The sequence below is a fragment of the Vipera berus genome (genome assembly GCF_964194415.1).
Source record: "Vipera berus genome assembly, chromosome: 5".
In the NCBI taxonomy this organism is placed as follows: domain Eukaryota; kingdom Metazoa; phylum Chordata; class Lepidosauria; order Squamata; family Viperidae; genus Vipera; species Vipera berus.
This window is the reverse complement of record NC_138207.1, coordinates 27,693,138-27,837,316: the sequence shown is the minus strand read 5'-3', so window position 1 is coordinate 27,837,316 and position 144,179 is coordinate 27,693,138. Positions and strand designations below refer to the sequence as shown.

At 37.2% G+C, this 144,179-nt stretch overlaps 4 protein-coding genes across 4 annotated transcripts; all 4 read left to right on the top strand.

Moving 5' to 3' along the window:
- Window positions 1–33,540: 33,540 nt before the first annotated feature.
- On the top strand, window positions 33,541–34,633 carry AGTR1 (angiotensin II receptor type 1; the record flags this gene model as incomplete). The annotated part of the gene is made up of 1 exon (XM_081329912.1): window positions 33,541–34,633. One exon carries the CDS (start codon window positions 33,541–33,543, stop codon window positions 34,627–34,629), a length of 1,089 nt encoding a protein of 362 aa, XP_081186038.1. The 3' UTR covers window positions 34,630–34,633.
- Window positions 34,634–68,261: 33,628 nt separating this feature from the next.
- On the top strand, window positions 68,262–97,300 carry LOC308668532 (carboxypeptidase B-like; the record flags this gene model as incomplete). The annotated part of the gene is made up of 11 exons (XM_081328534.1): window positions 68,262–68,332; window positions 68,426–68,501; window positions 74,725–74,849; window positions 76,309–76,408; window positions 77,388–77,489; window positions 83,484–83,585; window positions 85,627–85,737; window positions 85,821–85,911; window positions 88,645–88,847; window positions 96,114–96,198; window positions 97,119–97,300. The coding sequence occupies 11 exons, from the start codon at window positions 68,262–68,264 to the stop codon at window positions 97,298–97,300; spliced, it is 1,248 nt and encodes a 415-aa protein (XP_081184660.1).
- A 2,629-nt stretch (window positions 97,301–99,929) lies between these two features.
- On the top strand, window positions 99,930–116,689 carry LOC308668382 (mast cell carboxypeptidase A-like). Its single transcript, XM_081328254.1, has 11 exons — window positions 99,930–100,758; window positions 100,989–101,064; window positions 102,102–102,226; window positions 104,977–105,079; window positions 105,196–105,297; window positions 105,745–105,846; window positions 106,421–106,531; window positions 107,436–107,526; window positions 108,234–108,442; window positions 114,011–114,095; window positions 116,131–116,689. Exons 1-11 carry the CDS (start codon window positions 100,685–100,687, stop codon window positions 116,316–116,318), a joined length of 1,266 nt encoding a protein of 421 aa, XP_081184380.1. The 5' UTR covers window positions 99,930–100,684; the 3' UTR covers window positions 116,319–116,689.
- Window positions 116,690–123,166: 6,477 nt separating this feature from the next.
- On the top strand, window positions 123,167–143,954 carry LOC308668531 (mast cell carboxypeptidase A-like; the record flags this gene model as incomplete). Its single annotated transcript, XM_081328533.1, has 11 exons — window positions 123,167–123,237; window positions 123,336–123,411; window positions 130,004–130,128; window positions 131,255–131,351; window positions 133,507–133,608; window positions 134,955–135,056; window positions 135,694–135,804; window positions 139,119–139,209; window positions 141,306–141,508; window positions 142,279–142,363; window positions 143,767–143,954. 11 exons carry the CDS (start codon window positions 123,167–123,169, stop codon window positions 143,952–143,954), a joined length of 1,251 nt encoding a protein of 416 aa, XP_081184659.1.
- Window positions 143,955–144,179: the final 225 nt, after the last annotated feature.

Genomic DNA, 144,179 nt, shown 5'->3' with positions numbered 1-144,179 from the left:
GACACAGCCTTCTGATATCTCACTATAACAGAATAGATTAATAATAGGACTGTTTTACAAGAGGGAGGGCATAAACTTTTATAAAATGTAGCACACTACATTTATTTGGTTTATTTTTATTTCTATAACCAATCAGAAAAAACCGAGGCAATAAAAGCATATCATTCAAAGAGAATTGTAAAACCATCATAGAGCCTAAGCATTTCACTGCTAGGAGTAAATTTAAAATGGAAAAGAAAGAAAATGAATTTTAGATTCAGTGTTACAAAGAGTGGATATGTATCTCAAGTATCTAGTGAAAGAACATTTGGAAAACGCCTTAAAATTACATATAATGTTTTCTCTTTTTTTTTCATTCACAATGCTATGCTCAACTGGGTGCCCTGAGGTTACATTAGACAGCAACATGCATCATCCCAAGTAAGATTACTAGTGGAATCTTACAAAATTCAGAATTTACATTTAAAAATGTAGAGAAGGTGATCATTTCAGGATTGACAATCACAAAATTTTGTTGTTCATTTAAAAAAAACACCTGTCTTGAATGTCACAGATATGAAAATGAAAAGACAAGCATGATTACTTTCTCCTTCATTTAAGGCAAAAATTTTAAAAACCTATATTTTAGTATTGCATAATACTGCATAATGTTATATTTCATAACTTGGATATCAAAACATTCATTTGTAAAAAGGAAGGTAAATATTAATTGAAGACGCCACCATACTATAAAGTATGAAAATTTTGTCAATGATACCTGCATCATGCTTTTTCTGCAAGATCTAATAGAGTAGGCTGATGTAACCAGGGAGAAGGCATCATTCAGATAGCCCATGCCCATGCCATGAAAGGCTTTAAAGATTAAAATCATCATTTTGAATTGGGTCAAGAAACAAACTGGCAACCAACCAGCTTATGGTGAAATGAAGTGAAACCAATGAAATCTTTCTCACAGACAAGGCTACATGTTGGAATGACCTCCTGAAATCCATACAAAACACAGAAATTACTTTGTTTGAAAACAGATGAATCTTTCTGGACCATAAGCCAAGCTTCTTCAAGTAGACAAAAATCAAGAAATTCATTATAATTGTTGCAATAAAGCTGAAGATATAAAATGAATCTCAAATCTGAGGGATGGATGGATGGATGGATGGAGAGATGACATATAAAAGGAAAAAAATATGTGTTCATAATTCATAATTTTAAGTATTGTGTCAAATTACTGACCACTCCAAATGCTGGAGAGTGAAGACATTATGCATTATTCATCCTCACCTTCACCTTCACTTCTGAAGGTTAAGATGAACTTGGATATGTGTGTCAGAAGAGTAAACAAAACTCTATCAGAGGGTGATGAACCGTGGTTCATTTTGATGCATGATAAGCAACAGATAAAAGAAAGAAAACCCGAAGCATATATTCTACTATTAACCTTTTAATTACAAAGACTACATGTCTATCTCACCAAAGAGAACACAAAGGAAAAGAAAGAGAAAGTAACTTTTGTTTTGGACATGCGCACACAGTAATAAATATAAAACCAAACAAAATACATGGCTGAACATGTGACACTCACCATGGTTACAATGATAAGATAACAATTCAACTTGCAAAGAAACAGACTGCAAGGAGCTTACTGACAAAAACTAAAAAAAACCCAGTGACAGTGTGAATATGTACCATACCAGGAAATGTTTAGAAACTGATAAGAGAGGAGATATCTAACTGCCATTTCATTTCTAATGTAAAATACTAAGCATCCTTGAATGGAAAGATACGCATTTGACTAGATAGTTGGTCAAATAATTTACTGATTATGTGGTCAAGTGAATTGTTAGTCATTACAGAGAGCCTTTATGAGTAAAAAGATTTTATTCTCCATTTTTCTCACTTTCCATAATCTGAGTCCTGCATTTATCTGTTTGCTTTGCATGGTACAAGGATACATTGCAATAAAATAAAGGCTTTCTTGTTTGCATAAAAACAGATGTTAGGATAATATGTGTGTTATCTTAACATCTGGTAGGAATATATATTAGATTTTCATAGATTCTAAGGTTTATTGTAGACTGCACAGTCTGTCCATATAAGATATTATCCAAACATCTGGTAGGCAACATCTGTGAAATACTCCATAGACTTCCAAGCTTTCTTAAAGTGTATCCTTGTTTGCATGTTCTGCTTGCCAGAGTAATTGATTGATGATTTGCTACATTCCTACCCCACTGCAGTCAAGAGACTCTTTGTGATTTACACAAAGTATATAAACCAAATAAAATATCCACAATATAAAAACTATAAATGCCTCCACCCAAACAAAAAACACAGGTACAGTTGCATGTGAAGTTGAAAGAGAGCTGGGTAGGTGGCAGGTTCCATTTTGATGATAGGTACCATAATCTGAAAGCATGTCTCAATGTGATTGCCTGCTTATGTATTTTATTTATTTATATTTCCTATACCAGTGTCCTGATGACATAGAGTCCTAAAGCCTTTCCAGATGACTGGGCATATACTATTGGAAGCAGACACTATTCCTGATTCTACATATGAATGCACTAGTCACTCTTGAATTAGATTTTAGTCAAATAGTTCTAATTCAACCATATCTGGAGGAAAGACATTGTTTTCCCATCCCATCTCTATATGAAGTATTCTTCAGTCAATATTTCGTTGCAAGATGAAGAACCATAAAAATTGAGGGCAAGGGTTTTATTATCATGGTAAATTTAATCTGGAGTGTGATAAAATGAACACTTAAGAATGTAGTTATTATTGACATAGATTTTATTCAAGTTCCTTCCCTACTTTGTTCTCTTTTGGTAATGAAATTCCTCTTTTATGTTGACATATGACTATACTCTTCAACACTGTTTTTAGATTTAAAAAATCAGATTTGGAATGTTGATTTAAAACTAGATATGTTCACCATTCAATAGCAGACATTAATGTGCAATTTGTTGCTGATAATTCATTAGGCTTATTATTTATAATGTGCATTTAGGCATTTTCTGTTTCGATATATAAAGAGGTAGAATTTTGTACTTGGTCCAATGACTTAACTATCAATAGCAAATTACAAGTGAAGTAAATTTGTAAAAATAAGCAAAAGTTTTTCAGAATGCTTAGTAAAAGAACATTAAATATTCAGTATATGTCAATGATAATGATGAGTGATCTAATTTTGGTTTGTTGGAGTGGCTACAGGAGAAATCCAAGGGTTTTGTTGTATGAAACATGCTGAACCCAATTTTATAAGTTATAATTTAAGAAATGCGATCATTTGGGTTTTCATCTGTATATTGATGGGGGGGTTTTGTAAACTATTCATATTCTCCAAACTCCACTTGAATAAAGAGAAGACCAAGTTAAGCTCACTAGCTATCAGTGGCTATTCTGATCCCAACTGATTTATTATTATGCTCCAATAAATTTATCTTTAAAATGTCCCATGAATGTTGCTATTTTTGTTGGTTTATTAATCTCAATAGAAAATTATTCTAACTTTAATAGCAGCCAAGAAAAATTTTGTAGTAATAAAGCAAATTGAAATGTTTTCTTTTGCTTATCATCCTTGGGAAAGCATCATTGGATCATTTCATAGTCAATAAAATAGCATTGTCCATACTCAAGACCAGTAGGTTTCAGGATAGCTAACAGAGTTTAAACAAAGAGAAGGGAAACATGCTTCAAAGACATATCCTGTTTGTAGGCAAAAGCCAGGCACGTGCTATCACCTTTGGTGGACATGCCCTAAAGCAAAACAATTTTGGTCAAAAATACACATATGGTTACAGAAAATGTTAAGAAAACATGTAGATTTTAAGCCAGAACTATTTCTTCTAGGTATAATTACAGAGAACTGTGACAAAAATGTATATATTTAATATTACATTAAATATTAATATAATATAATTAATATAATACAGTATTAACAGCAGCAAGAATTGCATTTGCACAGTATTGAAAAAATGAAGAAACACCATCAGAAGAAGACATAATTAGGAAAATTTTGGATTGTGCAGAAATGGATAGGCTTGCATTGAAAATGAAAGGGAAAGAAGATACAGAATATTTTCAAACATGGGATAATTTTTATAAATGGTTGGAAAAACGGAGTAGGGGAGTAGAAATGGAAGTTGTATTACTATTAATATTAAATATGTGAACCCAGACAACGCATTGTTTATTAAGCAGTAAAGATTTGTAACTATAAAAACTTAATAAAATATCTATAAAAAAGACATTTCCTGTTTATTTCTTTTCTGCTACAATGTGAAATGGTAGGGTGGAAAATGGAAAGGTGGATGATGAGGGAGGCTTGGTCTAAAATCTGACAAAAGAACCTTTGATAGGTGCTTTCACTCAGTCTAGGGAAATTGTTCATCTTCCAGCACTTTTATGCCATGATTGGTTGGTTAGTTGGTTGGCTGTGTACCATCAAGTCTTAATGATCACATCTATAGATTTTCTTCATGATGATCTGTCCCTAACCTGGTCTTCCAAATGGCACGTTCACTGCCACTGTAACAGCTGGTTGTCCTCTTCTGGTCTTTCCTTTTGCTTTTCCTACCATTAAGGCCTTATCTAGAGAGCTATGACTTTACATAATGTGTCCAATGTGTGATAACCGCCTGGAGGCGGTTCAGGTCTGGATGGGGAGAAACAGGCTTCGTCTCAATCCCGCCAAGACTGAGTGGCTGTGCATATCGGCATCTCGGGTTAACCAAGTTATTCCATCCTTAATGATGGGGGGTGAGGTGTTACCCCCCGTTGATAGGGCTCGCAACCTGGGCGTCCTCCTGGATTCACGGCTCAATTTTGAAGACCATATAGGAGCCGTGACCAGGGGGGCTTTTGCACAGGTTCGCCTGGTGCGCCAGTTGCGTCCCTATCTGGACCGAGACGCCCTACGCACAGTTACTCATGCGCTTGTGACCTCCCGTTTGGACTACTGTAACGCTCTCTACATGGGGGAGCCCTTGAAGACCACACGGAGGCTTCAACTGGTGCAGAATGCGGCCGCGTGAGTTGTAATGGGGGTCTCCCGATACTCCCATGTAACACCTCTACTCCGCGAGCTGCATTGGCTTCCGGTTGCCCTCCGGGTGAAATTCAAGGTGCTGGTTATTACCTATAAAGCCCTACATGGCCTGGGTCCGGGTTATTTGAGGGAACACCTGCTGCCGGCATCAAATGCCCTTCGCCCAGTGCGCTCCCACAGGGAGGGTCTGCTCAGGGTTCCGCCGGTGAGAGATTGCCGGCGGGTGACACCCAGGGATAGGGCCTTCTCAGTGGGAGCGCCTGCCCTCTGGAACCAGCTGCCGGTGGAGCTGAGAACTGCCCCCGACCTCCGATCATTCCGCCGGGGCCTGAAGACCTGGCTCTTTGAGCTCTCGGGCCCAGGCTGAGGAGAAATTTTTAATTGGGGTTTTAATTGTGTACAGGGTCAATTTAATATTTTGTAATTCGGTTTTAACTTTTGTATGTTGGATTTTTAATTCCCTGTAAACCGCCCTGAGTCCTCAGGGAAAGGGCGGTATATAAATGTAAATAAATAAATAAATAAATAAATAAATAAATAAATAAATAAATAAATAAATAAATAAATAAGCCTGGTCCTTTGTGCCTTGAGTGGAATTTGGGTTGATTTGTTCAATTATGTGTTTGTTTGGAGGGGAGGTTGTTTTTGTTTTAGTGTCCACTGTATTTCAAGAGTCTTTTCCTACAGAAAAGTTCAAAAGCATCAATAGTCTTCCCCATCCTGCTTCTTTCATTTCAATCTTTCTCCTATAGTGTGTCATGCTTGCACTATTCTAATCTTTGTAGTTATAGATATATCATGGCATCTGAATCCCTTCAGATATTCTGAAGACTCTTCTTACTTCCCTTTCCCATAGTCTGTGGCATATTTCATGACTGTTTGTCACCTTACTTTAATGAAAATAGCTTAAATTTATTTTCAGAAAATGATTTATCCTCCAATCACAGCAGTCTTCAGAGAGATGTACTGTAGGTAAACAAAGAGTTGGAACAACAAGGCAAGAGCATTAAGGTTGATCATTAAAAGCCTAAATGGAATATCTTTTTCAAGTTATAAACACATCTGTGTTGCTGTCACATAGGGGCAAAGCTACTCCCTAGAAGATAAGACACCACCTGAGCCAACCTTGTCTTTTGTTGCCACACCCCTGCCCTCTGCTGGTGTAGACCTCTGGAGGTTGGTCTCCAGCTAGTTCACTTAAACCTATTTATATTTCTGCATAACCTATATGTTTTCCTCCATCCATCCTTTCATTTTAGGACCATAACAAAGAAGCCATTAAGTAACCCCTTGCTGATTTTGCTGCTCTTTTTTTAAAAAAAATGCTTTATGCTTCGGGCACTTTTAAACAGCCTTTTTTATAATTTTTAGAAAATATACTTAAGTAAGATCCCTCCAGCAGGGTAGTTTTCATATGTAATAATGCTAAAGTTACTAAAAACTTTGTCTTGTATACACATCTTATTCCTCTCTTTTTATTTGGGACCTGATGGGAGGAAGAATGTTGAGAGATTGTTTTGCAATACTATAAATATCTCCTAGTGCTAGAATTTTATTTGAAACTGCTTTAGCTTACTTTTCATCCCAATCTAATGTGCAGGATGATAGCATAAACCAAAAAAATGAAATTCAAAACTTTAAAATATACCAAATTGTATAGTTTACAATCTAGATATGTATAATTTCAGTTCTGTTTCTTACAATGTAACTGATCTTGGGGGAGAAAAATTACACAACAGATTACACAATTTTGTTCAGTTAATCATATATGATATATTACAGCAAGAAGTCTAACAGACTTTTAATTATTGAGCCTGGCATGCCATTGCAGTGTTGTTGTTGTTTTTGCTTTATGGATTTGCTTTCTCTTTCTAATCTACAGAGATAGCAAGAAGCCTTCTGAAATGTGATTAATAAGCATATATGCAGCCCTATCCTATGCATGTTTATCTCTTTTGGATTCAATGACACATAATTCTCAAAACTTATTGCTTGACTTCTTAAAGAAGTCTAGCCATGTACACAAAAACAATATTTTTTTAAAAAAAGTAATGTGTCCATGTATACAACAATAAAAATATTATCACCAGGAGCATCTTTAAGGGAAGTGTCACAGAGTCAACAAAGACAGCATAACTGTGTGATTGAACCCCCACCCCCTTTCTATGAGTTACATGTTGTGCATGTGAGGTTCCATTCAGTCACACATGTCACCTTGACTTTTTTGATCCACTTTGCAGATGTCCCTGTTATGAGAAATAAAGGATGGTGTAGATATTATGTTTACTTACTCTCTTGCTTTCTCAAGTGTCATGTTTCCTTAAACACCACTTTGTATTCTGCATATGGCAGAATACAGACTATTCCCTATTACAAAGCATTCTACGAAGAATTCATTCTTGATATCAGCCTTAGAAAATATTGAGAATCCTCGGAGACATAGTCCAGTGATTTCTGGAGAGGCATATGTTCCCTTACCATATGGAAAAATTTGAAATATAGATGTTGCATTTAATAATAATAATAATAATAATAATAATAATAATAATAATAATAATAATAATAATAATAATAATAATAATAATAACATCTGTACATTTTTGAAAGCAAATATGCAAAAATGGAAAACAGTTCTAACAGCAAATGGGGAGAACATTGGTGAAATCAACATCAGACAAGGAATCTTCCAAGGGGACTCAATTTTACCACTACTGTTCAACATTGCATTAATTCCATTGACAATAATATTACAAAACACAAAACTGGGATACCACATCTCAAGCCAGCATGGCAAGATAAACCATCTACTATACATGGATAACTTAAAACTGTATGTGAAAAGCCATACTGAACTTGAATCAATACTCAACACAGTTCAACTATTTAGCAGCGACATCAGAATGGACTTTGGACTTGGAAAATGTGCTATATTATCCATGCAGTGAGGAAAAATGGGAAAAATAGAAGGAATAGAACTGGGAAATGGAAGTATTATGAAAGCACTAGCAAAGGGTGACGGTTACAAATACCTAGGTATATTGGAAGCAGATAACATCTTGAATGGAAAAGTCAGAGTCAACACAAAAGGAATACCTCAGGGGAGTCCGCAAAATACTAAAATCAAAGCTGAATGCTGGAAATATAGTTAAAGCCATTAATACATGGGCAATCCCAGTGATACGCTACCCAGCTGGAATTATCAACTGGACTTTGGCTGAATTGGAACACTTAGACTGGAAAACGCATAAACTTTTGAATATGCACCACGCTCTACATCCACGAAGTGACATCGACAGGTTGTACCTGCCAAGAAGACTAGGGGGCAGAGCGCTACTGCAAATCCACCAAACTGTAGAAAAAGAAAAATGAAGTTTGAATGACTATGTAAATCAAAGTACAGAAAAACTGCTGCAGGCTGTAAAAACAGAGAGCATTATAAAAATAACAGAAAGAAAGGCAGAATATCAGGAAAAATGGCTGGATGACAGATTAAATAGATGGAAAACCAAAGCTTTGCATGGACAGCATTTGAAAAATATTGAAGGAAAATGTGATAACAACTTGACATGGGCATGGCTTAAGATGGGAACCTTCAAGAAAGAAATGGATTGCTTAATATTGGCTGCTCAAGAGCAAGCACTGCAAACTAATGCCGTGAAAGCGAAGATACAAAAATCTACTGACAATCCAAATTGCCGACTTTGCAATGACAAAGTTGAAACTGTTTCACATTTAATATGTGAGTGCAGCAAAACTGTGCAAACTGATTACAAAGCTAGACATTACCAAGTTGCTAAACTAATCCACTGAGCATTGTGTAAACAATACAACTTGCCTGTGTCTGAAAAGTCGTGGGAACGTAGGGTGGAAAAAGTTGTCAAGAATGAGAGAGTGAAGATCTTGTGGGACTTCCGAATATAGACAATCGCCATTTTGAACACAATATGCCAGATATCGGAGTCATAGAGAACCGAAGCATACAGTTGATTGATATCGCTGTACCAGGATATGCCAAAGTCAAACAAAAAGAACTGGAAAAAATTACGAAATACCGCGAGCTGCCCATCAAAACTGCGCGATTATGGATGAAACGTGTAACAGTGATATCCATTGTCATCGGGGCACTGGGAACTATGTCCAAAAACTTTGCAAAATACATCAAGCAATTGCAGCTTCCGCAAAAAAAAACCCAAGAAAAAAAATTTCAGGTTCGTGCAATAACTCCAGCAAAGCTACAAAAAAACTGCACTACTCGGAACATCTTACATTTTAAGGAGATACCTGGTTGATACCTAGGATGCTGGCAGCAACCATCTCAACCATCAATTTGAGTGTTCAGTTGATTGAGTTTCATGTTTTATGAATAAAAGTTTTATAATAATAGAGTTGGAAGGGACCTTGGAAGTCTTCTAGTCCAACCCCCTGCTCAGGCAGGAAGCCCTGTGCCATTTCAGACAACTGGTTGTCCAGTCTCTTCTTAAAAACTTCCATTGTTGGAGCATTCACAAATTCTGGAGGCAGGTTCTTCTTTGATTAGTTTCCATCCATTGCTTCTTGTCCTGCTTTCAGGTGCTTTGGAGAATAGCTTGACTCCCTCTTCTTTGTGGCAACCCCTGATATATTGGAACACTGCTATCATGTCATGCCTAGTCCTTCTCTTCATTAAACTAGACATACCCAATTCCAGCAACCATTCCTTATATTTTTAGCCTCCAGTCCCCTAATCATCTTTGCTGCTCTTCTCTGTACTCTTTCTGGAGTCTCAACATCTTTTTTACTGGATGCAATATTTCAAGTGTGGCCTTACCAAGTTATTATAAAGTGGTATTAACACTTCACATGATTTGATTCTATCCCTCTGTTAATGCAGCCTAGCACTATGTTGACTTTTTTGGCAGCTGCAGCACACTACTGGCTCATATTTAAGTGATTGTCCACTAGGATTCTGAGATTCCTCTCACAGTTACTACTATTGAGCAAGGTACCACCTATATTGTGCGTGTGTACCTGCACTGTATATGTGAATCAACTAAGGGAGGCAGTCTTTTTAAGAATTATATTTTTTATCTTGTTTCTATTTTAAAATTATTTTGAACTTAAGAGTTCACATAATGCTGGTTATGTGGCATGAATGTTCATTTCATTGTCCTGATTTTTGTTTTTAATGAAGATCTTTCATCACAAAAGTTTAGTATTTATTAAATTTTCCAGTGGTCATCAGTATTTACAAGTACAAATACAGTTCTTAGGAAAACATTTTAATGCAGTATGTATATTTACAGTATTTTATTGTACATATGACTTCACTGTAAAATATATCATTGTCCCCCATTCTGGACTTTATAAACGTTTTTATATGCTATCCTTTGCCAAAATTCTCAGCTGATCCTCATGCCAATCCATTTCAGATCCCATAAAAGATGTGTGCCTATTAAAGAAACTTGAAGAATAAATGTTTTGCAATAATGTTCTGCTTTTCCTGACTTTTGCCATGTTATGATTTGTAGCAAATTCTCTCACACTGAAATCATGAAAGAAATTAATTTATCTCAGCTATAGGGCTAAGTAGTTCATTGGTAAGGAGAAGCAGGTTTCAGTCTGAGTATCCAAAAAACTTTGGCTTGCATAACATATATGCGCCCTAATGATGACGGTACTGCTTTATTACAATATACAGGTATACAGGAAGACCTGGCTGTACTTTCCCATCCTAAAGACTGACCAGAAAAATAAAGATGTTGGGTTGCAGTTTTCTTTGACAGCGCCTCCAACCCTTTTATGTGTTAAGGAGCAAGAAAGAAAAGTCTTGTTCTTTTTCTTATTAACAAAGTTCTTGTTAAGGAGTATAGGAGGAGAGAAATAGCAAAGTGACACATACTGTATATCAAGGGAGGAAGAGAAAAATAGACAGGAATATTAGGGTATTTGGGAGTATGCCTTAAGAAAGCCTAGAATCTTTTGCCCAGAGCTTTCTCATCTTTGGTAGCTCCTCCTCCTCCTCCTCCTCCTCCTCCTCCTCCTCCTCCTCCTCCTCCTCCTCCTCCTCCTCCTCCTCCTCCTCCTCATTTTTTGAAGCTCCAACACTGGAAAAATACAGGGTGCAGAATATTCCAGAACAAATGAAGGTTTTCCCCTTCAAGTTGGAGCATCATCTCTCCCTGCAGTGAGACAATCAGTCTGATTTCTGAAGCATCTTCTGAGGGACAATTATAAGCAAAACAGTGAAATTTAAAAAAAACAGTTCAGTTTAAAAAAAAAAACTTGGTTTATATGCCTAAACTTCACACTCCCCCAAAGTAAGGTTGATGTAATTTCATACTAAGAACTAACTGCAAATACTTCAGTTAGTTCTCTTCAGTTAGAGATCACACCTAGGATTTGAAAATAGCATTTTAACTATATTGAAATATTTATATATGTTGGGAAGCCCATATGCAAGGGAAGAAATAAGAAATTGCAACATTTTGTGTAGGTTTTAAAATGTATTTAGTTCAGTTTTTGATACAATTTTAAACAATTCATATCATTGTAGATGGACTCAGGAAAATTATTTTTGCTTGTACTTTTCTCTGGCCTTTAAGTTAATGATTCAGAAGAACTGTTTTACATTTTTCATAGTAAAATTAATAATTTTTTGAAAAATGAGTCTTAATATTTGCAAAAAGGAACAAGGTTTTTAGCAACAGTTTGAGAAGTTACTTGATACAGTGTTTAAAACATCTGCATGGAAAAATGAGAAACTGCAAAAATTTTAAAATTTACTTTGATCAAAGTCTATGAAGCACAGTTTATCTAGAACATTTGAAAATCAAGAGTGGTATTGTCTAATTTTCCAGAAATTGCCTCCAGGATATTGCTAGTAGACAAAATAGCTTTGGGGTTTTAAAAAAAAAATAATGCTGGGAATTTTTCTCTAAATCTGGTGCAAAATGTTTGGCACTTTTTAGTACATTTGTTGCCCTGGTGGACAGGATAAACCCTCCCACAAAAAATTCCTTTATATTAATCTAATATCCCCAATATGTAAACAAGCGGGTTATTATTTATTTATTTATTTATTTATTTATTTATTCATTCATTCATTCATTCATTCATTCATGATTTTGATATAGCAGCCCAGCTCTGATTCTGTGTCTTACAATGTGGAGAATTTATACTTCATGAGTGTCATGAACAGAACAAACTCTAAACCTATGAAGGATACAATCAATTTGCTTTAGTCCAGTATGATGCACTTTAATTTAACTTAATTGGATCTAATCAAAATGTTCCATGTTGATTAATGAATACTCAGTAATATTAGTCTATTTCTTGTTAGCAACCCCCAAAATATTTCCTTATGATACAATTTGACTATGTATCAACAGAATACATTACAGCTGTGCTTAAGAAAATATGCTTTAGCCTCTTCTCTCATTTGGCATTTTAAACTTCTTTCACAATGGTATTTCTAATTTAGGACAGTGACATTTTCAAATTAGAACTTTCAGAGCTAAATTGTAGCATGGAATCCAATATGGTGTTGGTCAGTTTAAAGAGTTTCAATTAAAACTAGAAGAATATTTATGATTATAGTAAGTAATTGATATCATCTATCTATCTATCTATCTATCTATCTATCTATCTATCTATCTATCTATCTATCTATCTATCTACAGTATCTATCTAGCATCTGTCTGTCTGTCTGATTTATACAGCTGCCCATCTCACTGTAATAATTCTAAGTGACTGACAGTTATTAAAAACATAATATAAAACATAACAAAGAAACATGCATGGAAAAAGGGGCAGAGCTTTGAGTGCACAGTCATCACCATTTTGCTGTCGTTGACTGCTTTTGTTGACGCTGCTGTTCCACAGGGATACTTTTAATGCTTTTGATCATCATTTTCCTTTTCTTCTTTTATTCCCCCCCACCCCCACCCCCCATCTCTCTCTGTCTGTCTCTCTCTCCCTCTCTCTGGCTGTATTGTCCATGGCATTGGGGATGAGTAGCCATCCTCATTCCAGAGCTGCTATTACTGCAAGTAGAAGTGGAACTAAAAAAGATTGCAAAGGATGGAAGAATTGTTCACATACCAGAATTTTTGTTGTAGTGAGTCATCACATGACTGATTTTGTGACCATTTACAATGGACATTAAGCAAATCACATATTCATTAAGTGAATCATGCAGTCATTAAGCAAATCTGGCTTTCCCAATTGACTTTTCTTGTTAGAAGCCAATTGAGGCTGTACTAATTTTGAACCATCATTAAACAAATGGTCATAAGTCAAGAACTACCCATAAATAAAAGTATGCTATTCCTAAAACATCTGAGAAATGTTCTCTGCCCAAACTAAAATACTGAAATGGCCATTTCAGAATGTTGGCAAATGGCACATTTGGGATGGAAGAGCACAGACAATTTTTTATTACTTAGGAGGAACATCTTCCAAAACAAAGTCAGCCAAATATGTCATACTTGCACCTGCAATATAGAAATGTTTTTCATCTGAGCTGCCTAAAATGTTGTTTGTCCCATTAACTTATTTCTTTTGCTGGCCATTACTTCAGATTTAGCTGTTTGGAGATTAAGTTTCTCTTGAAACCTTTTTATATGCAGATAATCTGAATAGGATTCAGTTGACAGGAGAGCAAGAATAGGGGATAAGCAGAGGGAACAAATAAATATCCAATATATTTACCTAAAACATTCCAGCATTTAAGATAAATCCATCTTGCCAAAAGAAAGATAAGGCAGAAAAAAAACTCATTTGCCTTTTATGCTATATTTCTGTAAAGTTGTGAAATGGGGCAAAACTCACTTAACAAATTGCTCACTTAGCAACATAAATTTTGGGCTCAATTGTGGTTGTACATTGAGGACCTGTATTTGGAAATACCTTGTTATGTACATCTGATTAGAGGTGTTTACTTTTTGCTCTCTTCCATGTACCTTATTAATTTTTTTATGTCACTGAACTTCCAGTAACTCTCAGAAAAGATTTGTGGTTCTTGACTATATGTTATTTTACTAAAATATTACATTTATATTCCATCTCTCCTTAGATTTACAGATGGCATGCTAGGTGCTTCACAAGATCATAAACTTGGAAGAGACCCTTGCTTCATGCAAAAATGGAGATTAACACCTCCCACACAGATAGCTGACTAGCGTGTGCTTAAACAAAATAGAGGAGAAAAACACAAAACACACACATACACACACAAACACAGCTCATCTCTGGCAATCAATCCACTATCAGATTTTTCTCCCCATTTTTCCACCATTCAATCAGAAACCATTGTATTTTATTGATTATGGGCCGTCAAGTGAGTGTCAACTTTTTCTGCATGATGATGTGTATCTAACCTTAGAATATGTTCACACAAACAAAATCCTAAAGAAATGTAACTAATTTATGTTAAATTAAGCCCTTTCTTTTCATATTGAAGCCTCAATCAAGTTCAATTCTTTCTTCTCCCAAACTGCTTTTAACTTTTTTTTAAAAAAAAAAGAGCAATAAAAACTTCCCACAAATTTGCTCCTTATCTTTTAGCTTCCCTGGGAATGTTTTATTTTATCAATCCATCAGCATTTCAGCCAGCACATCAACCGAACTCCTGACCACATGCTTCGAAGTCAAATGTATTTAAAATTGCAATCATGTTCAAACTTCTCTTAAGGTTAGTCCAGGAAATCGTGAGACATATTTTCAGATAAACTTGCCTAGAATTAGTCACTCTTTCCTCCCTTCCTCTCTCTTAAAAGTATTCTTAGTTTCTATTATATTTAGGATAATATTCTAAACCATCTTGAGCCCATTCTCCCAAGTTTAAGCAGCCTGGTTCCTTCCAGACATCTTCGACTGCAATTCCTTTATCTTTTTCTTATTGGCCATGCTAGCTGCAGCTAATAGAAACTGAAGTCCAAAACATCTGGGTGGGAGCATGTCATCTATTGCTACATACAATTTTGGGGTGTGGCAGTGCTGTTATACATGAATGCAGCTTCATGAAAAAAATACACATCATGAGTATTGGCAAAAATGCAATTTAAAAATGAGAATTTTCCATTCATGACTTTAGAGCATTGCTCAAAACAAACAAAAAACAGACATAGGCGTGAGTTGGATGGATATACGTGATTTTTTTTTTCTAATTCTTACTGGTGACATAATTTTTACTTATGAAATTCCCATATTTGAATGGTGTCAGAAACTTGGCATATTGTTGTTCCTACCAATACACTAAGGCATCATTAAATTGCTATTCTGATTGATTACAACAAGATGTTCAGTCATCCAAGATGAATCACAAAACTGGATAAACTTTTAACTATTACAGATAGGAGGACAATTTCTAGGAACACATTTTCACCATATGAACTAAATCCTTACCCTTTGCCTTGCCCTAACAAATATTGTAACAATTCTAAGAATACATCAGGAAGATAATTTTTATTCCAGCTGCCATCAGATCATTTATTTTGAACTCAGTCACACATTTACCATATGGAGCACTCCAATATTGGAGGTTTTCAAAAAGAGATTGGGCAACCATTTGTCTGAAATAGTATAGGATTTCCTGCATGAGCGGGGGGTTGGACTAGAAGACCTCCAAGGTCCCTTCCAACTCTGTCATTCTATTCTGTTCTGTTCTAAACATTATACCGCTTCAACTATAAGTTGACTTTTGTGTAATAACAGCTGACGGGATACTTAACACTTCTTAATGGAAGTCACACATTAACTCTGCTTTAGGAGAATGGCAGACTATGTCATGGGAGTATACATCAATACGTTTGTCTGCTAGGGAATTTAATTTGCTTTATAAATCATTTATGGAGCATAATTCCACACATACTGTAGATATATATCACATCTGAATTTGTAAAAAAATATTTTTACATAAAATTTTAAATATATTTTATTTGTTTTTCAGAATAAAGATGGATCTTCTAAAACTGATAGATGTATATGTGGTAGACAATTCTTACTACTTTGGTTACTTCTGTTAAAGATTGATTGTTGGATCAGTTCTATTAATAGTTAAGGTAATTTTATATATAGCATTGACTTAATTTTAATTGGAATATCCTTACTCAAATTTCTGATTCTTTTTCATTTATTCTTTTTTTCTACATGGTTGTCCATTAAATATATATTAAAAGAAGAAAAAGAAAAATTACAATACCGTATTTTAAAAATATTTCTGACTGCTATATTTACAGTTATCTCTAATGAAGAGACTAGTGGCTCAATTGCCAAGAATCAAAGCCAATGTTTGGTTAGTTACTCTATTTGCCTGGATAAAGATGAACTTAAATCCAACTGGATTGCTTCCATACATCTTGGTAATTACAGTATATGTCAAAGTAATAGAAAAACATTATAAATAAATTGCTTTCATGCTGTCTCTTACCAAGTATGTATTCCTTTAGGATTAGAAAATGTTAATTCTTATCATACAGCAAGTTTGGGGCATGGAATCTCAAAATGATTTAAATCAAATCTCAAAGTTGTATCAGTCTTTCAGAGAATCTTTGAAGAGTTGCAAGTGGCTTACTTGTGTTCACTTAATTATCTCAAGTATTGATAGGCATTTTCTAGAGTCTGCATGAATGTGATCCCTTTGCATTTTTGTGTGAATCAGGTAATTGAGTCAATTGTTCATGTCCTTTTACAATGTGAGTTTAGTCTAACTGTTGGCCAAGACTCACAGAGCCTTTATTCAAGAATTTCCACTCTGATTAACCTCATACTCAGTATTTAGTAACTAATCAGGACTTTAAAGTTACATACTTAGTTGCCTAAAGAGACTTGCTATATTCTTGTTGCTCATACAGAATTAGTTATGTGCATCTTAGAGTAATATTTGGAAGACTAAACTTATTCATAAATGAAGGCAAATATACATGTCCCAGACTGGATCCTGCACTAAACATACTGATTCCTTTATCATTTTTCATTATTCCTTTTTCTTTGTTAACTTGCAATTACTGTACTCTTTTTGATAGATTCTACAGATACAGACCATCTTATTTGTCTCTTGAGAAACCTATATGTGGGCCAAGAAGTAACAGTGAGAACTGGACACGGAACCACTGATTGGTTCCAAATTGGGAAAGGAGTCTGGCAAGGCTGTATACTGTCGCCCTGCCTATTTAACTTATATGCAGAGCACATCATGAGAAAGGCAGGGCTAAGGGAATCAAAAGTTGGAATTAAGATTGCTGGAAGAAATATCAACAACCTAAGATATGCAGATGATACCACTCTAATGGCAGAAAGTGAAGAAGAACTAAAGAGCCTCTTGTTGCAGGTGAAGAAGGAGAGTGCAAAACATGGGTTGAAACTTAACATTAAGAAAACCAAGATCATGGCATCCGGCCCTCTCAATTCCTGGCAAATAGATGGGGAAGAAATGGAGGTAGTGACAGATTTTATTTTCCTGGCCTCCAAGATCACTGCAGATGGGGACTGTAGCCAAGAAATTAAAAGACGCTTGCTCCTCGGGAGGAAAGCCATGGCAAATCTAGACAGCACACTAAAAAGCAGAGACATCACCCTGTCAACAAAAGTGCATATAGTCAAGGCTATGGTCTTCCCAGTTGCAATGTATGGCAGTGAAAGCTGGACCATAAAAAAGGCTGAGCGCCAAAGAATTGAGGCCTTTGAACTATGGTGCTGGAGAAGACTCCTGCGAGTCCCTTGGACTGCAAGGCGATCAAACCAGTCAGTCCTAGAGGAGATCACCCTGACTGCTCTTTAGAAGGCCAGATCCTGAAGCTAAAACTCAAATACTTTGGTCACCTAATGAGAAGGAAGGAATCACTGGAGAAGAGCCTAATGCTGGGAAAGATTGAGGGCAATAGAAGAAGGGGACGACAGAGTGGCTGGATGGAGTCACTGAAGCAGTAGGCATGAGCTTAAATGGACTCCAGAAGATGGTAGAGGACAGGAAGGCCTGGAGGAACGTTGTCCATAGGGTCACGATGAGTCGGACACGACTTCGCAGCTAACAACAACACAGATAAAAACAAGTAGAGTTTTTCTTAGTTTGCTATGCTCCATGCAGGGAAGTCTCAAAAGGCAAAGAAGGGAAGGCACTCACCCCTCCTTAAACAACTTCCATGTGCTCTTTAGGAGAAGACCCGGAGAAAGTCAGAAACGGACAGGCTGGTGTCCTTCAGAGTTTTTGAACTACAGCTTCCATCAGTGAAAGAATCCTAGCAAATTGCAAGGGTGCGTGGCACCTTTAGTTCAAAAAAGTAGGAAAACGGTTCTTTTACCTGGTATTTGTACCTGATATTCTATTTACTGATCGTTCTTGATCCAATGGTAGCTTTTTTGTTTAAAACTTTTTTATGTATATCTCCAAATACTCCTGGGACTAAAAGAAATTTTATTCTGCTTCTGCTTTCATAGCTGACTTTGCACTGACAAATGGCATTATTGTTGTATGTTAATGTTAAAATAAATAGCAAACAAAACACTTTTAGCGGTTAAGATCTCTTGTTACCACTGTTTTGTTTCCTCTTGCTTTTGAAGTAGGCTTTCCAGGAAACTGATGATTTTACTTGCTTGCTTTTTGCTCAGCAAAGGAATTAGGCAATCATTATCTGGAATGTTGACAAAACTTACAGTTATGTTTGTCATTCGATTGTTGAAACATAAAATAATGAATTTAATATGTGTAGGCACAACCCCATATCTGACAACTAAAACTTTGATATTGTAAGAAATCACCTTAAACCACACTCTTTGGTGGACTAACACTGAGCTATGAATTATCAGTTGTAATGCAAGGAAAAAAGGAAGTGCAAGACTAGCATGTTATCCTACATCTCAGCGAGGAAAGTTTTTATTTTTCAGTGGTAATGATGGCACTGAAGGACAATATTTGTAGCTTAGCAATGAGGGGTCCTTGGTGCTCTCAGAACTAGGTTGTTTTTGTGCAGGCATTTCATTACCAAGCACTAGCACTGAAGATGTTAGCTAGTTTGGGTAATGAAATGTCTTCAGGAGCCAAGCTCAGAGAGCACCAAGGACCCCTCATTACAATCCTGCTCTACAAATATTCTCCTTCAGTGCTATCATTACCACGTGTGCTATGTTCTATTTATCAATAGAGTATAGATTCTGTAACAATTTGCCTTTAACTCAAGAAATTAATACAGGAAGTTGCTTTACATCAAACTACCATATTATTGATCCATTTTTCTCAGTAGAATATGCACAGATCAGATCCAGCTCTCTAATTCTTCAAGGTTGTGATTGGTGCTACCTTGTGATGCTGGTGAAATCTGGGAATTTAGGCATGTTCTGTCCCAGTGAATTGTGTCCACTTCTCTATTAAGAGTTCAGTTTGGGCTTCCTTTAAAACCTAGTTTCTTCATATTGTATCTAGTAATTAGGCTGTTTTCTTCATTATGTTATTAATCCTTCCAAGATGGTAACCTAGGTAACTTATATACCAGTCTTCAGAACTATCAAGGTGTTGTTAATTATTCTTAATTTGATACTCAAATCCTCTTTCTAAAATCAGCTTATAAGATCCTGTGATTGAAGGAGAGCTAGTTTGCTGTAGTGGTTAAGGCTCTGGTCTAGAAATCAGGAATCCATGAGGTCTAGTCCTACCAGGTGATCTTGGGCCAGTCATTCTCAGCTCTAGGAAGAAGGCAATGGGAAATTATTTATGAGAAAAATTTTTCCATGCAAGAACTTGTCCATGTAGTCACGAGGATTCAAGACTGACCCACTCGCAAGGCACACCCAAGAAAGGAAGTAGTTGAAACAGTCAACATCAATGTGTCACACCAGAATGTTCATGTATTTTGCATAGGATGAGACCCAATGCCTTTCAGCTTAGTAAATTTGTCATGTTGCCATCCAGTCTAATGTAAAAAAAATCTCTTCTTTATATTGCTCTTCCTAGTTGCAATCTTTATACTGAATATGTCCTAGTGTAGAAAGAATGTGAGTAAAAGAAAAAAATCCTTACAGCTTTCAATTTCTAAAAATGGGCAAAAATATATGTTGTCATCTCTGGAACAGTTGGGTACAACATCTCTGTTACCATATGCCATATAATATGATTTTCCGACACTTCAGGAACTCCTGTTTTTCTTCTCTCACCATCATTTTCTTATTAGAAACTGGGGAAGTGCCCATACTGTATTTGAGTGTTAAATTCTTTTTTTTTCCCTCAGCCTCTAGTAATGCTTATTCCCTTCTTAGACCACAGATATGCAGATATTTTTCACTCTTTTTTTCCAAAACATTCCTGTTTTTCCCCCAACCTTGGGGAAATCTGTGGCTTTATTTTCTCTTTCGGATAATAAATTCCCTATTAGAAGACAAAACATAGGTTCCATAACTAATATAAATATGAGAGATTGTGATGAAAATTTAGAAAAATAACATTTCTGTTTTTCTGGCATGGCATAATGGTGTTTGTGATTCATTATTTTTCTCCTAGTACCTAAGTTAGGGGCTCATTTAGTTTCTGTAAGAATCATAACTGCTATCAAAATAATACTCTTTGTATCCTGATATTTCATATCCCTCAGTTGAAAGACTAGGACTGATTTGATGCTGAGATATAGTTGTTGTTTTTTTTAAAAAAAAAGTATATTTGGGGAAGTAATTAGTTTAGGTGATGCATTTCTACAAAAAAGCACTAGGTTTCTGTTATTCTTATTTCCTAAAAAATATCTTTGGCCCCACTGGTATATTTGGAAATAAATATGAAGCCAGAGTCAGTGAAATTGAAGTGTTTTATTTTCCCGTCTTTTAAATGATCTCTCTAAATACTTAACCCAATCTTAACGTCCATTAACTTGTTGAATGCGCTGTTTTTGGCTTTGACTGTAACAACATTACCTTTATATACTGTGTGTTCATATACACATTTTCTTTTCACGAAACAAATGTATAAAATCATAAAAATAATTGAAATGTAATAAGGTGAATATGTGGGTTAGAAGCTAAATAATAATAAATAAATAAATAAATAAATAAATAAATAAATAAATAAATAAATAAATGTTATAAAAAAGAAAACAGGAGGAGGAAGAGCTATTATTCTGGGTGTAAATCATCACCAATCATCCTGAATATGAAGAAGAGTCAGTACCATAGATAAATAAGTGACCTGAAAGGAAGGTTGTCCTTTCCACTACATCTCTTGAAATAAAAATAAAATGAAGTCAATAAGCCTGCATTCAATTAAAATAACATTTTGTACTGTACTGGTGGGAAAAAACAGAGTTTTATAATGGGCATGACCAAATCCCACTGACTGATTAGGCCAAGGGGAACCTACCTAATTATCAGATTAAGGGGGGGGCTCAATAATCTTATTATATGATTAATTCAATATAACAAAATTGATAAAATGTAGAAGAAGGAGTGGCAGAACCTGGGGGCAGGGGTCAAAAAAGGAATCAGCCTAGAATCTCTACATAGTCACAAATGGACTAAGTCCAGCCTGCCCTTGAATTCCGTTAACTTTTATCTAGCGCCAAAATAGTGCTAACCAGGGCTTTTTTTCTCATAAAACACTCAGAACGGCGTTCCAGCACCTTTTTTTTGAAGAAAAAAAAAAAGCTTTTGCACAAGATGTGCTGCTATTGGCTTAAGCCTATTGCAGGCTTTGCTCTTTTGTTCATCAAACTTGTCGGACCACCTCTGAGACTTTTCGATCCTTCAAAGTACGTTGATCTGTGGTTACTCAGAGGACGACATTCGGCCATAGATACTAAGAGCAAGGAAAGGAGTCAAGAAGATTTGCCAGACGAGAATTGGACAAAAGTTTGGAATTTTCTATGAACATTTGCCTTGAACACAATAAATTAAATGTATGTTAAGAATTGAATATATAATTGTTTAATTATATAAATATATAAATAAAATTATATAAATAAAAGATTAACAAGATGAGAGTTCCGGCACCTTTTTTTTTTAGAAAAAAAACCCTGGTGCTAACCATTAATGTAGTAGATTCCTGGGTATAGGCATGAGTAAGAATAATTCAGTGTAATTGGAATTTCACATGTCCTGATCTTTCATGTCTGGCATTAGGTCACTATAAGAAAAAGAATAATTTTGGTTGGAAGGAAGTGTTCCTATATACCCCTATTTTTGGACTATTAATTTCAGTGAATAAAGGTAACAGAGAAATAGTGAGATTGATCAAATGTGCATGGAAGGAAAGAGTCAGGAAGGGATATCAGACTTTATATCCTCTAATCAGAATTTAAAAGGATTCTGAAAGAAATGTGCTGTATATCTGAAAAAATATTTCTGGGGCAATATTTTGCAACTCAAGTGAGTTCTTCATTTTTCTTAATATTGATTTTTTACTAAGGTAAGCATACACTTTTTCATAACTAGATTCAGTAGGGTTATGGATTACAAGCATTATGTGACCTTATAGCAACAGAAGTCAAAATCTCAGTCCATGATTTACTATAGCAGAATATTAGGTTAAATATCAGCAGATCAAAAACATACTAAAATAGCAGCAATTAGCAAAGGAAAAAAATCTATTATTATCCTCTAATCTACACAGGGAATAAAGTTTATCCTCCTTTCTGTTATTAATTTTGGAACATGAAGAAATTCTTTAAAAGTATAGATACTATTCAGTAATGTTAAATTCTTTTTCTAAAAATAAATATGTTATACAGACCTCTAGTGGTCAGATTCTGCATTTGTTGAAAAGTACATTTTGAACCAAATGAAACCATTTCATTCTGAGTAATATAATTACCTTCATTTTCTACTGAAATAATCTTCAGGAAAAAAAATACAAGAATCTAGCTGAAAATAGCTTTATTTTTTTCAGTTGTCTCTAGCCATGCTTTCAGAAGATATTTTCACACAAAGCAATCAAAATTGCATTTATTTGAAGGTGTCACAAGCTTTGTTTTTTTCACACTTGCACAAAGGTTTTTAAATAGTCTTCTTTGTCCCTCCAACAGCACCCTACACACAACAGCTAGAGGCTCCTTTCAAAGGCACCCCATGATGGCTGGTGGCAAAAATAAAACAATCTGCTTCCCCTGAGAGCTTCAGTTACCTACATTTAAGCTATTTTGCTTCCTGGACAGGTTAAATATTTTTTAAAAACTCTTAAAATTCTGCTTTTTTTACTCAGATCTTCCATTCTTTTTATGCTAATATAACCGAGGAACAAAAGGACAAATTATATTGCTTACCTACAGTGTTGCTGTTCAGCAATTAGCAATTTGATAAAAGCTATTTTTTTCCAAAGTACACTACAAGAGTGAAGTTAGAATCTTGACATGGGAGAGATGTCAACCTTTGCCTTGAGGGAAAAGTTTCCATAGAAGTCAGATGAAACTTCCCCACTTCCCCATGTGAAGGTACATATGGGAGCCAAAATGAATTAGAACAGGCAAAAGAAGGTAAACCCTCATCACACACATTTATCGCCATTGAGATCCCAATTCTTTGTAGATCTCCCCAGTTAGGGGAGATGCCATCATGTCAGCCCATCGAGGTAGACCAGATTAGGAAAACATAGTAATGAATGCTACTAATTTTATTATAAGATTATAGTAAGGGAATCTTGCAAGTCTGAATGCCCCCCTCCCTTTATCTTCCAGTGAACTAAGTAGGGTCAGTGCTGAGACACTTTCTCCATCCCCATTCCTGCTTTGGACTCTGATTTATCTTATTTATCTTGATTGTGGCTCTTGTTTCTTGTTTCTCAAGCTTATTCTTACTGGCTATTAGGGCTGAGCTTTGCTTCAGATTTGATTTCAAGATGGTGTTTCAGAATACTTTGGTCGGTGTGTAAAGCAGGCATGTGCTTTCCTAAGATGATATGGCAGGGCAGAAATGGGATCCCAAGAAAAGATTTAGCTGCTTTAAAGAGTTACAGATGGGTACTACATGCATTGACACACTTTTAGAATCAGATTCAGAAATCCTGCAAATGCCTGGAGTCCATGGCCTTTCCTTTTATAAACACCTTCACATAGTTGCATGAATGATTTCATAATTAGTTTGATCATCAGTTAGACAAAAGAGTAAATGTATAAAAAGAGTAAGAGTGAGATAATTTGTTCACATTAATACAATCTCAGACATTCAGTCTAGATGTGCTTAAAGAATTGTTTCCTCTTCAAGTCCAGCTGGACCTCATTCATATCCACCTCTGATGTCATCATTAGTGGTGTTTAATCTGTCCTGAAGCTTTCTGGTGGGCTTTTATATCTGCTGTTTCATCTATCTATTGTATGTTGCCTCAGATACTTTTAAAGCAGAGAGGAAATCAAGCTATGAACAATTTCCTGGGGATAAAAGAAGCAGCAGTTAGCATTTCTAAATATGAAAGTAAAATGAGTTGAATTGTTCTCCAAGCCAAAAAGTGGATCTTGTGTTCACCTTTTACCCAAATTACTCTTAATCCTTCTCATAGGGTGCTTTATGTTACACAGATAAAGCACTGAAATGAAGATCCAAATCAATCAGCATATCAATTCAATAAGGATGATATTAGCAGAAGTCTTAGAAGTCTCAGTGAACTGGGGCAGTGTAGAACACGGGTGTCAAACTGGCCATGTCACATGACGTGTAGCGACGTATCACAACTCTTTTTGCATTGCCGGCAGTGGGATGGGCACAGCTTCGGTATGATGAAACCGGCCTGTGGGCTGGCAGTTTAACACCCCTGGTGTAGAAGAAGGAGTGGCAGAACCTGGGGGGTGGAGTCAAAAGAGGAATCAGCTTAGAATTGCAACATAGCCATAAACAAAGTCCAACCCCTCCTGAATTCTGTTGACCTTATCTAGCACTGAAATTGTGCTAACCTATAGTTGAGTAGATTCCGGTAGTGGGATTCAGCCGGTTCACACCAGTTTGGCAGAACTGGTAGCTAATTTTTTGTTGCCCAGGCCCATGGACTTCCAGAAGCGGCATCCACCCAGAGAACCAATTGTTCACATATTTGAATCCCACTACTGGTAGATTCCTATGCACGCATGAGTAATAATACATCAGTTTAATTGGAATTTCATATGTGGTCCTGGTCTTTCACACCTAACAGGCAGTCCCTATATTTTGGCCTTTAGAAATAACACCCTACTTTGTGGATATCAACAATAAAAAACAACCTCTTCGGAGATTTATATAACCCTATTGAAGGACTCCCAAAATTCAAATTTCTAAACTAAAAAGCATAAATTTTATAGTTAATTATCATGCACATCACAGTCTTGTTCTAAACTACTTGGTAACTGTTTATTGGATAAACCTAGGCTCAAAAATGATGGGAAAAATAAACTGTATTAACTGTGTTGACTGTGATGGGAAGAAATCAAATGAATAAATAATTGATAAAAGAAAAACTTTGATTCTGGTTTAATGCTGCTACTCACAGAGAAAGATAACCTAGTAAAGAATTAGAATCTCCCCCCCCTCCTTTAAAATTAAAACAGTTAAATTGAGTGCCATGAAAAATGGATGAAAGAGCAAATTATTGGTTAAAGTGAAGACTTAAAAGTATGTTTATAATAAATTATATTGTTCCAAACTAATGTTGAGCCAAATTCATTTCAGAGTGATCATTTACTCTGAAAGTAATGATTGGACTTAATTGCACCAAAATCTAAATTTTGATCCCATATGCGAGGTGATAAAGGAACAGAAAACTATTCACGTTCTGTTTGATTATTTTTATTCACCTTTCTTTTACAAATAATGCTGGCCAATCAGAAATTACACCTGCACATAATAATATTGCAATATTCTGTAGCTAACTAGAACTGAGATGATACCCAGCTTTACATTTCGACCCCAAACCACCCCAGTGATGCCCTCGACGTGATATCCCAATGCCTGGAGGCGGTCCGGGTCTGGATGGGGAGGAACAGGCTTCGACTCAACCCTGACAAGACTGAGTGGCTGTGCGTACCGGCATCTCGGGATATTCAGGATATCCCACCCCTCACTATGGGGGGTGAGTTATTACCCCCTGTAGATAGGGCTCGCAACTTGGGTGTCCTCCTAGATTCACAGCTCTCCCTAGAAGACCATATAGTAGCTGTGACTAGGGGGGCCTTCGCCCAGGTTCGCCTGGTGCGCCAGTTGCGGCCCTATCTAGACCGGGATGCCTTACGTACGGTCACTCATGCGCTCGTGACCTCTCGTCTTGACTACTGCAACGCTCTCTACATGGGGCTACCCTTGAAGACCACTCGGAGGCTCCAACTGGTACAGAATGCAGCCGCGAGAGTTGTGTTGGGAGTTTCCCGACACTCCCATGTCACACCTTTGCTCCGTGAGCTGCATTGGCTACCAGTTGTCTTCCGGGTGAGGTTCAAGGTGTTAGTAATGACCCACAAAGCCCTACATGGCATGGGTCCGGAATACCTTGGGGAACACCTGCGGCCGGCGTCAACTTCCCTCCGCCCAGTACGCTCCCACAGAGAGGGCCTCCTCAGGGTGCCACCGGTCAAAGAATGCCGACTGGTGGCCCCCAGGGGGAGGGCATTCTCTGTGGGTGCACCGGATCTTTGGAACCATCTTCCGGTCGAGCTCCGGATGGCGCCCGATCTCCGCTCCTTCCGGCGCGATCTTAAAACCCATCTTTTTGAACAAGCTGTCCTGGCCTGATGGGACGGGGTTGGATTTTATAAATGGATTTTAACTGTTAATCTGTATTAATTTATTATGGGCACTGTTTAATTACTTTTTAATAATTTTTAATTTTTGTATCTTGTTTTTATGTATTGCCCTGTTCACCGCCCTGAGTCCTTCGGGAGAAGGGCGGTATACAAATTAAATTAATAAATAAATAATAAATAAATAAACTGAATTTCTGCTGAAATCCAACAAAAAGCCACTACGGTGAATCCGGTTTTCTCTCCTGATGACATGGATAAACCCAAAAAGCTATGAATTAATTGCAGAACTGAGAAGCTTCACAATCTTAACAAAATTGTGCAAGAACTTGCTGGAAAGAAAGTGCTGACTGACTTTTTTTATCTCCAGGTTTATTTTGCTTAAGGTCATATTCCCAGATATTTTCTATTCCTCTTAAGGAAGTTCTAAATAGAAGAATATAAATCATACATGAGAATTCTTTTGTGTCCAAAAGGATCAATTTGTATGCCTGTGTGTGTGTGTGTGTGTGTGTAGATATAGATATAGATATGGATGCTATACTTTCGTTCAATTTGCACAAGAACAAATATTTAGAGATTTGGCAATGAAATAATCCTTCAAATAAGATGTTCAGGTGACCTTTTTACAGAACGTATCCACTTACTGTCAAGAAGGCCCTTGTTGGAAAGCAAATGCTGAAAAATTATTTTTCCTTGAAATCTGGCTTACAATCCTTGCTTATGTGATTGCTGTTAATGAACTTGTCACAGGAAGCTGCAGCCACCAGTATCTCATCTTGTTTTTCATTTCAGCGAAGTGCTGTTTACCTTGTAGAGAGGCCCAGCATCCTTCTCCGTTATCTCAGGCAGTTTAATTAGAAGGTATGATCATCCAACATAGGAAATGAGCATAGTGCTAAATAATAGCTGGTGGAACAGTATGAAGCAACAGCACATTCTCATCAGTGACTTATTATAATCATCACAATTAAAAAAGAAAATAAAAGGTCAGCCAGGACAGTTACATACAACAGGGATTAGCAGCTCTCCATATAATTTGATGAAAGATTGAGCCCTCAATGATCATCACATTTGATGCCCCTTGAATGAGGGCCTATTCACAAAGACTACTTTTACCTTTCAGTGTTAGGGAGGTCAGTCCACAATCTCGCACTGCTGCCAAGCTTCCCGCTGACATTTATGGGAAAAAAATCTGCCACAATAACTTATGCAAGTTGCAATAGTACAGAAACAACAATTTGGCAGTTATAATTGTGATGCTTGTCACAATATTTATCCAGCTTAAAAAGTAGACATTTCATGGTATATACATGACATTTCATGTATAATATCTGAACATGATATGGGAAGCTTCCTTATGCTGACCGACCTCCAAAGTCATATATATGGTTTACCGTATTTGGTTTGGCTAAGTAGGACATGTAAATTCAGCCATTGTGGCTTGCAAACTATGTTTTGTTGCTCATATGTGATATTCAGACCACAATGGCTTGCTCAATGATGAACTATGTTTAAAACATAGTGTTCCTTATGCATAGAATGAATTCAAACTGATTCCTACCATTGGCTTCTCAAACTCTGTTGTCCCTGAATTTCAGACAAGGGTTCTTCTTCCTCCCTCTGCCTGGTGATAGATACAGAGAACCTTCTCTATAGAAGTCTGCGTCTTACACCAGTGTTTCTCAACTTAGCAACTATAAGTTCAACTCCCAGAAATTCCCAACTGGAATATCAAGAAACACTGCCTTATACCATTAAGCTATCGATCAGCAATCTCTAGGGAGCACCAAGGTCATTGTAACACTTGTGATCTTGAGGGGTCCTTGGTGCTCTCTGAGCTTGCTTGTTTTCTTGCAGACATTTCATTACCTTAACTAGGTAACTCGTGATCTTCTGTAGTAGCAGTGCAGAAGAGCATTCTTAGTTTTGAGGAGTTTAGTGATTTATTTTGATTTCTCCTTCATTTTGCACTAGCCTACTTGGAGTTTTACTGAATAAAGAAAATGGGGAGGGGAGGATAATCATGTAGCTTCAAAGTTTTTTCACTGTGAAAGTCTTAGACCAGTGGCGGTGAACCTATGGCATGCGTGCCAGAGGTGGCACCCAGCTCCGCTGCCCCCAGCAGCTCCCTCTTCACCAGCAGCCCCCCTGGAGGAGAGTTGCTTCCGGACACGGCCCGCACGGAGCAGCCCAACCAAGGACATGGCAGCCGGGCAACAGAGATAAGACTCTGCCCTTGTGCCCCATTGCGCACAGATGATGCTGCAGGGTGCGGGCGGAGGGCATGGCCACCATGGCACTGCTGGGCCACCTGGGCAATCTGCGGTGGGCCATGGAGGTGATGGGTGGCCCTGCAGGTGGGTGGAGTGGGCGCAGAGTGGGCGCAGGTGGGGGCAGCAGGGTGGTTTTGGGGCACTCGGGTCTCATCACTGTCTTAGACTTTCAATTCTCATCCCAGAGTTATGTGCCAGCCAGTACTGTAACTGTCAGGTCTTGCGATCTCCTGACAATAGAAGGGCCATGAAATCAGCCAGGTTTTAATAAAAACCTTGGGGTTGTTGTTGGTGGGAGCTTCTGCACAGACCAAGGTGAAAACTGGGGCTGTGGAAACTGGCTACCCTCAAGGCATCTCAGGTAGCATTAAGGACCTGCTGGCAGCTTGTAGGAGATTTGGGTACCATCTTGCTTGTTATGTTTTGCTTTTTAACTCTGTTTGGCTGAGCTAACAAAAAAGCTTAAAGCCCCTTTATTCACTGGTGTGCTTATTGTCTCTGGATCCAAAAGAAACAATTGCCTGGCACCTGATCACTGCCCTGACATTTGGCAAAACATCTTCCTACACTGAGCTGGAAGCATTGCAAAGAGTTTCTCCATGCATTCACTTCAATGCAAATGAAAACTCCTCGCAGTCAAGAATGCTACTTTGTCAAGCATCACTGTTTGAGTATACAGAGGTGGATAATGACAAGCATGATCTTACTGGGATTTACAGTATTAATGATTTCTGGCACTGTTCATTCCAATACACACATTTGTTCTTTTCATGTACTATTGTTTCATAGGAAGGAAGGAAGGAAGGAAGGAAGGAAGGAAGGAAGGAAGGAAGGAAGGAAGGAAGGAAGGAAGGAAGGAAGGAAGGAAGGAAGGAAGATAGATTTGAATAATTCCTGTCTCTTTTTTTAAAAAAATGATATCTGTTACAGGCAATCAGAAAAATGGCAGCATAATATGAACTCTTATCAAAGAAGGCACAAATAAACTAAGTGTCTTTTCTTAATTTCTTTAGGTTAATTAAATATTCAGCTTTGCAAGGTTCTTCACATTGAATTCCTGATAATAATTAATCACATTGTGATTTACCAAACAGAGGGGTAAAACAAAAAGGTCAAGGCCAAAATGTATTATTGCCTTTTTAAAGCAAGTAAAAAATAAAAAAGGTAACAAATTTTCACAATGCATGTTCTAATGAAAATAGTATCTCAACTGATTGCTTTACTTGAGCCAGGTTTAATCCCAATTGTATTTTGATTAGCTAAAATCAATGCTGTTAAATAATCTGCCACAAGTGACATTCTAAATAGAGCAAAGAATCATTTATAATAATGTGAAATTCTTTACTTTTAAACATATTTCATACATTATTTGGGGGTTTAACTTTTTTTTCCTGATTGGTCGTAGGCAAATCAAATGGATGTTAAGTAGATATTGCTGTTTCAAAAGTGGGAGCATTGTAATTTTCATTATATTTAGCAAGGAAAAGTAATAACTTAGTGAAAAACAAAAGTATTTTCAGAACTGTCATGTGCCATCTATCTCCTTTAGCTGACATCTTGATTTTCTAGTCTAGCAATAATATATATTGATTAATTGTTATGCTTCGTACAGTACTTGTTTTTCAATTTTCTATACTAGTGCTATTGCTGTGAATTTCAGAGCAACAAATTTCTTTCAAAACATTAGTTCTCTTTTGGTACAAAAATCCAATTCGGATTTAGCAGAGGTTCCTATATACAACTTAGGTACTGGGCTGTTGTATCTGAAAGATATGAAAAATGCCAAATAAATAACTGCCAAGGTCAGACATAAGATAATATGTCTCACTGTTACCTTATCATGAGAAATTTATACAGGTGTTACTTTTTAGGACTCCATGATGTCAAATGAAAATTCTTAAACAACAATAGCAAACAGTATAAATTACTGAGAGCAACTTAATGTTCTGTACATATTGTGAATCACAACTGACTGCCATAAGAGTTGTGTTCTACAAGCATTGGGAGTTGTAGTAAAAAATATTTTAAGAACATCATGTTGAGCTGAAGGCTCATGCACTTTAGAGCTCACTCAGAAAAGCAATTGTAAAATGTAAAATGAAATAAAATTTCCTATTTTCTCTACGTAAGTAGTTTAAAACATGTAGAACAAGATGTGTATGTATTTGGGGAAAGCTAGCTTATGATATGCTACGTTCAAAGGATTACATTTTATTAAATGGATTTTATTTGTTCTGTTTCATATAGTGACTGTTTGTTTGCAGACTACTAGAACATGGACAAAGAAGCAAAGATGACTTAAAAAGATTTACTTTACTGAAAATATTTTAGTTAAACTCTCTTTCTTCCACAGTTGATCACAAAAGCCACAAAAATGGTATCCTTTTCATCACTACCCATTAAATCATCCCAGTATGCTTCAACTTCAGAAACCAGCGGCAGGACTAGCCTTCCATAAATGCACTCATAAATGCACTCTAAAACAGTTTTTCTACAGCAGGGGTCCTCAACCTTGGCAACTTTAAGACTTGTGGACTTCAACTCCCAGAATTCCTCAGCCAGCTGGCTGAGGAATTCTGGGAGTTGAAGTCCACAAGTCTTAAAAGTTGCCAAGGTTTAGGACCCCTGCTCTACAGCACAGGTGTCAAACTTGCCACATTACGTGACACGTTGCAACATATCGCAACTCTTTTTGCATTGCCAGGAATGGGGTGGGCGCGGCTTCAGTATGATGAAACCAGACAGTGGGCCAGCAGTTTGACACCCCTGCAGGGTCTGCCGATTTCAAAGTGTTATTTCTTGGTATTGTGAATCTGAATCTCACAAAGCCGGAACTAAATATTGTTCATTTTTAACATAGCCGATAGCTGAGAGTAAAAAACATCTTCCCTTTCAAACTGGAGAAATATTCAAAGTTTCCAGTTTGTGAATTAAGAAATCTCCCTCCCCTTTTTTTTTCTTCATAAAAAAGAGAAGGATGGAAGTTTCTTGTGCACTCAAAGTGTCCCTATTTTGCCAGCTAGTAGGTCACTGACAGTTGGGACCAGATGGCTGCTTCCCTCTGCTAATGGCAGTGTAAAATTGCCAATATTGATTTCTCCCCCCCACCCCCGAGATCCAGCTAAAGATTTTTGGTTAAAATCAATCACATAACTAATTACTGGGTGGTGTACATGATAGGGTAACTGTAGAAAATGTGCAAAGTGGCTATGTTGACATACCTAACATATTTAATCTTGTCTCTGATTTAACAATTTTTGAATTCATGCAGTACTTTGAAGTCACCAGTCAATCGGCGTTTGCAAAAGTGGCTAAGCCATAAAAATCCCAGCCAAGTTTAGCACGAATCAGTTTATACAAATATAGTCACCTAGTCCTGGATAAGAATGCTGTGTGAACACAGGCAGGAAAGTATGGTATTTGTTAGCCCTTCCAAATGTAAATTCATTTACTTTACCTGTTATGTAGGCCTACACGCTTTCAAATTCACAAGTGACACACATAGAACCCAGATCTTTTTATTAAGTAGTTAAAGAGTTTTCACATGACAGTCAAACATTGACTCTAATAAGTTTTTCTGCCAACAGAATGTACTGCTAATCATTTGCTATTGACAGCAGACCCAAAATAGAAAATTATTTCATTTTTTTAAAAAAAATGTTATAATCAGTATTAAAACATTGTTTTGAGTCCTACTGATTTAACCAGGTTGGTTTTAGCATGTGCAATGTGAATTTAAGAATGAAGCCAGTATACTTCCTAATCATATCGAAATTGCCTAAATGTCAAGGCATCTACATCAATTCAGATAAACAATAAAAGTTCCTGAATTTTTTCTTAATGTCTGCTAAACCTCTGTGATCTTAGACAATGCCTTTAAAGAGTCGTTAGAATGCACATTTAATTGTGTTCTTTGTCTTGGTATTCCAAGATCAGCCAGAGAAACCTATTCAGATGCTTATTAAATCTATTCCTAATGTAACGGATACAGAACTCTAAGGTATTTGGAATCTAGCAGTTGAACTATATTTAGTTTTTGCATTGATAACAGAACACTGGGAAAAGAGCAAGATCTCATTTATTTACAGTGCTGTAATGTGTCAAGATTACAAGGTCACCTTTTGTTCTAGTGAAGTCCTAAAAAAAACACTGGTTATACCTAAATTCAAGGAATATTTAAACTATTAGGTCACAGAGTTCAGTCCAAAGCTTAAGTCTGTATGCTATTTAATTTGTTATATCAACAAATGGATGAATGGGAAGCAACCATAAAATACAATGTAATACTAAGCAAAAGTGTTGCTTCAGGGATATCATTGGGCACACTCAGCTAGTTTAATATGGTCTCTGCCCAATGACAGCTTACATGTCAGAGGAGACCAAACTACTGGATAAATTATCTAATCCATCAAAGGGACCTGATGTATTATAGTAGTTTAAAATAGTGTTAAGGAGCTGTCACATGAGTGCTTTTAATACATTGAACCAGAAAACAAGAATAATAACCTTTTAATTTTCCCTTCTCAGGTGTTGTTGGTATCAATTTCCCATACAGCCTCTAGCAAAACTGATCACAATGAATCTAAATATCTCTGCAGAAGACACGGATAAAAAGAATCCCATTGACTGTCCCTCCATGGGAAGACACAGCTACATTTTTGTTATGGTTCCGACTGTTTACAGCATCATCTTCATCATTGGTATATTTGGAAACAGCTTGGTTGTGATTATCATTTACTTCTACATGAAACTGAAAACTGTGGCCAGTGTATTTCTGCTTAATTTAGCTCTGGCGGATCTGTGTTTCCTAGTAACTCTACCATTATGGGCAGCTACAACAGCCATGAAATACCATTGGCCTTTTGGCAACTGCTTGTGTAAGATTGCTTCAGTTGCAGCAACCTTCAATATGTATGCCAGCGTCTTTCTCTTGACGTGCCTCAGTGTAGATCGTTACTTAACAATAGTGCATCCCATGAAGGCCCGCCTTCGACGCACAATGCTTGTTGCCCGGGTAACTTGCATCATTATCTGGCTACTGGCAGTCCTTGCCAGCTTGCCTGTTGGGATTCACCGCCGTGCATATGTCCTTGAAAATGAAAACATCACAGTATGTGCTTTTTGGTATGGCACACGCAGGAATTCAACCAATCCCATAACTATGAACATTGGATTAGGCCTATCTAAAAATATTCTGGGCTTCTTAATTCCTTTTGTGATCATTTTAATAAGCTACATATTAATCTGGAAAACTCTGAAAAAGGCTTACCAGTTTCAGAAGAATAACGGCAGAGGTGATGACATCTTCAAGTTGATTGTTGCAATAGTTCTTTTTTTCTTTTTTTCTTGGATTCCTCATCAAATATTTACTTTTATAGATGTGCTGATTCAGCTTGATGTGATTAAGAGCTGTGATGTTGAAGATATTGTGGATACAGCTATGCCCTTCACAATCTGCTTAGCTTACTTTAACAACTGCCTGAATCCTGTCTTTTATGGCTTTTGGGGAAAAAACTTTAGAAAATATTTCCTTCAGCTACTCAAATATATCCCTCCAAATGTCAGGCATTCCAGTTTGTCGACAAAGATGACTTCTCTTTCTTATCGACCCTCAGAAGATTTAATCCGCACTTCCAGAAAAAAAGGATCTCTGGTTGTTGAGTGATAATATGGCAGCACATTTTTTGCTGTTAGTTGCTCAAAGTGACAGTACTCCTCTTCTGCAGGGTTGGACCATCTGAAATACTTCATCCTTATGAAAACTGGGGCCTACCTTCAAGTTATGAAGAGGAACATCTTAAATAAAGAATGCAGGCATCATGCCTTCCAGTGTCAGAGCTTGGTGGGATATAATGTGTGGTAGAACATCTAATCCATCTACATGTAGAAAAATATCTGAAATTATCTTGTGTTCCCTTATACATAGGTGTTTTATAGAACACTTGTTTCAGAGTCCTGAAAGGAAAGGGAAAGGAAAGGAAAAGAAAGGAAAGGTGTATTTCAAGAAAGTGAAAGAACTCCCTGCTTAACTATAATCAAATCCTCCCTGTACTACATTGAATTACATACACCCATCTTCTTCAGAGCCTGAAAAGTACAGAACCGAACTCATGCATATCAGTAATACCATAAAGTTTTGAAATAAGAGTAAAATTGTAATGCAATATAGAATGAATCCATATTTAGATAAAATATTTTTCCATGTTCAATTAACACTTGCCACATATACAACTAAAGTATCACATTCAGAATATAGCACTGTTTCTAAATGTAGTTGAACAAAAGCTTCATTCTGAAGTTATTTCCCTCTCTATGAGTTTTTGGCAAAATATATCTGGAAAATTTCTGTTTACTTTCACACAATTTTAATTGCCTTTCAGAAATTACTACATTACTGCTATTGTTTATTTAGTACAGTTCCTTTCAAAATGGGCGTTAATACAGAAAAGTTTTGATAATACAGCCTTTTCTATAATGGTATCTTCTAGATGCTTCAGATTACAACTATAATGACTGCTGTACTATCAGCTCAGTGCAATGTACCTGGGAGACACTTTATAGGTCATAACCTGCATCTTGACTTAACTGAATTCAGAAGCAAACTGGCAACCAATACAGCTTGCAGAGCAGAGGTTCAACATGTATCAGTCTTGGGGTTCATATAACTACCAGTGCCATCACATTTTTCACCAGCTGTAGCTTCTAGATACTTAGATTCCAGGGAGAGTGGAGTTACAGGGCAACTTGATACACAGAAAATATCTCACAGATACTCAAATTTGCATGTGGTAAATGTTCATTTGGGAATTCAGGGAGGTTGACTCTACATATCTTAAAGTTGCCAAGTTTGTCAACCACTACAGTAGAGCCAACCAAATATGGGGTGATGCCAAAATGGCACTCATCCACCATCCCTGTGGACATAGACACATGTGTGTACACAAATAGACATACTATATTAATTAATATATAAACAAGACCCATTAAAGTATACAAAAACTAAACCAAAAGAATATTCAGAGTCTAGAGCTATGTCAGCAATAAAAAGAAAGAGGTATTGTTAGTATAGAACAGGGGTGTCAAACTCGCAACATCACATGACTTTTTTTCCCCATTGCTGGCAATAGGGTGGGCGCAGTTTTGCTATGATGCATCTGGCCTGCAGGCCAGCAGTTTGACACCCTGGTGTAGAACCTCTGGTAGGATCAGTAGGTATTAAAATCAGATGGATTTATTTTCTAATTGCAGACTAAGCACCTGTACTGTCTATATTCTTTTAGTATCTGTTATCAATCTCCAGAGCTCCTAATCACTATATTCCTGTGTATACTTTTTGCATACTTTTAAATCTGTAAAACATTTATTTTGTGCAAAGAAAATCATGCAGCTATAATTTTACATTAATTAAAAGTACCCTTGATCATATTGAGGATTTATATCCAGTATTTTAATTCTGTATCAGATAATGGTCAAATAACTGCAAGCAAAGAAGACAGAGATTAATCATCATACCCACTGCTGGACTTATCTCTGTCTTTTTAACAGAACATTGGATCGATGCTTCTAAGGCTATGTAAAACTGGCTGTCTTAGTCTCCAGGTGGTCAATCCTGCATTGCCAAACAGTCAAAGGATATGGATTACTTGTTTAACATTGCTATAATAGTATATTACAACTTTCCTTTAAGAAAAATATGTATTCTGATAACATCTGCTTTGAAGATAGTAGAAGGATCCTTTATCTCTATTAACATTTCTGTGGGTGCAAGACCTTTAATTAAAGCATTACTTTAATGCCTTTAAGCAAAACATTGTGTTCCTTCACCTGTTACAGTACCAATTCTTCACTATTGGTGATGTTGACTGGAACTATTAAGAGTATAGCTTAGCAATATATTTAAGAGAAAGATGCATCACACTGCCATAAGTCATTAAGATATAAATAGAAAAGGAGAATTCTGTTGTCCAAAGCATTGTCTTGCATAAAGATTCCCCAAACATGAAGGACTCAAATTACATAGAAAAAGATTCCCCAAACATGAATGACTCAAATTACATAGAGAAAAGATAGAATATAATGTCCAGATGTTCTACTGGAAAGTCCAAAGGAAAGTAGCATGCATGTATGCATCAATAAAAGTAGAACTATTTCATAAGCTGAGACAAAATTTTGTTTAAGTCTTCAATCACATGGAAAAAGGTAGTGAACTTCAAATGTGAGTGCAGTTTTCCTTTATAATTCCAACTGAACATCTGCATTTGTTTCTTAAAGGATCAACATAAAATTATGCATTTACTTTTATTGTCATCTTTATTTCAAAGTATCATCTTGAAAACAGATCACATTGCTCTCTGTTTAAACAGAAAACATACATCAATTCTTTTTATTTTCAGTTATTGCCACATCTATTAAAAAACACTTTTTTCTGCTGGCGGAATTATTTTTAAATGTTGGCTTGCTAAATTTGTAAATGAAATTATATTTATTTCTATTTATAAATAACAGTACTTTATTCTACTCATTTCCTCCCATCATGAATGTAAAGTAATTTCTTGGATATTTAGTATAAAATGTAAACATGCACAGAATGGATTAACTTGCAGAAAGGTAGCAATCAGTTGGTGGTACAGAAAACATGCAAAACAAAATGTATTTTTATGATATTTTGTTAGTGATTCCACAATAGTATATATTTGAAAACACTGATATTAGAAGTCTGTTTAAAATATTTGTGAATTATCTATGGATTTAAATTTCTTTTAATAGTTTCATCCTTGCACATACAAAAATGTTCATTGTATCTGAAATTTAGTTTCATGTTTGATACATCTAATATCAAATGCAAACAAATTGTTAATGCTTGTAGTTTCCTTTGTTGGCTCAGTATGTTGTAGCTAATGTTCATATGCATAGCATAATTACACACACACACACACACACACACACACACACACACACACACACGTGTGTGTGTATGTAATATAGATTCTATATCTTATGAAAGCTGTGAAAAATAAAATTCATATATATTAGTATTTCAAAATATCATAACTGTTCCCACATTTGTGTTATTACAGATCACTAAGTCCAGAGCTAGCCAATGCTATTTCTTAAAAGAAGCAAATGTCATTTTTTTAGCATCCCAATAAAAAGGACTCATGATAAAGCAGAGAACCAGATCTGTCTCCAAGTATCAAAGAGAAGAACACCTTAGTATCCTTACACCCAGGATTTCATTAAAAGTTGACAGAATAAAATAGCAATAGCACTTAGAGTTATATACCACTCCCCAGTGCTTTGCAACACTCTGAGTGTTTACTATGTCAGCATTATTACCCCCAACAATCTGAGCCCTTATTTTAATGATCACAGAAGGATGGAAGACTGAATCAACCTTTAGCCCATCAAGATCAGACTCCAGGCTGTGGGCAGAGTTTCCCTGTGTATCACAACCTGGCCAACTTGAAGATGTTGCTGGTTGAAAAATTCTAGGAGATGAGGTCCACACGTTTTCAAATTGACAAATTAATTTAGACTGCAGTAATTAAAACAAGAAATGCTTACATTTGTCATATAATTGCAATATAGTCTGTTATTCTGAAATCCTATTTTATATATACAGAATCTGAAATGTGGCACTTTTTGGCAAATAAAGTTGCCAAATTAAGGAGTAAAAGGCAATTCAGTACATTCCGAATCTCTGTTCAAATGAAAAATATCATAGCAAAATCCATAAGGGAAAAAGAGAATACAATCAGAGAATGGGTCCAGGGATTATAGTAGAATATACTATATTGATAGTACTTCTTTATTTTCTGTATAACCTCTAGGAAAACCACTGAATTGATACCAATTTTCATAGGATCTGAACTATTTTTAAATGAATCAGGAGCCTTGATATAAAACAATCCAATCCTACAGAATCTCAGTTCTAAAACAGACTATCCATTTAAACCATCAGCTGGGAACCTTTTAGATTATACATTAAGTTCAGTGGTGAGATTCAGCCAGTTCACACCAGTTCGGCAGAACCAGTAGCTAACCTTTTGTTGCCCAGGCCCAGAATGGGCTTCTGGCAGCAGCATCCACACACAGAACAGGTCGTTCACATATTTGAATCCCACCACTGATTAGGTTATATATTTAGGTTATACATGGGGATTTGCAGCTGCTGCTATTTTGAGAAAGTGATGAAAGCAGCACTGCACTATCAAATCTTTCCTCACTTTTGGATAATTACAGTACACTGAGTAACAATAGGTACAAAGAGAGCTAGGCTTGTATCACAACAGGACAGCACAGCTTTTGTCAAATTGACCCATTTCACACACAGGTCTCAGATGCTTCTTATGCTGTTCTGCATATTTTTACTTAACCTCCAAGTAGCATGATTCTTATTTGTCCCAATCCAATTGAATGTTGGAAATAAATTGTGGGGGGAAAATCTTGAGATTCTTTTTATGAGCTGGCTAAGTTTCCAAAAACTTTAAAAAATCAAGACCAAATTTGGTGTAGGTGTTTGAGCAACGAAAGAACATATGCATTAAATGTTATGCTTCCCAGTATGCATGTACACACAGAGGGAGCACAAGGAGAGAGCTTAAATACTCACGTCTACTGCTGGTAGAAGGGATAGAAAAACACTCCGAACACATGCTGTGCTTGCTTTCCCTGCCTTTTTATTTTTACAATCCAATTGAATATTGGGAAGAAACTACATAAAGAGACTCATAAAATAATATGATGGAAAGGAATCTTATAGTCCAATTACCTTCCCAGGCAAACAGCTGTCTAACCTTTGCTTGAATGCTTCCAATGATGGAGCACCTATGACAGTAGGAGGCCAGCTGTTCCACTGCACAATGGTTCTCATGGTCTCGAGTTCAGAATGGTGTGGATACAGAAAATTCTCCCAGATTTGGTGTGACAATACGTCCAGTTTTTGTTTCTAGCATCAGAAAGATCCTTTTCCCATTCGCTTTGGATAAAGGGGTTGGCAGCCATATTGACCTCCTAGGAACAGTGGTAGCTATTGCAGACACACAAATGAGGGAGACAGGAAGCACAAGTAGAAGTACTACACAGCTTTATTAAAGATACTACAGAAATTAAGAATATGCAATTTAGTAGAAAAAAATAGAATTATATTTTAAAATGTGGTGATTTATTCTGGATCCTTCTTTATGAGAAAGCCACATTATTTCACTCATCATTTTCATGGTTCTAAACACATATGTGTTACAAAAGCACAAAAGATACCGAAAAGTCTTTGATGCAAGGCAAATTAAAATTCATGTATGAAGCTGAAGAATTCTTGGCAGATTTTCAGTTTCAGCTGTGATGTCTTGCCAAGGACAAAATTGACATGATCCATGTTGAGGATCATATTTGTGTTGGACAAGCTGGATTTAACAAACCTAGAATCTATTTGGCCAAATCCATTAGGCCATCTAATGTGCTTCCAGTTGCTGAAAAACCTGACGTTTCCTGATGCAGTTGCCAGAATCGCCAGCCAGCACGCTTGCTAGATTGTTCAATTCATCTGGAAGGAATTAGATAAGACTCTCTAATGCATATAGGAAAAGTGTAAAAAAAAACAAACGGTTCTCCCCTCTCCAATGGAGAAATGTGTTTCCCCCTCCCAGTGGAAAAAATTATACTAGGTTTAAAACTTTATTGGCACTTAAGCATATTTTTCCCTGATTGAAGCAGAATTTGTGAAATAATTATATGTCCATGACAAAAGCTGCTAATGATTAGCCTTCAAGAACTGCTGTTGTTTTCTGACAGTTCAGAAGCTGGTTTTGTTTATTTCAGGAAGGGAAGCATCAAATCTTTTATGGACTATCCAAACTGAACAGACAGAATAGCAGTGCTAATTATCTATTTCCATCATTTCACTAAAGCTCTCACTGTAGAATAGAAGACTTGGGTAACAATTTAGAATCCTAATTAATTCTTGTCAGCAAGTAATGCTTCTTTGAAGTAATAACATTCACTTTACTGCTCAGCACTAATATTGTGTCATAAAAGGTGGCAAACGCATAACCCAAGAAAAGAGAAAAGATTATATGAGACAGCAGAAGTGAAAACATTATCAACTAAAGCAAAGAGATGTGTTGGCAAAAGAAGAAAAATGTGAAAGAAATAAAGGTCAGTATATCATAAATTCTGTTTCATGTTTGTTTTGCTAGTTGAGTTGTCAGTGGCTCTCACAAATGATTTTGAAGAGTTATTGTTTCACATGGAAATTAAATCGAAGTGAATATTTTATTTATACATTTATTTAAGAAATTTCTGAGCCAAAGTGGTGAAGGTTGATATGCCACAACAATATGTTTATCTTAATAAATTGTCACAATTTTACCTAACAAAGAAATGTTGGGGGCAATTATCCTGAAATGTGTGTAACACAACATACCAAACAACACAGATATATGTAAATATAAGATCTTTGTAAACAGCTTTCAGAAATTCATTTTCAAGATACATGTTATACAAACAAAGGGGTGGCAGAGATGTTTATCTCCCCAACCCCAGCAAATGAAATTATTTCAGTCCTGTCATTCATTTAGCAGTGAATTCAGATTGCTCCCATAAAATGTGTGGAAGAATTCCATTTACATTCCTGCTTCTAGTTATTTAGGACTATTTCCTGTGCCTTTGATCAAACTGGCTGGATTAGCAAAATCCAAAGCATATAGAACATCTGTTCAGGTCTACAAAACCCCAGATCATTATTAAAGGACAGCAATCTCTGTGCTACCTTCTATTAGTGCAGCTTAAATCTGGTAACCCACTAAGATGTCTAGTAGCCTTACTCCCAAGCTCTTCATATATTACTAACTAGGCTGGATAGGAAATATTTGGTTGCTTTCTTACAAAAACATGTTTGTTATATCCACAACAAGCAAAAAAAATCATTGCATAGCTTTGAAACCCTCCAGATAATTTCTGTCAGTCCTGCAAAGGACCACAACTTGCTAATTGTTAACAATGATGTGAAGTTTTGCATAATTTGTTGCAGTGAAGTTCATGTGTAGAAGATTGAAAAGGCCGAATACCCAGTTTCTGGGTCAACCCAGTTCCACAGCAGACAGCTGGCTTCATTGCATGACTATGATACAGCTCAAATAACTGTCATGAGACTGTCCCCACAAGATGTAATACCTAAGGTGGTCATTAAAACCAATGGGGGATTTGTTATTTGTTAAGATAATAGGACATAGATGGCAGATGTAATCTGACAGATCCATTCCTGCCTACAATATTATGTTACTCCATGAACAAGTGCAACAAAAATAGCAAGATTTTAATACCAGCATTTTAACCTCCTTGATAAAGGGTTGCCACCTCCTAGAAATAAACAGCTGAAAGAAGAGAATGGTCATACTACATCCCCACGGAACTGATCTGGAGGAAATTATGGATTTTGAGCATTTCATTTTCTTTGTGCAATGGTGATGGACAAATGTATATGATGACTATAATGGCACAAATATGAGGTGATGAGCTAAAGTACATATTCAAACAAATATAAATAATATACAGGTAGATATAGATAACTAGGACAACATAAATTTGTGAAAGGAACCTTATTATTATGAAAGCAAGAATTTGCATGTGCTGTATACACAGTTCAGAGTATAAAAGATCTCTCTCCTCATCAATTTTTATTGTTATTGCTTTGAAAAAAAACTTTAATGTTTCATTCAGAATGGGAAGTAGGCAAAATTAAGTGTACATTTTATCATGTTAAAACAGCAAAAAAAGAAAGAAAAGAGAAACAGCAGTCATTTTAAATGAGAGACAGCAATAGAAGTACAAATCAAAATCAAATAACATTAATATTCAGCCACTATCCACAGTTTCAGGATAATTATACTATTCAACCTGGTAATCCAATATGGGCCTTTCTCTCTTTCTCTTTGAATTTAAGTCAGCAGAGTTTCACTTCCCAGAAAAAAAATACATTTAGCCTGCAAGGCTGCAAACCTATATAGATTTATGAATAAACACTCATAAGATTTCTGTGTAAATAGGAAAAACTAGTAATCTTCAGAAAAGAAGTATAAGAATATAAAAAATGTGTAATTGTAACTTTAAACAGAAGTTTGATGAGAGATCCCATTCTTGACTTTTACACCTGAAATTCTGGAATGTTAATAACATCTTAACATTTAATTTTATGTTTTTTCTCAAATGAAATTCTCCTATCTTCCCATTTAATCTCTACCCTGCTTTCCATCATAGACATATGGTAGCACTGCTCTATTAAATTAGTATTTAATATAATTATTTTGCTGTCTATGGAACGTCTTAACATCCATTTTTTCAGAATATTGTTTAATTGCCTCATTACTTAGCAAAAAAAAAAGCAATCAACCTGCAGCTATTCTCCTTTTTGCTATTTTTTTCTTCAAGAAATAAATATCTTGTGCATTATAGGGATAACCTTATAGTTTCATCTTAAATAAATAGATGCAGGAGAAGTCCCATTGAATGAAGCAGGACTGGTTTCTGAGCAGCCCTATTCTTAAATATGGGTCTCTTTCCCTTTAAGGCCAAATAGAAACTATCATCAAGAAAAAAACAATGTTCAGCAATAGAAGAAAACCAGATGCTCTCATTAAGAACACAGAATTCAAACACTTGCATGTTTGCCAGTCTCTGGTAACACATCTGTTGTATTTGTATTCATATAAAAGCTTATTTTTATATTCAATAAGCCAAGCTCCATTTTACACTTTCACTAACACGGCCCCACTGAATTGGGGTTTGAACATGTGCAGGCTACACCAGAGCCTAGCTAGCTATATCCCTTCATTTATCTAGATTTATGCACTACCTTTCATAAATGCAAAATCACATTTAGCCTTACTTTGTCAAGGCTTTCTTTTATTATAGGATTTAAAACTTAAGAAAACAGACATAATGAATCAAGTGTAGAAAGGTCAAAGCCAAGTGGAATCCAGATTCAGTCTTCATCTCTAAGAAAGAAATATAATGGTCCCATTTAAAACTCTTTTAAAACGTACGAGAAATAGTATCAGTATCTACATACCGAACTAAGTAAACCAAGGATTTCAACTCAGTTTAAATCTTCCTGTGTTCAAAGTACAGCACTATAGCTTTTAAAATTATGGCTTTGCTATATTAATCTGCTCTTGTGGATTTCAGGAAAAAAATGTCAAGTTTTAAGGTACCATTTTTTAATTCCACTAGTATTATAATATAACCAAATATCATGTATAGTCATTAAAAAAAATATGAGCATCATGAGCCCAATTTCACAACCAACAAGGCGCTCGAATGCTGTTGTAAAAATAAAAGCAAATATGTTCTTGTTCAGTTGCTTAGTCCCTTCAATAACCCGTGACCTGATGGGCATAATTTTGCCAAGATAATTTGTTAGTAGCTTCTCTGATTTCTTGTATCTGTATGCTTATGTCAGCACTGATAGTGTTTAGCCAACATGTTTTCTGACAGCTTCTCGCCTTGCATCATATGTCCAAAATATCTAAAGTTTAGCTTCATTTTAGTGCTTCAGCCAAGCAATTAGCTTTCACCTCATTTAGCGTTGAATGATTTTTTTTATTCCAGAGCTCAAAGAATTTTCATTTTTTTTTTTTATAATATCACAATTCCAATGTATTCAGTTATCATTATTTCAACATTCTGAAGATCCATATGTTATAACTGGGAAAACCACAATCTTGATAATATATACCTTCACATTCAGCAATCTCTGCACTTTAACATTTTGTCTTAACTTGTCAAAAGAGATATCTTTATTTTCTGGCTAAAGTCATCATTCTGTGAATTTCTGAGCCAAAGAAGATAGTCTTCAACTTCATATCTCTTTTTGCTTTTATTTTCTTTTATTATATGATTTAAAACTTGAGAAAAGAGACATAACAAATCGAGTATAGAAAAGACAAAGCTGAGTGCAGATTCAGTCTTCATCTCTAAGAAAGAAAGATAATGGCATTTGCTGCTGACATATTTTTTAATAATTATTAACCAACATATCAGGTTTTGCATTTTCATTTTTCACTTTGATCAATAAATTCCTTAATATTTCTCACTTCGAGTCTTCAGCAACCTATCATTTAATGCCGACAATATTAAAATTAATGAAATTGCAATAATCTATAAATTTAGTTTTATAACAGTAATTAATAGCTGGTTCCCAACTGAAAAAGAAAAAAAACAGGCATATCTTCCTTTTAACTAAAACAACTTTAATTGCTTATGTAAAACCAAAAGAAAACTATAAGGAGGGAGGGAGAACTTGGAGGAGAGAGAAAAGAGAAAATTATTCTAAAATAATGTGTGCAACTTATGCAAAAATATATAAAATATAAAGGAAGGAAACCAAAAATGTCAACATATATTGAATTCCAGTTAGTATATATTTTTTTAAAAAAATGAAATATCTTAGTGTTAAATGCAAACTGAATGATTTCTTACTTCACTTGAGTACATGAAGTTCTGTGAAGAAACTCTGCCAAGAAGAGTTCCCACAGTGAATTTCCAAACATTTTATTGTGAAAAGAACAGAAAGAAGCCTTTTCCCAGATTACTGTTCTGAGTAAAGATTTCCCTGTCTGGAATCCCAGGAAAAAAGAACTGTAGAAATAGGTCAGAGACCACTAATGTTTATTACTAATTTCAGAAGAAAGATGGACTTTCACTGCCAAATGTCATGATGGAGTGGGGGAGGGCAGAAGGGAAATATGTATTTAGCAAGATTAGTCCCTATAGATTTAAGTACAAATTGGAACATTTTAACTGCCAGTTAAATTATCTGTGCTATGCTTTTTTTTTTAAGGTCAAGAATGTGGCATTTGGTAAACAAGCTACTCAGTATATGATTAGGCAGAAGAGAGGAAGTCATTCCCTAGAGATATGAAGAAAGGTTATGGCTCGATCGTGTCAACTGAATATTGCTTTGAGTTTATGGAAGCAAGAGGAAATATTTAATTACAAAGACACAGCTTGGATTACAGTCCCATTGAGGTGAACCATGAAATAAACAAATCCACAACCAATAAAACAAATAACCCCACAAGATTCATATTTGTTTCTTCACATCTTGCATATGTCAGGGTTTACATTATATGGATTTTCAATAGTGGTTTACCCAACTTCACTACAGATAACACCCCTATTGAATCTGGTTCTGCCTATATTAAAGGGAATGTTATACAACTGATATCCCAACTGAGTACCTGAGTGCCTGGATAGCATGATTTAGACCATAGTGCAGAGGTGTCAAACTGCCAGCCCATGGGCTGGTTTCATCATATCAAAGCCACGTCCACCCCATTGCCGGCAATGCAAAAAGAGTCGCAATATGTCACTACACATCACATGATGTGGCAAGTTTGACACCCATGCCATAGTGGAAGCTGAAGTCCTTAGATCTAGAACCACCAATTTTGAGGAAACCTGGTACTGAGTTAATCATCTGCATGCTATAAAGTCTGGGGTCTAAACCTCTTCTCTGCATAAGCAAACTTCAATATTAGTAGTCAAATCCTCCGTGAATTTGTCCAATCTCATTGTTGTCTCAGTTGGAAGTTATTATCTGATGGCATCATATTCTATACTTTTTGTTGTTGTTGTTAGATGCATAGTTGTGTCCGACCCATCGCGACCCCATGGACAACGGTCCTCCAGGCCTTTCCTTTTGGTACTGTCCATGGGGTTTTCATGGCAAAGATACTGTAGTGGATTGCCATTTCCTTCTCCAGTGGATCACATTTTGTCAGAACTCTCTGCTATGACCTGTCTGTCTGGGTGGGCCTGCACGGCATAGCTCGTAGCTTCATTGAATTACGCAAGCCCCTTCACCACAACAAGGCAGTAATCCATGAAAGGGGTTCTATACTTTAACTATATGAAAATAATATTTTCATGTTATCAACCACATTTTTCCCCATCACGTTTCAGTTGCAACGTGTGAGTAAAAATAAATTTCCTATTCATATTTCCATAGCATGAATTATTTTATTGCTCTATCATGTTTCCCGTTGCCTACCTTAATTCCCAACAAAACTCCCCCACAAACACACACTTTTTCTATAGCTTTTACAGCATAACATCCTTGCTGGGATGTGGAACTAAACTATATATAATATTCCAAACATAATATCATACAATATAGTAATATATTTTTACTATAGTAATATAGTAGTAATAGTAATATATTAATCTAATTGATGCTTTTTTAAACTTCCCAACTCCATCATAACTCTTGCTATGCAAGAGAGGTCTGCAGGGAAGATCCCCAACTAAATGCAATTAATGTTTATGAAACTAAAAACAATTGCTCTGCCCTTCCCTTGCTACACTAATTGGCTCATTTCATCAAAAAAGAGAAGTCAAAGATATTGATATGAGGGAGGTTGGATTTTAAATGCTGTTGTAAGCAACTTTTATTCTCTGATCAGAATTGCTGCCAACAAAGCTCCTTCAAACCATTAAAGGAACGGGTATTTTTTTACATTTTTATGTAATGTAAATTTATGGTTTGTGGGGCTTCAGCTTGCATTCTTGGATTTTAAAAAAGCTTTAGCAATTCAAGAACTTTTCAACATGAAGTTCCAACATTTATTTGTCTTCACTGATATTCTATTAGTACTCTATTGAATTAATTAATTAAATGTATATGTCACTCAATGACATATACAGTATCTCACAATATCTCACATTTCATCCTGTGACTACTGGAAGACTTTTTGCTGGGAAAAGAACAGAAAATGGAACTCTACATTCAGAGTCACTTGATTCAGATGGATAGATATAGAAATTACATAAATAAATATTCTTGCAGTATGTCCCATGTGACTTTTTAAAAAATTAATTTAAGTTCCAGCACAATTTGTGTGTGGATGAAACAATACACAGTAATTTCAAACAATTACTCACTTAGAGGAAGTTCTGGACAAAATTACTCCTACTGGGTTCGTTCCTCCTGCCTCATCACTACTCCAAATATCAGTAGCTAATAGGCTTTATCTGATTTTCCAGATAACCCAGTGTGGCCTGATGCCACCCAAAATGCAGTATACCAATTTCTACTATTCCTTATTCTGATGACAACTGCTTTAAACGGTGTTTTATAATTGCATGTCATTTATTTATGTTACTATTTGTGTTGGTGTCAGTCATCCAGGTCATGGTTGACCCAAAGGTGCTATTTCAAGAGGCAACTGGACTTTCTTGTTCTTCAAAGAGGTTTCACTTCTCATCCAAGAAGCTTTTTCAGCTCTTCTGCTTCACCAGAGCTGAAGAACACTTTTGGATGAGAAGCAAAACATCTTCACAGAAAATTAAGAAAGTCCAGTTATATCTTTAAAAAAGCACCTTTGGGATATTTGTGCTGGTCTTGAACCAATTGAATAAACATCCTTTACTTATTAAAGAAAAGAATCCGACGTTATTGGATTAACACTTATAATTAATATATATGAAAGCTAATTTGCAACTGCAATGGTTTGAAGAACATTTTACTTGATACTACTAGATTTTATGTAAAGTGTTCTGATGGTTTTTTAAAAAAAATACTCCATGTATTAAATATAGATTCTGCAATTTCTACAGTAAAGCATATGGTTCTTTATTTCTTGGATACTGCCTTTTCCTAGGTAGTTATGGTCAATAATGTATAGTAGTTTTTAGTACCTATCTTGCATGGAGAGCAAAACTTCAATTTGGTTTCACACAACATGTTTGAAAGGAAGTGGTAAAAAACAAATAGGATGTAACTTATAACAGAATAATAGAGTTGGAAGAGACCTTGAAGGTCTTCCAGTGCACCCTTCCTTGCTCAAGCAGAAGACCCTACCATTCCAGAAAAGTAGTTGTCCAGTCTCTTCTTAAAAGCCTCCAGTGATGGAGCACCCACACTTCTGAAGGCAAACCATTCCTCTGTTTGTTTTCACTGTTAGAAAATTTCTCTTTAGTTCTAGGTTGCTTGGTTAATAATAATAATAATAATGTTGGAAGGTACCTTGGAGGTCATCTAGTCCAACCCCCTGCTCAGGCAGGAAACCCTATACCATTTCTTAGCACAACACCTGATCAAACCTCTTTGCCTTTAATATGCATCTAACAATCACATTGAATAGGGTGGTCATTTGATCACATGGCCATGTCCACCATCTTGACTTTATTATCTGCCCAGCAGATGTCACTGGTTTTCGTCCATTTCTTTGCTTTTTGCAAGAGCTTTGGGCCTATATACATTTCATTCATTCATTCTCTTTACAAGCAGTACCAATTGCCTTTTTTACTTGCCTTTAAAAAGGAATTCTCTGATCAAGAGCTTGCCGTGCTGGCTGACCTCCTGCTCAATCTAGCTTGAAAATTGCATCCTACAAAAGGTCACCTATCACATGTTAAAACTATCTGGAGTTGAAGGTACTTCTCTCGCAGTTAATGTTATCATGCCGCCAGATCACAAACGACAGTGAAGAGGCCTTTTGTAATTTACATCATCTGTGAAGGCCGGCTAGTGCAGAAAGCAAAACAGAGTTGTAAATTATGGTGAACTAGGTGGAGAAATTTCAACTTAGGACAAAATGAGTCATCATCTGTTTCTGTTCTCTTCAAGGAGATTTTATAAGCCTAGTTCTGAAAAGATGTGAAAAGCTTATTGATACAAGTTCAGGAAAATTTATGAATACTGCAGTCTTATACCAATTTTATATGATGTAAACAAAATTTTATAGCACCAAGCAAAAGTGCAGTCATTAGCAAGTAATTTGGGTCAATCATTTCAGCTTGCTTTTAACTGATACATCTTTGCATACAAGTTCATAAGATCAGTTTGAAGGGGAATTTCATTGTCAATTTTGTAACAATTTTTCTAGTAAAGCAAGACCAATACGTATGTGTCTTATTGCCCTATGTTGAAATTCAATTAGGCACAGTCAATTACAAATCTCAGATTTGTATCTATACCTAAATGTCTACAATAACTGCAAAGCAGCCTTTTGATTAAGAATTACACAGACAAAACTAAAGAAGGAATTCAAACTCCAAGTCAGAGACACCCAAGGACATGACCAAATGTTCACTTCTACTCCTCAGACCTAACATAGTTATGTTGAATTCCCTCTTCGTGCCCAATGGCCTGACATAGAAAAGACTAACTTGTTTCAACATGGGATGTTGAAATCCTGAAAACCAGTCAAACCAGGATGGGGGAAAAAGAAACAAAATAGTCAACCATATGTTAGCCTAGCATATTACCAAACTTAAACTCAATTTTTTGCAAATCTGGAATGGGATAGGAGTTTTCTTGCTTGTTGACCACTGTGACAAAACAAAATGCTAGACTGAACTAGTTCTTGTGCTGATCCAGCAGGGCTACAGTATTTTTAACATTTATTGAAAGTAAACCAATGGAGTATATGAGACTTACTCTTGGATACTTGTATCTACAATTACAGCCTTAGGAGCCTTATTAAAATCAACTAAGAAAGCAGATCTTTAAAAACAATTCCATAGGTTAGGACAGAATTAACTGCGCTGTAAATATTGTGTATTGTATACAGGTCCTTTATCTTCCCAAAAGACTAAAGGTAATTATTACTGACAGGTTAATAAACTGCCAAATGCTAGATTAGTTTTAATGGTATTTTGTACAGGATTTATCCTCCAAAAAAAGCTTTCTTTTAATTGGGAGATAATTTCAAATTTCCCCTCTCCCTACCAATATCCTGAGGAAAATGTTTGACATCTCCCTTCCCTCCTATTGCAATCCCTGGTGATTTCATAGAATGTATTTGGTGTTTACTACAGTTTCTTTAGGATTTCCAAAGAGACACAAGGGAAGCTAACTTATTTCCTGGAAGCTCTGGAATTATTTTGATACCATTTATTAGATTTTTACAAGTATTACACATAACATTTTCATCTTTTGCTACTTCCAGGCTTCCCAGAGCCAATACTCTTTCTCATCAGGTGAAGTACATACTACCTATTACTTAATCTGTTAACTCTTAGACTTCAGTTGAAGGCCACAGCATCAGATACTCAACAATTTCTCTGTGCTAGATCTACAGAAGTAGTAGTTGATGGTGTAAGAACATGTAGAAATGCCACTAAGACTTTATACTGCAAAAAACTGTATAATACATGCAAAGAAATATCACCATGTGAAATTTACAATTGTGCTTGCATGCTTATGGAATCTATCAAATGAGGTAGTGAACTTTAAACAACGATAGGGAGATAACTGCAAACCCTTCTGCATGGATCAGCTGAGTTAATAAAGCCTACCCAGAGCATACATAAATATATACAATTGTGTAAGTATGGGAGTGCATGCTGGATTGGCTCTATACTTTTTAGGCAGTAGAATTCCTATTACCAGTAGATGGCCCACATATCAATCCCTGATCAGTTTGGTTCTTAGGCTGAAAAGTAGGAATTCTCAAATGTTTCATCTCCCAAGTGTTCTGATTTTATTTAAAATGCAGCTGGGAATTTTCTAGATTACTCTACCAATTGCAGACTTCATGTTGTTATGAGCATGGGCCATTCCTAAATTCATGAGTTTATACAGCTCATAAAATTAATAACCAATCATCACTTGCCTTTGTTGCCCGCAGCTGAGCTCAGAGAACAGGCAGTTCTCAGAGTAAGTCTCTTTCTTCCTTTCTGCCTTCATAAAAATAGTGAAAGTTAATTGGTGGCATCTCTGTAACAAAATCTTTTTTCATTCTATGGTAATATGCTGATATGAAGGTTAATTTTTAAGTGGCTACATACACCATACAGCATCACTAATTTGTGCCAGTGTGCCCACAGAAAAAAATGACAAGGTTATCTAAAGGTGGGAGGTTGGATAAGCTAATAAGATACTTCAATGAGATCCACAGGCTATCTCTTGAAAAAAATGTGCAGTGGCAATTTCTGCTTAAAGATCCAATGCCGTTGTTGCTATGTGGAAAATCATTGAGACATTGATGATTTGGTAATTTCTGTTATGGTAAGAATTTAATTACAATATTGTGTGTTTGCAGAAATCTCACATTGTCTCATTATTGGAACTGCACATCCACCTTTAAGAGTTCAAACTAACCTTGTGTTAGATGTATCTCTATGAGTGGTATTTTTAATAATAGAGATATTCTATTCTTCTCCGATGTTGGCTAGAGATTGTTGGAGTTGAAAAATTGCTTTAGTGAACTTGGGAATACCAAAGTTCATTGTGCTTAAATAGTTTTTTGCTATGTAGAAAAAACATATGTCCCTTACACAGCCATGATGAAGAATTTCATTCTACCTTCTGTTGTGCAGTGGGCAGCCACGTGGACACAAGAAAGAGACAGAGTACACGAACTGTCCCTTTTATTGGTACATAATGGAAGCACCCGTCCTACCCTCGTCAACCCCTTATATACTACTGATGCCCGACCAGCTGACCAACCCGATTGCTCTATTTTCCTGCCTGCCAGGTAACACCCAACCCGGTGTCGTATATTTCCCGCCAGACAGGTTTACCTATCACATCACCTGAGTGATGTCAGTGATGTTAGGTTGGCTGTACCAACCAAGCATCCTACATACACAACACCCCTTCCCCCCCAGCGAGAACAATTACTGTTAGGCAATCATAGCACCAAACAATCCAATCCAGTTATTGCCTCACATAATCCTTAAGATAGGCCGGAGTTTTGTGAGTTCTGGCAGGGTACCTTCCCGACGGCTTCCCAGCCTTTGTATTACCTGGCTTCCTATCCACAACATTCCTTTCGTGCGGTGACCCTTCCACCACTGACTGTTCTAGAGTCCCTGTGTGGTCTGTGGCTGATTCCTGATTAAGCCGTCCAGCTTGAACTGCTTTGCTGCCTACTTCCATTGGCACTTCTTGCCTAAGCTGAGATGGTGTTATGTTTGGTATGGCGTAGGCCACTGTCAGTACTGGTGATTGTAGTACCTCCGCCATGTCCACTTGTGGTTCACTGGTTGGCCTTCCTTTCTGCTCTGAGCAACCCACTTGTTGTTGAGGATGTTGAAGTTGCAGACTCTTGGGTACCCGCTTCCTAAGTTGGTCAATATGTCTTCTGATCTGCCTTCCCCCTCAACAATATAAGACAAGGGCCCCGTTTTGTCAACCACCACCCCTTGCATCTACTTGTCACCCAGTCCATAGTTCCTGTACCAAACTAATTCACCCACAGACAGTTCCCTAGCTGCGTTGGGTTGTTCCACCTCTGCTGCTACCCTTTCTGGGTGTAGTCTGTCCAATCTTGTGATTAGTCTTCTACCCCAACGCAGCTCAGCTGGGGTCTTACCCGTGGCTGTACATGGAGTTGTGTGTTGAGCCAATAGAAATTGTGCCAGTCTCTGATGCCAGTCGCCCGCTATAATTCATCGCAGTGCGTCTTTCATTGATCTTACCATTCTCTCTGCCAATCCATTACTGGAGGGATGAAAAGGTGCCGATGTTGCATGTCTAATCGAGTTGGCCCTGATAAAATCCTGGAATTCAGTAGATGTGAATTGAGGGCCATTATCAGAAACAATTACGTCAGGTAACCCATGTGTGGCAAAGAGCCACCTCAACACCTGTATGGTCTTTGCAGACGTCATACTTTTTACAGGTACCACCTCTAACCATCTAGAATAACTGTCCACAACTACTAAGAATATTTGTCCCTGGAAGGGTCCCACATAATCTATATGTACCCTAGACCACGGGTTGTGAGTTGTCTCCCACCTGTGCACAGAAGCATGTGGTTGTTCAGGTCTGGATCTTTGGCACTGGTAGCAACTCACCACTTGTTCCTCAATAGCTTTATCCAGACCTGGCCACCATAGGTAACTCCTTGCCAATGCTTTCATATGCACAATTCCTGGGTGATCTTCATGTAAGTCCCTCAAGACCTTGTTTCTGAATCTTTCTGGTATTACCACTCTATTTCCCCATAACAGGCATCCTTTGTGGGAGGACATCTCATTCCTCCTCACAAAGTAAGGCTGAAACTGTGGGCCTGGGTTTTTTTCTTGCCAGCCAGATTGTACCCACAGTGCCACTCTGCTGAGCACTGCATCACTCACTGTGCCCGCTACAATGTCCCTTGCCATGAGAGGGCATTCAGGGAGTTCTTGTATGGCTAAGACTTGACTGGCTGGGACAGGATCTGGGTCATTTGAAGGTAAAGGCAGCCTACTTAATGCGTCAGCATGTCCCATCTTCCCCGGCCTGTAAATCATTTAAGCAGAAAGGAATATTGACCATCTTAGCATCCTTGAGGACATGATTTGAGGTGTTTGTCTGTCTGTTGTGAAAAGTCCCAGCAAGGGTTTGTGGTCTGTGAAAATGGTAAACTCTCTTCCATACAAATAATCATGGAATTTTTTAACGCCCGCAACTATTGCTAATGCCTCTTTATCAATTTGGGCATAGTTCCTCTCCGCCATAGACAACGTTCTAGAATAATAAACAATGGGTTTCTGCGTCCCATTTGCTTCCATATGGCTTATTACAGCTCCCACCCCATATGGGGATGCATCACAAGCTAGGCAGATGGGTTTGTTTTCAATGAAATGTGTTACTGTGGAACTACTGGACAGTAACTGTTTAAGGTTCTCAAAACTATTGTTGTGAACCTTATTCCATGTCCAAGGTGTTTTTTTGTCTAACAGCCTGTGTAGGGAGGGGTTCAGCTATAGCAGCCTTATGCAGTAGGAATGTGTGATAAAAATTAATTAACCCCAAGAAGGCTTGTAACTCTGCATTATTCTTTGGTGCAGGAGCCATTTTGATTGCCTTCATTTTTGATTCAGTAGGGTGTATGCCTTGAGCATCAATTTTGTAGCCCAAGAACTCCGTGGATGTTACCCCTATAGAACATTTCTCCCTTTTAAGTTTAAGGCCAGCTGTTCTAAATCTCTCCAATACAGCTTCTAACCTTCTAGCTAAATTTTCCTCATCCTCCCCAGCAATTAATACATCATCAAAATAGGGACACACCCCAGGAATACCTTTTAATGTTCTCTCCATCACTTCTTGAAATATGCCTGGGGCTGCTGAGATGCCAAATTGGAGTCTGTTCACCTTGAACGCCCCCTTGTGGGTAACAATAGTTTGGGCGTGCACAGTTTCCGTAGCCACCAGCAATTGCTGGTAAGCTTGTGTTATATCTAACTTTGCAAAGATGGCGCCGGACTGCACAGCAGAGAGGACATGCTTCACCGTCGGGACCGGGTAAGCATGCGGATTCAAAGCTTTATTTAGAGTTGCTTTATAGTCCGTGCAAATCCTTATCTCCCCATTGGGCTTGAGGGGGGTGACAATGGGGGTTTCCCAGGGCCCTCCTTCTACCGGTTCTAACACCCCTTGGCCTACTAACTTTTCCAGTTCACTCTCAATTTTGTGTTTGAGAGTGAATGGAACTCTCCTGGCCTTAATCCTGATGGGTAAGACCTCAGGATTTAAATTAAATTTAATGGGAGGGCCCGTGTATTTTCCCAGTGTCCCATCAAATACGTCTGCAAATTTTTTGCAGATGGATTCGAGATCCCTTGACTGAATTGAATTTATTCCTCCTAACCAAATTCCTGGTTCCCCAAACCAGTTAAGCCCAATTAAACTAGCTCTTCTACCCTCAGTTACCAGTAGTTCCAATGGGCCCTTAAACTTTTTATAACACACTTCTATTGTGGCCATGCCCATTAATTTAATCAGTGCCCGTTGGAAATCTGTTAACTGAATGGGAGTGGGTTTAAGGTGGATCCGGTGGCCGCTTTTTTTTACAATTGCAGATAATGTCTCCCAAGAAATTATGGAGACTGCAGCCCCAGAGTCGATCTCCATCTTGCAGGGAATTCCCTGTAAGAGGACCTCGACTCTGATCTTTGGGCCTAATAATTGATGAATGGAATAGCGGACCCCAGATGCCACCCTTTTTTCCGGTTAAAGGTTAGTGCCTGGGGCCTAAGGGGCTCAGTACCGCGATGCAGATGTTTTGAGTTACCTGGGGCCCACACTTCTAAGTCGTGGAGGCTGTCACGGACTCGGCTCCGGCAGATGAACTGGATGTGACCCATCTTGCCACATGCATAACACTTAGCACTGTGGAATTTGCACAATGCTCTGGAGTGGGGTCCCCCGCAGCTGCCACACTTTTGCTCCACGTCTCGGCGACTGTTGTTTCCATCCCTTGGTGGTCTCGCTATTGTTGTTGATGGTCTCCTTTGTCTTCCTGCATTGTAGCAGTGATCATTTCGAATTGGTGTCCTCTCCAACCTCTGTGTTATTTCATCGATCTCAGCTTCACAATCCAGCTCTCCCACCCCGCCTTCCACAATAGTTTGTTGATGTATTGAACCTCTCTCAGCATTGCTATTCTGGGGGGGGGTTTGCAACTCGATGTCCTCGTGCGTCATTAATTCCTCCATGAACTACAGCAGAGTTCCGGTGGGCTTTGCGATTACTCTGTTTTGTAAATGCTCATCCCTTAGTCCGAAGACTATTCTGTCTCGGATCCTGTTCTCCAGGTCTGGGAATGTACATCTGCAGGTGGCTTCTTGCACAGCAGCTACAAAATCTGTCAGGGATTTGCCCGGTAGTTGGTTCTGACGCACGAATTTCCTTCTCCAGTATAGTTCAGAACGATTAGGTGTAAAATGCTGGCTCAGTTTTCTTGTTAATTCAGCGTAAGTGACGGATGCCACTGCAGTCGGGTGACACAATGACCTGGCTACCTTATAGACTGCCGGTCCACTGAGGGATAATAATGCAGCCGCTTTCTTTTGGTCCTCCATGATGTTATTGACCATCAAGTATCCCTCCACATGTCCCACATGGGCTTCCCACTCTTCTGGGTGATGCATGTCGAATTCTCTCACCACACCGAGATTCGCCATTCTGTTGTGTTCTTTGACGGTTTTTAAAAATCTCCTGCTTCGCGCTGCTGCTCCTCCGCTCTTTGCGCCCTGCCACTTTTCCGGCGTTCGGCTCACAGTGCTTCACGGGATCCCACCTTCGTCACCACTGTTGTGGAGTGGGTGGCTGTGTGGACACAAGAAATAGACAGGGTACATGAACTGTCCCTTTTATTGATACATAATGGAAGCACCCGTCCTACCCTCGTCAACCCCTTATATACTACTGATGCCCGACCAGCTGACCAACCCAATTGCTCTATTTTCCCACCTGCCAGGTAACACCCAACCCAGTGTCATATATTTCCCACCAGACAGGTTTACCTATCACATCACCTGAGTGATATCAGTGATGTTAGGTTGGCTGTACCAGCCAAGCATCCTACATACACAACACCTTCAAAACCTTAAAACATAATTATTACAAAAAGTAAATGTGTTCCCACATTTCTGAAACCACTATATGGTTTTTGTCTGGCTTTGGCTTAAAAGGTAATGTTATTTATTCTGGGATTTACACATTGTGTTAAATTATGAATTAGTTATTCATGGTTTATTAAATAAACCACCATTTGGTAAACTCAGTCCTAAACTCACAACAATCAGATTGAGTTTAGCAAATGGTGTTTAATAAACTTTGAATAATTCATAATTTAACACAAAGTGTAAATCCCAGAATATTTTTACCAATGAAATGTGAAATGTAAGTACTAGGATCATGTAGGTTGTACAAAGCATCAAAGCCAATATTCCTCAGAGATGATAAACACATCTCATTTTCTTTGATTACTAAAATATTTGCAAAATAATGTGGGCCCAGTTCTTGTTTATATGATTTATGCATAATTCTTTGAAAATAAAGTCTTGATAGCAATTCCATAATTCTGTTAATTCCACTCTCAGCAATTCGCTCATTAGTCCTGAAAATATTATAAAGTCCTTATTTGAACAGGCATTTGACAACAGGTTAATTTTATTGCAGAATGTTTTTTTAAAAAAAACATGTTTTCAATGCTTTGTTGACATTAGTTTGGAGGGGTATCAAAAATACAGTATGTGTATATAGAATCTGATCTGTTAGGATTGGGCAAGCTGCAAAAAAAACCCCATCCCTAATCAATCACAAAAAAGTGAAGTATCTGAAGTGTGAGAAAATGCTTATGTGGAATCTTAATATAGGATGTATTAAAAAGGAGGGAGTCTTTACAGCCTGGTCCAATCAGAAGAAAGCAGACACAATGGCACCAATGGCCATGAGAGTATTCTTAGTACAGATTGCTATATTGATACACAATGAGTCAGAGAGGAGAAATTACCTCAGTGAAGTTACTAAAACAGGCCATCTTGGTCTCCAAACTCTGAAGTTGGAGAGATAAAGTGTCCTTTGAGCTGAATTGAAAGGAGATTATATTAATAATACAACAGTAAAGAGAAAGTCTCCCCTAAGCAAAATGCAGCTCTTCAAAGAACTCTCAAAGGCCTCTGGAATGCATTCAAGAGCAATGCTATAAAAGAAAAATAAGCTGCTGTTTCTTATCTTATCAGTGATGAGTTTTGACAATTCAACTGAAAATCACTCCTCACCAAATGCAAAACAACAGGTTATGCCATGGGTCAGGGTTTTGTACTTGCAGTGAAGTGTTTTCCTACACCCTCTGAAAACTGAAAGGTACTCTCCCTTCCTTTTTCTTTCTCATACAAAATTAGAAACATGATACTTTGCTATCTGAAAACAGATCATGTAGGATAGGTAAAGGTAAAGGTTCCCCCGCACATGCGTGCTAGTCGTTTCCGACTCTAGGGGCCGGTGCTCATCTCCGTTTCAAAGCCAAAGAGCCAGCGTTTGTCCGAGGACGTCTCCATGGTCATGTGGCCAGCATGACTAGACACCAAAGGCACACGGAGTGCTGCTACCTTCCCACCGTAGTGGTCCCTATTTTTCTACTTGCATTTTTACGTGCTTTCGAACTGCTAGGTTGGCAGAAGCTGGGACGAGTAACAGGTGCTCACTCTGATACGCGGCACTCGGGATTCAACCCGCCAAACTGCCGACCTTCTGATCGACAAGCTCAGTGTCCTAACCCACTGAGCCACCGCGTCTCTTACTCATGTAGGATATGTGATGGCAATTAGCAAATAATTCTCAGGGAAAGTAATTCTGTTCCACCTGTATTTTGATGGTTGAATAATCCAGCTCTATAGAAAACCTCCAGACTTTCAACAGAAATAGTGCAGTATATATCAAAAGCCTCACACCATAGAGAAAGAAAAGAAGGAATAACGAAACAGATAATTATGTGAGGATGTGGAACTGTAAAACTCCTGTAAGAAAGGCAGATGACTACCTCAAAGCCATGTATCCTACCATAAGATAATAATCTCCTCTACAAAGACATCCATATTTTGAGGGCTTTCGTGTCCAGACTCAAGATTTGTAAAAAGTTAATTCATCAACATTTAGACTGGGGAGGTCATTACCATTAGCATGTAGCATGATCCATATTGAATTTTACATTCTATACTAAATGATAAAGTATTTTTAATGTATAAGTAGATTAGTATACCTTTTATAAGAATATAAGTAAACCAGTTGAAAATTTAACTTTGTGAAAGAATTAAAACTTCATCATGTTTTCCCAATTAAATAAGATTTTATATACTGTCACATCATTACTTAAGTTTTGCTCGAACTGGTTATGCACTATCAAGTTAAAACTGATTCTTAGTGCCCACATAGATTTTCTTCATTCTGTGAACTAAACAGCTACTCATTATTACACTTCATAGATAAGCTTTTCTAGTCCCTGTTTGAAACTGAAATCTTCTATGAGCTTTTTAAAAACTTTATAGTACCTTTTAGCAGAACTACACTTTTTTCTGTCTTGTATTTCCTTCTTGAGTGTGTATGCATGCATGCATGCATGTATTTATGTATGTGAGAGGTGGTGAAGCAAATTAAGGTTTATTTGTCTCTTTGTGGCTTTCTTTCTTAATTGCAGCATTAGTGATGACATATAACAGAGTGAGCGCCTGTTACTTGTCCCAGCTTCTGCCAACCTAGTAGTTCGAAAGCACATAAAAATGCAAGTAGAAAAATAGGGACCACTATGGTGGGAAGGTAACAGCGTTCCGTGCGCCTTTGGCATCTAGTCATGCTGGCCACATGACCACGGAGACGTCCTCGGACAAGCACTGGCTCTTCAGCTTTGAAACGGAGATGAGCACCAGCCACTAGAGTTGGAAACGACTAGCACGCATGTGCAGGGAAACCTTTACCTTTTTTTATATTTCACAAACAAAGTTCAATATACATGTCCCAGGACAATGTTACAGGATCCAATCTGTGTCGGTCACCAAGACCAGAGGTTTAGTCTTCCAAGCTTTTGGAGTCCATCCTCAGGGAACTTCTCTCTACCAGAATACATACTTTGGGCTATTCTATGTGTAGTTACTACACATGGAATAGTCCAAAGCACACATTCTGATAGAAAGAGGTTTCCAGAGGATGGGCTCCAGCACAAGTCTGAAAGCTCAGAAGATTAAACCTCTCGTGCTGGTGACCAACACAGATTGGATCTTGCAACATATATTTCAGAATTCCTAATTAAAAGGGCAATACAGGCACTCCTTGAGTTATGACAGTAATGGAGCCTGCCCATTACAGTTGTAAGACAGAAGGATGTTAAATGAAACTCATTGTTTCATTGGCTCTCCCTAATGTATACATTAAACAAATGCATGGGTCATTAAGTGTATATGGGGTGCCTCAGGGGTGCCTGTCTTGGGCTTCTGAAGCCCCACCACCACCGAGATACCCTGTGTTCTGCTTCCCACCCTTGGGGCCCCTACAGTCACCTCTATCTCTTGTAATCCTGCACTTGCCTTATGAAGATCTGCAGAATTCAGGAGGCTGGGAAGAAGGAAGCCAGCAGCCTCATTTTCAGCCCATTGTGAAACCTGAGGCAAAGAAACTTCATTGTCAACACTGCTAGGTCAGGTTACAAAATGTAGGCTTTTCTATCCAGCATGAAGAAAAAATGTTTGTGCTTTGCAGAGTAACTCAGCAAAGCAACTTTGAAAGAAAGAAGCTGCTTTGCTGAGGAAAGAAATACTCATATACAAATGTTCTTTGTCAGCTTTAGTCTGGCATTTAATACTATCATTCCTCCACATTTAGTAAACAAACTGGGACTTTTTGTGCAACTGGATTCTTGATTTTATTAGTGATAGATCCCAGTATGTACTAAAGGTAAAGGTAAAGTTTCCCCCGCACATGCATGCTAGTATTTATAACACCATTTATCTTGAGCACAGATTCTCCTCAGGGTTGTGTCCTAGGTCCATTGTTGTTCACTCTGCTGACCCATGACTGTTGTGCAAGGTTTGCTACCAACCGTATTGTGAAGTATGCAGATGATACAACAGTGATAGGCCTCATTCCGGATGACCATGATGGTGCTTACAGGGAGGAAGTAGAGGACTTGGTGGACTGGTGTAATAAGAATAGCTTGACTCTAAACGTTGGAAAAACAAAAGCGATTGTCATCAATTTCAGAAAAAGCAAGCACAGACATACTGTACACCTCAGTATACTAATAATTCAACTGTGGAAGTGGTTAGTTAGTATTAAATTTCTGGGAGTGCAGCTAACAAATAGGTTTGCTTGGTCCCTTAACAGCAAAACACTGGTGAAGTGGGCAAAGCAGCGACTGCGTTTTCAGCATCATTTAAGAAGAGATCTTCCTTCCCCTCTCCTTACTACTTTCTATATAGGGACTATTGAAAACATACTGTTGTAGTGTATTACTGTTTGGTTCAGAAATATTACTGCTTCAGACAGGAAGGCTGTGCAGAGAGTGATGAGGACAGCAGAAAAGATTATTGGAAGTTCACTTCCTTCTATCCAGAACATGGCATATAAGTGCTGTTTGAGCAGTGTCTGTAGTATTGTCAGGGACTTTACACATCATTACCAGGATGGTTTTTATTGTTGCTTTCTGGGAGGAGACTTTGTGGTATCCAAAGCAGAACAACTAGATTCTAGATTCTGAAACAGCTTATAGTATCAACATTATTAACTAGCAAGGGTATTCAAAATGAACTATGGTTCATATAAGTTTTGGTGTTATTTTTATAACTTGGTTATATAACTTGCTGTTATATTATTATTGTTATCCTTGGGATGGTGACATTATTCAGTGGATAGTATTCTTTTCTTCAAGAACTGTGCATTGGAATTCCATTATAATGTCTGCCATTGTATATACAGGTAAATGACAATAAAGGTTATCTTTTCTGTTTTATCTTACTATCAATACATAACAATTAACAATGACAATGCCTTAGCATCATATTTATATTGTTCAGAAACATGCTTCCATATTTTAACTAAGAAGTTAACTGAGGTCAGTTGGCAAAGATGTAACTAAAGCTTAGTTTTACCCCAGTGTTTTCTATACAAGCTAGGATTTCTAATCTTGAGATCCCACATCCCATTAGCTAAGAAGGTTATGTAATATACTGACAAACACTTAGAGAGCTGGAAATATGACTGTGCTTTATTTCCATAGCAACACCACTATTGGCAATATGACACATGGTTGCTGACTCCACTATCTCTATACTGTGGTTATTTATTTTGCAACAGACTTTCTTCTGCTGACTGTTGACTGAAAAGCCAAAATCTTGTTTGTGAGATTATGAGTTGCACTAACGAAAACTGGTACAGCTTTAGCCAGCCCCTTACTCTTCAGATATTCTGTATTATAAACTCTCATCATCCTAAACTAGAATAAAATTGATGGAAGATTGCTAAGCACAATATGTTGTCAAAGGCCTTTACTAAGCAAAACACAATTTTCTAAAGTATCTCAACAAATCAAATACATTTCTGTAACTACTCTTAGTGGAATGAGTGTGTGGTGCTTTAGTGTTGATGTTTATGATCTTAAATGTATACCTATTTGAGATAACAGGCCCCAAATTTAAATTATACAGTATTTTTAATGAACACTGGAAAACAATAACTATAGCATTCCTGAAACCTTAATAAACATTAACAGAATTTATAACTAATTATATGCAGAATAACAGAGTTGAAAGGGACCTTGGAGGTCTTCTAGTCCTTGCGTCAGCAGCAAAGCTGTGTATAGCAGATAACAGCCGGGCTTTTTTTCTCATAGAATGCTCAGAATGGAGTTCCGGCACCTTTTTTGGATGGAACCTTGTAGGGTAGGCAAGGCGGGTTATATGACATGTGTGAGTTCCGGCACCTTTTTCTTTTACAAAAAAAGCACTGGATAACAGTAATTCTTCTTTGTTGTTGTTAGCTGCGAAGTTGTGTCCGACCCATCGCGACCCCATGGACAACGTTCCTCCAGGCCTTCCTGTCCTCTACCATCTTCTGGAGACCATTTAAGCTCACGCCTACTGCTTCAGTGACTCCATCCAGCCACCTCATTCTCTGTCGTCCCCTTCTTCTATTGCCCTCAATCTTTCCCAGCATTACGCTCTTCTCCAGTGAGTGCTTCCTTCTCATTAGGTGGCCAAAGTATTTGAGTTTTAGCTTCAGGATCTGGCCTTCTAAAGAGCAGTCAGGGTTGATCTCCTCTAGGACTGACCGGTTTGATCGCCTTGCAGTCCAAGGGACTCGCAGGAGTCTTCTCCAACACTATAGTTCAAAGGTCTCAATTCTTTGGCGCTCAGCCTTTCTTATGGTCCAACTTTCACTGCCATACATTGCAACTGGAAAGACCTCTTGAGTAAGTACCCTCCACCAGTTACCATAACAAAAATCTCTCCCCATAGCATGTTTTCTACCATATCTCATTGTTCCTTAAGCACTCCAGAAATATTTGGTGCTTTTCCAAAGTTTTCTGCAGCTGTCCACTATAGACTTCCTTGGGAAGAATGCAACATCATTTCACAACATGGCACTCTGGGAATGTGATTGGCATGAAGCAATGTGAGCATCTCCAACTACAGTTCTAGAAAGTTTGAGGTGATACATTATTTAATATTGTTATGCTCCCCCAAAACCTCAAGACATAGAGGAAGCTTCAGCTGCAGTGAGCAGTTAATGTTGGAGCAAGAGAAATAAATTAGTTTCTATTATTTATGTGACAATTCTTCAGCTAATTCTGATAGCTACTGTTTTAGAAGACCCTAACCCACAATCTGGAGGCTATAAGGATCCTGATAGGGAAAAACAGATTTAGAATGAATTCCAGAAAGATGAAACAGTTGTGAATTTAAAAGCCAAATATGTTTAGAGATAGTCTAACTTTAATTTTGGCTATGGTGCACTGCCCTGATTGGACCTGGGTTTTGATCTGGGGTCCTGTTGGATTTGTGCCTTTTGTTTAAACAGCAGGTAAAGGCTGCAGCCAAAAGAGATGTGGTTCAATGACATCTTATGAACCCAGTTGCAGACATTTCTGGAATTTCTAGAAACAACATTAGAGCTCTTTGTCCAGAAGAGTGCAGTACTAGGAACAGCCAGTCTTCTACTTCAAACTCTGGTAGAAGACCCAAAATTTATACTGCATTGGTAAAACAGCACTTGGAATATTGTGTCTAGTTTTGGTTGCCACAATTCTCTAAAGCACCTGAGAGCAGGACAAGAAGTAATGGATGGAAGCTTATTAAAGAGAGATCCAACTTAAAATTAAGGAGAAATTTCTTGTCAGTGAGAATTAATTAATCAGTGGAACAGCTTGCCTGCAGAAGTTGTGGGTGCTCCTTCAGTGGAGGTTTTAAAGAAGAGATTGGACAGCCATTTGCTCAGAGTAATACTAGGCTCCAGCTTGAACAAAGCATGGGACAAGGAGACCTCCAACATCCCTTCCAACTCTGTTATTCTGTTGTTATTCTGCTATAAGGACACATACCATCCTTACAGATGAAAAGGAAGTCATATATATATTCCAAAAGCCACAGTCTAAAAACGGGCAAGACAGTATATAAAATGAATTACTGGCTACTGATTACAATTAATCATCCAGAGTTACCTTGGGATAAGATGGGCAGACAATAAATAAATAAATAAATAAATAAATAAATAAATAAATAAATAAATAAATAAATAAATAAATAAATAAATAAATAAATAAATAAATAAATAAATAAATTTGCCTGTGCACTGTGGTACTCCATTTACAGAATAGAATAAATTGTCTACCTGTACTCTTTCTCATAACCCTGAGAAATGCATAAATATGAATGCACACATCCCCTCTCTTCCTATAACAAAATTAAAAACAACACCTGATAGAATTGATAGGAGGATTTATTTGTTTGTTTGTTTTTGGAATTTATAAGGAAGAAAAGTGGAAGAGAAAAGAAACCTGGATGGAGCTGAAGCAAAAACCAGAGAAGGGGGGGGGACTGAGAAGCCCTGTGCAGACATTTTAAAAGGGCAAAATCCACAAACCAAGCAAAAGGATGTGCCCTACACGTTTAACCTGCTGTAATAACTCATCTTTACAAGCATCCATGTAGTTTTCAGTAGTGATACCTGCAGTTAGTTCTACATCTACCCTTTCTCTCTTCTCCCATCCAACAGTGTTTTTTATTTTCAGTGAATTAAGAGAAACTTAATTTATTTTTTGGTGTATATAGAAGCAACAATGCATGCAGTCTTGACTGGGAGTTTACCTTCATGCTGGTAATTATTGAAGATGGCCCTTCCCAATTTTCCGTTGGTCCTTTACCAACTCTAAATGGAACATTGTTTGTTATAGTCAGGGGGAAACTAAAAATCCATTTAGAACTATTTTCTGTGATGATTTGACAAATAACCATACATCCATGGATATAAAATGAACAATAGCATCCCATGTCAGGAAGTGTTTCTAATCATATATCTGATGACTCATATATCAAGATGTCTCTTGAAGAATTATTATATACCATACAGTGTGAACACTTCATAGCTACCAGAGCTAATGATGTGTTTTAGGCTTTTTTTTTCAAAAATGCTCCCCAGCTGCTTACAAAGCACAAAGAATTCCCTAAAATTAAATTCAAATATAGAAAAACCTGACAGTCTTACATTTCTGAGTCTCTTTTTGTTGCTCAACAGGGAACAATGACTTCTACAATTGGTTTGATTACTCCATTTCATCATTTATTTATTATAAGTTCTGGGTTCTTGATCATTCTGCATTGTTGTCCCTTCACTGTTTTTATGAGTCTTAAAGAACTGTATTAAATGATAAGAATTTTGTTATTTTCACATTAGAAGTTTTTAAATCTCTGGGATGCCACACTGGCAGTTCATCATACTTCATAGAATCTCTAGGTTTACTTGATCAGACTCCAAGCAAGAGATAGCTGACAAACTGCCTTTTGGGTTATAAAAGTTGGTCTTTTCATTGTAAATTAATATTTATTTGGGGAATAAATGTTTTTTAAACAATTTAAATACAAATCTGGCTTACGCTGGTATCTCAATAAGTATTAACACAAAAATAATTTTAAAACTTTAAAGCACTGAAGAAAGTGTGCATGTCTTCTGAAACATCAACAGGGGGCACTGTCAAAATCTCTTGAGATAATGGGATAGAGATGGTAATATGCTGAAAAACCTTTGCACCTTTGTCAATCTCTGGAGTGCATAGAATGAGAGAGACTCTCAGCATTAGCTTGAAATCAATAAACCAGATAATTAGTTGTACGTAAATGAAGCAGTCCTATAAGATCCAGGTGAAAACAACAAACACATTTTATACCCTGAATAATACACAGAAGTCTATTGGATGCCAGTGCAACACCTGCAGAACTGATGTTATGTGCACTGATAACTCTTACCCATCAGCATGTGGGCTGCTGAATATTTGTTTTGCTGCTTTGTTGTTTCGTTTGCTTGCTTTACATCAACTGTAATTTCTAAAGCTCCATGCGGCATGCATTGTGGTAGTTTCTAGAATAGAGGTGTTAATGTGTAGGTAACTATTGCCACAGCTTCCTGCTCCCCAAAGTGGTACAACTGGCAAACAAACTGCAACTGAGCAAAGGGCTCCCCTAGCCACATCCTTCACCTGGCTATTGAGTAGTAGCAATAGCTCTGAGACTAGATGTACTCCCAAGTTGCAGACTTGTTCTTTCAGGGAAAGTATCTCCCCAGTCAGAACCATCATTGGAGCAGGCAAAATGCAAGATGGCTTCAGGACAAAAAGCACCTCCACCTTGCTGAGATTCAGTTTCAGCTTCTTTATCTCCATTCAGTCGCTTACAATCTCCAGTGCCTGGTTCAAGACTTCTCTTACATCCCTACTTTCTCCCAGTGGATGACATACAATTGAGTATCATCAGTATATTGCTGATGTTTCATCCCAAACTTGTGCATAACCATTTCCAAGTAGACATTTAAAATCATGGGAGCAATGATTCCTGCAGCAATCCACAGTCCAACGGTGAATATTCATTCACCTGTATGACCCCTCTTACCTCATTGTAATTCACTGGCACCATCCACTGAGGAAGAAACACTGTTTCTTAATTCATTTGGAGCCATGAAGCACTTACAGGAAATAATGGTCTTCCCACCTTGCAGAGATTATCAGTGGCATAAAATTCAAGAAGAACAGTAATTTGATCAAAGATAGATTTGGATTATCAGCTAATTACTTAGAGGTGAAAAGTAGATCTAAAATTTATCTACCTCTATGAGTTGCTACATGTTTGTTATGACTTCCACAAATTCCCCAAGCCTTCTCTACCTTCTTTAGCTTCCCCAGACCATGAAGTTGAAGTCTTCCAACCCTTAAAACCAAAGGAGCTGTACTATTAGCCCTGAGGTAAAGTTTAGGGGGTTAAGCAAACTAAGGCTTAGTACCATATGTGTTTCCCAGATGTGTGTTTTTCTTGAGGAAGGTTAATTAAAATAAATCCATTTAGATTTTGTATACATTTTCTATTTTCAAAATAATCCACTTTAACAACTGTGAGAACAACATTACAACTAATAAAATATAACCCACTGATCCATGCTTATTCTCTCATTTAAACTGTACAAGCTCCTTTTCTTAGTCAGGTTTTTTTTTTCCTTTCCACTGCCACTTCTCACAGTCTGTCTGCTGAAGAAATCTTGAGAATTTAGATTTTTTTGTATAATTTTCATTAGTTCAAAAGTTCCCTGTTCAAATGTTTAGAACTAGATGGTTTACTTTTAACCTCTAATCTTTTCCCTGTGAGATATTCTTTCTATTTCCACAGGTGAGCTTTATCTTAAGAAATAGTCTATCAAACAAAACAAGGTCAGGAAATTAATCGATGGAAAATGATCTGGTTTTCACAACTGGGTTTGAAAAAGATAGGAGACGTGTTATTATAAAAGCAAGCAAAAACTCCACTACCACCTCACCATTTCACAGGAGAAGCAAGATGTGGCCTTTACTGTTTCTCATAGGTGCCTCTTCAGCTTTTGCTGAAACAACAGTTCACAGATTTGATGGGTAAGTAAGAACACAAAATAATATTTCCGAACATTTCAGAATAGCACAATGGCTTTTCTGTTATAAGTCATGTCTTTCTGCTATTTTCTTTAGGGAAAAGGTTTACCGTGTTACACCTCGCAATGAAGATGAAGTACATTTTCTCAATTACTTAGCCAATGTTGTGAAGGTAAATTCCAATATAGTATATGGTGGGGAAAATATGCTTAAACTAATGTTCATTTTATAGCATGTCATACTAATAAATGATTAGTATGGGCGGAGGGAAGTTGATGCCGGCAGCAGGTGCTCCCTAAGGTACTCCGGACCCATGCCATGTAGGGCTTTAAAGGTCATTACCAGCAGCTTGAATCTCACCCGGAAGACAACTGGAAGCCAATGCAGCTCACGGAGCAAAGGTGTAACATGGGAGTATCGGGAGACTCCCAACACAACTCTCGCGGCTGCATTCTGCACCAGTTGGAGCCTCCGAGTGGTCCTCAAGGGCAGCCCCATGTAGAGAGCATTGCAGTAGTCTAAACGAAAGAAAGATTTGACTAACTCACTAGAATTTGAACAGAAGCACATCTACCACATGATAGCAGCACACCAGGATTTTCTTGCAGGCACTATGTATAGGGCTGTTTTGAAAAACCATAAAAATAATATTTTCATTCAGTTAATACTTTGAACATGCTTTTTTCCAGACTTTTTTCCAGACTTAAAGCCCAAGAATAGCTTCAGTGCACACATATTCTTCTTTTGTGGTCAGTTCTTTCCCTGTAATCTTCTCTTAGTGTTATACCACATATACAAGTGCGATTTTGTTTATCCAGGCTGGCATCTAATTTATTTCCATATATTGCTCTGTAAAGCATCATGTATTCTCATGATGCTAAATGAACAATCCTTAAACCAATTCAAAATATTCTATCAAAAAGAATTAGATACAAAATCTGCCTGTATATTTCTTGTCATTACTTTAAAATTTTAAGTAAAAATAATATTTGTCTCCCCCCAAAGTGATAGGCTGTACGTGAAATTGTGCCAACATGGAAAGAACTGCTGTTCTGTGTGGCTCTCTTAAAGGGTTGCTTGCTGAATATTTGCTTGTTATCAGCTTCTCCTGTTTGTTTGTTTTTTTCCCCACGAATGTTCAGTGAACCTCTTGTTCATTCCAAATTTGGGTTTTGTGACCTTGATGTAACCATATTATGGCATGAGAAAGAACCATCAGAGATAGCAGATCTGTTTTCAATATTTACACTTAGCTTTGATGTTGAGAGATAGCTGCAAAGAAGAGGGACATTATAATCTTTATGAGACATGGCACTTAGCAATGATATACAGATGTCAAAAGGGCTTTTCATTGATCATAGAGCATTTTTGGGTCTTTCCCATATCTAGCTCCATTCTACATTATAATTTGAAAACTCTTAAGTTATGCTTTTCACATTTCTGAAGCTTTAGGCATTTTCACTATTATACTATAAGTATATTCATAAAAAAACTGGATGCACTGTTTGATAGCCAGCTGATGAGAGAACAGGAGAGATTGGTAGAATTCATAATGATCCAGTTGCTAAGTATTTACTATGGTCCATAGGCCTCACAATTACAAGGACTCACCTCAAAAAAGAATATTTGGCCAGCTATAAGTTATAGGTATCCATCTCTAGTCCTAGAAGTAATTGGAAATGATATACTGGAGTAGGGTCAGTGGGCTTCTAGTGCAGACATGTCAAACACAAGGCCCGGGGGCCGGATCCGGCCCACGAAGTGGTTTCATGCGGCCCGCGAAGCCATCCTGGAAACAGTGAGGGAACGGCCCCCACTGCCTTGGCCCTGGCCCAGAGACCCTCCTTCTGCCAGAGACCCTCAGATCTGTCCCACTCCTGCCCAGCCCCCCATAGGCACCCTTGATGTGAACGATGTAGAGCTGGCCACGCCCACCCAGTAGGCCATACGCACTCTAGCCTCACCCACCCAGTAGACCACACCCAGCCAGGCCATACCCACCCGGCCCCCTGAGGGCAACCGCAATGCTGATGCGGCCCTCAATGAAATTGAGTTTGACAATGAATAAATCTTTTATCAGAAAATTTGCTATAATTAGAGATCCATCTCAGTTGGGAAACATTTAAGTTCCCAATAATTTCAAAGGAGGCTACTTTAGTTATCATTCATATATCATAGTCTAAGCAAAATGAACATCACAAATTCCGCTGGTGAATGATCTCTGGCGGGCTTGGGAGAGGGGTTGTTCCTCTGTCCTAGTCCTATTAGATCTCTCAGCGGCTTTTGATACCATCGACCATGGTATCCTACTGCAGCGTCTCAGGGGGTTGGGAGTGGGGGACACTGTTTTACAGTGGTTCTCCTCCTACCTCCTGGGCCGCTAAAGTCGGTGTTGATGGGAGGGCAGAGGTCCGCCCCGAGATCTCTCATTTGTGGAGTCCCTCAGGGGTCGGTCCTCTCTCTCCTCCTGTTCAACATCTACATGAAGCCGCTGGGTGAGCTCATTTGTGGTTTCGGGGTGGGGTATCACCAGTACGCTGATGATACCCAACTTTGTCTTTCCACCCCGAACCAACCCAGTGATGCCCTCGCCGTGATGTCTCATTGCCTGGAGGTGGTCCGGGTTTGGATGGGGAGAAACAGGCTTCGTCTCAATCCTGCCAAGACTGAGTGGCTGTGCATACCGGCATCTCGGACTGACCAGATTTTTCCATCGTTCACGATGGGGGGGGAGGTGTTACCCCCCCGTCGATAGGGCTCGCAACTTGGGCGTCCTCCTGGATTCACAGCTCAGTTTTGAAGATCATATAGGAGCCGTGACCAGAGGGGCTTTTGCCCAGGTTCGCCTGGTGCGCCAGTTGCGGCCCTATCTGGACCAAGATGCCCTACGCACAGTCACTCATGCGCTCGTGACCTCCCGGTTAGACTACTGCAATGCTCTCTACATGGGGCTGCCCTTGAGGACCACTCGGAGGCTTCAACTGGTGCAGAATGCGGCCACGCGAGTTGTTATGGGAGCTTCCCGATACTCCTGTGTAACACCTCTTCTCCGCGAGCTGCATTGGCTTCCAGTTGCCCTTCAGGTGAGATTCAAGGTGCTGGTGATGACCTATAAAGCCCTAAATGGCTTGGGTCTGGACTATCTAAGGGAACACCTGCTGCCGGCATCAACCTCCCATCATCCTGTGCGCTCCCACAGGGAGGGCCTTCTCAGGGTACCGCCGGTTAAAGAATGCCGGCCGGTTATTCCCAGGGGGAGGGCATTCTGTGGCTGCGCCGGCCCTATGAAACCAACTACTCACGGAACTTAGGATGGCCCCCGACCTTTGTTCATTTTGCTGGGACCTGAAAACCTGGCTCTTCGAGCTGTCTGGCCCAGACTGAGGGTTTTTTAATTTTTAATTGGATTTTAGATTTTAATTTTTAGGGCTTAAATTTAATTAATTGTTTTAACTGATTTTAATTTTTGTATTTTATGCTTTAGTTGCCTTGTAAACCGCCCTGAGTCCTACGGGAATAGGGCAGTATATAAACTCAATAAATAAATAAATAAATAAATACTCAAAATTAAATAAAATTACTGAATCAATGTTTTATAAAGATCAATCTGCTTAAGAAAATGAGGAATATTGAAATGGAATTGGAGAATTATTCGTGCAGCTTTTTGTTTGTTTGTTTCGTTTTCCTTTCCTTTTCTATGATGACTGATTTCCTAGTATGGAAGTGAGACATTGGCTAACATTCAAAGCTCTTAATTAAAACTCAAGGGGAAAAAAAGAGAAAAGGAGATCGATTGTTTCACATCCAGAAACTTCAAAAAGTCAGGCTTTTATAATTAACAGATACCCACCTAGGGTCCAAAATGCTTCCTCCAACTCATTTTTGAAGCATGCATAATCCTATTAAATATTTCCAAATATTTCTGCATTAACAATTCATAAAATTTTGCTTAGCCATAAATACTGGCATTTGCACATTGATTTCTTACTTATTCATTTGACCATTAGATAACAGTCTTTAACATAAAGTATTTACAGTACTATATACGTTTCTTGGGAATAAAAGGCCATTACAGTTCATTATTTCCATGTAAACATTTAGAAATAAGCTATTCTTCCTTCTTCCAGATCATAACGAGAAACTATAATGAATTAAGTCTCATGTTTTACTGAATCTGACAGTCAAATCCCGGATAAACAAAATTTACCTTGGATTAGTCCTATGACTGAATTGTACCAAAAGTCCATAATAAAAAGCACCCATTTAAGGAATGGTATGATACAATCAAATGAGTGAAGTAAAAAAAAATAAAAAGATTTAATACATAAAATGAAGCCACAACAAAAGTAAGGATGGAGTTATGTGGTTATTTTTAATTGTTATCTCAGACAACCATATATGATCTAAGGAAAAAAGTCCTATTTGTCACGGCATATTTAGATAACAGCTGACCTTGTTTATGGATTACAGTGCCAGAAGTAATAATATTTGTTCACTGCTTAGATACCAGGCACCTTTTAGAAATGCTTTAGCCGCAAGAAGTCTCTATGTACCATTCAGTACATCCAAATGAAAAGAGGCTTTAAACCTCTAATTTAAAAGAATATATATGCCACAATGAGGCAATACATTCGTACAATTTTTGTTAATTTGTTTCTCGGTGCTAAAACCACCTCTGCATTTTAGTTCTCATTGTAAGGCTTTATAAAGATTCTCTTGTGGACTATTGACTTGCTCTGAGATTATTTTTTCAACAAATGTAGAAATGATCCTTTTAATGGCCAAAATAATGAATTAAATTCATTGCAGTTAGGATATTTATAGGACTGTATTTCCTCATGTTGACAGTTCTTCTATATGTCACATTATGCAAATTTGGTTAGACTGAAAAAGGGAAAACCCCTTGTATACAACCATAATTACATTATAGAATTATACATATTACCTAGAGAGAATAGGTAGAAAAGCAGAGGTGAGAGCTGATGAGTCTAAAACATATTAAGGAGAACTAATGAAAGTTTAGTAGCTGGATGTAGAATTTTGGCAATTGATGGCTGCAGAATTCTGGAGGTAAAATACAGACATCCTAAAGTTGTCAAGATTGAGAAACACTCATCTAGTCAGAGAGACACTGGACTAGGAGAAAAAAAAAACCTAGAATCCAATCTACCCATATTCATGGAAGCTTGCCGGTGATTTTGTACAAGTCATCCCAGCTTAACTCTCAAATAACTCTCATATATTGGGATATATCTGAAGGAAGGAATGCTACATTCAATAAGGCTGTGTATTCTTTGTAAATGATTTGGATGAATTTTTATTTTTAATCCCATTTATATCCCGCCCTTCTCCGAAGACTCAGGGCGGCTTACAATCTAAGCACAAATCAAATGTGCTTAGCAATAACTGAATGCTTCAGTTCTGAGAAATATCACTCTTCTAAACTAGATTAAGACATCAGAAAAAAAAATCTAGAAAAGTGTTATGAGAAGCCACCTTTACATTGTTGCTAGGAAAACTATACAGACTGTCCATGAAATTAACTTAGAGAAGACTTTTCTATCATTACTAAAAAGGTATTGGGCATTTTTATCCAAATAATCTTACAATGCAACTTATGCCTGTTTTGATTCTCTTATTCAATAAAAGTCTTTCCACTGCCTTTTTTCTTTTTGAAAAATTAAAGTGGTAGCAGCAGCAAGGAAATAAAATTCAAATCAGGTAAGCTAACACATTTGACTTTGGCTATCTTCACAACATTGTGACCATGTAATTCCCCAGGTAACTAACTTACCCTCATAGTCAGCAACATACAATCAATAATGATTCTGTGATCTTTCCGGACACTGCAAAAGTTTAAAAGTTTGCAGTGATCCAGTTAAGGTCAGTGCCATGCAAATAGTGTTAGGAAATCTTTACTTTTACCCAATCTTGCCCTTTTCTGTGCTTGTGGCCATTTCTAAATACCTATCACCATCTCATCCACTGCCAGGATCACCTGTGGATGTAATCTTTTGTGCCATTTCACAAAAACCAACTCACGTGAAGCCAATATCTACTGAATGCAGGACTTATTTACTATTCAATGACATAGCCCAAATATTATTTTTCAGGCTTTTCCATGAGTCTAAAAAAAATTGGGGTTATTTACATAAAAAGGAGGTTATTTGCTTGCAAAAACTCCTAAGCATGTCTTCATCATTTCCAAAATATATGCATCCCTAATGTATGGTTAAGATTCTAAAGGAAATATACATATATTTAATAAATTATAAACTATATTTATTCCATTTCTCCCCAAAACCCCAAGGGATACTATAATAAGGGCACTGATGGAAATGTTTGAGCCAGCCTGAAATCATGCATCCTTTTTTGCCATGATTCTCTCTGTTCAGGTTGACTTTTGGCGACCAGATTCTGTTGAACTAGTGAAAGCAGAAATGACTGTTGATTTCCGAATTGAAGCAGACAAATGTTCTGAAGTTGAGAGCATTCTAGAGCATCGTGGACTGAATTATGAGTAAGTTTTTGCAGTATTTATTTATTACATAACTTATAAGTGGTCCAATGGTACATAAATCTCCATGTAGATTGTACTATGAATAAAACAAAACTATTGATTAGAATTGAATGCATCTGTCAGTTTTTGTGCCTCTCTAGTTCTAGTTTTCCCATCAATCTTAAATTTCATTTGTCTTATTTTTACATCAGTTTCAAACTATTGGGACTTTTGTTAACATTCTCCTAAAATATAATCTATTTTACCACATAGTTCTACTATCATACATTGTGTGTAACATTGCCTTATGGCTGATTTTTCCATATACATTTGTAGGTCTACGCTTATTGTAAGTAGTGTCATATATTGGAAGGATCTTGTCTACTGGTGATGCAGTTAAGATCTTGTAGAGAACTGAATCTCTGCATGGTTAGATCTTTTTAAATTGACAAGTCGATATGCCTGAGATTTAGCACAAAACAGTCAACCAGAAACAAGAGTAGCAATTAGTTCCAGGATGCAATCGAAAAGGTAGGATTGCGGGGAAAAATAGAGAATAAGACTTGCACCTCAGAGAATATCAGATCGTAAGGGGTGAAGAAACAGAATAACAAAATAAAGTCCTGAGGTTTGACACAAAATCAACTTTATTTAGCACATAATTTACATTTTTTTTCAAAACTGCAAATATCAATTATAGTAGTTAGAAAATGGAAAGTACACTGTGGAATATGGGATTCATCCATTAGTTATGCACTGAGGAGTTATTGTTTTGCTCTCAGTTAGTAATCTTGTAGCACTATAGACCTTGACGGTGTAGGATTGTCACAGTGTCAAAGGGAAGAATTATTTCACCACGTGTGGAGATGCTACCTCCTCCAGTGATGAATGTACACAATTCAGCCTGCACCACAGAGCTTTTTGAAAGATTGTCCCTGACAAACTTCAGAGAAGTGTCCTTGCTGCAACAATTCAAGATAGCAGCCTTTGATATGCATCTGCGATACCCTGACATCATGTCAGTGTAACTAGATCAATTGTTAATTACAGCATTATGAAGGTTGAGATGTATTGCAAATCGTGTGTCTCATACTCTCCAAATGCAAATTACAGTGGACAAGGATATGATGTTGCACATTTCCCAGCCTTTCCCATTCTGATGCCCTCCAGATATATTGAGATTACAACTACCAACATATGCTATCATTAGAGTTAGGGGTTCCTAAGAATATTGGTTCCTCTTCATATCCGGAGAATGCTTGGCTGGGAATCTTTCTGTCAAAACAAAATTGGATTTTCAAATCAAATCAATCCACTTCATAAACTGGAATGGGAAATGCAAACCCAACAAACTAAGCCTGACTTACATAAACTCACTGATTAGCATGGGTAGGAAGATCAGAGCCTAAGAAATCTGGGGGAGCACAAAAGAAATTAAATTAACCCATTTTGTCCAATCTATATTATTGTTTGATTGCAGAATTTTAATTGATAATCTTCAGGCTGTCCTTGATAAGCAACTGGACAATCACGCTCGGACTGCTGGATACAATTATGAAAAATATAATAGATGGGAAAAGGTAAAGAAGATTCACATGTGAATATTCTCCTTCTCGTTCCATATGGCAGTTTTGTTTTAAAATACTGTTCTCTCCTGGAGGTCATTTCTCAGGCATAAAGAATATGCAGTTTAGGAAGCAGCTCACATACTTTCCCAGGGTCAACTCTAGACTCTTTAGTTAACATGTTCCTAGGCAAGAAAGGCCTCTCTCCTTCTGTCATACCTAGGTATCTCCAACCAGTTAATATAGAACAAGACAGGAAAAGCGAATATGAACTTCTAAAGGTGACAGTACAGGATTCCAGATCTCATGATGCACACTATTCTCTTCCAAGTTGCTGGCAACATTTATATTAGGAGTGCTCATTTCTTCTTCAGGTGAAGGGCTGAATTTGGTCTTTGAATGAAATATGGGGCCATGAAAAAAACCCTCTATATAATTTAGTTTTTCTTTCTATTGAATCAAAACTAAGTCTTGTTAACCTGACTGTCTCTAGTCATGTATTTAATAATTTCCTGGTTCCATCTGATTAAAGCGATGAATTTGACTGCTGCTTCTGGAAATTATCAAGGCTGTGGAGACAACAAGCAATCCTCTAGCCTTAATTTGCCCACTTCTAATTTACAGTTTATTTTATTTAGTTATATTTATATACCGCCCTATTCCCTGAGGACTCACTTCTAATTTGCCCACTTCTAATTTCCACTGTCCTACTTGTCCCCAAGTTATTTCCCCTAGTAAAAGGGAAGATGGTAAAGGGTAATGTCTAGTTCTTTTTCCTCTTTTAGCTATGCACCAAACAAAGATAAATATATAACTCAGTCTTTGGGCACTAACCACTTTTAATACATCGGTCTGAATTCTTCAGGAAAAGAAGAAAAATGTTTTCCAACTCTTATCTAGGCAGTAGTAATCTTCATGAACCATTAATCTAAGTCATTCTTTACATCATTTCTTTCTTTCATTAAATGCATTGATCTATATTTTTAATTGACAGATAGATGCTTGGACAGCTGATATTGCCAATAAAAATCCAAGTCTTGTTTCCCGATCACAGATAGGAACAACGTTTGAGGGACGTCCAATGCCTCTCCTGAAGGTATTCAATTTTCAAAAATCTGTTTCTAAAGTATCAGGTTTCCTCTTGGCAATTAGCAAATAGTAACTTTTCTTAAGTTTTTGTTCATTCTGGAATGTGTTTGTATTTTTAAAAAATGCTTTAGGAAACCAACATATATTTTATAAATTCCTTTCATCCATTTGGATTGATAGTAAAGTCTTCCTAAATAGCACATTCTGCAATAAAATCCTTTGACAGATAGCAAATAAAAATTCAGCCGTATTCCTGTAAGCAAGGTAAAAGTAATTTACTTTTGTTTAACTGTGTACTCCATCTGTTATTTGTAAACATATTTGCTATAAAGTGGTCTATAAACTTTAGAGAAGAACCCCTTCCCTCTTTTTTGTTTTTGACAATGAGATGCAAACAATTAATTAGATTTCCCACTTAACACACAAAAAAACCTTGTTATTTCATCACATTCATCAAATCCAATTCTTCTCTCAGCCCCCATGTAGTAATTTTGATCTGTTTCGCAATAGTACATTAAATGTTAAGAGGGAGGGAGTGGGATCCCATAATGACATCCGTACAATACCTAATTAATTAACTAGTATAAAATTCACCTCTTAGAATGAGCAAAAATGGAGATAGTGACAATAATAAAAGGAGGAGCGGTTCCCATTTCTGAAATGTTAAGATTGAGATGGCTCTGTTTGCCTGATTGTATGACTATGATTTCAAATGAAGTAATTCTCTTTCATTTGGACCTGAGTTTCCTCAAATTCTGATGTACACCTTGTGTTAGTCATCCAGAAATTGAAATACATAGAATGTTTCCCCATAATAGAACTTCCTGTAAATACATCATAAAAAATGTGACTGAGAAGATTTAAAATTTGCATGAGTGTTAGGGGACAAATACAGTAGCTACTATACTAAAATCCCAATGTGACCATTTCCTGTCTAGGAACCAGCTTATGTGGTGATTTCAGTTATGGCAATATTATGTTAATTTTCTACCTCTTCAGGCCAAGCTGAGCTTTTTGCCTTAGTACACGCCATATTCAGATCAGATTCTGCCTTTATTCTACCAGCCCCATTGCTTTGTCAAAGGGATAGCTAGGAGATATAAATATCAGTTAATCCATGGCAGCAGATCTCTTTGTTAGAAAACTAGCACATTAATGGACTTGGAGTTCGAACAAGGTCTCTTTATGGCAAGGGTGAGAAACTAGTAGTAAGCCAACATCTCGTCTAGAGATGCCAAAGCTCAAGGCTGCATCATTCAAAACTGACCTCAAAATGGCTAATTTTGAATGCAAGCACACTAAAGTCACAGGAGAAAATGGTATGCCAAGCCTTTTCCAACCTTAAACATTTTCTTTCAAAAATATGAAAAAATTGGCCTTGACACACACAAAAGTCTTAAAAGTCTTCCTGCAGCCAGTCAAAAAGTCTAGAGTGTGTGCTCTCAACCTTGGCAACATTAAGATCTGTGGACTTCAACTCCTAGAATTCCTGAGCCAGGGAACACTTCTCTATGTTGAGACTTATTAGAGGAGTCCTTGAAAGGTAATTCACCCATTTTTTCTATCCCTGCCACCACCACTAAGAAGTGGGACTTACTTATACTCATTGTATTAAAGTGCAGAATGAAACGGGTGCACACTGAGTAGAAGAGAGAAAGGTCAGCTGTAACCTGCACTTTGAAATATGTCTTGGGAATGCAGGTATCTCTTTCAATGGATAATATGTGGGACAGTAAGCCTCTTGTATGCTAAGACTGCCTATGCTCTTTGTCTCCAATTCTGTTCTACTTGTACATTTATGGAGAAATGTTGTAGAACACTACAAGACTCCAGTGCTCCTCCCTGCAAAAGGAAGCCAAACTCTGGTCAGATTGGCTAGAACTTTTCTCCATTCAGGAAGTGAGGAGCTGATAAGATCAGCATGGGATATACTTTTCTTCTTACTGACATTTGCTTTGAAAGGTCATGAGAATAGGCCCTACATCATTATTGTAGAACCACAGGGTTGACTTACAAGAGCTTTTCCTAAGGGTGCAATAAACCAAGCACTACAGCTCCATTTCCTCTTTTCATTTTGGTTTAGCTTCTATGCAGCTGTGACTCAACTGCTCTGCAAAACTAAAAGATTCACTGTACCAGGACTTGCAGAAATTTGCCTTTGGTTTGCAGAGTTGCCTCAGCTTTCATTAAAAACCATATCAAAACAACACCTAGCCCTGTTCAGCTGATATTTTTGCACACACAACTCAACATGCAAATAACAAAAAAAAACAGCCTCTTCCTGCTTCAAATAACTCAGGAGACTGCCCTGAAAAGCTACTTGGCTGTTCAGATGTGACATGATTGCCTTTATATACATGTAAACACCTCCATGTGAGCTGGAGCTCTCCACTAACACACTTCCAGATATATTGAGCATCCAACTGCCTCATCACTAAAATATGCCAGCTGAGGATGATGAAAACTGTAGTGCAACATCTGGAAGGTGCTAAGGAGAAGAAGGCTAGTATAAGTAACAGTACACAAGAGGCTGCATATTCACATATGGAAAAGGAGATGGAGCTTAAGGAACTAGCTGCTATCAGAATTATCACCTTTATCCAATTTATTGCAGATGTCTCTTCCCAAAATTCACTGCCCCATTAAATGGCAATCAATAATGGGAAATATGTCATTCATTTTCAGAGCTAAAATAAAATATTTCAAAAGTATTTTTGACAGTAAAAGATAAGTCCCAGAAGTGGTAGCTGTGATAAGGACAATTTTGCTTCCTATTGAACTTTAGATAGTTGTAGCACATTGTCCTCTCCAGGTCCACCCACAGAGCTTAATGAAGCTACTCAGATTCCAGATAATTAACTGGATTCCAGTGGCCTGTTTGAGTCATCTCCTGAGCACTTAGTGCAGGGCCTTCTTCTAAATACCTCCTTCCCCATCTCAGAATCCCCTGGCATACTATGCTGTTACAGCCAATGATACATAAGGCAAAGCAGCTTGAGCGATTATGGGACAAGCCTAGGAATGTAATCATATGTGGGCATCATTGCAAACCCTATGCTCTTGTGATCATTGACCTCCTTGCTACCACTTAGAAGAAGGCTTAAAGCACAGTTATCAAAGCTTTAGAATATTCCCATTTTATTTATTTTTATTTTATTTATTAATCCAATTTATAGGGCCATCTATCTTACAGAAGCGACTCTGGTTTAGTTGTAGTTTGTGTTTTATATCTGTTATTCTTTTTAACGCTGTTTTCATGGATATTTTTACTGTGTCTTTGTAAACTGTCAAGAGCTATTAAATGGACAGGCAACATATACATTTCTTGATAAACAACTAAGTGTTTTGTTTTAAAATTTTCAAGTTTCTTTTAGAACTGTCTTGAAAACAGCATAAGCAGAATTGCCCTTAACATTTTCCAGCTTGTGGCTACTATTTCTCTCCATCCTCAGTATGTCCATTAAATTAAGTTGTAGCATAACGAGGTGGGGATGACAATTATACCATTGCTAGTGCTGACATATTTAAAATAATTAAGGTTTTCCAACATGAAAAACATAAGCACTCCAAATCTGTTCAAATCAGAGTAAATCTTTATTACAGTCATAGACCAGCATAAGGAGCCTGATGTATAGTCATTGAAAAAAGCATATAGATATATAGAAATAAAACTATTTAAAGATTATGAAAAGCTAGAAGATATAAAATGTATATAATTAAAAATTAGATGAGATAGATTGATAGATAGATAGATAGATAGATAGATAGATAGATAGATAGATAGATAGATAGATAGATGATAGATAGATAGATAGATAGATAGATAGATAGATAGATAGATAGATAGATAGATAGATAGATAGTAAAAGAAGCAGTAGGACCACTACATGGATGTAGGAAAACATAAAGGCTAGTATGTGGAAGACTATCAAGTAACAAAACACTCTACCATGCTGAACTGGATGCTTATTAAATCTAGTTTATAGAAAAGCTCATCCAACAAATTTTGAGTGCTGTTCTACAGAATCTGGCAATATTGTATGTTAGACAAGTGTTGATGTCTGAAACCACAGGGTGATATAAAATTGTCCTGTCCATCCTGGGTATTTATGAAGTTATGGTGAGATGAGGTTGACATGAATGTTTCTATAGTACAGACACTGGAGAAGGATATGCCCTGTTGCTTCTGTGTGTCCAGCATTGGCTTTCAGGTATAGCTAAAAGGAGAGCATGACATCATGCCAAAGTAAAGTGACTTCTATGTTTTGGTACTCTGAGTTTAATTAGTTATGCCATAAGGGGGCAGAGTACCTATTGGGTTCACTGACATCTGTGTCTGCTCTGTGCTATTCAATAAGTGTTTGGATTGATAATATTCCTCTGCTGTCTGAAGGTCTGAACAGAAGCTCAAGTTTGAGATTTTAGTTGCTGCTATCTGTTTCAAGTCAAACCTGTATTTATTTAACATTTTTGTTTGTTTATAAATTTTATAAGCCACCCATCTTACTCAAGCAACTCTGGGAGGCTTTTTAATCCATCTCACACCCCTAAATTGTCCTTAATGCATTCCAACAAACAATAACAGTGAATTTGTATTTTATTATTATTTTGCAATATTTCAATTAAATCATTAAAAATTACAAAAAAGAAAATATTGGAGAGAGAGAGAGAGAGAGATCTTCATAGTCAATGTTTCAACACAGAAAGACACTAGTCTAGCCAAAGATATGTAACGAAAAACTTTGTTAATATAAACAACTGCTCTGAAACTCATTGAATTTGGTACACAATGCATTTTGACTTAAAATTTTTGTCCCAGTACTCATCATTTGTTTGGTACTCGACACACAAGCTAGAACTTGTCAGTGTCAAATGCCTTGTGACTCACTACATTATTTCTTATGGGAAAAATTTGTTTCGTACTTACGTTTTTGACACTCATTACACTTCCTGAAACAAATTAATGATGAGTAGCAAGGTACCACTATTCTGTACTTGTATAAGAAATGCTGACCAGATTTCAAAGCTCTTGCTTTTTATTTTCTCCAGCCAATGAGCTAATGTTGCACATTTGCTTTCTAGTGTTCTGTGATCCGAGGTTTAATTTGCTAAAATTTAACACTGTGGTCCAGTCTGAGTACATAAATATGAACATGAGGCTTTTGCATATGAACTGACTTCTGAGTTTTGTAACATTTTTTTTAAATCTTAACTTGGACAGAAACTGCATGACTAGAAAGTTTAGCTGGGAAAGAAACCAATTCCTTGTTCCTTTAATGGTTGGGAAATTCACCAGATGGAGCCTGTCATACTTCTGCACAATAAACATCCCTCTTGTGAACTACATTTAAAGATAAGGAAGCTCTGTCTTCCTTTGCATCTGGATATTTTATATATTACTATTTATGTAAGAGGCAGAATTATATAAAAGCAATATGCTGCAGGTAGCCAGACTCTAAAAATACACCATAATCACCAAGGATAAAATATGGTGGTTTGTAGGGATGATGAAAAATACTAAGACATAGGTTCCATCCAAACACGGGGGGGGGGGAGGAAAAGGAGGCGGCCTCTTTCCATATGAACTCAAGTAATAATGGAAAGCAACTCTGGTTTTAGTTGTCATTTATGTTTTATATCTGTTATTCTGTTAATACTGATTTCATGGATATTTTTACTGTGTTTTTGTAAACACTTAAGAACTGTTGAGGGGACAAGCAACATATTCATTTCTTACTAAACAAATAAATGTTTTCTTTTAAACGTTTCAAAGTTGTTTTAAAAACTATTAGAAATTTTTAAGAAGAGATTGGGCAACCATTTGTCTAAAATGGTATGGGGTTTCCTGCCTGAACAGGGGATTGGACTAAAAGACCTCAAAACTCCCTTCCAACTCTGTTATTCTGAGTATTTGCACTATGTAATATTATTTGTACTATGCTATATGAAGACCATTAACAATTTGTATCCAATTCTTTCTTTCATTCATTTTCTTGTATAGGTTGGAAAGCCTGGTGTAAATAAAAAAGCTATCTTTATAGACTGCGGCTTCCATGCCAGAGAATGGATTTCACCTGCTTTTTGCCAGTGGTTTGTACGAGAGGTTGGTGACAAAATATCATTGGCAGAAATTATTGACTCAGCTGAAAATAGAATTGGGTGGGATTGTAAAATTAAAGAAAAATTATTTACAATTCCACAACATATTCTCATTGTTATTCCAAATTTGCTGTCTTTCCTATAAAATAGCCCTCTACTTTGATTTTTCATTTGATTTCCAGTTTGCATTTTGAAGCATAATTACACTGTGAACATGACACTGGAGTTTGCTATTGCAAAAAAAAAATCCTGATTACCCCTTTGCAAAATTCTATTCACTATTAAGAGAAAATCCATTGCAATTAAACAAAATGTTAGGGTTGGAATAACAAATTGGGGAGGTCTTGTAAAAAGATATCATTAGATTATAATTAAAATATAATGAGCAGACTGTGCCATATAAAATGTATCTAATAATTAATGTACACTTCTAAGAGAAGTTTAAAGAAGCTGCACGTTCTCCAGAGTATGTCAAAAGAGTTAAGTTGCAGCTTCTTCTATTTTTGATGTCATAGCTGGTTTTTAATATCACTATTTATTGGTTTCTTAGGTTGTTGGGGTTTTTTAAGAATCTTAACATTGCCTAAGCATGCTGAAAATTTTGTCTTTCAATTCTGGTGATACTCAGTACTTGAGTTCACTTTTGTGGATATTTATTTCAGAAGACATGGACTTAAAAAATCTGGTACACGAAAGCCTAGCAACATGAGAGCATTATGGATTGGATTTCTCTGTTTCCTCAGATCTGCAGCACTTTGTCTAGAGAAATATGTAGCCTTCAGCTTTCTGGATCTGAATCAATGCAAGAGTTGACCATAGTCTTTTATGAAGGCACAGAAAAAGTTTTGATTATTGTTGTTATTCCTGCTTTTCTTTTAAATGCTCAAGGTCGGGTACATAGCATCTTCTCTTCCACTTTTTCCCCACAACTGCCCTATAATAAGGTTGGGTTAAGAGAGTTGAGTGGAACTTCAACAGCTAAAGGACCAACACATGGGTTTCCCCAATACTAGTCCATCTTTACCACTACACCACATTCTATCTTTTTATGCCCAAATTTGTAATATTTGGGGTTAATGCCTTGCAAATAGAATAAGGAAATCCTAACTCTTACCCAAACCTGTCCTTTTCTGTGCTGTGGCAATCCTAAAGATTGTATTATAATTTCATGTACTCCCAGGATCATTTGGGGATGTAATCTCTTGTGCCATTTCACAGAAATCAGTTAATCAGGAGCATTCTGTTGTGCTCTGAAAAAGTTCACTCTAACTTCCTTTTTCCGCTGTTTTAACGCTTTGCATGAGCTGCTAGAGCTACACTTTTTTAACCGAATAAAGTACAGAACGTAAACAGGAGCATTGACAGATTTGCCATGGTGGCAGGATACAAATTCTTTTTGTGACCTTTAAAATGTGGAGAAGCAGTTTGAAAAGTTAAAATCATATTAATGTATTTGCTATTCAGATTCATCTTTCCTTATCCCTTCCAGTATTGCAACAGAAAGCAAAATTTTTCCTTATTTACAATATTACAGTTATCAGATCTAATCAGAGACTCCATTATTGTCATCTATTAAACATTTAACATATTTACTGTTATATATTTTGATTAATGGGGAAAGCTATAGAATTTCTAAAATAATCACAGATATCATTATAACAAATTAATTTTTCATATTTAGAACCCTAATCTATCAATTAATATTGCAGATAGGTAGTCACAGAATACTAAAAGGATCTCTTTCAGTGACATCCTAATTTCTAAACAATATAAATTCTATGACTCTTTATGAATTTTCTCCAATGTCTATATTCATTTAGCAATTGGTGTCAGTATTACCAAACTGACGATAATTGACAAGCAGCTGAAATTAGAATTAGTGCTCTTGATTCATGCTGCTGTTCTTGCTTCTTTCAATATTTTTCTTCATATCCCTATTCCTGTGCCAAAACATGTAATATTATTTGGTAATCATGCAAATGAAAATGACATCAGGCCAGTCATTTAGATTATCCTTATCACCTGTCTCTGTGGTTTGTATGTAGGCTGTTCGAACCTATGGAAAAGAAACCATTATGACTGAGCTTCTGAATAAGTTAGACTTCTATGTCTTGCCTGTCTTGAATATTGATGGTTACGTCTATTCTTGGACAAAGGTAAATAATACACAATAAGCAGGTCATAATTATTGTATCAATTATTTTTCAAAAGGTACATTCACAAATCTGTTCCATTTCAGAGTCGCATGTGGAGGAAGACTCGTTCTGTAAATGCTGGTAGTACATGCATTGGTACTGATCCCAACAGAAATTTTGATGCTGCATGGTGCAGTAAGTATCCTGTACCCTAAGAAGGAAAATCTATGCTCCAATCCTATGTTGATCATGATGAATTCTTAAAGTTTACAAACATCAACTCTAGTTGAGTTCAAAATTCTTAATGCAGTGCTACGAAAATAAACAACACTTGACCAATTGAATGTCCAGACATAGGTTTTCAAAGAAAATAAGATCAAATTCTTCTCTGGAAATATACTGAAATACTAAAATATATTGTAGAGGAATTTTAAACATCTCTAAGAAGGAAGTAGTTTGTGGTTTAGAACTGAACTCTATTCCACATAAGTTGCATGGTTTTTCTCTCTGTCAGCAAGAGGCAAAAAAAAAACTTTCCTCTTTTCAGAGAACAATATATATATATACAAATAAAATAAAATCTGAGTCCATATAATGCTGTGTGCAATATACTTTGAATTAGCCTGACTCCTCCCACATAAATAACATATTTCTAGAAAATAATGAGCAAAGTATTTTTTGTTAGTTTTTACATGAAGCATATTCACACTAGGAGTGATGTGGAAGAGCAAAATAAAATATTCACTTGCATATATTAACACAAAAAATATTGTCCTAGGGTAAAGTCTTGTTAAATAAGCTTTGCAAATCTCTTAAGAGAGCTCCTTCAAAATGCACAGGAGCAGATACTAATTTCTGCTTTTGGAATTATAAAAACAACTGCTGGGTACAGCTTCACAAAGCCAAATAACTATGCAGTTACACTCATGTGGAGAGAGCTGGAAGCAGTTTCCAAAGTGGCCTTGAACTTGTAACAAGACATAGCTGCTTTAAAAATTCAAAACGTAGTACAATAGTACCTCAGTACCCATTATTAATTGGTTTCAGGAGGCACAATGAGTACCAAAAATGATGGGTACCAAACAAGGAATAATGTAGTGAGTCACAAGGGAGCCAACACTGACAAGTTCTAGCTTGTGTGTCGAGTACCAAACAAACAATGAATACCAGGGCAAAATTTTCATGTCAAAATGAGTTGAATATTAAATTTGATGAGTTTCAAAGCAGTTGAATACCAAGGAATCACTACACTATAGGCACTCCAACGAATTTCAATACATCTTCCTCAAATCACTGCCACAGCCTCAAGAAATACTGCCTGGTAAAATATATGCAGTATATTCCACAATGCTGTATGCCAGCTTCACTAACTGACACTCTCCAGAGTTGTTGCCATCTTCATATCTTGCAACTTATAGAAATATTAAACAGGAAGTAGGCCAAAACCTGAGATTAATGTTTTTATGTGATCTTGACATCAAAGGGCACCAAGCTGATTAAATGCACATGATCTACTCTGGCAGGCTCCAATTTCCTCACATTTCCTGACATTTCAAATTGTTTTAATATATATTTTTATATATTCCGAGAGAGAGAGAGAGAGAGAGAGAGAGAGAGAGAGAGAGAGAGAGAGAGAGAGAGAGAGAGAGAGAGAGAGAGAGAGAGAGATGTAATCTCATTTTTTAGCTATAAGGTCAGAGCAGTGATGATAGGTAACATTAGACAACAATAAAACTTGGAGAATATAATTCTTTCTCCTGCTATTATATACATGGGAGATGGGAAGAAATCAATGAATAAAATATTTTAAACTACTGAGCCATTTTTTCTCTAAAGTAGATGCCTATTTCTAAGAATTGCTTGTCAGACAAACTGAAAAACATTGTGAATTATAGCAGACAGTGTGAGGAGATGCAGAATTATGCAGGGTAGTGTTCCATTCAATGTCCACATTTTCATTGCATATAGATGCTAATTAGGGAACATATCAAACTCTTTCTTGTGCAGAAGCAGGATTTTGATTAGATCAAAATAGCCCCTCACATTTATGGGTTAAATGAATATATATTAGTATCTCTATATAATCCCTTTTTAATGTGCTCTAAACAGTTGGGTGTCTCAGTGGAAGTAAGCCCATAATTTATATAGCCCACTTCACAATTCACGTATCCTGTCACACGGAGATATTATTTTGTAATAACAATAGCCTCCATCCATTTTCTTACATCTATTTGGTCATCTCTGAAAAACTAATTGCACAGTTAGTTAACTGCACTACTTCAGTGCCAGTTTTTTCCAAATAGTTTTGAACAATGAGATTGATTGGAGAAGTAGATGAAAGAAAGCATGTTTGGTTGTGAGAAAGAAAATTGTGGAGGTGATATTCAGAGTGATGAAGTAGTGAACAGGAAAGCATGATAAAATATTACTTTCAAAGCTACTTTTAAAAGTAACCAGTCATACTATTACTTGAGACCTAGCATAATGTATAGTGGCTAAAAAGATCATGTCATTCTCAGTCTGAATCTTCCTTCTGCCTTGATAGCATGACATGTCCTTGTGCAGACCATTATCTCTCACCCTTCCTCCATCTATTTCCATCTACTTCACACTGAGTTGTAATATTTGTTTGCATGCTCTTCACAACCAGCCATTATAGCTTGCAACAACTCATAGCTAAAACAACCATGACTTAGTATAATGTGTGAATCCAGTCATTGATAGACTAACAGATATATAAAAGGTTTTGAAAATTGTAAAATGCTATGCAAATGTTTCATCCTGTTATTAGCCTGCTCAATGATACTTACATAGTAAGTTAAAATTGAAAATTAAAAAACATAAAATCATTAGGAAGCCAGAAAGGCACACTTTTTCTGCCTTTTAGACCAACCTATCATGTCTAATTTTTCCGCCCACTTCATTCAGCTGTTGGTGCTTCAAGAAATCCCTGTAGTGAAACCTATTGTGGTAGTAAACCTGAATCAGAAAAAGAGACCAAAGCTTTGGCTGACTTCATTCGAAGAAACCGTTCAACTATCAAGGCTTACTTGACCATTCATTCTTATTCCCAGATGCTCCTTTATCCATACTCTTATACTTATGACCTAACATCAAACAATGTAAAACTGGTAAGTAGAATTCGGTGACGATAAAGTTGAAAGTTGTATTAGTTGTGAACCTTTCAGCAAATAATTTATCTTGGGCTGCAATTTGAGATTATTCAGTTTTGCAATATATTTGTTTCCTGTCTATTGCTGAATCATCTTAGAACAAATGTCTGCCCCCTTGAGTTAAAAAATGCAATTTTAAAAAACTGTTTTAATTAATTTAATTTAATTTAATTTAATAATATTTATATACCGCCCTTCTCCCTGAGGACTCAGGGCGGTTCACAGGGCAAAAGTCAAATACAAAGTACAAACATTAAAAAGAGATTAAATAATTGCCCAAGTTAAAACAATTAATACAATAATAAAACCCCAAAAATAAAATTAAGAATACAAAAAAATAAAAACCCCACCAATCCCCATCAGGCTAGGCCGGCTTGTACAAACAAAAACGTCTTGAGATCGCGACGAAAGGAGCGAAGATCGGGCGCCATCCGGAGCTCTACCGGCAACTGATTCCACAGCTCCGGAGCGCCCACAGAGAAGGATCTCCCCCTGGGCGCCACCAATCGACATTCTCTGATCGGTGGCACCCTGAGGAGGCCCTCTCTGTGGGAACGCACAGGGCGCAGGGAGCTTGATGCCGGCAGCAGATGTTCCCTAAGGTACTCCGGCCCCATGCCATGAAGGGCTTTGAACACCATTACCAGTACCTTGAATCTCACCCGGAAGGCAACTGGCAACCAATGCAGCTCACGGAGCAAAGGTGTAACGTGGGAGTATCGGGAGACTCCCAACACAACTCTCGCGGCTGCATTCTGTACCAGTTGGAGCTTCCGGGTGGTCCTCAAGGGCAGCCCCATGTAGAGAGCATTGCAGTAGTCCAGACGAGAGGCCACGAGCGCATGAGTGACCGTGCATAAATCATCCCGGCTAAGATAGGGCCGCAACTGGCGCACCAGGCGAACCTGGGCGAAAGCCCCCCTAGTCACAGCTCCTATATGGTCTTCCAAGGTGAGCCGTGAATCTAGGAGGACTCCCAAGTTGCGAGCCCTATCTATGGGGGGTAATAGTTCACCCCCCATAGCAAGAGGTGGAATGTCCGAATAGACCCGGGATGAAGATATGCAAAGCCACTCAGTCTTGTCGGGGTTGAGTTGAAGTCTGTTCCTCCCCATCCAGACCCGAACCGCCTCCAGGCAACGGGACATCACGTTGAGGGCATCACTGGGGTGGTTTGGGGTCGAAAAGAAAAGTTGGGTATCATCCGCGTACTGATGATACCCAACTCCAAAACCACGAATGATCTCACCCAGCGGTTTCATGTAGATGTTGAACAGGAGAGGCGAGAGGACCGACCCCTGAGGAACTCCACAAACGAGAGACCTCGCGGTCGACCTCTGCCCTCCTGCCAACACCGACTGCGAACGTCCCTGGAGATAGGAGGAGAACCACTGTAAGACTGTGCCTCCCACTCCCAGTCCCCTGAGACGCCGCAGCAAGATACCATGGTCGATGGTATCGAAAGCCGCCGAGATACCATGGTCGATGGTATCGAAAGCCGCCGAGAGGTCTAATAGGACTAGAACAGAGGAATATCCCCTGTCCCGAGCCCTCCAGAGATCATTAAATTAAACAAGGTATATATGAATTGAGTTATATGAATTATGAAAGAAACATAATCTATTAGAATTAAGACTTGGACTTTTTTTTACAAAATATAGAGGAACAGAATTCATTCATTAACCCTCAAATCTGCATGTCAACTATGATATATCCCAAAGCCCAAGGGGTGCCCCAGGGGTTGGTCCTCTCTCCCCTCCTGTTCAACATCTATATGAAGCCACTGGGTGAGATCATCCGTGGTTTCGGGGTGAGGTATCATCAATATGCTGATGATACCCAGCTTTTCATCTCTACCCCGAACCAACCCAGTGATGCCCTCGACGTGATGTCCCGCTGCCTGGAAGTGGTATGAATCTGGATGGGGAAGAACAGGCTCCGGCTCAACCCGGCCAAGACTGAGTGGCTTTATGTACCGGCATCTCGTTTAGTCCAAGAGGTTCCATCTTTGGTTATGGGAGGAGAGGTGTTACCTCCCATTGATAGGGCGCACAACTTAGGCGTCCTCCTGGATACACAACTCAGTTTTGAACATCATATAGGAGTTGTGGCCAGGGGGGCTTTTGCTCAGGTTCACCTGGTGCACCAGTTGCGCCCCTATCTGGACTGAGATGCTCTACGTACAGTCACTCATGTGCTCGTTACCTCCTGTATAGATTACTGCAATGCTCTCTACATGGGGCTGCCCTTGAAGACCCCCCGGAGGCACCAGCTGGTGCAGAATGCGGCTGCTTGGGTTGTGATGGGAGTATGCCAATACTCCCATATTACACCCCTCCTGCGTGAGCTGCATTGGTTACCAGTTGCCCTCCGGGTGAGATTTAAGGTGCTGGTTCTTACCTATAAAGCCCTACATAGCTTAGGCTCGGGATATTTGCAGGACCGTCTGCTGCCAGGAACGACCTCCCATCGCCTGGTGCGCTCACACAGGGAGGGCCTCCTCAGGGTGCCGTCGGCTAGACAATGTCGGCTGGCGACCCCCAGGGGGAGGGCCTTCTCTGTGGGAGCGCCAGCCCTGTGGAATCAGCTTCCCCTTGAGCTCCGGATGGCCCCGGATCTCCGGTCCTTTCGTCGCGACCTCAAAACATTTCTTTTCCATCAGGCTGACCTGGACTGATGATAGGGGTTTTTAAAAAGAAAATGTTTTTAATATTTTATCACTGGGGCTTGTTAGTTTAAACTTTTTTTTAACATTTGTATTATTGTGTTTTATTGTTGTTAGCCGCCCTGAGTCCCAATCATAAATAAATAAATAATAAAGCCATGTCCTTCTTATACCGAATTTGCTCATTTAAAGGACAAAGTTCACTTGTCTTCTTTTCATAGAGGACAGTCTTGTTAGCTGAGTTCCAGTGAACCATGCTCTCCCTCACTTTCCAACTTGTCTCAAACTTTTCAGCACCTTAGTTTAATTTTTATAACGCTTAGGTTGCCACATCTCTATTTTTCCAGACAGGCAATTTGCCTTCTTCCCACCATACCTCTATTCCTTTGAATGATTAAATGGAAACTTTAAACCAGGGTCCAAGGGATATGAAGTCTCCTTCTCACTTCAATCAAGACAGATTGCTTTGACTATAAAGGACTAGTCTTAAATTTACAACAGGTGTTTGGATGTATCTTGAATGATATGGAAAATACTTTCTTAGAACAGGAGTGGTTATCTAGGCATATATTTCTCAATTTTGTTTTCAGATAACTTTCTTTGCCTATTACTAGTGTATCTCCACACATTCTCACCTTGTTTAAAAACAAAGGGGAGGCAGTGAAGACACAGGCAAGTCAATTCCAAAATAATGTACTGTTTAATTAGTCCTAATTAAACTAATTAAACATTGACCCAGAAATGGCCTGAGAGTATATTTTCTATCACAGACGTACTAAAGAGTTTATTTCATTTCCCTTTTCTTCTGAACAAATAGTATTTTTTCATACGAAGTTCTTCTTTTACATTATATTCATTTTTAACTTAATTTTAAAAGTTAATATCAATAGACAAAAACCACTTTCCTGTCAAGGGACAAAAATTAACTACTAACTCTGACAAGACACTCTATGTGAGGCTGACCTGCATAGACTATTTAAACTGCTGAAGAAGCAACCATTGGTTCGACAGTAATGCAGAAACACAACAGATTTCATACATGGTTAAAATAAGAAAGAAGGTGAGGTATCAAACAAAATCAAAGTCCAAAGATAGAATTCAGATTCAAGAACCGGATTTTAGCAAAGGGAGGTTAAGCAGTACCTGTAGATTTTATTCTGCTCGTGTCATTGCCAACCCTAGGGGGAAGTGCTCATCTCCAAAAATGAGGTTTGGCCAGGAACATATAAGGTTATTAGTTGGGAATGAGATTCTAGATTGGATTATGCAACACACTAAACATAATGTAGTTTGCTTTTGGCATTATAGTAATTTATCAAGTCGGAATCTTGACAATGCCATTTAATACACCATTTTTGCTTTCTTTGTTGATGCACAGGAATAACAATAGATATGTATTCCTTGTCCAAGATAATTCCTAAACTAAGTGCCTTAGAACATTATACAATAGAATTTTTTGAACATTTTAATATTTCTTTAGTTCTTTAGTTAGGAATATTTGAAAAGTAAAAGTATCTGGCCCTAAAATACATTATGACAAATAAGGTATTTCAAAAATTGAGAGGATTTTAATTTTCAGTTGCCAGAATGGTCATGTACTGTGTGAATTCAGACAGATTCATAATATTTCCCAAGTGGAAATATCAAGATTTGGGCCAGAGAGAGAAAGTAAGAACAGATTAATAGTTTTGCTCTGGACATTTTGGACAATTTTTATTTGATGGTGTTATGCTAGATTATATACATTTTTGTCCATAAACCACAATGTTTTAACAAGTATTATTCAAAGGGTAGATCCATTTGCCCCTCTTTTTGCCTTTAATTTAACAAAGCAATATTTAACCGAAATCCAATAATATAAAATTGATAGATTACAATAGAATTCTCTTGTCCCTGGTTTAAACAGCATTCAGATTCTCATAGAATTTGTGTTATTTTAGTGATCTAACTTTAGTATGGGAAAGAGGAAATATGTTTGGTGATTTTGTTCCCATAATGTTCTTAACCAGATCGGTTAAGATTAGCCTGTAATGATAATACTTTTTATCAGAATGTTATCTTATTTCATTTCTGTTCTAACATGAAATATGATAAAGAAAACTGGCAGACGTATGATAAAATAAGTGCTCCAACCACAGTCTGACATGTCTCTTTAAAAATATCCCCTTCTGTACTAATCTTTTAGAACTTGGTTTCACACCTTTATATTTCTGAGAGTGACAAATGTTTATTGAATGAATGGAGATGGAGTGATGAAGTCTTCATCTTCTCTCCCTATTTACACTTTCCATGAGTTTTTCTGAAGGCCTGAATAAAGCCTGTAAACGTACAATTTGGATTCACATCACTTGCTACAGTTTTTCAGGTTTCGGGGTCCCATGAATAACTTTTTAAAGGAAAAACGAAATCCCTGGGCTTAATTCAACATTTTTAAATAATGGAATCCAGAAACATAAACATCCACCCTTAACCATGTTCATGCCCAAATGATAAAATGTGTGACATTGCACAAAAGTATATTAAAAGACAAGTCTTTGTCACACATCTATTTCTTATTTCCTTATTCCTTATTTCCATTTTCTTATTTCCCCTCATTTACTCCCTGTGAATGCCTATGCTCACCACTAGTTATATTTCTTCTTAAACTATTTCTTTGGTTCCATGGTATAATATAACCTGACCCAGTTTGTTTTTTTCCAAACCAATTGGGGATTCAGTTAATATTTTCTTAATTCTGTGAAGTAAGTTGCAATGGAGTATGAATAAGAAAAGCATATGTTAACACAAAATGAGCAAATATACACACAGACACACAAAGATAAAATTTAAGGGAAATTAAATTTGGGACAGCATTTGCAAAAATCCAAAAAAAAAAGGAGGAAAATTGCAGATAAAACTGAGTACAGATTTTGGGTACTGTTGATGCAAAAAGAGTGGAATGAACTTAGCACTGGAAAAATTAGAAACTGGGTAAAGTTGTCTTGACTAATTATCGTGTCACTTTCTGTAATCCTTGTTTATTGCAGACGAATAACTTGTGTAATGTAAATTCCACCAAGCGCCAGCTGCTTTAGAAAAGAAATCACTAACAAAAATTCATACTATTTGCAATATATCTTCAGTTGCTCTCAACTGAATGATGAATCATATTATACTACTGTAGTATGCATTCATTCATACATACATTGTATACATATAACAAACATATGCATGCATACATATATGACATTATTTTTGGCAAAGTGACTAGAATCCAAAGAATAGTCCTATTGATTGGATAAACAAAGATAACATTCCACAGACATATGCATGCACACACACATCCCCTGAACAAGAAACTCAAGAGTCATGCTAGAATCTCACCACTGGTGACTTCTTGGAGGAAGAATTTGATTAATAAAAAATACATTCCCCTGTTTTTTTTCACAAGTTATTTTACTGCATCCATCATGCACACAAAAATGCATACATATATCCATATTGCCCATAACTGATAGTCTAATATTACTCTTTTTTTCTTGAAAAGTACTAAATCAACCTCTATTTCACAATGTTACATGTATATTTTTTTGTAAAAGTAAATTGCCTCCCTTATCTTTGTAATCAGATTTTCCTACCTCATTCTCTTAACATTTATATTGGGTTACTTAAAACCTCTGTATATTTAATCACCTCCTTTTTTCTCAAAAATATTGCAAGCTTGATTCAGAATGTGCTCAGACTTTGGCTTGGGTTCCAGTTTAGATCATTATATGGCCCATCAGTCGCAGCAAATCAAAACAAATTTAACTCTCCTTGTACTTTAACAATAATGCTTTAAATTCATAGAGGGATAAAAACTGGTTATAAGTTTAAAAATAGAAAAATAAAATCCATAGTTCTCTATAGAAATGCAGGCCATTCTGATGAAATAATTTCCAAACCTAAAAAAAATTCCTAATTGCTTTCTTCCGGCACCAAAACCTCCCTGCTCTAACTTTCTCTGTTAATTAATGAATATTGTTATGCAAAATTTTAAATACTTAACTTTAGCAATAGCGATAGCACTTAGACTTATATACCTTTCCATAGTGCTTTACAAGCACTCTCTGAGTGATTTACAACATCAGCGTGTTGCCCCCAACAATCTGGTTTAGTTGAAAAACAGTCATAAGTAACTTTTTTCAGTGCGATTGTAACTTTGGACAGTCACTAAATGAACTGTTGTAAATCAAGGACTATTGGTATATTAGATTGCAAGTTATTATTGCAATGGGAAATAACTAATTAATATGGCTGATATCCTGTTTGGATTATAGTTATTGCCATGACAATAAAAATTTCAGAGATAAACTTTCTGTCAAAGCAACTAATACCTAAGTGAAAATTAATTAGTTTATGTTTGAAGTGCCAAAGCTTCTTCATTGTATGACATTCTCTCTGAAGCTCTGGAATTAAGGACTGAATGCGGTAATAAAAATATGATACCTAGTTCCCAAAATATAAGTCTTCTTCCCATCTTGGCTTCCACTCTGAGCAAAACATCTGAATGTCTACCACAATTTATCTTTTTTCTAAAGAATTCTATTGCTAAAGAAGCCATTCGAGAACTAAAAGTACTATATGGCACCGAATATTCATATGGTCCAGGAGCTGCAACAATTTGTAAGTATTATACTAATAGCAATACAACTATGGTAATGATTAGATCAGGGGTGTCAAACTCAATTTCACTGAGGGCCACATCAGCATTGTGGTTGCCCTTGAGGGGCCGGGTGGGTGTGGCCTGGGTGGGCGTGGCCTACTTGGTGGGCGTGGCTAAAGTGCGTATAGCCTACTGGGTGGGCATGGCCAGCTCTACATCATTGGCATCAAGGGTGCCTATGGGGGCCTGGGCAGGAGTGGGACAGATCTGGGGGTCTCTGGCAGAAGGAGGGTCTCTGGGCCAGGGCCAAGGCAGCGGGGACCGTTCCCTCACTGTTTCCAGGATGGCTTCAAGGGCCACATGAAACCACTTCGCGGGCCGGATCTGGCCCCCGGGCCTTGTGTTTGACATGTCTGGATTAGATTATTGTTCATAAAAACTTGTAATTAGAACATTACAGACAGTGTATATACACAGGGATTCTCCCACTTTTCAAACATCAGGACTCTTGAGTACTGTATGACTACGGTATATGTGATTTGCAGAGGTATTACAAAAAAGATTTCTCCTATTTTTCATAATATAATGCCTTGACTATGATATATATGAAAGCAAGTAGAACTATACTGTTTTAGTTCATTAACTTTAATATGAAATTCCATGACTGATTAAAAAAAGACAAAGGAAACAAGCATGGTAAAATTATCTATTAATGTGGAAAATATAATCATTGGTGTGTCTCATACACTGCATAATGATGTTGGAAGAAATACAGTCTTACTCTTCAGGTGAATAGTAGGCATCCAGCATAGACATATGTTCTGGAAATTATGGCTACTGAAGATCCAAGAGGATGCCAAGTTGATACCAAACATTAAATTTATGAAAATCAGTTCTATTTACCTGCTTCTATTTACCTCCCATTCCTTACTATTTACAGATCCTGCTGCTGGTGGCTCAGATGATTGGGCTTATGACCAAGGTATAAAATATTCCTTCACCTTTGAACTTCGTGACAAAGGCCGATATGGTTTTGCTCTTCCTGAATCTCAGATAAAGCCAACTTGTGAAGAAACTATGATTGCTGTTAAATATATTGCTGAATATATGCTTATTCTGTAGTAAAAAATTGCTTTCCAAACTGAATAAATAAAATTTAATCCACATTTGCTTTTGTACATTTTCTGAATTTTCTGCGTCCTCCCATAACTTAGAAATATAAAACAGAGAATAATAGAGTTGGAAGGGACCTTGCAGGTTTTCTAGTCAACCACCAGCTGGAGCAGGAGGTCCTATACCATTTCAGATAACTGGCTCTCTTTAAAACCTCCAATGATGGAGCACCCACAACCTCTGGAGGCAAGCAACTCCATTGGTTTATTGCTCTCACCATTAGGAAATTTCTCCTTAGTTCTAGGTTGCTTGTCTCCTTGGTTACTTTCCATCCATTGTTTCTTGTCTTGCCTTCTGGAGCTTTGGAAAATAGTTTGATCTCCTTTGTCTTTGTAGGAGGCCCTCACATATTGGAACACTGCTATCATGTCTCCCCCTAGTCTTTCTTTTCACTAGACTAAAGGTAAAGGTAAAGGTAAAGGTTCCCCCGCACATGCGTGCTAGTCGTTTCCGACTCTAGGGGCCGGTGCTCATCTCCGTTTCAAAGCCGAAGAGCCAGCACTTGTCCGAGGACATCTCCATGGTCATGTGGCCAGCATGACTGGATGCCAAAGGTGCACAGAACGCTGTTACCTTCCCACCGTAGTGGTCCCTATTTTTCTACTTGCATGTTTATGTGCTTTTGAACTGCTAGGTTGGCAGAAGCTGGGACGAGTAACAGGCGCTCACTCTGTTATGCAGCACTCGGGATTCGACCTGCCAAACTGCCGACCTTCTGATCGACAAGCTCAGCGTCCTAACCCACTGAGCCACCGCGTCCCTCTTCACTAGACTAGACATGCCCAATTCCTGCAACCATTCTTCATATGTTTTAGCCTTCAGCTTGTTCTGGGTTCTTCAAAAGCTTCCCTAGTATGCTGTTGTTTAAATAATAATTGTTCTGAGAAAGCTAAAATTGACATAGGTGGATGAGTACATGAATGCAGGAGCAGGTTTAGGTTAAGGTTGATTTAACTGCTAATATAAATATAGTAAATGGCATTGTGTCCTGGAATGGCCTTCTTACACCTTCCTTTTGGCATAATTCCTTAAACCTGCAGAGAGGAGCACACTCAAGAACAGCATGGCATGGCACAAAAGAGTCTTTCTCAGCCAGCACATCCCATCATATGATAGAGTTCAATTGTCAAAACTCTCTAGCTCAGAAAGGCTAATCAAAAGGGTTGTTGCAGGAGGGGGGGAAACATACTTTGGAAATTTGTGCAAGAGCTTGTCTAGATTACAACAGACTTCTGTGTTGACCCTAATCAGATTCTTATGCAACTGACATAGTTCTATCTGGAAGTAGATAGAAATAACGGCTGGTCATTCCTTCCTCTTTCTGGGCTTATCTATTTCAGATGTTCTTGAGATATGAAATTCAATCAAAAGACAGCATAACAAAATAAAATTAAAAAGTTAAGATATATGGAGGCTTTGAGTCAAAACATTAAGCATTCAGCAAAGGTGATTTTCCAAATAATTATGCATATGCTAAAATTTATGGTGCAAAGTTTGGTGTTTCTCAGTTATTCAACTGGTTAAATCAAAACTTATGAGGGAAGAATCAGAGAATGAATGAAGACATTAAGGATGCAGCAGACAGACTAGAAAGAAAGAAGTAGATAAACAGTCAAGAAGGAATGTAAACCATAACTGCTGAAGTTCTTTGAATCTCCCTGTTCTGATAAATAGAGCAGATTTTTTTGAAGTGTCATATAAGGGTCAACAGCCCTTTTAAAAGGACAGTAGGAGACTGGTCTCTCCCACATATTTCTCTATATATGAAAAAGAGAAAGCAAGTCATGTGAACTGGACATGGACAATAGAATTTCTCCCAAACTGTCCAACATGGGTCGAAATATCAGTATATATGCCTAAGGTAAAGGTAAAGGTTCCCCCGCACATGCATGCTAGTCGTTTCCGACTCTAGGGGCCGGTGCTCATCTCCATTTCAAAGCCGAAGATCCAGCGCTTGTCCGAGGATGTCTCCGTGGTCATGTGGCCGGCATGACTGGACGCCAAAGGCGCACGGAACGCTGTTACCTTCCCACCGCAGTGGTCCCTATTTTTCTACTTGCATTTTTATGTGCTTTCGAACTGCTAGGTTGGCAGAAGCTGGGACGAGTAACAGGCGCTCACTCTGCTACACGGCACTCGGGATTCAACCCGCCAAACTGCCGACCTTCAGATCGACAAGCTCAGCGTCCTAACCCACTGAGCCACCGCGTCCCTTTTGCCTATTTATGACATAATTCAACACCTGTTTAATGTTGTAGGTTTGTGCTTTAGTTCAAAAGCAGCTGATGTTATGAAGCCATTTTATTCATTAGTTAGTTATATCCATTTTTATTATTTGTATAAATAACTTAATACATACCTAACATTCTTTTATCCTCCTATTTCCCCCATAAACAACAAAACTGCCATATATATCCTCTGTTTCTCCAAATCTCACTCCAGACTCTTTCCTCAAATTGGACCAAATTATATCCACAGCAATCTGGACAGGACATTTCTGGTTCAATGCCCTGGATTAACTCACATTATCTCCATGCACTCACAAGGAACTGCTTACCTTCAGTCGGAGGGAGCATTTGCTAGGATGCTGTTAGGATAAAATGGCCAGCAAATGGAGCAAAAGTAAACTGAAAATTTATTTATTTGGCAAATTTATATAGCTGTCCATCTCACATATGTGACTCTGAGCAACTTACAAAGGTAAAAAGACAAAAACATTACCAAAAAAAATCATTCTGAGTCACACCTATCTGTGGAATCCTTGATGCTCTTTATCAGTATTGGGAGGAATGTTATTTTCTTGTAAGTAGTTTTGATTAGACTGTCATTTACTGTCTGACTGTTTGTCTGAATTAGTAGTTCATTGATTGGAGTATTGTTTACTGCTTGATTGATGGCCTAATACTAATCCTGATGTTAATCCTTGCTTATCTGTGTGTTGATTGCAGGTGAGGAAGTATTTTGCTTTTTTTTTCTTTCCTTTTTAGCTTTTTTGGTAATCACTTTTGAATGGTATGTAAATGTTGTTCATCTTTATTTTACCTCTATCTAGGCTGATATGTGCTGAAATCTCCTGCAGAGCTGTTTATCTCCCACCATACAACATGACACTTAATGGTATTTTTCATCTGATTGAGTTGTAGCTTTTCTTGTTAGTTTTATTGCTCAGATTTTGTGATAATGAGTGGAAGACTAAAAGTATTAACTGGCAAACTCAAAAGACATAGTATAGTATCCAATGAAAGCTTTAGAGGAAGTCACCTGATTGCTTATGTGTGCATATAAATGCATATATAAAAACTAAGGATCTAGCTTTACAGACAAAGTGGAATCATGAGGTTCATTCTTACATTTCTAGGGCTCCTTTTTACCCCTCTGGGGGTTGTTCTCACATGTTCCTTTGACAGGTAGATGTTTCTTATTGTGGTTATTTCCTAAAAGCAAAGTTACTGGTTTTACTAGCTTCACTACTGTATGTAAGAATGTAAGCAACTATTAGATGCAATCTGGCATAGCACTGTAAGCCTGATGGAATGATTTATAACCATACATCATAGGAAGAGAAGAAGTAAATAGAACAAAATGTGACTTAATTTGATGTTAATGTATTTTAATTATGCTTTATTTTTTATTGAAGTGACAAAGTATTTCAAGTGAAACTTGAGAATGAAAATCAATTAAATGTCTTGAAGGACCTAGCCTCTACAATACAGGTGAGGAGTCTTTTTAACATATGCACCATATCTTTTTCCATGTCATTCTACAAAATTTTTGCAAATAAAAAAATGCTTCAGTTATGAAAATGTGTTTTCAATGCATAGTGAGAGCTGAAAATGAAGAGAAGCCATTTCTGGTAGTTCAGCTTATAGATTCTCTATACATATTGTATGTGCAGATATGCCAAAAATCTATTTTAGCTTAAACTACTACCCAAATATTCATATGATTTCTAAAAATGAAAACTCTATCAGTAAAACATAAATTGCGTGAAACTTTTTGGCATTTTTTGATTGTTTTGATCTTGGTGCTGATGATTGTCAGATATGAAGTAACATTGCATGTCAACAATATATTATAAAATATTTACATCAAATATGGGAAGATTAATAACAATGCATTGTGAGAGATGAAACATTCAAATATTGGTGATTATAGGACATTTTATTAATTTAGAAGATATGATGACATCTATAAAATAGAAAAGAGTACATGAAGGCATCCCTTAATACAACCTTTTCATAGTTTCATACTGGTCATTCAATGGCTTCATATTACCAATTGGCATTCTTTTCTCCCAAAGCTGTTAACTGTTTCTCTGAGCACTAGTCTACTCATTCAAGCCATCATAGCCTCGAATAGTCACTGAACAAATAGTCATTAAATGAGACTACAGTTACTTTTACTCTGCATAATTCATTTCCAAAGAAAATAAAACAGGATGACTCTATTAGGTATAGTGAAATGTGTATATTGAACAGCTATTGCTATGGATTGTGGCAGTGAAGTTTTGAAGTTCTACCTTCTGGTATCTCCAAGCTGAGGAAAAAGGAAAATTCTGTCTCATTAATGCTGAAATTAAACTCAAACTAGATAGGATCAGTTGTTGTAACACAATATCCTATTCTGGCTCACATAACGAAGAGTGCAAGAATGGCATTCTCTCTAACAGATAAAAAATATTTTTTTTTCTACATGATTCCTCTTTTCTGTTTACATGCTTAAAAATAAACTTGCATTATTTTTTTCCTAGCTTGATTTTTGGCATCCTCATTCAGTTCAACATGTTCTTATTGGGAAAAAAGTGGATTTCCGAGTCAGTTCAGACCAGACAAACTTTGTCCAAAAGATCCTGGAGCAAAATCAAATCCAATATAGGTATGTAGTTCACAATTCAGATTCATGAGAATGTATGCTACATTTATTAGAATGATTATAAATAAATTATCAGCAATTTAATTAAATAATACAGTATAAATGAAATCCAAATAGAATTAAACAGATTTCTTTAGGAGACAGACAGAAGGAAGGAGACAGAGATGAAGAGTGAATATATGTCAATTAATTAAAGACAATTTAAATCAACTTAAAAGAACTACTCTTTAATGCAGAGTATGCAAGATATCAAGGGCCACACTTTGAAAGTAGATGGGGCCAAGGGCCATTTCTGAATAGGTTTCAGGGACTTTAAGAGGAAGAACAGATGCTTTGGGTCTCTTCCAAGCTTAAAGCATCCATTTTGTACTTAATTTTTCTCTCATACTTTGAAACTTATGAACAACCAAAAAAAAGGCTGAGATATGAGGTAAAAAGGATTGATGATCTTAGTTTAATCTAGTTTTTAAAATAGTATATTTTGCTACATCTACAATATTATGTATACAGTATACTTATGTATGATGTAAGTGTCTTTACATCAGTGCTGCTTGTTCTTAGAATAGAGCTGGAAGGGACCTTGGAGGTCGTCTAGTCCAGCCCCCTGCTCAAGCAGGACAACCTATACCATCTCAGAAAAGTGACTGTCCAGTCTCTTCTTAAAAATCTCCAGTGATGGAGTGCCCACAATTTCTGAAGGCAAGCTGTTCCACTAGTTCATTGTCCTCACTGTTAGGAAATTTCTTCTTAATTCCAGGTTGCTTCTCCCTTTGATCACTTCCCAACCATTGTTTCTTGTTTTGCCCTCTTGTGCTTTGGAGAATAGTTTGACCCCCTCTTCTTTGTGGCAGCCCCTCAAATAGTGGAATACTGCTATCATGTCACCCCTATTTCTTATTTTCTTTAGACAATCCAAACCCAAGTCCTCCAGCCGTTCTTCATATGTTCTTGAACAAAGGGTAATCAATGTAAGATTCTATTTCTCTATTCATTCGATCTTTCTGCTTGATTCGCAATCTCTTCCCTATATAAACATAAAGGTTTGACATGCTTTCTTTTTTAAATGACCATATCCCTTTTCTCTTACTATTGCTCCTTCAATAATATATCAATTCAACTTCCAGACTGTTTCTTGTGATTAGTAAACAGTGGGAGTTCCTCCACTGATTTTATCTAAATATCATTTCTATTTAATGAGGACAATCCAATACAAAACAGAAAAATAGGAAGTTAGCAAACAGATGTTCTTGGTTTGACAACAAACAGAAATGCAGCCATTTTTTCTATGCTTTTAGAATTAGTCGATGCTGGGAGGAGGAATAGGGATGAGAGTCCAGTTACTCATAACAATAATAACTCAGCTGTGGGAACCCAAGGACATTGGGCCCAGAGCTGATAGTGTTTTTGTGGGCTGGGGAGCTGGGGAGAAAGCCTGTGCTTCAAGCTAATTGGGGGATGTGATTTATGACTGTTTATTGGAGGAGGGAATTGTACTTTGTTACTTTGTATCCAGGAGAGGGGAATTTAGTTTTGGGGTTCAACTATGTGGTGCTGATACTTTGTTTCTCGAATAAAAGATTCTTCAAGGTAAACAATGCCTTGAAGTTCTTTTGAAGGGCTTCATCTGTCAGAACCATGACAAAATGATACTTAAGCTGGAATTCATTCTTCACTTATTTTGCTGAACTAAATAATACATTTACAATAGAAATAGCTAGTTTATGTCATTGTGACTATGGTATGTATGTGTCCTTTCTGGATATCACAGGATCAGTTACTGATTTCTGCTTTTACCAAGCCTTCACTTACTTTCTATCTTAAGCAGAGGTAACATATTAAAGTTGGATAAAGTAACATGATGTTGTACTTCTGATGCACTTATTAATATGATTACCCAGGAGAAATCCATGGTTGATAACTTCTCCACCATTCTCAGTTTAAAAACCTATTTCAGAATGGCTCGCCGTATTATTTTAAACCCAGTGTTTTCTTTCCATTTCTATATATATAAAATAACCTGTTCACCAGAATTCACACATGGGCCAAAACCTTTTATGATCCATCGATCATTTATTTATTTTAAGAATGTATACATTGAAGCAGTGATGAGCTTTGGGTTGTGTGACATTATAGGGAAGGGAGTGGCTTGGGGTTTGTTTCACTTAGGGCAGGGGTTCCCAACCCCCGGTCCATAGACCAGTACCGGGCTGTGACATGCCAGCAAACGGTCCACACAAACAAGCAAAGTTCCATCTGCATGATGCAGGCAGCACCCAAAACCACACTGCCTCTGGTCCATGGAAAAATCTCTCTCCATGGAACCAGTCCCTGGTGCCCAAAAGGTTGGGGAGCTCTGACTTAGGGGAAAGATACAATGCAGCACTTGCCAGTCACTGGATCAATTCTGTCCTCAGATACATTAGGATAGAACCACAATTGTGCAATCAAAGCCTCACCTGTTTGAAAAAAAGGAGTGGGGCTTCGATCAGTTAATTGTGGATGCCATGTTTTCTTTTTTGAAATTTAGCTTTATTCCTATAAATTTACAGATTAATGTAAGCAAAACACAAAGGGAGCCCCAGTCCAATTTATAATGCAAGTTTTAACAAAGAGAAAAGAAGAAAAAGAAGGAGTACTTTTTAATGTAAGTATGTGAGCCTATAGGGTAGACCTGGGCCAAAAAAAATCTTAAACAAAAAGAATTCAGGGAAAGCAAAGTTACATATTTAATCTAATTATGCTTCCTATCACAGAATTTTATTTCACAATCTACAAGATGAAATTGAGAAACAGTTGGATGGAGGAAAACTTTTCCGTAAGAAATACTTCTACACACGATATAATGAATGGAAAAAGGTATTATGCACTGAAAAAAAGTGTTTTTTAAATTACTTAGATAATTTAAAATAACAAAGCATATTCTATCCCTTTAATTCTATTGTCTTAATTCTATTGTTATGTGATCCACTTAGATTGCTGCATGGATTGAACGAATGGCCAAAAAACATCCCAAACTGATATCCAGGAATGAGATTGGAAAGACGTATGAGAAACGGCCTATGTATGTCCTTAAGGTAAAAGTGTCAATATAATTCAAGCATTTAATAAATAGGTGTATATCTACATCTAATGCATAATGAGAAAGTAGATTAACAGATAGTTGTATTGAACTGCATTAGCTGACACCAGGATTAACTGATCTACAATGGAAAGTATGATTAAACCTACTCTACTTCATTCAATTCCATACATTTTCAAAAAAAACACTCCATCAAATATTCATCTCTCTTTTGTTTTAAAATGTAGTAAAATGTACATGTATTTTATTACACAACTTTCTTAGAATAAAATTTTACATGTCTGGTTCCCTAAAATAAACAATTTTAACTGAGAATTTCAATAAAAGCTAGAAGTAGGCAAATCAAAGGAAATGCAAATTAATTCTAACACCAGAAAGAGATCAATTACTATGCAAAGTAAACATAAAAAAGTTGTAAAAACTCAATTTTCCCTGGAAACAGGTTGGAAAACAGAGTGGCCAAAAGAAAGCTATATTTATGGATTGTGGTGTGCATGCACGAGAGTGGATCTCACCAGCCTTTTGCCAATGGTTTGTAAAGGAGGTTAGTAAAATATGCTTAATTAACACAGTTTGAGGGAAACTGACAGGTACAAGCTATTAGAAATTGCTGATTTAGCCTTTATATTCATATATGTGTGTCATATCCCTGTTTATATGAGTTCTCTGTAGGCATTTGGCTGGCCACAGATTTGATACAGAATATTGGGCTAAATAATGTCTTGATTTGATTCCTCAAGGCTTGTTTTAGATTCTTCTGTGCCAGTCTCTCCAGGCCCCAAATAATCTTCTGAGCCCTCCTGGAAGTTTCCCATATAAGGTGAAACAAGAGAGAGCATTCAAGAAAGAGTGATCTTTGCTTTCCCTCTGAAAAGAAATTTGCCCAGAACTAATTTTGACATCAGTAGGTGCCAGAAAAAACACACAGAATGTAAATACTGTAAAATAATTGTAAATTATTATTTACATTATAGATTTCATTAGTGTAAGCTATTATAGATAGACGAGGGAAGATAGAATGAAAATTTGCTTTAAAAGAAAATTATTGCAACATTTCAAATATTCTAAATTTATTGAAAATTGTTTGGTTTTAATATGCAAGTCTTTTTCTGTTACAGGCTGTCACGACTTACGGAATAGACAAGGACATGACACAACTCTTGGACAACATGAATTTCTATGTTCTCCCAGTGTTCAACATTGATGGTTATGTCTGGACATGGACCAAAGTATTATTCATATTTATTCCTTTCTAGTTAACACTATTTCTTTTGCTAAATTGAATTATGGGGACAATAGAAAGTTTCAAAGGATGATGTGTTACTACAGGTGTGTTAGAATATAATTTCTATCTGAGGATGAAGGTTCGTTAATCTCTATCTGTAAAAGTTATTTGTTTTCCAACACAAAAAAATGAAAATCACCATAGAGAAATATGTCTATCTGTCCTTCCTTGGTGCTCTTTTTCCTATCATAATTAATATTAAAAGCATAGTTTCTTCCTCATGTAATCCTTTTGTTAACTAAGGACAGCAAAAAGTCATAAGTTAGGGCTTCATTAGTCTTCATATCAGTTAATTACTTCCAAGGATTTTAAAAAATGCAACACGCAAATTAAAGCAAATGAGTATATTCTTATCTGATCTTTTACAGATTATTGCTCCCTTCCTCATTCAAAACAAGAATAAATCCATAAGAAATTACATCTTATAATAATCAGCATATAGGAGTATTAGTCTTCTCTCATATGAGTATATCTTTCAATTACTCAAATGTCATCTGCACTTGGATGTCAGCACAGCAGGACAGTAGGATTATACTTACCCAGCCCATTGATAAACAACTCAGATTTGAAATGTAATAAATGTAATGTATAAGCAATTCCAAAAGTTAATGTATATTTATATAATGTACATTTATTTTTATTCAGAGATGAACATTAAAGGTAACTTGGATGTTACACCACTGACAGATAATGCAAAAGAGAACATGACTGGAAGCAGTATATAGGACCACAGTCCTTCTACCCGCTTACATTTAGTTGTACATAGTTTGCAAATAAGTTGATAATACTTTCAGAATTAAGAAATAAAAAATAAGAAATAATGGACTTCAATCACTTTTGCCTTACAGGACCGCATGTGGAGAAAAAACCGTTCCAATAACTCAAACAGTGATTGCATTGGCACTGACCTGAACAGGAATTTCAAAGCTTCTTGGGGCGGTAAGTAGAATGTATGATATGTAAGAAAAGAGAATGATGTGATTTCCTTAAATCCCACAAGTAAATATCAACTGCAGAATAAGTTGAAAGAAGCAACAATATCTGCAGGGTAGTCAAGGTAACACAAATGATGAAAGCAGCACCATGCTGATGCAACAGAAGCCCTGGCACTTTTATATTTGCTTCGTGATGTCACAAGTACATACAAAGGGAGTAGAGCTTGGGTCACAAAAAGATAGAACTACCTTACTAATTTTGGATAAAAATGGTAGATTCTGAGTCACTTCTGGATGGAAGTTAATTAGTTTCCTCTAGACTATATTAACATATAGGATGCATAGCAGAATCAGGGACAATCTCTAAATTAGACAAGAATTAATGCCAATAATAATTTGTTCCGTTAGCCCTACATTATGAGAAATATTAAAGTAATTAATAATCAGAATGTGCCAATCTTTTTTTCCTAAAAGCTGTATCAATTCAAAAAAAATCACAACTCTGCCTATAAGACTGAGGTTCCCAACTATGTAGATTCATAAGCGACCAATATTTCAAAGCTTTCATTATCTTGCTATCACAAAGTCAAAGCCTTAGGAATTTTTTACATAAAGAACCTATTATGAATGCCCAGCCTATGAATCAGTATTGTGAAGAAATACAAATAGCTTTCATATACACCGTAAGCAACTCTTCTTAATATTTTGCAGCAGACATAGAAGGTGGATTGCATGACCCTTGTGAACAGATATACTGTGGTTCGTCAGCAGAATCTGAGCCAGAAACAAAGGCAGTCACAGCCTTTATTCGTGCACACCATGCTTCTATCAAAGGTTATATAACCATCCACGCCTATTCTCAGATGCTGCTATTTCCTTATGGCTATACAATAGAAGAAGCACCTACTCATAACAAACTGGTATGTAGAAAAGAGGAGCTTTTCATCAGTCTATAACAAAAATGCATGGCCTCAGGACCATATGCTGTCTTCAGAACTCTTCTGGGAGTTAACAACAACAACTAGATAAGCTAGTTATTGTGAATATCAGTAGCACATTTTCTTGCTATTTCAAGATTAGAAATAAATGTAAACTGTGGTGAAAGCCCTGCAACAGGCTCAAGGGCATAATTAAAAATTAAGGAAAAATAAAAATCTCACCTCTCCCAGTTCTTGCCTCCCCTCAAACTTTAAAACAGCTCCTGGCCATCCAAAGGTTTCTGCTTGCCCTTTATATTTGTTTATTTACATTTAAGGGTTGAACTATGTTTTCCCATTTGTTTTTATTTATTTTATTTATATTTTGTATTTCTAGACCACCCATCTCTCTCAAGGAAGGGCTCTGAGAAGCATACATATAATATATAAAACAAAGTTAAAATAAATATAAATATAAAATAATATTTATAAAATATATTTTATAAATAAATGTAAAATTAACATTATAATATTAAAATTAATTTGAATTAAACATTTTAAAATTATAAGATTATAATGTAAAATTTCAAAGAAATAAAAACATTCCAAGATGCCCATTTAACATTGGTTAATAAAAGCAGAGGTGGGCTCTCATGACACCAGCCAACTTCACTATTGTACGGTCCTTTGTGCCCCCCCATGCAAGGTAGCAGAGCCAGGTTTTGTCACCTTTTCAGAAGCCCAGGATAGTGGGGGCCCACCTCATATTTGAAGGAAAAATATTCCATAATGCAAGGGCAGTGGCAGAGAAGGGTGTCTTCCAAGACCAAGGCTGTCTGCAGCATACTGTCCCTGTCTGAACAAGTGAGACAGGCTGATGGGATGGGATGAAGCCAATTCCATAGGTTGCCTGGCCCCATGCCATGTAGGGCTTTATGGGTGATGACTAACACCTTGAATTTGACCTGGAAGCAAACTGGCATCCAGTGCAGTTTGCAGAGCCAGGCTATTATATATGCACCCTTCTTTGGTCACCAAATATATGCACAACAATTTTTTTATTGTTTTCATGTACTAAGTCATCTAGACTTTTTTTTTAATTTGGCATATTAGGAGTGAAACAGACTTTTCCCCAAGAGACCTTTTTTTTTTCCTTACACAATTTTCCTAAATTACACATTTTAATGCAATTTTTGACCTGAGGGCTATTTCAAGAGAGAGATCAGGGGGCTTTGTGAATAATCACGGAAGAATCCATCTTGGCAGATCATACCATTTTATAGTTCCTCATCCATCTTCTCTGCCTGCTTGTTTGCTTGGTGAGAGATAGCACATGGATACAAAACTCAAGAAGGAGAGGAAGCAGCAGCAGCTGTTATAGCAGGCCAAAAAGCACTGAGATTGGCAGTGGCCCCGTTCTGAAGCATGGGCTTTGGAAGGTGCCCAACAATGCCGGTCTTGACACCATCCAGCCCCAGAAAAAAGTCTTGTAAAAACCACTCTCCAGCTTCCCAACCAGTACGTACTATCACAAAGTACATGCTAGTTTTTAAAATAATCTGCACTTTGGCAATCACCTCACTTCTCATATTCAAAATGAGATGTTTTTCTTTGCAAAACAATTTTGAAAGGTTCTCCTATCCAATGCAAGCAGATGCCAACAAGGATAATTTTCCATTAGTGGTGTCTGGTGAGAGAATATTAAAGTATAGAAAGTTCAGATTAAGAAACTATTTCCTTTTATAGCCTGAATCACTGAGTTGTTCATTGATTATAAAAAAAATCCACATTCTAAATTAATAGACCAAAATGAAAGGAATAACCAGATGGTTATTGCTTATCTACTACATTTAAATTGCCTCCCTGAATTCACATGTAACAAATAACAGAAGGTGCATTTGGGAGATGATCTGGGGTGGGGTGAGGGTAATTATTTCCCTATAAATAAAAATGCCCTCTTGGCCATGGCTCATAAGCAGAAAATCAATAGGATGCACATAAATCAACAAGAACTTGTAACAAAATTGTTCTCACTTGAATGGAGTATAGCCACCTCCTGAAGACAACAAGAACGAGTCAAAGGGGTCTCTGACCATCTACCATAATCTATGATGAATAGAACAAAACAGAACACAACAAAACACAATACAATACAATGCATAATAATTAACCCAGAGTCATATCACAATGGGGTCCTTGGTGATCTCTGAGCTTGGTTTTCTTGCAGATGTTTCATTACTAAACTAGGTAACATCATCAATGCTAGTAAGGTGCTCATAACATAATCAATGCTAGTGAACTTCTTACTAGAACTGATGAGTTACCTAGCTTGGGTAATGAAACATTGGCAAGAAGACAACCACGTTCAGAGAGCACCAAGGACCCTCTCATTTCAATCCTGAGCTACAAATAGTTTCCCTTATTAGTATTCACAGGGCTTTTTTTCTAAAAAAAAAAAAGGTGCCGGAACTCTCATCTTGTTATTTATTTATATAATTTTATTTATATATTTATTTATATAATTAAACAATTATATATTCAATTCTTAACATATATTTTGTTCCATATATAAATATAAAAGCATGATAGGCTCTGTATTTGTACGATGGCCGATTATCTCAGTGTGCAGAAACGTGGATAACTACAAACAGAAGTTGCAACCCCTCTCCTTTTCACTGCATGGGAGTTCAGACCTGCAATGAACTGGGCTGATAGATCTAGAATCTCATATAATTATTTAGTGACAGCAGTCTATTTTATAACTCTGTAATAATATCAGACACAGGTATGTGATATGCTGTCCAATTCAAAGATTAGTTGTGGATTCAAAGAAATAAGAAATACTGTCAGACTATCTATATGGATTCTTTACTGACCCAGATCTGTGTATTTGCATAGTGTGTTTTATCAGTAACTCTGATCACAAGGAAGGAGATGCATGATTCTGCCTCCTGGCCAAGGATTTAGTTTATGAAAAATGAGCATGTGTAAACTCTAGTCTGGCTCTTAAGGCTCCACTCCATGTGGCTTGGATTTCTGTGTTAGAGGCGCTGCCAAGCAGCGCTCAGCCGCTTGGAGAGCTCTGAGTTGTGCAGCCGGAGCTGCTCTTGCGCGATCTGCCGCCACTGCGCGCACAACCAGACATGATGGCGTTCCATGGGCCGCCCGCTTCACCTCCGGCTGGGCTGTTCAGGGCAGCGGCGAGAACGGCCCACCGCTCAGCCGCTGGCGGGTGCCTCCAGGGTGTAGAAGCCCGCAAACATCTTCCCGGACTACAAATAGCGGCCGGGGCAGAAGAGCCGGAGCAGCCGGGAGCCTGGTGGACACTCCTAGGCTTGTCTGCCAGGGCCGTCGGCGCCTCCCAGATGGACACCCGCCTGTGCCGGCTAGGCCAACACACTCCACGATACCGCCGGCTGGGCAGGGCTGGCCCTGGGCAGCGGCTGCATGATGGGGGCGGCGGCGGCGCCCTGCAGCAACCTGGTCTACAGCAAGCCAAGCCCCCTGCCTTCCCCACCATGCCAAGGAAGCTGGACACCCGCTGGGGGACTTCCTGGACATTGTGGCTATTTATGGGCTGCAGGACTGCGAGGTGTCTGACACAGACACCCCGGGCTGCCTCCCTGAGCTCCCTCCCCAGCCCCTGGGGTTCAGCTGCGCTGCCCATTTGGTCCCCCTCTAGCAACAATTCCAGCTGCAGCTCCGTGTCTGGGTTTCATCACACAAGGAAGGCACAGCCGGGAAAGACCAATGTGGATATGGTTCGGAGACACACGCTAACTACCCCCCAGGTCCAGCACCGGGTAGGCCACCAGCTGGCTGACAGGTGAGCATAAGGAAGAAGTGCACATGCACTCTGCAAAACCCACCTCCCACTCCTTGCCCTTTCTTATTTACCGTTGAGATGGTGCAAAGTTCCTGACAACTAGCCTTCGCTGCAGACAACTTCTTTGTGCAAAGTTTGCTGGCCAGGTTTTTTGGCGGGCTCAGCAGCAATTGGCTTTCAAAATCCAATAGAGCTCCCTCTATTGGATTTTGAAAGCCAATAGGAATTGCTACACAGCTTGTTGGGGGAAAAAAAATTTCCCCAAAAAAGGTGCCGGAACGCCGTTCTGAACATTCTATGAGAAAAAAAGCCCTGAGTATTCATATCACAGAAATAGCTTACCGGTATATCTGTTTAAAGTTTCACAGATTAATGGACTGCAAAATGTATACCTAATCTGCTCCATGAGACGATTTAAAGATCTGTGGCGTCCTTGGTGCTTTCTGAGCTTGGTTGTTTACTTTCAAGCAAACAATTCAAAAAGTACCAAGGACTCCACAGTTCAACCCTGAGCTGCATATATTCTCTTCTCTTGATTCTAGGCAAAGCTTTCTTTTACAGATTGCCCTCCAATGACATTGATTTCTCGAATTTGCCACCCCAACATATCTGGAGGGTAGCAAGTTAGAGAAGACTGCTAAGACTGCAGAATGCTATGAATGCTAATCATCTAAAATAAGGATTTAGTTTCTCATCTCTGAAATTCATTTTTCTCCAAAGTAAAGAAGATGCTATGTCACCTGCCAACATATTCATAATATTAATGTTCTCATAAACAATGTAGCTACGTTTTATACAGCTTTTCATCCCATCAGTTTTACAAAAATGACAGAGAAGTCTTCAAAACAGGGGGGGGAATTAATTAATTCAGTAAAATATGTTAAAATGTGTCAGTATATAAAAATGTTTTCTCTTGGCATCAAAAAGTTGGCACCAGGCTACGTTCTTGTGTAATAGGAATGTAACCACTGAGAAAGCCACATCTTTGTAGGTTATCTTTGTACTTCTGAAGAACAAAACATGGAGAGAAAAAACCTCAGCAGATTATCTTAAAGAACTGCCTTGGACAGAGGCGACAAAGAAAAGTGCATTATATACCTTTCATCTAAAGAGATACAGAAGTTGGCGATTGTTCAAATGAAAGGTCCTAGGCCTTCTATTATTAAGGATTAAAATGCATTTGCGTGCATATTCCAATACACAAATGGAGAGGCATATTCAGATCCTGGCTTGCATGCAGACTATTGTTGCAAACTCAGCAGGAGACATGGAGCCTATTAGGTATACATCTGTATGACAACACATCTCTAGATGCAGCACGAATCATTCAGCAGATTTTCTGTCCAAATAATACAGCTTGGATAGGGATAAAATTCCCAACTGTCTTTCAACAGAAGTGGGAATCCAAATTTATTGCCTGTGGCCTCTAGTCACATCAATGCTCCATTATGTGTAATTACTTATGGACTGGGGCCCAAATCTAGGATTGTCCAAGAGCTTTAAAATCAACCAAAATTTAATTCACTTGTGACACTACATAGGCCTCAGTTAGCAGGTGCTAAATAGGACCTCAGATGCTTATCATACTGGGCTAGAGGAACAAATAACCATTCCTGGCTGAAGGCAAGTTCCTATGTTCATATAAATTATCTGAAAGTGATTGGAATATCATTGAATTTGTATATAGTTGAATTTGCCAAGAAAGAAAGGATTATTGATCTAATATTTCTTCTTTTCAAATACAGAATAAATTAGCTAAGGAAGCTGTAGATGCTTTATATAGTCTCTATCAAACAGAGTATATATATGGAACAATTGCAACCACAATTTGTAAGTATTTGTATTTGCAAAACTACTTCAAAACATTTTTTTATGCTTTTTACACTGAAAAAAATCTACATATCTGCTTTGACATGTTGGGATATTTTATTCCATAACTTATACTTAAGAGTGAATGCTATAAGGCTTTGTAGGAAAGTATAAACTTCATTCATCTTGGGCAGAGGAGGAGGACTATAAAAGGCATCCTCAGTGGGACTGTGGAAAGTTCTGACATCAGGTCTGAACCGTGCTTCATGCTCCACAAGTGAAGAGAAACTGAAGTTATCTTAGGAACATATAGAATCTTAGATTTTCTCATCATCATTTTCTCATTTCTTTAACCTGACCCCAAATAGTTTTTGACAGATTTCAAAAAGGAAAGATTTTATTTTAAAAAAAATAAGCTCAACCTCCAAGAGTATCTTCCAGCCAGTTGTTTTTTTTAGATTCTTTAATTCTTGGGATAAGAAGTTCATGTGAACTTCCGCTGTATACATATGCTTTTTTCTCACATAAGCTGTCTTCTCACTTTGCTTTTTTTGTTTGTTTTGTGTTTGCGACTTCAAGTCAGTGTTGACTCCTACCAACTTCCTGGACTAGTCCCTGAGGTTTTCTTGGCAAGTCTTTTTTCTTCTTCTTCTCAGAAATGATTTGCCATTGCCTTCTTCTGCTAATGACTTGCCCAAAGTTACCCAGCTGGCTTTGTCCCTAAGACAAAACTAAAACTCTAATACCTTAACTGCTATATCAAATTCACTCTCTCCTGAAGATAGTATTATTGACTGGGATTATATGTGAAATTTGCATTTCAGTCCCTCTGATAATTTCAAATATTCAGGCAGAGCATGAAAAAAGCACATCCATGTATACAGTAATATTTCATCCTCTAAAAATGTTTTTATCCCCACCTGACACTATAGCTCTAAGAAACTAATAGGAGTTTGGATATAGCGGAGGTTCTACTGTGGATTCCTCCAGCCATCCAGCAAACAAGACTCTTGTCTTCAGGACTTATTTTCTGAGAAACCAACTATTTTGCTACCAGTCCCGTCATTTAGATCAGCAAGGGAGACTCTGTTGAAGTTACCCTGATGCCTGCCATAATCTCTGCTATCTAATACATAGAAAATGGCCTTCTCTTGTATGCAATGCACCTCATATATTTATATCATGTGTCGTAGAGAGTATTTGGATCCCATTTCCAAAAGGTTTAGGAAAATTGTGAAAATGTACAAGCTGTTGAGGGCTGATGAAATTTAATGATTGTGATTAGTTTGCTTTGATTTTAAATATTTTACCTATATTTTAATGTATCATTATTTGTATTTTAATTACTATAAGTACCTCAAGAATTGTTAAAAGCAATTTAACGTTTGTTTATGGTCCAAATAGATCTCCTTTTTTAAAAACAAAAGACTGAACTGCAAAAAAAACTACAATATTAACAAAAAAAGACATGCAGTTAAAAAAAACTAGCTATATTATGGTGATATATACTAAATGTGAGCTTATTAAGCCTCAACCACATTAAAAAATAGCTTCATCTTGGTAGTTTAAAATAGTATAAGGTCTCCTGTTTGAGCAGGGGGTTGGACTAGAAGACCTCCAAGGTGCCTTCCAGCTCTATTATGTTTGAATTTTTTTAAAAAGGAAAGATACAATAGCAAACCACTTCTGAAAAAACCTTGCCAAGAAAACTGCAGGGTCTTATCAGGCCAATCTCTAAGAATTGGACACAATCATGAAGATGAAGAAAAAATAAGAATCCTTACTGGCATCCAGCAAGAAGTATGTATGACTTCAGAATACAAACAGGGAATTTAAGCATGATTTTAGAAAATATGGATAAAGACACAGATAGCTGGGTGCCCTAAAACAACAGTGTCCATTTAATTGCCTATGCTAGTCCTCATTCTGTTTCATTTGAACCAATGGAAGTAGCTCTGGTGAAAATCTTCTTTTTAGGCTAATCTTACATAGCCAGTCTTCCTATTTCACCATTCCCTTTGTGTTCCAGTTGTTTTTAACATTATCTGTTTTTCAGACCCTTGCTCCGGATCCTCCATAGATTGGGCTTACGATGAAGGAATAAAATATTCATTCGGCTTTGAGCTTCGTGATCATGGCCAGTACGGTTTCCTCCTGCCTGAAAGTCAGATAAAACCTACCTGTAAGGAAACTATGCTAGCGATCAAAGTAATTGCCAAGCACATTGTCAGCAATGTTCAATGAAATTTGGTCACACTTCCTTACAAAAGAAATTCTCTCTTCCCTGGCTGCCATTGTCTCCTTGATTCTACCCGCAATTATGGATTTTCTTTTCTGATTTTTCTATTCTACTGATTTTTTTGTTGTCTTTTCCTTTGATGGTTTTCAGTCCTAATTAAACTTTGAAAATGCAATTTGAAATTTTAGAGGCAGATTTCCTACTAGATTTATTTTATTCAAGCATATGGAAGACATTTGCTGAATAACTGTTAGCTCACCTCTTAGTGGATTCCTGGATTTTCCCTTTAATGAAGATATCTCTAATAAATCTGATGATGATTCCTCCATTGCTCTTTGTTTGAATATTTGTTGCTTCTTCCAAATTTAGTTTTTTGGCCTGGCCTGCTCATCTAAAACATAAACTTTTAAATCTTTGGGCACAGATATTCTGAAGTATGTCACAACTACTTTCCTTTGATATTACTTGCTGTGGCTGACATATACATATAGAAATATCATAAACACAGAAATGGAACTGATCATATAGATCTTTCTCAACCTATTCACCAGTCATTTAGCAAAACTTCTTTGTGAGAGTCAACCAGATGAAGATCTAAAATAGCACTGTCATATAGTTCAATGGAAGGCTATGAAGAAAAGAGGTTTCAATTCTCAAAAGCTTAATACCTGTGGTGAGGCCTTATGATCCTGTCCTAAAATATCAGAATTTAGCTTTCATGTATCTGTCCAGCTGTGGAGATTCTCAGTCATCCAGCTCATAATTGTCTTAAAAGTTGCCTTTTGAAAAAGCATCTTTGAGACATATGTCTGTCCCAAAATAATCTTTGCTGCTGAGCTTCTGCTTCTGACAATGAAGCTTGCAACTATCAATTGGAAGGCTCTTCCATCTTTTCCTCCTAAACCATTTGTTTTGTGCTAAGAAAAAAAACATGGGAAAATACGTGAGTTACAAAGGGAAGACAATGATGTTTGGTCTCCCCTCAGTTCAGTTCTGGGAATGAGGCAAGATAATTGCACAATAACAGCACTGTCTCAAGGCATTGTATTGCTATTTAGTAATTCAGTATTAATGGGGTCATTGCATTTACATGTTCAGTTCATCATTTAATGTGCCATCATTCATTCACCTTGCAAGAACTAATCTACATTTTATACACAATCCAGCAAAACAGCTAACTAAATTAGATCCAATTTATTGTTAAAGGAAAGAATAAAATTCATTTTGACTTTGATAAATGAACCTATGGTTCTATTTTAACTGATGTAGCAAAAGTAAATTTGAATAGACACATTTTATTTTCTATCTGCCTGCTTACCAGTTATTCCTTCCTTTTACAAAATGTTTGCTGTTGATATTACTTAGCAACAACAATACTTCTCTTAATACAGAAAATCCAATGCATAAAACCAAAAACTTTCTGAAAACTATTTCCTAAATCAAGGTCCTATTATACCTTGTTTTGTTACCTGGATGGTTCAGTAATGATTAGAATATAACCTTAGCATCCTTCATACTCATGAGGGCAATAATTTTATTTGACCAAGTAGGTCACCAAACATTGTACGAGTTTAGTAACTCTTTATCAGACAACAGTGGACACAGCATATTTTAAAAATCATCAGATGAAATTGACCAGCATTCTGCCATTTTCTAGCCCAGCTTGAAGACTGTGGACTTCAACTCCCAAATTCCAGAAGTTGTGAAATACTGGATTACAGGCTTATCAAATAGATACCTATTCTGCTAAATCAGCCAACCATCAAGAGAATGAGTGATGGAGGTCCCTATAGAATGTTGGGAAAGCATTCTTCAGTTACTATGACACACAGATACACAAGTATTAATTTAAAGGAAAATGGCCTTTAGACATTCTTCTTGTGCAGATATACCACAGTCCGAATCATTCAGAAGGGGTAGAGTTAATTTCTTACCTTTTGATTGTGATGGGGTGACTGAGTACACAGTATGAGAATTCTTACTCTTCCTCTCATTCTGACCTTGTTTTCCTGAGAAATCATTTCCATTGTGTAGCGTCTGAGTGTTTAGAAGAAATGGGAAAAGAACTAGAGGATACTTGCTCAATTTCATACAAAGAATCTAACTGTACATAATATTTAATTGAAAAGGTTAAAACATCTGAAGGAAATCAATAGCATCTTGGGGGGGGGGAAATCAGGACAGATATTTAAATTATTCCAAGCCTTATCTCCTTAGGATACTTTCAACCATCTTCTTTATCTCATGCGAAAACTGTGGTCACTGTTAATCACCTCTCCTATTTTAGCTAAAAGATGTAGAAGGATCAGTGCTTCTTTGCTTTATATTTAGTCTTTTATTTCAGTCTTTTCCTGAAAAAGGTGAATGAGGTGGTTAAGTATTCTTAGACAAAAGCTGATTACCAGCATTTGTTTTATTCAAGCCCGTTTTTAATACAGAAACAGCCTTAGCTCTCAAAGAAATTACCTATGCTGGGATCCCATTTCTCACCAAAAGCTCAGTTCCGTTTTAAAGCAGTATCTAACTTAAAATCCGGAGGTCCGGATGGAACCAGTTACCGGTTGAGCTCCGGACGGCGCCGGATCTTCGCTCCTTTCACCGCGATCTGAAAACATACCTGTTCGAACAAGCCGGCCTGGCCTGAGGGTGGGATTGCTGGGGTTTTTATTATCATTTTATTGGGGGTTTTATTAATGTATTTATTGTTTTTTATGGGCATGTATTTAATAACTTTTTAATTTTTGTAACTTTATGTTTTACTCTTGCCCTGTACACCGCCCTGAGTCCTTCGGGAGAAGGGCGGTATAGAAATATTAATAAACTTAAACTTAAACTTAAAATCCAAGAACAGGAAGAAATGTTTGCTGCCATGACACTTTGTCCCCCAGCTTTCTGAAGGCAAGCAAATTGCAGTGGAAAACATTCAATTTGTGATATTTCTGATACTGTCACTATTATATTTTCATTACTAGGAAATAGGTTTTTTTAGGTGCCCACCCAGGCTTTTTAATAGAGGTTGATGAATTTAGTATTCTGTCTAGAAATATAGTTTGCAATTTAATTGTATTTTCATTTTCTCTTGGTTTGAAAAACAATCTCGAAACATTGCTAAATGGAATATGGAAGTAAACATGAAAAATGATTTTTTTAAAGGAAAATAAGAATATTTTCAACCTTTCCACTCAGATATTGAGAGTTCAGTTCTAATCAGTGGCAGATGTTTAGCAGGTTGCAAAGAGAAAATGTTTGCTGCAAACTCCATGTAGGCATCAAGAAGGGCATCTGGCCAGTAAACTCTGCTCCATTCAGTTGCCCCAACTCCACCCACAATAAAGGGATTAGTGAGTCGTAGAAAGAAAAAAATCTATCTATCATCTATCAAATGTTAGAAGTACTGTACTTAGAAGGTAAATAAGAGTCTCATTGGGAATTTATTCCCAAAACAAAGACCAATTTGAAAGGAACTGATTTCATCCTAACTGTACTGGGAAAACAAAAGACCAAGCCTCACACACATCTTGAGATTACAGTTACTATCAGCACACTATGACTATATTTATATTTATATAAATACATATTAACAGCAAGAAACACTTAATGTACTAACTGGTTTAACACTCATAAAAGATCCAGTTCTTCCTTGCCATAGGAAGACTCTGGCTTCTCTGTATCCTTCAACATAAGGAAAAAAGCACATCAACTTTTTTAAAATTCCTGCCCCATGGATATTTTCAAGTACCAGCATCCCTGATTACTGATCATATTGGCTAAGGCTACTTGGAATTGTCATCCAAAATATCTGAACTTCTTTTTTATTTGTTTGTTTAAAAGTTCACCCACTTTTTGTCATTAAAAACAACCCCAAAGCAGAAAAGCAAACTACACAATTAAAAACTGTTTCCAATGCATTGAAAACCATTAAAACAACAGCAATTTAGTAAAAAGCCTGTAAAAGTAGATGTTTAAAGTTTTAAACACTTTAAAAACTATGAAAGAGAACAGGATTATGTTGAATCAGGTCAAAAGGCACAGCAGGTGCCTAGTCAAAAGACAACTCTTTCTGCATCCAATTCCTATATTCTGGGTAAGAAGTCATAACTAAAGGCATCTTGAAGTTTAGAAGTCTTTGCTATGAGAAGCTATCGGAAAATGCCCAGCAAATAAGTCAGTCCAAAAATATGTGGATAAAAGTTGATAACAACCAGTTAAAAATAAAATATTTCCTTAAAAACTTCAGTCTGCTAGTATATAACAAAAAATACTTGATTGCACAACACTGATCCTAAACGTATGTAAATAAAAATACCACCATGAGATCATGTTCCATGCCCTGGTTAGTTTACCCAGGAGAATTAAATTCTTCCTGGCCTGTACTCTGAATAAGTGCAGCCCAGAGGCAAGAAATCCACATGGGAGGAGGGAATTAAAGTAAGGTCAATTATTCTAAAAAGTGAAAAACAGGTAGGGAATTAGAAGTCTACAGTTTAACTTCATGTAGCTACACTCATAAACATATTAAACCTCACTTTCTTGAATTCATATAGAAGGAAGAAAAATCAACAAAAATAGCTGTTTTTAGGAAAAGACTCCCTTTATTTGTCTCTCCCTCCCTCTCTCTGTCTTGTGAAACATGTCACTCCCAGTTAAATATGGGTTATATTCCCCAAAAGACAGCTTCTCACAGAATTTTCTCTGTACTCTAAACAGTAATACAAACCATGGATTATACAGTTCATTGTTTATCTTATAAAAGCGAGAGTAATTGGCATCGACCCGTGGCATCTATTGAACTATATTACATTTGTCTGTAATAACCCATGGTCCACCGACTGCATGCAGTGTAGCCCAATTTTTAATGTTAAACTTTTAACATTATTATGTGATTTATATACATTAACTATATTATATGTTTCATATGCATCTTCCCTCATTGCAGCCTTGGCAAGCTAAAAGGTTGGACACTTATGATCTAGACAAATGTGTTGCAAGTACTGTATCTTCATTAACTTAAAAGTTATCTATAAATTTAACATATTTTAACCTGAAACACACACGTTCTTCTAGTACTTATCTCAGGTGCAATATGGTCCAGAAGTATGATGAAGTGGCCTGTTTTACTCTGAACAATGAACCCTCTAATCACCTGCGGCTCCTCTAATTTCCCATGTTTCCATTAAATCCAAATAGAAGATGTCATACACTTTTCTGTCCAACCTACCTTACAAGAGGGAAAGACTGCTGTATATAATATCTTCAGCTCCTATACAAAGGAATGATATAAATCTAATCAATAAAATTTAGTTGCAGTGCAGGGGAGGGGATTCAAATCTGGATGGGACAGCCATAGGGTCTACACAAAGATGGAGATGTAAAAATACATATATTGCTTTATAATAACAAAGTAAAGGCAAAAGTATAAATATATTCAAATGGGCATAAGAATGAGACCAAGTCTTTCCCAAACTATGAGGACCTCTAGATGTACTAGGGCCGTGGTGGTGAACCTATGGTACGGGAGCCACAGGTGGCATGCAGAGCCCTCTCTGTGGGCATGCGCACCATCACCCCAGTCCTAGGCCTTCAGCTGGGTTTTATAAAACCTTTTTGCTTTAGGCCTCCGCCACCATGTGCAAAAAAAAAAAGGTTCAATCAATCAATTTCAACTTCTTGCAGGGAAAAAAAAGTTCTCGCAAAGTTGGATTTGATTGATTTAACTTTTTAGTCCCACTCAGTCTGCCGTTACCACTGCAGCCACGCCCACCCAATGGGCCATGCCCACCCAATTGGCCACTCCCACCCAAAGGGCCACGCCCATCCGGCACCCGATGATACATAAGTGGGTTTTGGGTTGCAGTTTGAGCACTCGGTCTCTAAAAGGTTCGCCATCACTGTACTAGGGCTAACCTCAAAGAGAATTCTCAGACTTGTACTCTCAAGTATACAAATATACAAGTACAAATGCATTCTGTGTCCATGGACATGTTTTCTCATTTATCAAATACTGTACATCATTGTGAGAGTCATTTTCTGAACATTCTTAAAGGTGCTAATAAGTATTACAGTGGCTCCCCAAAAATAAGACCTGGTCTTTTTTTTCTCCAAAGGAGGCACCAGGTCTTATTTTTTGGGGATGTCTTTTCCACGGTGTCACCATGCGGCCAGCCAGACCATTTCTTCTGTGGCTGCTTGCTGCCACTAATGCGCATCGCACCCAGGCTCTGCAGCTGAGAATGGAGCTCTGGATTGATGCACGCAGCACCCCCACCCTCCATTTTGCCATCATAGAACTTCAGGAAAGGCCTCTGCAACTAAGAACCAAGCTCCAGATAGACGCACACGGCGTGCCCGGCCTCCAAGGGCACCACCCACATCAATCTGGAGCTCAGTTCTCGACTGCAGAGAAATAAGGCTGGGGGGTGACGTGTGCATGTGAGCAGCAACAAGCAGCTTCAGAAGTGGGCCAGTGAGTGAGACAGGTGTTGGGACATGGGAGGCTGGCTGCAATGGTAGGTGGGTGGAGGCACGTGGGGTAGCTCCATCCCACCATCCCCACCCTAGCTTGATTTTTAAACATGGGCCTCGCCCAAAACTAGGGCTTATTTTGGGGATAGGGCTTATATTAGGCCCACCCACCCCCAAAAAATCAAGCTAGGGATTATTTTCAGGGTAGGTCTTATTTTGAAGGGAAATACAGTGTGAGATTCCAATACCCATAGTAAATGTACATGAAATCTAAATGCAGACATAACAGCAAAACTTCACATTGTCCAAAGAAATCCTCTGTGGATGTTATCTGATCATCAAACAGAAGAATAAAAATGTCAGAGATGAATGGCAGCAAAGAGAAACGACCATGATATCCCTGTTGGTCCTGGATGTGATGACCATTACTTGTGTTTTCACTTCTGCTCTACGATTTGAAAGGTACAGCCTTTTCACATCATCAAAGGGCACTGGGTTTTTTTGTTTGTTTGTTTCCATGCCTTGGAATGCTGCTCATTGCTTGACTTTCTCTTCTAAAGTGCAAAGGTTTTTCGTGTGAAACCGCAAAATGAAAAGGAAGTAAGTGTCATGAAATCCTTGCCAAGCCTCATACAGGTGAGAAAACTTTGCAACTCAGATGTTTTGTGCCCCTTTAAGGAATTTTGTAAAATGCATGCCTGTTCAAAAAGACATGAATATTTTCTATTTATCAAAGTAGTGTTTGTGTGTGTGTGTATTTCTGTTTGCATATACAGAATCCCAGATATATACATGCAATACAGATTCTTTGCCTGATAGAAGAAAATCAACTGTTTTGAATGCTTCCAATTTTTTAATATATAAAGGATTGTTAAAATGGTATTATATCTCCACAGTTGAAATTTAATTAAAGCAGGAATGGCTCCCCAATATACAATATATCATAGAGCAAGGCAGATTTAGACATCTGGAATATAGTTGTTAGGGCTCAGAGAGAAACTAACAAAATTACTAATGTTTAATACAAAGTTTAAATATTTAATCTGTGGTTAGTGGTTGGGGATGCAAATGGAAGAAAGTTATTTTTCTTTCTTTCTTCACTGTTTTTTATTTCAATATGGGGATGGAGGAATGTAACATCTTGCTTTTTAAACATTTTTTTTTTGCATTTCTATGTTTGCTTTTTTCTACTTTTTTGTATTTATAAACAAATGGATAAAGAAAAAAGGAAAAAACAATGCCTAGTAAACTCAGTTAAAAACCTGTCCTCAGTTCCAAAGCCTGTGTGAAAGTTTGCAATATCTTATTATTATTGTACATTTTTTATTTTCTGCCACAAAGATTTAATTTATCATATATTTTAAGATTCCAAACATCTAGATGATGCAACAGAAAAATTCTGCCCCCCAAATTTAAAAGTAAATTAATTTCTAAAATTAGAGAAATGGGAAGACTCAGTGGATGTTACCATTATCCACTAAATGTTACACTGCATTTTAGTGAAGGGTAATTTTCATAATAAGCACCAATAAATATACTTGTGATGTCTACCTGAAAATTACTGCATAAGAATGAAGATGCAAGCATTAACAATTGCCCATACGAATATTCTCACTATTTCCTGTGGTTTATTTTCTCTCTTTATACAGTACTTAAGAGAATTAAATTCATGCCAGACTGGCATTAAAAGCAATTTGAAAAATTCACATTATCTTAAATTCTCTTTCAAGTTTAGTTGGATTCCTGGTGATTTCATGGATGTGCAGTTTGTGTTTTGTTTTGTTTTTTGCAGCAGCACAAATGTGCTTTTCCACTGTTGGGATGTTTTTGTTTATTTAGAAAGCTTACACAACTACCTACTTTAACATCGGCCAATTCTAGGAATTTAAGAGGTCTGCCATCCAAGTACTAAACAGGCCTGACTCTATTTAACTTCCAAGCCCAGACAATATCAGCCACACAATACCATCTTCTGGGACTATATTTTCATTCACATACAGAAACTTTTCTCAGACTAATATGGCTTTTATAAATTATAAGAGGAAAATGGTCAAAACTTTAAAAAGCAACCTAGCGTATGTAACAAGAAAATAGGTTTGTCTGGCTTTAGACCTTTTCTCATTGTTTTCATAACTCAGCAAACCCTGATTTTACTTCTAAACAAAGAATGCTTTATAAGTAGAATATAAACATGGTGAAAAGCCTTTTCATGGGCTTTCTTTTGACTTGCCTTATGGCCTATGTATAATGTGGATTTTTTAAAAAAAAATCCCTTGCAATTCAAGGTCTTTAACATGCAATGTCAAATAAGAACCAAACAAGAGTAAGCAAAGAATCCAACTCTATCATTCCAATTAAATTACATTACTAATTGCATTATAAATCTAATACCATAAGGATTTCCTCTGTCTTTTCATTACCAAAGGCTGAATCTGTGGCAGAACTTGGCTATAGAATGCATTCTCAAAACAAGGCAGCCTTCCAAGAAATACACAAAAGGATAAGACTGTTTGAAAAGTTCTGTTCCTGGCTTAATTTAATAATTAATTGTCATTAGGATTCTGAGCTGATTTACAGAAGGACTGAAGAAGCTGTAATCTCGAAGCTGCTTATTGTTACAATCCATTTTATGGCCTCCAGAAGCCTTTAACAACACTGACTTTTAGCTTTCCATCATAATAAACCTGCAGTAGAATGAAAATAAAACTTCAGAAAAAGCCAGCCTTGTCTATGAACATGACCAGATCACTTTGGATCTCTGTGCCAACCCCTTTGGCTTTCCATGAAATCTTCCATGGATCCTCTGGCATTTTAGTCCAAACACCCAGATTTTTCCCAAACTATTGTTCAGTGGGACACAACATCTGCCCAACAATTTTACCATCAATTCCCAAAGGAAAGCCAAATGGGTTGCTGAACACCCAAACATAAGAAGACATATAAGTGACCCCACAAAAAAGACACCAGGCTTTGAACTATCACATCAGCAATGGACAATCCCAAATAGGATTCACACCCCACGCAGCATCTGTCAGGAATCTCTGTATAAATGGGGCATTGTATCCTCTTCTGAGAGTGAGTGCAGGGCCCCACATCAAACTGTAAATTACAACATGACCGGCTGCAAGCTAAGAGCACATGCAGTCCAGTGTTTAATATTTTAAAATATAAAAAAGGCTGTGTTTCAATGGTTAGATGGCCTAGACATTGGCATTTGAACATAGATCTTTTTAACATTTACGGTACATTTTATTGTGTTTTACTAATCTAGACAAAATGTTAATATAAATTGCTAGTCCATGTATGATACGCTAAATAAATACATAGGTGGGCTGATTGTACAGCAGATAATAAAGGATCTAAACAGCAAGGTTTAAAAAACATTTCCTTAGTAAAGGCAACATTGTCAGGCACAACAACACTCATGAGAAGCACACAATGAAGCATAGAAGAAGTAAGGTTCCCCCATCACCCCAAAAAAACCTGGTTTGTTTCATCTACATTTCTGGAACAATATTGGTATCTGGTGGCCTTGCTATTTTATGGGACTTTCACCAAGACTGTTGCATATCCCAGCAGCTGTTGCCTCTCACCAGTCCCCTGTGGGGGAAAGAGAATGCTAGGATGAAAATGTCTTTTTTGAAACTCTGCCCACTTTCAGCTCTGGTCCTGCCTATTTTGGGCTCTAACATGTTTAACATTAGAAAAAAAAATCCAAAATAGTTTTCAGCTGGCTTTACAATGAAAAGATATCCCAAATCTAACATAGTAGTAGGAACAATGATTACAAATCATAGTTTAATTTTTGATTGTTTAATTAAAATATTATTTAGAGCAGGGGTCTTCAAACTCGGCCCTTTTGTGACTTATGGACTTCAACTCCCAGAATTCCTCAGCCAGGCACGCTGGCTGAGGAATTCTGGGAGTTGAAGTCCATAAGTCACAAAAGGGCCGAGTTTGAAGACCCCTGATTTAGAGTGTCTTAAATGCAAAACCAAAGCATGACTAGAATAAAATGAGAAATGAAACCTTTCAGTTTCTTTCTCATAACTGCACTCAAGAAGAGAAAAGGTAGCCTGAAATTTGGCCAGGCTTACCATCACAGTGCTAGGGATGTACATATTTTCTTCAATCTGTATTATGCAGTCTGATTCCCAATTCAGGGAGTGACAGATCAGAACAAAGTTCTTCAGCTTTCAATTTCTAAACCTGTGACTTTCAGATTTTTTTAAAAAAGTATATTTTACAAAGAGCTATATTTTAAATATATATTAGCATATACAAAGAGCTATATTTTAAATATATATTAGCATATAATTGAGTTTTCATGCTGTTGTAACAGAGACTGAAACAGGACACAATGTATTTATATAAAGTGGGTTAGGACGCTGAGCTTGTCGATCAGAAGGTCAGCAGTTTGGCGGGTCAAATCCCGAGTGCCGTGTAACAGGGTGAGCGCCTGTTACTTGTCCCAGCTTCTGCCAACCTAGCAGTTCGAAAGCACGTAAAAATGCAAGTAGAAAAATAGGGACCACTACGGTGGGAAGGTAACAGCGTTCTGTGCGCCTTTGGCGTCTAGTCATGCCGGCCACATGACCACAGAGACGTCCTTGGACAAGCGCTGGCTCTTCGGCTTTGAAACGGAGATGAGCACCGGCCCCTAGAGTCGGAAACGACTAGCACGCATGTGCGGGGAAACCTTTACCTTTACCTTAAAATTGATTACTTCATGGATTACTGCCTTGTCGTGGCGAAGGGGCATGCGTAGTTCAATGAAGCTATGAGTTATGCTGTGCAGGGCCACCCAAGATGGACAGGCCATAGCAGAGAGTTCTGACAAAACGTGATCCACTGGAGAAGAAATGGCAACCTACTCCAGTATCTTTGCCATGAAAACCCCATGGACAGGACCAAAAGGCAAAAAGTTATGATGCCCAAAGATGAGCCCCTCGAGTTGGAAGGCGTCCAATATGCTACTGGGGAAGAGCAGAGGGCTAGTACTAGTAGCACCAGAAAAAATGAAGTGACTGGCCAAAGCTGAAAGGACACTCAGCTGTGGATGTATCTGGTGGTGAAAGGAAAGTCCGATGCTGTAAAGATTTTTTCTCCATAGGAACCTGGAATATAAGATCTATGAATCAAGGAAAGCTGGACGTGGTCAAATAAGAGATGACAAGACTGAACATTGACATCTTAGGAATCAGTGAACTAAAATGGACAGGAATGGGTGAATTTAATTCAGATGACCATCAGGTATACTACTGTGGCAAGAATCCCTCAGAAGAAATGGAGTAGCCTTCATAGTCAATAAAAGAGTAGGAAAAGCAATACTGGGTTACAATCTCCAAAATGACAGAATGATTTCAGTTCGAATCCAAGACAAACCATTCAATATCACAGTAGTCCAAGTCTATGCCCTAACTACCAGTGCTGAAGAGGATGAAATTGACAGGTTCTATGAAGCCCTACAGCACCTTATACAATTAACACCAAAAATGATGGCCTTATCATCATGGGGGATTGGAATGCTAAAGTAGGAAGCTAAAAGATAACCGGAATAACAGGCAAGTTTGGCCTTGGAGTACAAAATGAAGCAGGGCACAGACTGATAAAATTTTGTCAAGAGAATACGATGGTCATAGCAAACATTCTTTTCCAATAACCCAACAGATGGCTGTACACATGGAGAACACCAGACGGTCAACACAGATATCAGATTGACTATGTGCTCTGCAGCCAAAGATGGAGAAGCTCTATACAGTCAGTAAAAACAAGACCAGGAGCTGACTGTGGCTCAGACCATGAGCTTCTTGTTGCAAAATTTAGGCTTAAACTGAAGAAAGTAGGGAAAAGCACTAGGCCACTCAGGTATGAACTAAATCATATCTCTGACAAATATACAGTAGAGGTGACAAATAAATTTAAGGAATTAGATCCAATAGACAGAGTGCCTGAAGAACTATGGACGAAGGTTTGCAACATTGTACAAGAGGTAGCAACTAAAACCATCCCAAAGAAAAAGAAATGCAAGAAAGCAAAATGGCTGTCTGAGGAAGCTTTGCAAATAGCTGAGGAAAGGAGGGAAACGAAAGGCAAGGGAGAAAAAGAAAGATACACCCAATTGAATGCAGAATTCCAGAGAATAGCTAGAAGAGATAAGAATGCCTTCTTAAATGAACAGTGCAAAGAAATAGAAGAAAACAATAGAATAGGGAGGACCAGAGATATCTTCAAGAAAATTGGAGATATGAAGGGAACGTTTCATGCAAAAATGAGCATGATAAAGGACCAAAATGGCAGGGACCTAACAAAGCCAGAAGAGATTAAGAAGAGGTGGCAAAATTATACAGAAGAACTATACAAGAATGAGCTTAATGTCCCTGAAAACCACAATGAGGTGGTGTTCACTGCAAGTGAAGGCTATGGTCTTCCCAGTTGCAATGTATGGCAGTGAAAGTTGGACCATAAGAAAGGCTGAGCGCCAAAGAATTGAGGCCTTTGAACTTTGGTGCTGGAGAAGACTCCTGCAAGTCCCTTGGACTGCAAGGCGATCAAACTGATCAGTCCTAGAGGAGATCAACCCTGACTGCTCTTCAGAAGGCCAGATCCTGAAGTTGAAACTCAAATACTTTGGCCACCAAATGAGAAGGAAGGACTCACTGGAGAAGAGCCTAATGCTGGGAAAGGTTGAAGGCAAGAGAAGAAGGGGGTGACAGAGAATGAGGTGGCTGGATGGAATCACTGAAGCAGTAGTTGTGAGCCTAAATGGACTCCAGAAGATGGTAGAGGACAGGAAGGCCTGGAGGAATGTTGTCCATGGGGTCACGATGGGTCGGACACAACTTTGCAACAATAACAACAAAAATTGAGTCAAAATGGACTTTGTGGCATATAATCAATCCATTAAAATTGATCAGTAATAGAGTTATCTTTTTGTCTTCACAAAGCATTCAACTGTGACTAGTCATTACATATGAACTTGTTTTAGTCTTCACACTTCTCCATATCAGATAAAAGCTTACCTTATTTAACAAATGAATTATTTCCCAAATTCAGTGTAAGCTTATACCAATCAACAATTAATATTTCAAAGTTTTGGACAAAACTGAATTCAGTCTTCCTCTCAGAAGTAGAACTGGACAGAAATAAGAAATTGAACAGCAGCAGTTTTGGGGGAGGGGTGTAACTTTCATTTCTATTTCATTTCTATTCATTTCTTTTTGTGCAGATTGATTTTTGGTACCCAGATACGGCACTGCATATAGTCAAACAGATGGAAGTAGATTTCCATGTCAGTGCTGCACAGAGTAATACTGTTGAGGGGCTCCTGAAACAAAATGGCATACCTTATGAGTAAGTTAAACTTCTCTATTTATTTCTCAGGTCTGTGGCTATGTACTTTTGAAATTGTATAGAGATTGCACATGGGATGTGTCTATGTAATATATATTTATGAATCAGTGTGTTTCAATTAATTATTTCTCCCTTATTGGAAAATAGTGCACTTGGATAGGAATGGTAAATTGCTCTTCTTCACTTGTAGCATTCTTTCTGAAAAAAAAGCAGTCCTCCTGGATTGTGCAAAAAACTTCATTCCAAGATAGAGTGGCTTGCTACTGCAGGAGCAACATACAAAATTTCCCATGAAGTTAATATGAAAGATATCTGAAGAGTGGCTTCTTTAAAAAAAATAATTTATATGGCCTGCTCTAACAGATATGAATGATTCAAATACCACTGAAAGCAATGAAATAGTTTTGTCACGTCTAAGCATACTGCCAAATTGAGGGTGAGATTTAAGTTGGATGGGCCCCATGATTTGAAAGTTGTACAAAATCTGCATGCAGTATGCATTGAATAATTAATGTATGTTTAAATAAATATACAAAAATTCAGTCTAAAGTAATTCAAAGTCTGCAGGTGACATTTTTGTCAGTGTGGATTTGTCTGAATGTAGGAGATTTCTTGCTGTTCTTCATTGCTTTCTTTATTGTTTTAACTTGATGTAAGCCCGTGGTGGCGAACGTATGGCACGCATGCCACAGGTGGCACACAGAGCCCTCTCTGTGGGCACGTGCTCCGTTGCCCCAGTCCTAGGCCTTCAGCTGGCTTTTATAAAACCTTTTCGCTTTAGGCCTCCGCCACTGTGTGCAAAAAAAAAAAGGTTCAATCAATCAATTTCAACTTCTCAAGGGGAAAATAAAGATCTCACGAAGTTGGAATTCATTGATTGAACTTTTCAGTCCCACCTAGTCTGCCGTTACCACCGCAGCCATGCCCACCCAATTGACCACACCCACCCAGCACCCGACAATACATAAGTGGGTTTTGGGTTGCAGTTTAGGCACTTGGTCTCTAAAAGGTTCACCATCACTGATGTAAGCCATTCAAAGTCCTTTTGGAGTTAATTGGCTTCTAAAATGCAGAAATAAATGAGCTCAGGTAGAGTATAATTTTCTGATTATTTTTTATCATGTAGAATATTATTTGACAATCTACAAAAAGACATTGAACAGCAGCTTGATGGTGACAAGAACGATGGGCACAGCTATGAAAAATATAATGAATGGGACAAGGTACAGAACTTATATGACATTCGACAAAGGAAACAATCTTCAGCAGAAAGAATCCCCATTTATCAGAGACACTGGGAAGGGAGAGTGATGGCACAATGGCTTATTGATGCTGGATTTGTCAGCTAGAGATGGTTGGCACTCCAGCAGTTTGACACCACGATACCATGTGGCAGAGTGAGCTCCTGTCATTTGCCCCGAGCTCCTGCCCACTTAGCAGATCAAAAGTATATACAAATGAAAGTAGATAAATAGGTATCACTTCAGTGGGAAAAATCTAGCAGTGTTTAATGAGGAAGCAGGAACAAGCACCGGACTTGCCTGGATTCTTCCAAAGTTGGTGGAAGAAAGCCCAGATGACCTGACATACCCCAAACCTTGCTAGTCAGCTGGTGCAAAGCTAGTTCGCCCCTTGTGATGTACTGTGGATAGTGTGCATACGTTAAAAAATGAACTAGCAATTTTAGGCTGCCAGTACTTCTCTGTGGTAAAAAGCATTGTAGACTTCCCTGGCTATATACACCATACACTAAAAAAGAGAGAGAGAGAGAGACATTAGACCATTTGCACTTGTTTGTAATTATATTTGAGTTTACCACTTGGGTGTACATGCATCCTCTGAAGCATGAAGAGTGCACTTGGTGGCTAAAACTGAGTCTAGTTTAGACTATTACCTAAGGAGTCTATCAAAAATGCATGCAAAAATTTTTCACACAGGATTGGACATGTATCTTTTTAGTACTTGGCATATTTCATGGAAGGATTAAGCTATAGCCACAACTACGTGAATTGAAGAAATTGCCCTCTATCATTATTATCGCATTGTCCATTTTCCTTCAGAGTTGTCAATGTTTTTACAGAATCTATTCTTCTACTGCATTTATCAGATGCTTCATCTAAAGCAGTGTTTTACAAACTTGGCAACTTTAGGATGTGTGGACTTAAACTCCCAGAATTCCCAGCCATCAGGAGCTTGAAGTCCACATATCTTAAACTTCAGAAGTTCCTTCTCCCAAAACTTAGTATAATTTATAAATATAATTCTCTAGCAACAGCAAAATTTGCAGGCAATAATATTCTTTTGAAATATTTACCCAGTACATGGAATTTGTTAACTGAACAATGTAAATGTGCCCTTATTATGAACAAAAGATTGATATTGCAGTATTGGAAAGATAAATGTAGGGCCTCTTTCATTCAATGAATTGAGAAGCCAATTGCACTTCCTATAGGATTGCCTATAAAGGAAGACTTTGTATGGAAAAATATAATGAAATATATTCAAATATAATTGAATAATAATAGCATTAGATTACTAATTATAGAATTGCAACTATTTATTGCTAAAATGATATAGATTTTTTTTCTTTTTTCTTTGCTGGTTTTTTTAAATTTTAAAGCACTTTCTATGTGGGTATTTTTCCTCTTCTTTGATAACGTGTGTATTTTTATTTTTGTTTTTTCACCCTTTTTGTTATTTTAAAAGCAATAAAGAGTATATATAAATAGAAAGTTGCCTAAAAAAACACTGCTCCACAGCAATAGATAATAGTATTTTTTATTTCGATGGTGTGAAAAAGTATCACTTAATTTTGTCAGAGCTGAAGTAGCTTCTTGGATGAAAAGTAAAATGTTTTCTAGGAAAAAACCAAGTCCAGTTGTCTTTTGGAAATGTACCTTTGGGACTATTACTCACGTATTTGTACAAATCAGATTTAAAGATAAGACAGGTATATATTCTTACCTTAAATGGATAGCCAGAAGTTTAATGAATATGGGTTCCTTCAGCAGATACTAGACTACTCTTTCTGATTTCAGTATCCCTCAGCTAAATTAAGACCACATTTCTCCAAATTCTGACCAGTATATCATTGGAAATTTGTAGTATCACAAAGCTATAAGACATTTAAATGGGTAAGGTTATGGTAACAGGTATGAGATCAGTTGTTATTTAATGGCCTGGTATCATATGCCTTATCTACAATTAGAAAATCATCTTACTCAACTTATAGGAAGAGAACTATGTTAATCAGCGATACCAAAAAGAACAAGAGTCTAGCAGCACATTGCCCAACTAAAAAAATTTAATTTAATTTCATGGACTGTATATCATTTCATCAACTGCTTTTCCAGCAACCCTTATTTTTCTTTTACCCAGATTTCTGACTGGACTGCCAGAATTGCAAAAAACAACTCAACATTGGTTTCCCGTATCCAGATTGGAAAGACATTTGAAAATCGACCCATATTCCTTCTTCGGGTATGAAAACCTTTTCAGGAAAATAAGCAAAGAACAGATGAAATTGTGTTGAAAAACTCTTTCACACACACACCCAAATTCACCACCCATATCTGGGAAGGATTCAACAATTGTTTGAATAGTTATAAAGCTAGCAGGTTACAGTGAGTTACTGGTCTCTTGCATTCAGAAGAGCCAACAGCAAAAGTCTCAAAGTTACATTGTTCTTATATAGAATGTTGATCAAGTATTTCAGCCATGCATCTACACTAGCCGAAGATCCCAAATGAAGGAAGAATTTATTTACAGCTAATGAGACAAAATAGCCAGAAAGGAGGAAGTGGGTATCTTTCATGGTTTGAAAACATTACAGACACAGTCTCTGATAAGCTACATAGAATCTTTGATATGATTTGCACCAAAGCTTTAATTGTTATCACATGAGAGATAACAAAATGTGTTGAATCTATTTCCTCCTCTAAAGACATTGAATATACTACCTCTTCTGAATGTGCTAATTCCATAATCAATTAATCATCAATAGGTACAAACTAACACACTAAATTCTACTGTTAAAGGTGCTACAAAGGAAATACAGCAAAATACATGTATTTAGTAAAATACATTTGTATTAGTAAGCATAATTGATTCAATCTGAGTTCTTCTTCCAGCTCTCCACTACATGAGGTTATGTGTCATGCTAAGCAACCATGCAATTTGTTCACTTTTAGTTTAGTATTCCACTAGTCCAGCCATCTGATTAACAAATCATGGTTGGTTTATGTTCAAGAACACAAGATCATTCTTTTTTTTTCCTGAACGGAAAACCAATAAAGTACTCCATACCTCATTATATTTTACATAGCAGATGGGGTCAGAATGAGTAGTGGGTGTTGTTAAAACAAAAATTATATTTGCTTTCATTTCATTTACAACACATAAAATTGAAATTAATTAAATATATATAATACAGTTGTTACCACATATATAAAAACATTCTGCTTCTATCACATTGAACAGTGAGCAGTGACTTCCGGAGATCTTTCAAAATCACAGCTGCCCTGGGGCTTAAGGTTATCCATCTTTGGCTTATTATATTATTTTGCTCAATATAATAAGCATGACATGACAACCCAACAATAGAGTCATCCTGCTCTTTCAATGAGACAACAACAATGAAAAAAATGACTTGCATACACATTTCTACATACAAGAATTAGAATGAGACTCTTAGAAACTATTTTTTCTTAATAGCAAAGCTATTTAAAAGTGAAGGTGGCAGAACAGAATGGATCCATCTGTAAGGAATAGTATGGTATTGAAGTGTACTTTCTTAAAAATCTCCCTTTTTTACTTTTTCAAAGCAGATTGGAAAGAAAAGTGAAGAGGGAAAAGCCATCTTTATGGATTGTGGTGTTCACGCACGAGAGTGGATTTCTCCTGCCTTTTGTCAGTGGTTTGTGAAAGAGGTTAATTAACAAGGATTTTTTTTGTCTCATATGTTAACTGTCCTACAAATGTGTTAAAACAACTTCTAGCATCCCTAGAAGTTCTTACTCATTCATAATTGTATTTGTTTGTTTAGTTAGTTGGTTATAGCCCACCTTTATTATTTTTACCAATAACTCAAAGCGGCAAACATACCTAATGCTTCTTCCTCCTCCTATTTTCCCCACAACAATAACCCTGTAAGGTAGTTGGGCTGAGAGAGAGTGACTGGCCCAAGGCCACCCAGCTGACTTTCATGGTTAAGGTGGGAATTAAACTCACAATCTCTTGCTTTCTAGTCTGGTGCCTTAATCACTAGACCAAACTGGCTTTGATCTTTGATTTTGTGATCTTTGCACACTCTATAACTCCAAAAATCAAAGCCCTTGTATACCACTAAACAAATAGAAATGTGAATCATGTTTCTGTATTCTCAAAAGAGTCTATCATGAATGATATGGAAAACAGATTCTATAATGTTATATAGTGTGATGAAGAATGCTGCAGTTCTACATACACTTTATTTATAAGACCATCTGAGCCTAAATTTTGAATATATGGGATCACAGAGAAATGTATTTTTTTTTCTTAAAAAAGTTATGTTTTCTAAATTATCAGGCCATCAGCACCTATGGAAAAAACAGGGACATGACATATATACTGGATAACATGAATTTCTACATCGTTCCTATAGTCAATGTAGATGGGTATGTCTGGAGCTGGACACAGGTATCGTTCATACTTTTTAACAGGATAATCTATGTTTGGTATCTAAGACATGTTCCTAGCCTCCTTGAACCAGCACTCCCAAACCATCAGTTAAAAATCAGCTTTTATTCTGAGAGGCAAAAAAGCATACATCAGAAGTCCTCTATCTTGCCTCTCATTTCAAAAGCTGATGACCCATAATTTCACAAAGCTTGGGGAAGGGCTGAAAATCTGTAAGATTTTAAGCCCTGCTGGCCTTCTGGCACATTTTAAATGCCCTAGATAAATAGATATCCAGCTTTGTTTCATATATGGGGGAATGGGATCTGTGACCCCAGACTTCATAGGACCCTCATCCCCATTTTATAATTTTGGAGACCACTTTAACTATGAATTCAGAATTTTCTCCCATTATGAAGTGAAGGCATCAAAGTGAAACATCCTCTGATGATATTTCAGTTCTGAATACAATAGAAATTTTGCATACTAAAAATATATATCTTACATTTGCTAATAAGAATAGAAATAGCTATTGAAAACAACAAAACAAAATTAATAGAAAGCAGAAATGATTGCAAATATCTCTACAGCAAGGAGCAGATGAGAATAACAAAAGATATGTATAATGTTATATCAGAATTAATAGCAATACAATAATATCTATCTATATCCATTTATCTCTATTTCTATCTATCTATCTATCTATCTATCTATCTATCTATCTATCTATCTATCTATCTCTATCATAAAACAGTAATATCCAAGCCACCAGATCTGCTTAGTTTATTTTATTTTATTTTATTTATTTAGTTCAATATCTCTTTTAAATTATATATATTTGCTTCAGATCTAATTAATTCAACCAGCATCTAGCCAAAATCAGAGACTTGTGGAGAAAAAGCAAAATTATATGCAGCACCTGTGCAGTTATGAATGTTCCTAAAAGGACACATATCTGCTCCATGAGCTGCATTGGTTGCTGGTTTTTCAACATGCTGATTTTGACCTTTAAAGTCCTACAAGGCATGAGGCCAGGTTATCTGAAGGACCACCTCTCCCGTTATTTCTACCCATCCCATCAGGTTCCGCAGGAGAGGCATGTTGCAGGTTCCATCCAGTTGACTGGAAATGAGCCTTTTCTGTTGTGGCACCTGCTCTGGTGGAACGTTATCCCTCCTGAAGCAAGAATAACCCCAGTCCTTATGGCCTTTTACAATGCTCTCAAAACAGGCCTGGAGATCCCTTGGAAGCAGAGAATCCAGACATTGTTTGCACTATGTATGACAGAATAGAATAGAATAGAATAGAATAGAATAGAATAGAATAGAATAGAATAGAATAGAATAGAATAGAATAGAATAGAATAGAATAGAATAGAATAGAATAGAATAGAATAGAATAGAATAGAATAGAATAGAATAGAATAGAATAGAATAGAACTTTGAAGGTCTTCTAGTCCAGCCCCCTGCTCAAGCAAGAGAACCTATACCATCTTAGACAAGTAACTGTCTAACCTCTTCTTGAAAATCTCCAGAGATAGAGAGCCCATGATTTCTGGAGGCAAGCTGTTGCACTGATTAATTGTCCTCACTGTCAGGAAGTTTCTCTTTAATTCCAGGTTGCTTCTCTCTTTGATTAGTTTCCAACCATTATTTCTTGACCTGCCCTCTGGTGCTTTGGTGAATAATGTGACCCCCTCTTCTTTGTAGCAGCCCCTCAAAAACTGGAATACTGCTATCATGTCTTCCCTATTTCTTCTTATCTTTAGATTAGCCAAATCCAAGTCCCGCAACCATTCTTCATGTTTTAGTCTCCAGGCCTTTGATCATCTTAGTTGCTCTTCTCTGAATTTTTTCCAAACTCTCAACAACTTTTTTGTGATATGATGACCAAAATTGGCTGCAGTATTCCAGATTTGGTCTTACTAGGGTTTTATAAAGCGGTACTAATACCTCGCATGTTCTTGATTTCTATGCCTCTGTTTATTCAACCCAGGACTGTATTAACTTTTTTGGCTGCTGCTGCACACTGCTGGCTCATAACCATCTTACACAAACCTACACAAACTTGTTTTCCTTATGTTTGTGATTTAATCATTTTAGCTGGTTTATACATTTGATTTTAGTGGTTTTGTTATATGCTGCCTTCACACATACACACACACACACAAATACAAACACACACTTTTACAGAACTTTAAAAAGAAAGCCTGAAGGTTGGGGTTAGGGAGGCTGTTGCTTAGGTCTTGGTCTCTTTAACATCTTGGTACTAACAAGAAAATTCTGCAAAGAATTTACGGTGGAACAAATCTAAATGTAGATAGATTTCACTGATTGTGGTTACAGTTACCAAGCCACAGAATGTTTCTATCAATATAACATTAGTAGTGAAAGGGAGGATGGGTGCTTATTAAAATCAATTACCTGCTAAATGGATATGTGTGGATAAAACCATGATTGGGGAAATTAATGAATTAGTTTTACTGCCATGATTGAAACATATCTAACCATCTTAGATACCAATCTTATAAGATTATATCCTGCTAAGGCAAGAACCAGACAGATTTTAAGACCACCAAGGACTGCATCAAGAAGCAATTAATTCTGAAGGACAAAAATAAGGCACTCCTGGATTTAAATCTACTTGGACATATAAAAGCTCCTGATATTTTTCTAATGTAGTAGGAAATCTGTTATTCTATATGCCTTGTTCTGGGTTTGAAGTAGTGTACATTTTAATCTAGTCAAGCCATGTCTTCGAAATTTCTACCAGATTAAGGCCAAAAGTCAAGATAAGCTGTGAAATGTTAGAGAGCAGTCTAATTAGGGCAACTTGATGGGATCTTTTCCATTTGTAAGGACATTTATCTAATGCAGGTGTCCCCAACCCCTGGTCCATGGAGCGGTACCAGGCTGCAGCATGCCAGCAACTGGGCTGCACAAACAAGCAAAATCCCATCTGCGGGATGCAGGCAGCACACAAAAACATGCCCCCTCTTGTCTACCGAAAAACCTTTCTCCGTGGAACCTGCCCCTGGTGTCCAAAAGGTTGGGGACCTCTGGCCTAATGGATCTGAGAATGCCTCGCTTCTTCCCTCATTCTTTTACAGAACACTTGAACAAACTTTTTATCTGAACTACATAGCAAAGAGTTACAGCTAAACAAGGGAATCAGGCTATCAAAGGAAAGCTCACTCAACACAATGCCATTTTTCATTGCATTGTCTTTCTACAGAAAATTAATGCATTCCACTCATAATCAGTATAAAGAAAGAGAAAATATAGAAAAATGTTTATGGGTCAGATTGAAGTCCCTAAATGATTTTTGTCCAGCAGGATCGTTTCTGGAGAAAGAATCGTTCTAATGCATCCCAGAGTAACTGCATTGGCGTTGACATCAATAGGAACTTTAATGTTGCATGGAGCAGTAAGTAGCCTTTGCAACATTATCTATACCTTCACGTTATTTTCATATGACTAATCCAGATGGTGTTTCAGTAAAATTACTTAGATTGCCACTAGACATTTAGAGGAAATCAAAAAGACTTGGGTTGACAAATAGCATGTTTAATGAACTTAGGAACTAAGATTGAGTAAATATCTCATTTTTATTATCACCAAAAATATAAGTAATGCTCCTTAAAATATTATATAGATCGTACCTTATCTCAGTTGTACTTTCATCAGTTTTATGTCCAACATCAATTTCATGTTGGAGCTAAAAGGATGAAAGAACAGCCCTTCATTTTTGTTACTCTTATAAAGTAGTACATACATTTTGGATACAATTCTTCAAATAGGACTGATAACAAAATCACCATATTAAGCATATGCTACAAGTAAAAATATATTTAGTGTGGAGAATAAATTGTAAACAGTAAAACATTAACTCTTTGTCCTTAATAGCAGTAAGTTAAGTTATAAGACAACATTGGAAAGAGTTAGGATCATGACAGAGTTTTAGACCTGGTCTTTATAGAAAAAATAAGCTTATTAACTAAAATCATTGAAAAAAGATGGTGGAGAAAGTTTAATTTTATGTAGATAGGAATGACTCTATCTCAAGTATAAGAGATCCTCCATTAAAGATTGTAGAAGCTTTGGGGAAAATGAAATATATTATAAAATGTCATACTTTCTGTTTTCCTATGTAACTCAAATGTCTATAACTGTTCTGACCTCCATATCAAGCCCTAAACAACGGAAGAAATTGCTTTAATATTGGTTACCATAGCACCATACATCACATCAGTATTGACGCTCATTTCTTAACTACTGTGGGAAGTACAAAATTCTGGTCTTTTATTCTTCGATTTTAGTTTATTTATGTTAATGAGGTAAGGTAGCATTGTACGCTCCCCAGAGCTCTATTGCAATTTGTCACCAAAATGTAGCAATGTAACTTGCCATCAAAATTGTAGTGTTCATGCTTCCATTTAAAAGGGAATAAATCCTTTCTTTTCTTCATTTTTTCATGTTTTTATCAGATGCGTTTACATGTGTTTTAAATGTTTTCTGACTGATCAAGATAGTATTTTATTTTTATACTATACAAGCTATTTCTCTAGGTGTAATTTGCAATTTCTGAAAAGTCTTTCACTGATGTAGGGCATCAAATTTCAATTACCAGATTTCCTTGAAGACTAAAAATCCTTTGTTAAAAAGCATTGTTTCATATTGAAACATTAGTATACATTAGGGGTGTCAAACTGCCAGCCCAAAGGCTGAACAGATCATGAGGAAACCACGCCTACCCCATTGCTGGCAATGGGAAAAAACTTCTGATACGTCACACGATGTCACATGACGTCATGAGTTTGACATGTCTGGTGTACATAATGATTAAGCACTATAAAAATTCAGCTAGGCCTTGGGAAGTGACTTTTTTCAAATTGATTATTGCTTTGAAGTACTTATCTGTGTGAACATGTATGTCCAAGAGGTTAATGCACCTGGAGGCTGTGAGTGCTTTAGGCATGAAGCTGGGTGACTATGGGCCAGTCACTCTCACTTAGCCCATGAAAGGCAGCAAGCCAATCAGTCAATTCTTGTTGCAACCAATGAGTCAACACTCTATTGGTCCAAAAGCAAGTGGAGCCTGTACTTGTGTGATAACGCTAGGAAAAAAAGAGGTAAGCTTCTATCTATTATATATGTAATAATATATGGAAATTGTATCCTATTAAATATTCTAGTACAATAATTGTCAAGTGTTACATTTTTGCATAATATTTAAACTATCTCTAGAGTATATTCCTATGAACATTTACTAGGAGTAATTCCTACTGAATACATTGGGACCTACTTTTGAATAAACTTGCAAAAAAAAAAACCCTCTGCAGTGAAATCTGTGAGTTACTTGAAAATGCTTAAATGGTTTATTTCTATTAATAAAATTAACATGCTAAATGGAAAATGTCCTGATTCAAAGCAAACAAATAAACATTTATCATAAACATTGTCTACACTAACCAGGATCAACTTAACTGTGCAATAAAATGTAACTGTTGTTTCCACCAACAGCTGCTGATGCTTCCAGAAATCCCTGTGAAGAAATATATTGTGGATCTGCCCCAGAATCTGAACCAGAAACTAAAGCAGTTGCTTCATTCATCCGTAGCCATCTTTCTTCAATCAAGGGCTACCTCACCATGCATTCCTACTCTCAGATGATATTGTTCCCTTTTGGTTATACCTATAAGAAGACAGCAAATTATAATGAATTGGTATGAAGGCATTGCAATTGTCCCATTTCCTAAAATTTCTAATTTGAGTCTGTCTGCTTTGTGCTCAGTCAACACAATTCTTTAGCAATCTTGAGATGGAATCCTATCATCATTTTTAACATGTATCAAACAAAGAGATTCACATCCAGAAATCCTAGGATTTCATGTGGCTTATCGTTCCCATCAAAAATTAATACCAAATTGTTAAATTTAACATGATGAAAGAGGACTATTTTAAATAAATGGCAATTGATTATAGGAACGTAATTTTGATTACCTATCAATAAATTAAATCAAGGTTGATTTTTGCCCTGCCTCCAACTTACTTTCTTGTCCTAGAAGTGTAATTCCCAAGATCTTATCCATTAGAATTTTTAATCACATATGGCACTTTTAGACCTGCCAAATATATAATAACATCCAGAATGTACAAGCTAGTCGAAATCTGCATTTCTCAGAATTTTGATATAATTCAAAATGTTCTTACAAAAATTGCACCCTAGGAACATTAGAACTACACATTACTAGAACAAGCTAAAATTAGAATAATTCATATGAACATTTGTGTGAATTTTTTGCTGTATTCGTAAGCAATGGAAATGTCCAGATGATGTCAATAAGATAAAAAACTCAATGAAGCACAATTGGGTAAGCAAAATTCATCCAGGTATCCTAGATTCTGTGGCTCAAAAAAGCATATAGGAAGTTTACTTTTAAGACATATGTATTTTGCTCCAATTGATGCTGGTTTCTTCTTTGTTTGATACTAGAATGAACTTGCAAAAAGAGCTGTCAAAGCTATAGCCAGCCTATATGGTAAAGTGTATAAGTATGGAACATCAGCATCTACTATCTGTACGTATTTTACACATTCTTAAAAGACATATTACATCCTTTATAAGTCATGCTGGATAGTGATAGGGTTTTCTTCCTCTGCTTAGAAGAAAAAACAGTAGCATGGAGATGCAGCACTTGTGGAAAATACAAGTAATCCTCGGTTAATGATTATTTGTTCAACAATTATTTAAAGTCACAACAGTGCAGGAAACCTATGGCCGGTCCTTGAAGTTGCTTCCATTGCAGCATTGCTGCAATCAGAGACTACCACTTGCAACTTTCACTGCCAGATTCCAATAAGCAAAGTGAATGGAAAAGAAGGCAAGTAGTTGCAAGTTGCAGTAAGTTGCAGTCACTTGACACTGTGCTTCATGATAGTGTACAATTCACTAAATAACCACAACCAGAACTGCCATCTTAAGTTGGTATGGTCACATGATTTTTCACTTTACAACCTTAGCAATGGAGTTACCAGTCTCAGTTACGGTCATTTACTGAGGACTAACTGTACCATCTACAATATAAAAGAGCTGTTGAGAGTTTGCATATTCTCATAAACCCAATGCAATCTCTCTTGTAAGTATGTGCAAATGAAGCCACCAAAAAAGTGACAAATAAGAAGAAGATCCAAAGGTTTAGGTATCCTGAAAAGAGCTCATCTTTGACTTTTTCTGAGGGCCCTATATAGGGAATGGAGAGAGGAAAGACAGATCAAGATGGCTAAAACAGATGTGAGTGAAAATGGAGATAGCCCATGAATGCATAAAATCCCATGAGTTTAAACTGATATTTCAAAGAGATTAATAACAGATCAATCCCACATCACTGATTTCAGGAATGTGTTTGTTTTTTTCCTTTTAGAAAAGAAGCAGGCAACTGAGCCATAGCAATAGACTAGTAATTAGACTTATACACCACTTCATAGTACTTTAAAGCCCTCTCTAAATGGTTTACAGAGTCAACATATTGCCCCTAACAATCTGGATCCTCATTTTACAGACCTTGGAAAGATGGAAGGTTAACTCAATCTTGAGCCAGTCAGGATCAAACTGGTGGCAGTTGGCAGAATTGGCCTGCAGAACTGCATTCTAACCACTGCACCACCACAGCTTCATAGAATTCCTATAGCATTCTACATAAACTGTTTTTCCATCTACCTCCATTTTTATTACTGGCAGTAGTTTTCCAAGTTGTGAGAGGGCTTTCATAACTTATGATTCCTGGTACTGTTTTTAAAATGGAAGCAACTAATCTTAAACATTTCACTTTCCTCATGACTTCCACAAGTGAACAACAGTCTCCCCCTCTTAAAGTTATTCAAACACCAATATCTTACCTTCACTTTTATTATTTTGTTTTTATTTCCCTTTTCCCCCCTGCTATGTTTCCTGTCATTCTATTTGTTGTGCCTTGCTTTACAGATCTTTCTTCCGGTTGTTCCGATGACTGGGTATTCAACCAGGGGATCAAATACTCCTTCACCTTTGAGCTTCGTGATAAAGGCAAATACGGATTCCTTCTCCCTGAATCCCAGATCAAGCCAACATGCCAGGAAATAATGCTAGCAGTCAAGTTAATTGCCAGTCACATCCTCAACAAGACTTTATAATTTGGACTAATGCTTTTGGATGAATTATAGATGTTTGGAAAGTAATAAATCATCATTTATTACATGAAAAATATTTGTTTTGAATTTGAAAGCACTTTTGGGATCTGTGGTCCCAAGTCAATGCAAAACAAGGCATTTTAGCTTCTTCAGTTTCAAGCATAAAATATAATTTCACAAATAGTCTTCCTGCAAACGTTATTCTAATTATGAGACACAGAGGGACAT

Coding starts and splice junctions, on each gene's coding strand:
- LOC308668382 (XM_081328254.1), top strand. CDS start 100,685: ATGAGGTTCATTCTTACATTTCTAGGGCTCCTTTTTACCCCTCTGGGG. Junction 105,847..106,420: donor GCCAATGGTTTGTAAAGGAG/GTTAGTAAAATA, acceptor TTTCTGTTACAG/GCTGTCACGACTTACGGAAT. Junction 107,527..108,233: donor TTTCAAAGCTTCTTGGGGCG/GTAAGTAGAATG, acceptor AATATTTTGCAG/CAGACATAGAAGGTGGATTG.